General features: G+C 29.4%; 11 protein-coding genes across 13 annotated transcripts in view; 6 read left to right on the top strand and 5 right to left on the bottom strand.

Moving 5' to 3' along the window:
* Positions 1-12,785: 12,785 nt before the first annotated feature.
* On the bottom strand, positions 12,786-20,550 carry LOC111676600. Its single transcript, XM_023437554.2, has 3 exons — positions 20,495-20,550; positions 14,412-14,607; positions 12,786-13,640 (listed from the first exon to the last, which is right to left on the bottom strand). The coding sequence occupies exons 1-3, from the start codon at positions 20,504-20,506 to the stop codon at positions 13,390-13,392; spliced, it is 459 nt and encodes a 152-aa protein (XP_023293322.2). The 5' UTR covers positions 20,507-20,550; the 3' UTR covers positions 12,786-13,389.
* An 8,864-nt stretch (positions 20,551-29,414) lies between these two features.
* LOC111676599 (solute carrier family 23 member 1-like) lies at positions 29,415-47,106 on the bottom strand. The gene is made up of 8 exons (XM_023437553.2): positions 46,908-47,106; positions 34,496-35,100; positions 34,305-34,425; positions 33,758-34,013; positions 33,554-33,693; positions 33,103-33,472; positions 32,755-32,875; positions 29,415-29,780 (listed from the first exon to the last, which is right to left on the bottom strand). The coding sequence occupies exons 1-8, from the start codon at positions 46,935-46,937 to the stop codon at positions 29,720-29,722; spliced, it is 1,704 nt and encodes a 567-aa protein (XP_023293321.2). The 5' UTR covers positions 46,938-47,106; the 3' UTR covers positions 29,415-29,719.
* Positions 47,107-64,064: 16,958 nt separating this feature from the next.
* LOC111676590 (dolichol-phosphate mannose synthase subunit 2) lies at positions 64,065-67,034 on the top strand. Its single transcript, XM_023437541.2, has 3 exons — positions 64,065-64,574; positions 64,829-65,131; positions 66,880-67,034. Exons 2-3 carry the CDS (start codon positions 65,023-65,025, stop codon positions 67,020-67,022), a joined length of 252 nt encoding a protein of 83 aa, XP_023293309.1. The 5' UTR covers positions 64,065-64,574; positions 64,829-65,022; the 3' UTR covers positions 67,023-67,034.
* A 154-nt stretch (positions 67,035-67,188) lies between these two features.
* LOC111676589 (nicotinamide riboside kinase 1) lies at positions 67,189-68,585 on the top strand. Its single transcript, XM_023437540.2, has one exon. The coding sequence runs from the start codon at positions 67,195-67,197 to the stop codon at positions 68,245-68,247; it is 1,053 nt and encodes a 350-aa protein (XP_023293308.1). The 5' UTR covers positions 67,189-67,194; the 3' UTR covers positions 68,248-68,585.
* Positions 68,586-70,434: 1,849 nt separating this feature from the next.
* LOC111676602 (striatin-interacting protein 1 homolog) lies at positions 70,435-74,319 on the bottom strand. The gene is made up of 2 exons (XM_023437556.2): positions 71,211-74,319; positions 70,435-71,032 (listed from the first exon to the last, which is right to left on the bottom strand). The coding sequence occupies exon 1, from the start codon at positions 73,912-73,914 to the stop codon at positions 71,233-71,235; it is 2,682 nt and encodes an 893-aa protein (XP_023293324.2). The 5' UTR covers positions 73,915-74,319; the 3' UTR covers positions 70,435-71,032; positions 71,211-71,232.
* Positions 74,320-76,088: 1,769 nt separating this feature from the next.
* On the top strand, positions 76,089-82,893 carry LOC111676603 (probable phospholipid hydroperoxide glutathione peroxidase). 2 transcript variants are annotated; one of them, XM_023437557.2, is made up of 4 exons: positions 76,089-76,211; positions 79,701-80,005; positions 82,034-82,354; positions 82,425-82,893. In XM_023437557.2, exons 2-4 carry the CDS (start codon positions 79,706-79,708, stop codon positions 82,614-82,616), a joined length of 813 nt encoding a protein of 270 aa, XP_023293325.2. In that variant the 5' UTR covers positions 76,089-76,211; positions 79,701-79,705; the 3' UTR covers positions 82,617-82,893. The 2 variants fall into 2 exon arrangements, with proteins under 2 accessions (XP_023293325.2, XP_023293326.2); XM_023437558.2 differs by lacking the exon at positions 79,701-80,005 and adding an exon at positions 76,570-76,674 and having other exon boundaries at positions 76,162-76,211.
* Positions 82,894-93,732: 10,839 nt separating this feature from the next.
* LOC111676591 (probable serine/threonine-protein kinase DDB_G0282963) lies at positions 93,733-109,442 on the top strand. Of its 2 annotated transcripts, XM_046953054.1 has the most exons (3): positions 93,733-94,373; positions 94,565-96,418; positions 108,553-109,442. In XM_046953054.1, exons 1-3 carry the CDS (start codon positions 93,891-93,893, stop codon positions 109,309-109,311), a joined length of 3,096 nt encoding a protein of 1,031 aa, XP_046809010.1. In that variant the 5' UTR covers positions 93,733-93,890; the 3' UTR covers positions 109,312-109,442. The 2 variants fall into 2 exon arrangements, with proteins under 2 accessions (XP_046809010.1, XP_023293310.2); XM_023437542.2 differs by lacking the exon at positions 108,553-109,442 and having other exon boundaries at positions 94,565-97,394.
* A 1,330-nt stretch (positions 109,443-110,772) lies between these two features.
* On the bottom strand, positions 110,773-112,664 carry LOC111685539. The gene is made up of 2 exons (XM_023447805.2): positions 112,614-112,664; positions 110,773-111,278 (listed from the first exon to the last, which is right to left on the bottom strand). The coding sequence occupies exon 2, from the start codon at positions 111,272-111,274 to the stop codon at positions 110,945-110,947; it is 330 nt and encodes a 109-aa protein (XP_023303573.1). The 5' UTR covers positions 111,275-111,278; positions 112,614-112,664; the 3' UTR covers positions 110,773-110,944.
* Positions 112,665-127,143: 14,479 nt separating this feature from the next.
* LOC111685538 lies at positions 127,144-134,908 on the top strand. The gene is made up of 3 exons (XM_023447804.2): positions 127,144-127,519; positions 133,566-133,849; positions 133,921-134,908. Exons 1-3 carry the CDS (start codon positions 127,327-127,329, stop codon positions 134,791-134,793), a joined length of 1,350 nt encoding a protein of 449 aa, XP_023303572.2. The 5' UTR covers positions 127,144-127,326; the 3' UTR covers positions 134,794-134,908.
* A 2,226-nt stretch (positions 134,909-137,134) lies between these two features.
* On the bottom strand, positions 137,135-139,703 carry LOC111685535 (signal recognition particle subunit SRP68). Its single transcript, XM_023447800.2, has 3 exons — positions 139,527-139,703; positions 139,042-139,391; positions 137,135-138,836 (listed from the first exon to the last, which is right to left on the bottom strand). The coding sequence occupies exons 1-3, from the start codon at positions 139,621-139,623 to the stop codon at positions 137,478-137,480; spliced, it is 1,806 nt and encodes a 601-aa protein (XP_023303568.2). The 5' UTR covers positions 139,624-139,703; the 3' UTR covers positions 137,135-137,477.
* A 1,952-nt stretch (positions 139,704-141,655) lies between these two features.
* Positions 141,656-144,179, top strand: part of LOC111685532 (protein Pixie) — a 2,919-nt gene continuing 395 nt past the window's right edge. The window contains exons 1-6 of the mRNA XM_023447797.2: positions 141,656-141,800; positions 142,093-142,306; positions 142,377-142,987; positions 143,051-143,246; positions 143,300-143,820; positions 143,884-144,118. Of these exons, the coding sequence (XP_023303565.1) occupies positions 142,094-142,306; positions 142,377-142,987; positions 143,051-143,246; positions 143,300-143,820; positions 143,884-144,118 (1,776 nt within the window). The 5' untranslated portion in view covers positions 141,656-141,800; position 142,093. The remainder of the gene's footprint in view (positions 141,801-142,092; positions 142,307-142,376; positions 142,988-143,050; positions 143,247-143,299; positions 143,821-143,883; positions 144,119-144,179) is intronic.

Here is a 144,179-nt window from a genome sequence, read left to right as displayed (position 1 = left end):
ATAGTAACGCAGGTTTTTATACTAAAATGTATTCTTCTTCAACATGTATAATCTATCAACTTCGTAAAACATATATAGGTATATAAGAAATAAACGAAATAAAAGAATAAAATCCGAATATTTAAGATAATAAAAGATTTAATTATTTTTTAACATTGAAAAGCTCAAGAAGATTGAAAATGTAATGAAATCAATATTTATGAAATATATCTGATATACAGTAGCGAGCACAAAAAATTAAACGTGACGTTATGATCTTCGATTTCTTCTGTTTCGAAATAACGGTAATGAATCCATCTCTTCTTTTTGCTGTTTATTCTTTTAAATCAGATTCTATTACGCAAAGTGATAGTATTTTATATTTACTAAAAAAAGTGAACTTTTTTCGCGAGCACAAAAAATGCAACGGAATAAAATAACAGTAAATTTATGATTTTTATTGAGTTTTAAATAAAAGTTTTTTGAAGAACTTATACAATACGAGCATTATAGCAGTAGCAGTTATTATCTAATCAAACAAGAGCTATTATTAAAGCTGTAGAGAATAAGAATCCACCAAATCAAAACTTCCACCTTTAAAGACCGGTGATTAAATTGTTCAAAATTGGCTCACGAAAGAAGGTAGTGGACGTTGCTAGTTTCACAACGGAGCATATGGGTGACTCTATTGGAGTTCACATTGCTCGCGGAAGTTTTAATAAAGTGTAATTTACTTGGAAAACGTTTTACTAAGGAACCAATCAGTAGAGTCAAGAAAAACAAGCCCCATTTTTTGTGAAATGTATCAGCATTGGTCAAGTGAACAGCGGATTAAGGTCTTATGTGTTGACGTGAGCAAATAAAATTTATTTGACTCCGATACCATAAATTTCTTACTAGATGGCCTAGACAAGGATGTTGATTTGAATCAGACAAAATCAAATCGCTACTGTATATGATATCTTCGCACAAGATTTATTTTTGGTTTTATTAATTTTTTTATTTAATTATCAACTCTAATGAGAGTCCGGTTATCAAAGGATATTTGTGATAATCGGTATATAATTTGCCATAATAGCAAATATTATTTCATTCCTTATTTCATATTTCCTGTTTTATTTTAACTAAATTTGTGATTTAATATAGAAGTTAAATTTTCCAACCAGATTTTTGTATCAAATATATAATTTTTATAGGAAATACCTAATACCTATGAATGAATAATTGAAGAATCTATAACAAATAATATCAAAAATAATTTACAAAATGCTTTGCTACCGAATCAAAATAAAATACAAATAAAAAGTTGCAAAATGTCTACCATATAGAACATTATTTATTGAGTAAATAATGTAAGTAAATATCATTTGAATAACGAAAAACTACCAAAAAGATGCTTATTGTAGATTTTCTTTTATTCAGGTCCCTAAATGTCAAATTTTATACATCTATGTTCAATATTATAAAAAAAATCAAAAGTACCATTTGAAGAACGAAAAAGTGCTGAAAATGTCACATTTATAAGCATTCTTTAATAAGAACCGTGATTCATGTGTTCGATTTCAAACTTGAGAAATTCAAAGAGTAACATTTAAGTACCAAAGAGTCACCTATTTAAATTTTTATTCAAATCTCCATTAAAAAATTGTGTTTTTAAAAATTACAAAACAATTTACCCGAATTTGGTCCTTTTTAGGCCTTAATAGCCGAATTCGAAAATAATATACCAATAGCTTATTTTGTGTGAGTAAATTAACTATTATTTTCGTTTTTTATAATAGTCCGGTACTTTTTCCCATGATAAAATATAAAATATTTTTTTTTCAATAAATATTGCAGAGGTATACAAAAAGTACCAAAAATACAGTTTTCCCTCTTTATCACTCAAAAAGGACTGAATTTTAAAAAAGTATGAAACAGGTGTCTCATAACTTTGGAAGATATGGCCAAAGCATATACAAAAATTGTATTATATTTATTAGTTAAAAAGTTAGATAAGTAAGATAATTAAGAAAATCTGTATTACCCATTTTCCCCTTTAACTCCCAAATGTTCAAATTTCCAAAAATTCCTTCTTAGTGTATTTACATAGCTATATCTTGTGTGCTACCCATAGCTATATCCTGTGTGGTGACTATTGTTAACATTTGTTTTGGCATAAGGCGGTTAGAGTTTATTTTCTCACGGAGTTCAACATAACAGTCTTTAACTGAACCATAAGACAAGATTTATTTCCCTTCGTTTATAGCAGTATTTTAAGTAGCAACAAGGATTTCTTTCAAAGGAAGTGTTGGGATATATCCGTGTATTTTAGTCGGGAATCCCTGGAATTAATGCAACCATACCTATTGTAAAATATTTTATACAACAGAAATTGAAAGGAAATCCTGCAAAAAGTTGCTCGAATGAACGTCAATACAGACACACTTAAATGTTATATCGGAAACTTTAAAACGCTGATCCCTGATAGAACATTTTGGTCAAGCGAAATATTAGAGGAAATACCTTCAGGAATCCACAGCTACGCGGATAAATCTAAATTCGGAATCAAATTGGGCCTTGAGTTTTATATTGAAGAAACAGAAATATACCACCGTTTACCTAATCATAACACAACCTTCCAAATTGGATTAGGATAAAAATGCTGCCCACAGGGTCTAACATATTTACCGATAGCCAGGAGACAATTTGGATAATATAAGGTAATAAAATTAAATCTAATATACTCCCAGAAGTAATGTTTACATCACTAGGGAGCAGTCGGAAACGAGAGGACAAATGCAATTACTTAAAAAGAAAGGGAGCTCAAAGTAGTTAACTTGATGAACGCAAAACCATTCGACGCAACTTAAGCTGATTTAAAACTATGGGTGAGAGAATCACATAAGGCCTCTTGGAATTATGAAACGGTGGGCAGAATCACAAAAGTTCCTAATAAGTGTCCCTGATGAGAGCAAGAGAAAAATTCTCCTCAAAAATTTTGAGTCAATATAAGCAAGTCTGAGGTTAGTAAAATGGTATGTATTCTGAGTGGATACACATAATTACAAACTTTTACTTGCGGTTTCAGCATGAGAAGTGGGCAGTAAAACTCTGGAGCACATTCTTTGACACTGTCAGGCAGTTGTTAAAATTAGATTCAAGTATCTTGAAAGTGATGTTATTTCAGAAATGACATTCTTTACGAAACACTGATCAAAAAATTCTTACACAGAAAAAAATTACGATTCAGTACAACAATTCCCCAAACCAAATGTAAAATTGTTTAAAATCGGACATATCACGAAAATTGTATATTTAGTGTATTTCGCACAAAACTCATTTAAAATAAAATCATTTTTTCTCAATTATAATATTGTATATACATATACAGTTTATGATACCCATATGATACCCATATGTATGTTAAAAATGGGGATTATTTAAAAAAATAAAGCATTTGTTTTGTTTTTTAACTTTATTTCGGAATATTTTTACTTTTTTTGGCAAAAAAAGATATTGTTTTAAGAGGGCTCAAAGAGGAGTAGGGCAAAATATGGCCCTATCCTTAAAAATGTTGGTATTCATCAATATTATTTATGTAGAATTTAAAAGTGTTATTAGTGTTTGTAAGTGAATTTTGACCTTTAAGTCATTTTCTGAAGGGGATGGGGGATGGGGTCAAATGAATCCCGATTATTACAAAAATCGGTAGTGTAATTTAAAGTTCTATTAAACTAAGTTTTGTCGACTTATGTTAACATAATAGATCATTTAAATTAATTATAAGCCAAAAGGGCCTATTTGGGGGGTACGGTTGTATGGGGGCTAGTCGAAGTAATGGACCGATTTTAACCATTTTCAATAGGCTTCGCTTGGGCCAAGAGAAGCGTGTGTGCCAAATTTCATCCAATTATCTTGAAAATTGCGGCCTGTACCTTACGCACAAGGTTTACATGGACAGCCAGCCAGACGGACGGACATAGCTTAAGGTGGGTATAGGACGAATATTTTTGTATGTTACAAACATCAGCACAAACCCAATATACCCTCCCCACTAAAGTGGTGTAGGGTATAAATATATGTATATTTATTAAAAATTCATTAAAATTTCAAACAAAAGACTTAAATTTAAATCAAAAATCTTTATTGAACAATTTTAAACTTCAATCAAATTGCTAATAGCAAGAAGTAAAATGTTTTATTTTTTATATGTAATTAAACAAATTTGTTTGCCAAGTCTACAAATAATTTGAATATTGAAAAAAGGACAATTACTTTTAGACTTACAACCACTTTTTAGAAACTATTATTTTGTACTGTTAATGCTAAAATACTTATATGGGGAATTAAATGTGACCCTAATCAAAAAATCTATTTTGACGAAATTTGTATCAAGAATAGTACTATCGGTTCGATCAAGAACTTCTGAACTTAGAGGGGGTCAAAGTTGGACATTTTGGTTATACAAGGTTTTATTCAAATGAGTGTAGGATATGTTAGGTTGATATAATATATCAAATCCAAAGAAATAAACCTAGGTCACAATTAGGAAATAACTATTCGAACTTCTTTGGACCTATAGGTGAGATGTTACACTCATTTCCACATAACCATGTATAACCAAAATGTTGAAACTTTGTGTTTGGCCTACTATCCCATAGCACTAAGCTTGGTGCAAAAATTCATCCAAATCTGAAAACATCCCTAAGTTACAAAAGAGAGATTATTTTAGCTGTTTTAGATTTTTTTAAAGAAAAATTGCAATTTCCGAAAATCTTTATGTTTCGGCCTATTTGACCAAAAAAAAAAAACAAAATCTCAAGGGCGTAAATTTCATATCTCCGTAAGTAAAACAAAAACCGCAAATTTTTATTGAAATAAAAATTTGACAATAAGAAATAAGCTTAACTTGAGAAATGTTGAACTCAGTTTCTGAACATTGAAAAATAATGATTCAGCAAACATTTTTTAATGAAAAGCAACTCACAATAAGCCTGGTAGTGTTGTTGGTGTATTTCATCGTATTTGACGTAACATTCATCCTCCTATCAACCTAACCGTATGCTTTTTTACTTTATCAGAAGTTCCTCTGGTTCCCGGAAATGTAAATATTTTTTTCCGATTTGAGGGAATAAAGCAACGCCGGGAATTGGGAACCCTAGTACTTATCAACACACTTCTAAACTAAACAAGAATTTTAAATATTTCTTTAAACATTTACAGGTTAATAACGTAAAATGTCACGTTGTAGCAGAAACTGCGTTCTAATCAAATTAAATAAATTATATTAAAGTTCTACCAACAAAAACTCCAAAATTATTTAAACAAATCAAATTCAAAATAAGTACTATTTTCGTTAATACTTAATTGTATTTAGATGTATGTACAAAAAAAAATGTAATAAAATTTTTTGACCTTTTAAATGTTTAGGATGCATATGTGATGTAAGTAATGTGTATACATAAAATTTTATAGAAAATACTTTAATAACATATGAAACTCTAACAAATCATATTGAAACTGATTTAAATACTTTCTAATTATAGAACCGGGTGTTAGTCAAACTTTCTATTTATGTTAATTCTAAGAAAAAAATTGTACATGATTAAATTATTTCTCCTGGGGTTAGAGCTCTGCAAAATTTTGATATATAATTTATTATATCTCGATTAATTATTTTTATGTATGATCGATATGAGTATCAATATTAAGATCATTGATATGTTATATGACATAAATTATTAACCTATTGAAAGCCGGGGGGAAATGTTATGTTTTCTAGAATTGAATTTTTTACAAAAGCATCGTTATCTCAAAAATATATCGATATAACGGTACTTCATATTACATAAAATTCTATAGTCAATAATATGATATATGTATGTTTGAGAGCTCCATCTCATTAAATACACGTTTTACATATAAATACATATATTTTACCTTTTACCTTTTCTACGTAACTATTTTAAAAAGCTAATTCAATATTTATTGTAATTTATTTTGGTTTATAAAACAAAATTTCCAAACGAAATTTAATTTATAAATCGTTTATAAAATAAAAATTTGTTTATGAATATGGGGGTAAATATTCAATGCTAACAATAAAATATCAATAAAAAGAAGCGTGTGTGCCAAATTTCATCCAATTATCTTGAAAATTGCGGCCAGCCAGCCAGGCGGACGACATAGCTTAATCGACTCATATAATGATTCTAAGCTGATTGGTATACTTTAAGGAGGGTATAGGACGAATATTTTTGTATGTTACAAACATCAGCACAAACCCAATATGCCCTCCCCACTAAAGTGGTGTAGGGTATAATAAATAATAATAGCAGTAAAACTGAATTTCAACCAATCTGTCGTGTAGCAGCTGATTCCCACAGGTATCCGCTTTGTTGTTCCGCTTGATCATTATATTCTATTTGGGATCAGAGTCTCAAAGTTTCCGACTTATTCAAGCATTAACCAGCCAAAAAATTCTTCAGGAATCCAACCTTATCAACACCACACCTGAATTTTCTATTGTTTATATTGACCGTAGAAGCGATTAAGTGGTCTACTATCTTCTTGTTCTATATTACTGTGCTGGTCTATTAGAATTTTGCCCGGTGTCTTCTGACATCTTTCTGTTTCACTATCTAAGTAATTTCGAGGTTGATTTCTGAATATTCTACTTGGCTTTGTCACCATTGATTAAAGTGTGAAGTATGGCTTGGTCTCGACTGTATGTATATACGAAAACGGAGAGCACTTTTTACTTCAGACAATAAGGTAGAATCAGATATGGTTTCCTGAAACATCTTCTTCGACTTCCTCCTCTGTGCTCCAATACTTTATTTGGAATTTAATATGTGTTGCTATAAGGTACCCATCTCCGTAATAGTATTTTGCTCACTATCGACGACCTCAAATAAGTCGACGTTACTGAGTTATTTATGCCTTACTACGTAAATTTATATATTTATTTAATTGTTCCTTCAATGTTTGTTATTATAATACACTTCGTTTTTATACCCTTCACCTTCGTGAAAAGGGTATATATAAGTTTGTCATTTCGTTTGTAATTTCTATAATATAATTTTCCGACCCCATAAAGTATATATATTCTGGATATTTATAGGTAGCGGAGTTGATTAAGCTATGTCCGTCTGTCTCTCCATCTGTCTGTCTGTCTGTGCGTTTGTTGAAATTAGTTTTTAGAGTACCCCAGGTATCTGCGAGATCCGAATCTTCAATAATTCTGTTAGACATGCTTTCGAAAAGATCTCTATTTAAAATCAGCAAATCGGTCCATAAATACCGGAGATATGAGGAAAAATCTGAGACAACCCATGAAAATTTCTTAAAAAAATTTAGATTTTTTATTCATGCTTAGACAAAAACTGTAAATTACAACAACAAAACACATAATCATACGGTAAATTTTTTATTGCACTTGTTTATAAAAACAATGCTGAGCATGATGTCACGATACAAACAAGGAGTATGTTGTTATTGGTTAAAAACATGAAATTTAGTATGTAGGACCGGAATAGGTTCGAAAACTTAAAAGGGGATTTTTTGTTACTTTTTTGTTCTACAAAAGGTACTTTTTGGATTTTCTATAATAATGAACCTAGAAACATGAAATTAAGTAAGTAGCGCCTGGATTAGTTGGGAACACATAAAAGGGGACTTTTTGGTACGTTTTCGTTTTACAAAAGGTACTTTTTCAATTTTTTACAATATTGGACCTAAAAACATGATATTAAACATTAAAGGCCTGAGGTTAATGAAAACCTATAAAATGGGATTTTTTGGTACTTTTTCGTTCTACAAAAGGTACTTTTGATTTTTTTATAATATTGAACCTACAACCATGAAATTTAGCATGTATGGCCCGATTAGGTGGGAACACATAAAAGGGGAATTTTTGGTGCTTTTTCGTTTTACAAAAAGTACTTTTTGAATTTTCTATAATATTGAACCTAGAAATTTGAAATTAAGTATGTAGAGAACGGATTAAGTGAGAACACATAAAATGGCAGTTTTTGGTACTTTTTTATTCTTTTTAAATGGTACTTTTTTCATTCTCTAAAATATTGAATTTAGAAACATCATTAAGTATGTAGAGTCCGGATAAAGTGAAAACTCATAAAAAGGGACTTTGTGATACTTTTTTATTCTACAAAGAGTACTTTTTAATCTTCTATTATATTGAACCTAGAATCATGACATTAAGTATGTAGAGCCCGGTTAAAGTGAGAACTCATAAAAAGGGACATTTTGAAACTTATTCATTCTTCAAAAATTGCTGAGAAATTAAATTTTTATCTTATACATATAATAGATTTTAAGTGCTACAACAATATTTTTTTAATTTTCTGACAATTATCTACCGATTCCACTTTTTCTTACTCTCTACATTTTGAATTGACAGTATATTATATTTCTGATGGGAGAACTTTTGCAATGCAGATATAGGTGTAACCGCGATAGCATTTTCTTTCCCAACCTAAACTTATTCACTCACGTATAAAAATTGTATTTAACATTTTAATATAACAATAAATTTTTGTTTATACCTGATAAATTTGTATACATTTAATTTTTGTTTAATAAAAAATATTAATGCATTCGCTCAAAGGTGAAGGGTATATAAGAATCGGCATAGCCGAATATAACACTCTTACTTGTTTCATATAAGAACCGCAAATGATTTAACTAAAAAGTTCCTATAATAATATAACGGAAGGACCTACAAGATTTGATCGCCCCAAAAAGCGATTTTAAATTCATAAGTATACCAAAAGATTAACTGGTGTAAACAAACTAATACTATTGTGATTTAAATCAATATAATTTCAAACAATTTTTGCTAAATCCTAGACCAATAAAAATATCGATAAATGCTTTTGTGCACATAATTACAACCCGTAGAGGTACGAATTGCAATAATAAAAGAAATTAAAAAAATGGTCACTTTTTTAAATTTCGTCGGCTTTTGTATTCTGACACACACTCTTCGAATTTTTAAAAAATAAAAATTTCTTAAAAATAAAAAACCCCTTAAAATATACCCTTCAGTACGAAAAGTGTCAATTTGCACCTTTGCATTTAATGACACAGAAAATATAAAAAATGTTACAAAAATTACATGCTATTCAAAACACCAATTAGAGCTTTGTTTGAACAAGAGATCAGTAGCTAAGGGGTAAGAGCTTCTAACTAGAAATTGAAAGACACAAACTTTAACCCCTGTCTGAGAATTATTTTATTCTTTTTATTTTTAAATTTTGGTTGGAGAATTTGAACTAGTGATATTAATGGAAACATGTTATGCATAAGGTGTCAATCAGCCACTCGCAATGACATCCCCATGTAAAATTCAACAGTAACATTGTTAGTGGATTGAAAATTCACTAGTGGTGGTTCTTAGTGGCTGTTGATATCGCCGTTGTCGAACTAGCTCGTCGTACTGCAGGGTAAATACATACATATGTAAGTACATATGTATGTATTATGTATAAGTAGATATTTCAAATTCTTGTGAAATTTACTAATAAATTAGTTTTATAGAGGCATGATTTGATTGCAGTCATGTAGATTTCAACATTAAAATTAATAACAGCAAAAGTTCAATGATCTATTATCTTGCAGAAATGCCAATGAATGGTCAAATATTTTGGTTATTAAGTGTTCTTTTTTGTTTCTGCTCTATGCAACAGAGCACAATCTTGTGTAAGAAAACCACACAACAAATGTTTTAAAGTTCAAAGAAATTTCAAGTCTCGTCACAAAAAATTAGAAATAATAAACCACAAGCAGACTTGCCAGTCTAAGGAAATTTATCTAAATGTTTGGGATTGGAAAAATCTTATGAGTATATAAAGCTATTTTAAATATTTTTCACCATATTTTTTGGATTAACTATTTAGAATTTAAATGTATTCATTTTCTTAGAAAAAATTAAGGTAATTTAAATGTTAACGATTGTATTCAAAAATACTTATTTTATGTTTATTAACCAAATTTCGACAATATTCACGAAAATTGTCAAATAGCTTAAGCCAACAATAAGTTGATTTTTAATAATTTTTTTTTTCAGTTAAATCTTTTTTTGATAATTTTAGGTTGATTACCATGATACAACCATATAAATGTAGAATCAGCAGGGAGAGTTCTATGCCTTGTTAATTCAAACAAAAAAGAACTGAAAGGAGAAAAACTTCAAAATCATTAAATGAAAACTACGAAAAATACCATGAAATAACGGCACATGCAAACAGCATTCCAAACTTCTGTATCCTGTTTTGACATTTATTGGTTTTACAATGTTTTTGATTCAAATTATTCAATTTTAATTTCCTTATAAAAAAAGTTTTCAATAATTATTATTTGATGTTTTTTCTTCAAAAAACTCGTTTTTGCACCGATATAAAATATGAAATTTTGTCATTCTCATTTTTCTATTAAAATTTACTTATATTATACATTCGCATTCATTTTTGGACGGACTTTAAACAATTAATTCAACAATTTTATTGTTTACAAAATAAACACTTAAATTAAAGGAATATTAAAAAATATAACTTAGATCTGGCAACCTTGATGAACCGTAAGCTGATCAAATATACATGAATTGTTTTATCACACGAATACTTATACTTTTCTACTTTTGTTGCTAAGGAATATAAGTCTTCCTACTAACCTGTTTAACAATTTTGTCAATAATTCTTCAGACGTTTGATCGCACACATTTTTTGTTGATTCATGTTTTTTTGCTGTTATTATTAAGTTATTTCGGTCGGTCAATGTTCCTGTTAGTTTGTTTAGCTAAAAAGCAAAAGTGTTCGTGTAAAAAGTTGTCAAATGAAAGAAAAAATTTAATCTTAAATCATTTAAGTGGAAGTACATAGAGCGCTACAAGTTGATATAGCGTATTTTCATTTAACAAATCATGCTCGTCATGTTGTAAAAAAGAAAGAAAAAACATTTTCAATATTTATAATTATAAAAAAAATTCAATTAAATTGAAACACTAAATTGGAAAAAAATGTTGGAAAATATATTATATATAAAGCAAATAAAGAATTCATTACAGAGGAAATAAAAACTATATCTATTGGCAATATCGACCGATGATTTCGCCAAGCCCCTCTATTAGGCAGAAAATTACTTTAACGAAGCATCACTTTAATGAAGCATGTAAATTTAATTGAAAATGATCGACCCATATTCACCCTACATCCCATATAAGGTTCCCCTTGAAAAAAAGACAACGCTCATAACTGTCTAAAAGCAACGAAGGCGATAAATGTATGTATGAGCCAACAACCTTTTACAAAATTCTACGAGGTTCGTGCTATAATTGATCTAATAAATGAAAAAAATTATTTCGATAATAACAAAATTATAAATTCTTAAATATCAATATTTATTCATAAAGTAGCATTCCTTTTGGGTAATGATATGAAGGTGGGTATTAGGGAAGCCAAAAACCGGTATTTTTCAAAATAAATCTCGGGATTTGCTTCAAAAAAATGTTTTTATTTTCTGTTTTAAGTCATATTTTTCTTAAATTTACAAATTACCATCATATTTAATTTTTGATTTATGCAAAACGAATGTAAATTGATTTATTCATTTCGAACAAATCCAAAAGTTGGTCATAGACCCAAAAAGTATACACATTCTTTGTCTGTAAGTTCAAAAAACGAGTTAAAAGACTCATTGTATTTGAGCTGCAAATTTAGACGAAAGTTGACACAATACATTACAATAGAAAGCAGATTCAGTCGGTTCTCGCAACTATTCCAAAATTTTAATGTAATTATTGTCAAATTCGGTTACTATTACTTAATATATTGTGTGCACAACTATTTTTATTTATTTTATTAATATTATTTGTATTTGCAATTGAAACATTATTTATTGAAAACCAATTTGTGGATTATGTGTATTTTAAAATATATTTTATTTCATTTAAAATATTACAACAAAATATAAACATTTATGAACTTACAAAACTTATGAATAAAATATAACAACATCCCTTCAGTTTTGATGGTAAAGGTGGTATTAGACGACATGTATTTAACATAGGTACGTACTGCCACATTTTTATGTATGTCAAAATTGTCATTTTCATGACAGTTCATAATTTTAGCTACCACACCTGCCTATGTTTTCTGTATGACATAGCCTAAAAATGTCATTAAATTTTAAAATTATAAAATAGTTTATTAAAATTTTAAAAAATACTTCATTTTAATGCTCTTAATTAATTTTCTTTAAATTATTTTAAAAAAAAATATTTCAAAACAAAGTAGCTATTTTGTTTATGGTTGTTACACAATCGTTTATCTATTTCCACATGTATTTTACACATACAATGTTTCTTCATCTGTGTCAGACGATATGTACAACTTTTACAGATGGAAATTTTATTATTTTTTATTACAAGATAGAAAATAAATAAAACATTACCTTTTTATTGGAATTTTCGCATTAATTTATCCTCAAATCGAAAAATTTTCTTTAAAAATGTGATAATTTAAAGATTTTCATATATAAAATAGTTAAATTTATATAATCCCGGGATTCCAATTCCGGTATACCGGGATTTGTAAAAGCCAGTCCCGTTTAGCATCCTTAGTGGGTATATAAGATTCGGTACAGCCGAATATAACACTCGTAACTTGTTTTCATTCATTATTTTGTTATTTTTCTTATATCATTTAAACAAATTAAATTACTTAAATAATAAACGTGCATGTATTGTATTTTTATTTTTTATTTACTTTCCAATAACTTAAACATTTCTTCGGTTGTGAAGAAATTTTTCCTTATAAAAGTAAAATCTTACATATAATATAAAAATATAATATAATATAAAAAATATAAAAAATGATATATGCATATAAACTAAACTTAATTAATGTAAACGGTAAAAATTCTTATAAAATAATTAATGAATTGGAATTTATCCAATTGTTATTGGAACGTATTGTTAAGTGATAGATGGGGTTTGGTGGGAATGGCAAATGCAATTTGCACAATAATACTGAATGATAAGTAACTTAAATTTGTATTTGTTATTTTGTCAATTACTCCTCTATTCATAAAGTTATCAATTGTTCCTTTTAGAGAAATGATCATGTTAAAAACATTGATAACTTTTCTAAATGATTATGAATAGCGAAGTAAAAATTTAAGTAGCATTTTAAACATATAATAAATACATAAAATTATTATTTTTATTCTTTGCTAATAAGGTACATATTTTAGTCTTTCTAAAAGCTTAAATACATGTCTTAATCTATATGGAAGGCATCATTTGCATAATTCTAATTGCTCGATATTATAATTAAATTATACATATAATTAAAAAAAGTAAACATACTAATTAAACTAAGTAATTAACTAAATGTCTTAACAATATGGCTACCCACAGAAGAATTCAGCATCGCATCTATGGAAACAGCAATATGGAATGTTATTGTTGTGATTGAAATAGTTTTTGCCTTCGCGTTTGTTGCGCATCTTTTTCTCATTCATTATATGAGAGATTTTCTTGGACTTGTAACGAGGGCTCACATCCAAAATACTTAATTTATCATAATGTTCTGGAGCCACTTTTAAATAACCACCAGGTGGATAGATGCTGCGTCTAACATTAAGAAAATGTTTTAAAGCTGTGAAATAAAATAAATAAACAATTAAAATTAAAATATTATTACAGCAAAAGAAAATTAATTAAAATACATATTTTATTTCCGGTCATTGATAATAGTTTTGCATGCACACAGGGTCAATGTATGTTTTGAGGACGACACATTCATTTACTAAATTATTATTTCTATAAATGTACGTTTACATGACTGTAAGCATGTAAATAAGTATTTTTTAAAAAATTTTGTTTAAATCTGTGCATAATTTCCGGTTATTTTTAGTATCAACAAAAAAACAAACAGACAAACAATTAAACAAATTATACTGTTAAACAGTTTTAACAATAAATATAGCAGCATCTATCTATTTAATAATAAAACAAATCACAAGTGCAATAGAAATATTGTTACAGAATTAAATTAATCAATATAAAACTTCGATAAATTTTAACTCAAATTAAGTGGTGCTATTTTTATTGCTGCAATTGTGTTAAAAAAATTATAATATTTAGCTAAAGTTGGTTGACTTTGTAACCTTATTAACCATATATGGCATATATAGTATGTTCAATATAAATACATACTTACACACATACATGTGTGTATGTTGATGCAAGTGAATTGTGTAAATTTGTCAATTCCAATTCATTGATAAATAAATGTACATTGACTTTTTATGCAAATGCATATTTATTCATTAATATTCAGTAGACTTTTGATTAATTTTTTTTTTTAATCTTTATAATTTTTTTCCTTCCGAGTTTTCTAAAATTTTTTAATTGCATTAATACTTACGTTGTCTTGGTAAATAATCATAATTCTTTTTTAAGTCGAGTGAACGTCTTTCTCTAACTTCCGTGTCAAAATCAAATAAATGTTCACATGCCTGCTTCGCATATTCTCTCATACGGTCAAGCGAACATGCCGATGCTTTCGAACAACCAAATATATAAATCCAACAAATGACCAAGAGTACCGATAAACATTTTTTCTAAAAAAAAGAGAGATTAGAAATAAATAAACATTAATATATTATTTCATAAAGGAATTAAAACATAAGTATGTATGTATGTAAGTATATTTTTACATATTGCTCATTTATTGCAAGTCTGACATAAATCAAAAAAGGCGTTTTGGCAAAAATGGCTTTGATTTTTTTAATGACAATTTACTATTTTTCAAAGGAACAAATCATGAATTTTTAAAATTAAGCCCGATTGTAAAGGTTCATTCTTCGTGTGAACTTGGTTTTTGTTGTGGGTGCAGAGTCAATCCTAATGAAATTTGTTTGTGGGTATAAAATGGTGGACATAAAAAGATAAGATAATACATATTATGTTTCCACTGAGGCGTTTTGAGCAAATCTAGTCGATTTGGGAAAAACTACCCGGAAAAATCTTTACTTTCCCGCTAAGTAGGCAAGTAATATTGGAGCAAATTGTAAGTACTTAATATTTACGGGAATAATTTTTTAGTTTTGTTCGAAGATGAATAAAAAACAAGTAAGAGTGCTATATTCGGCTGTGCCGAATCTTATATACCCTTCACCATAGTGTATTTTAAACATAATTGATCTTACAGTCTAGTTTATAAAAACATTAAAAAATTTGAGTCGATTTAAGCCGAATGTTTCGGCGGCGGCTCAAGCAACTAATTATAGTTCGGCGGCGGCTAAGCTCCGACTCGAAGCCGGTCGACTTCGACCTCTGATTCGTTGCTGGTAAACATTGACGAGACGTAGATTTTGTTTTTGTTTATCGTAAAAAAAATTGTTTTAAAAAGCACTTGGAAAAAATTTGTGTTAGTTTTAAATTTCAAACTTACATTATTCGCATATAAAATTATTGTACAATAACTCACAATCTACTCTCATACAATTGAAAACGTTTTAAATACTTTTTTCTATTCATTAAAAATATATTTGCAAAGCAAAAGGGAAAATTATTTTATTTTAACAAAAAATGCAAATCATATTTTTTTTGCTGTGTATACTTTGTATGTTTGGATTCCAATCATACAAAAAATACACAGCTGAATAAAACCAAATACATCTACACACACACGTGTACATCTTTTTCTATATACAGTGTTATTGTTGCTTTTATAATAATTTTTTGATGAAATTTTCAGAGGTTGTCTCGGATTTTTGCTCATATCTCCGTTATTTACCGACCGATTTTGCTGATTTTAAATAGCGATCTTCTCGAAAGCATGTCTAATAGAATTATTGAAGATTCGGATCTCGCTATCTGGGGTCCTGTAAAAACTGATTTCAACAGACAGACAGACGGACAGACAGACGGACATGGCTTAATCGACTCCGCTATCTATAAGGATCCAGAATATATATACTTTATAGGGTCGGAAAATTATATTATAGAAATTACAAACGGAATGACAAAATTATATATACCCTTCTCACGAAGGTGAAGGGTATAATAACTGGTTACAAACGTGCTTTCGGATTTAAGCTGTCTTACAGTAATTTTCTATGTTTATAAAAATATTCTCTATTCAATGCTCTATTAACAAGTTATTTTATCATGCTATCTAAAATGGGTTTTACACAAATTTAAAAATCAGTCGTTATCGAAACATTGATAACGGCCACTCATTGTGTAAAGTATTGTATGAAATAACTATTTTACGTACAATTCTCGTAACCAAAATTTTAAAATTTTTTACCGGGTAGTTGAAATCATTTACACTTTCCATACAATTTTGACAGATTCAAATCTATTTAATCTATATAACAGATTTGATTTAAAACTTGTAGAAAACATAAAACATATAAAAGTCACTTTTTGATGAAAACATTAAATTTAAGTGGATATATATCTGAATCTGTCAAAAATAAATTTCAAATCTACACGACTTTAATCAGTTTTGTCCAAATCCACTAGAATTGCTCAAAATTCGTCAGTGGAAACATGGTATAAAGCAATATCAGTTTTTTTAATGGAAATTACCAACAACATTTTAAACAAGAGGAATTTATAGTCGGACATTGCCGACCATATGATACCCTACACCAGTCAGTATGTTAAAATTGTGGATTTTTTAATAAAGTATTTAATTTACTTATTGTTGACAAAAAAAGAGATTTTCTGCAAGAGGGCTCAAGGGGAGAAGGGGTAAATATGGACCTATCCTTATAAATTTTGGTAGGTAAATTAACGTCTACTTCAAAGTCATTTATGTAGATTTTAATCGTTTATTAGTAATTATATCCTACACCACTATAGTGGGGAGGGTATTATACGTTTGTGCTGATGTTTTAAAGTATACCGATCGATTCAGAATCATTTTTTGAGTCGATTAAGACATGTCCGTCCGTCCGGCTGGCTGTCGGTCCATTATTTCACCTAGCCCCCATTCAACCGTACCTCCCGATTTGAACTTTTTATGCCATAATTACGTCAAATATTCTGCTATCTCTTTAAAAATTGGCACAAATAAGTTTTATATAATTATAAATGACACTGCAGATTTTCGTAAAGATCGGCCTATATATGACCCTAGCCCCCATACAAACCTCCCATCAAAAAATGACTTAAACGTCTAAAATTGACTTGTAACCATTTGTATCGCAATGAAACTCAACAAAACTAACTGTTATTTAGAAATATATCCTTTTCCCAAATTAACCAAGGATCGGTCCATATTTGACCTATATAAAGCCTCATTTAGAAATTTTAGTTTTTTTTATCAATAAATTGCTTAAATATTTTGGAATTATTGGTAATATTCAACATAAAACTTTCTTTATAAAAAATAAAAATTTTATAAAAAGTAAAAATTTTAAAAATATACTCATGGTGTAGGGTATTATATGGTCGGCCATGCCCGACTATACTTTACTACTTGTTATAAGTTAATTTTGATCTACAAGTCATTATCTGAAGGGGAGTTTGTATGGGGGCTAGGGTCAAATGAGGCCCGATCAATATAAAAATTAGTATTTTCATTTATTGTTCTATAAAGCTAATTTTAGTTGATTTTTGTTAACATTATAATACATTTAACGTAATTATGAGCCTAAAGGCCCGAATCGGGGGGTACGGTTGTATGGGGGCTAGGAGAAATAATGGAGCGATTTCAACCACTTTCAATAGCGTTCGTCCTTGAACCAAAAAAAGATTATGTGCCAAATTTCATCAAATTATCTTGAAAATTGCGACCTGTAGCGTGCGCACAAGATTTACATGGACACACAGACGGACGGACGGACGGACATAGCTAAATCGACTCAGAAAGTGATTCTGAGGCGATTGGCATACTTTAAGGTGGACCAATATTTTTGGGTGTTGCTAATTTCAGCACAAACGCATAATACCCTCCCCACTATAGTGGACCAATATTTTTGGGTGTTGCTAATTTCAGCACAAACGCATAATACCCTCCCCACTATAGTGGTGTAGGGTATAATAATACAAAACAAGTATGATTGTATAGTCAGGCTTTGCCAAGCATATGATACCCTAAACCGAGCAGTATGTGAAAATGTATGTAAATAGATATTAAAATTAGCAAATTTCAGCAATAGCTGGACAATTTTGACATCCATGTGAACATTTTGAGATAAAATAGACGTACTGACTATAAGGGACATCCCTCAATAAAGAAAATATTAAATTAGTACATCTGAGAAAATATAACCAGAAATGTTACGGTTATAAGAAGTATGACGAAAAGGTCTCATACAACAATAAACAGTGATGGATTTAAAATAAGTGTTATAAGCAGGCCAAGGATTTCCATGCACTTAAAAATTAAAAATATGCATTATAAAATGGGAAAATATGCACTAAAAATGTGAAAAATATGCACCAAAAAATATTTCTTTATGAAGTTATATATTAATAGATATTCAATTCAGATCGTATGTTTTTGATAACAAATATACAGGTTTTTAAGGGCTGCTTTATGTACTATAATACCACTTTAACGGAGCCACAACCTCAAGAATGACAAATATAAAGACTATAATACAACTTTAAATAGTATATTGTTAATTTCTGAAAGTATGAATTAGAGAATTGTAAGAACAAAATTTCATCAAGATATGTTTTTATATGGACACACAGATGGATAGACTCAGAAATTGATACATTAAGGACCAATATTTTGGACGTTACAATTAGCAGCACAAACTCAAAACTCTGCACTATTGTGGTTTTAAAAATTAAATAAAACTATTTAAAATTGTATTTCATAGAACCTAGTATTTTTTTTTGTTAAATTAAAATTTGTTGATATTTATTTAAAAAATTCTAAATATGTAAATACCAAACTTGTTTTATAAAAACATGAAATACAAAAACAAAAATTAAAAAATATGCAAAATATGCTATACAAATGTTAGAAATATGCTAAATATATGCAATTTAAAGCAAAATATGCAATTTATGCATTTGTAACGAAATATGCAATATGAGTCGAAATAGACATCCTTGCCCTGATTATAAGATATATTTTTGGTTAAGAATAAAAATTATCGAAAGCAAAATATTTTTTTGTTATATATTTTTCAAATATATTTTGCAAATTAAATAAAACGGCTAGTTTTACATGCACAAATAACTTTGACATCCGTGATAAAATTTATGCGCTGAACTGGCAGAATAGCAATACATATGAATACAAAAATTTGAATGTCTGGGAAACTATAAGAGTCCATATGAACGCAAAATATACCCACTAAGGTATACCACCTTAGTGGCAATAAATAGACATTGATACTATCGGTTATCTTATGAGAATCTATAATGACAGTCAACCTGTTAATAAGATGGCGAGATGATAATTAACTTATTTTGGGTTAGAAAATACGAAATATAACTGAAAATAATAATGCTGGCACCTTGGCAAAAGCTTGATAGAAACCAGTACTGTAGTATTTCCCTAACGATCATTAAAAATAATATATACAATATTGAGCTCAAGACGGATGGTCAATTGAGTACACTTGATCATTTGCTAATTATAATAATATTAGGTTTCAACAAATTGTAAATTTGGAGATCATGGGTATTCCCTATAAAGATATGTACTCTTGTTAGTAAACAGCGTGTGAAATCTAATCTAATAAAATCAATATTATTTTATACTTATAAGGTATTAGAAGTTTTTGCTCAGAAGTAGGTTTTGATTCTACTATTCAGTACCTGGGATGGAAAGAATTTTATTTTAAGACCTTGAATTAATTTGTTTTTCTTTTAACAAAATGTATAATGTATTCATATTGCAATATGTTTTATATTTTTGTGGGTAAATTATTTCAAAAAATTAGTCCCGATTGGCGTTATATTAATATCCATATTGAGGTCGTAAAAATAACTTCTGTATAGAGATCAATATCCAAATTGACGTCGTAAAAATAACTTCTCTATAGATCATGTCTTCTTGGATTCCCTTGTCATTGAAAATAAATTTAAAACTTCTATACAAATAAAAGTGTCTTTCTTTTGTTTATTTATTATCTGTATTTTTCCAATACATTTGAAATTACAAAAATTATGTAACATAATGCAACTTTTTTTACATACTGATACTTATTGTGTGTCAAAATGTATATAGTTTTGTACATATGAATGTAGGTATGTATGTTTGTATGAATTAATGTGAGCGATTTCTGGTCAATCAGTTGGGAAATGTAATGCATTGAGCACAAACGTCTTAAGTAAGTTTTACGCGCTGTATTTAAATACGGAAATGCATAAATATTTCGAAGACAAAAGAAGAATTACACTTTATTTTTAGTCAAAAAACACATTTATTTGAATGTCAGACTCTGTTTTAAGAAAAAAACCCACTATTTAAATTAACTGCTTACTCTTATCAAAAAGGATGCAATTCTTGTGAAATTCTAAACTTACCTTTAGATACATTTTATTTTTTACACGTTTTAAATTCTCTTTATATAGATAGCTTTTATTAATTGTTTTTTATTGTATTTTTTTTTTATTTTATACAAATAGTAGCACGTTTTGTTATTTTTTTTTATTAAACTAGTTGTTTATTAAATTCTTTGTTATACTTTTAAACTAGAAAATATTCGAAAATATCTAGTTACCGCGACACTCAATTATGTTTTTAAATCTTCTATGTACGAATTAAACAATTGCAAAAATAACAAAAAAACAAAAACAAATAAAAGATATAAATTTAATTAATTAATTAATAATGTTTGTTGAAATATCAGTCGGTGTTGTTTCTGAAATGAATATTGAAAACAAATGAAAGCATTAATTTCAGGTGAGAGCTTTTTATATCGACACGACCAACAGCAGGATCATTTTACTGACCGGTGATCGAAATACTACGTTAATAACAACAACAACCACAAGTTAAATGAGAGTAAGTTAAGCGAGACAACAACAATAATAAGCAGCAACCAAAACAGAGAATTAAATTGAATCAAACATGATCGCGAAATGATGATGTTTTATTTTATACTCGTAGAGTCAGACGATTTTTTTAGTTTCCAAAATTATTCAAGTACGTTTCACTGAATCAATATGAAATACAAATTTAGGGGTTTCCATTGATAAACATAAGTACAACTAATCAAGCAGAAACTTGGAATGAACCTGATAGTTATTAAATAGTTGTTAGTGTATTAGAATTAATATTCTTAAACCCCTAACGTTTCTAATAATGACAAAATGTTCCCACATAATGCAATCACCGAAAACCCTAATCGCACATGCTTTTAAAAAAAATTATATTTAGGATTTACGCTAAACGATGAATTAAAGAACTAATCTTGTTTAAATGTATGTAAAGTACAATTTTTATCAATTATAAATTGTATTTATTTTTTTTTTTTTTGCTTTTACATATATTAATACACACATATGTACACATTATATTTATATACGAATACAATTATTGCAGTTATTTTTGAACATTCTTTATTTTTTACCTCTGAAGAAAAGATGTCATTAAGAATGCCGTTACTCTGAATACGTAATCGAATATCAAAATGTGAGCAAGGTATGATTTCGACGATATTCATGGATGGTGGGTGACGCATGTGTAAAAGTTATTTTTGCACAAGCATTAATTGGAAACGGTGTCAGTGGTCAATTTATATTTGCTCTGCATATATGTTTGTATGTATGTATATTGCCCCATACACACTAATGCCTAATATTTTTAATGTAAATCATAAAAAACCCCAATGTGGATTCATACGTACATAAAAATTTAAATAATTTTTATTTATTGACAAGTATTATTAGATTTGCAACTACAGCTATATATACATGGAAATATTACTAAATTTGGACTTATATGGATCTGAATTAAAATCCAAAAATATATCTTACACCCTAGATTTCAAAATTATAAACTTGGAAGAAAATATGGTCGATCATGCCATACCATATGATACTATGCACTAGTTTTTAGTATATTTTGAATATTTTTTATACCCTCCACCACCATCAGTGGACCAAGAAATATTCATCTGAGACCCAATAAAATATATATTTTAGGTCTTTATCGAACTCTTAGTCGATTTAGCTATATTTTTTTCGTCTGTCTGTCTGTGTAAAACACGCTGAAGTAAAAACAAAGCTAAGTTAATTAATGAAATTCGGCGAAAGGATTCACCATTGTCCTAGGGAGTTTGGTATTGAAAATGAGAAAAATCGGTTCACAACGGGAAATGTTCTGAATCAAAATTAAAAAAAATACGCTTTTACACCTTCTAATGTAATTTTTACAGAAACAGAAATGATGGAATCTGTTCATTTTCATATACCCTCCCGAAAGTTACTTCAACACTCATATCTCACTAAAACATCAAGACATCGATAAAAATTTTTTTACATTCATTGACTTTGTAAATCAATATATAATTGTAAATTTTTTTCCGATCGGTCCATATTTGGTCTTAGCTCCCATACAAGGTCCCTTCCAGAAAATCACATAAGCGCCCACAATTCATTACCTAATTGAATTATTTATACAAAATTATTTGGAACATTTGTATATAGAAATGTTACAATAACATATTTATATATATTTACACAGAAATGTTATCGTTGGTCATAGCTCCCATACAATGTTTCTTCCCCAAAATAACTTAAGCTTCCACAATGATCCGGTTTAAACCAAAATCAATAAAACAGGTTCACCATTCATCGAATTAACTTTAAAATGCCCATTATGCTCCGATTATGGTTTACAAAATTGTTTAATTTAACATTTTAATCTTTTAGAACGGGTTGGCTATCAAATGCAAATTTTTAATCTGATTAGTTAATCTAATAATAAATTTAATCTGATATTGCATACAAAATATTAGAAAACGTCACTATTTGTTACCAAAACAATGCACGTTAAAAAAAGACAATTGTAAATGTAATATGAAAATAATTTAAAGCTTAAATTTAAACCAAAAAATTTAGTTTGAATTGTCATAATTTATACTTATCAATAAATAAAATATTTTAATATTTATTTTTATTAAAATGCATTAATTTGTTTGCATCAGCATGTTACATTTTAGCATTTCTTGCTCAACTTTAAACCTCCATTGGGCGCGTAAATTAACAAACAAAATCAACTAACTGTGTACTGAAAAACAACTTTCAAGAATTAATTTTAATTTAATCGTTCACCTAAAAATTATCCCTTAAAAGTTTTCGAAAGTAACATGAATGAATTTGGTCTAAAATGATTAATAAGACAGATACTAATTTGTATGTACAAACATGCATATGTTTGTATACAGCTGTAGGAATTTGACTTTGATTAAAATTAAATTATTAAATTTGATTAAAACACTTAATGGCGCCTTAAAATTTTATATAACTATTTATACCCTACACCACTATAGTGGGGAGGGTATTATACGTTTGTGCTGATGTTTGTAACATACAAAAATATTGGTCCAATACCCACCTTAAAGTATACCGGTCGATTCAGAATCATTTTTTGAGTCGATTAAGACATGTCCGTCCGTCCATCCGTCCGGCTGGCTGGCTGGCTGTCCATGTAAACCTTGTGCGCAAGGTACAGGCCGCAATTTTCAAGATAATTTGATGAAATTTGGACCAAGCATGTTTTTTGGCACAAGGACGAAGCCTATGGTTGAAATCGGTCCATTATTTCACCTAGCCCCCATACAACCGTACCTCCCGATTTGAACTTTTTATGCTATAATTACGTCAAATATTCTGCTATCTCTTTAAAAATTCGCACAAATAAGTTTTATATAAATATAAATGATACTGCAGATTTTCGTAAGGATCGGCCTATATTTGACCCTAGCCCCCATACAAACCCCCCTTCAAAAATGACTTAAACGTCTAAAATTGACTTGTAACCATTTGTATCGCAATGAAACTCAACAAAACTAAGTGTTATTTAGAAATATATCCTTTTCCCAAATTTACCGAGGATCGGCCCATATTTGACCTATATAAAGCCTCATTTAGAAATTTTAGTTTTTTTTATCAATAAATGGCTTAAATATTTTGGAATTATGGTAATATTCAACATATAAGTTTCTTTACAAAAAATAAAAATTTTATAAAAGTAAAAATTGTAAAAATATACTCATGGTGTAGGGTATCATATGGTCGGCCATGCCCGACTATACTTTCCTACTTGTTTTTATTTAGCAATTAACCGAATAACATTTTAAATAAACTTAAAAAACATTTTTGAAATTTTTTTAACGTTTATTTACAGTTTTCATAGTTTTATTAACGTAAAAGTCACGTTGCAAATAAAACTGCATTTAAATAATAAATAATTGAAAAAAGGAATGTTTAATACGTAAATTGTGCAAAAAATGTTTTCCGAATTTTTTATTAACGGAATAAATAAAGTTCTATTTTGTTTTTAGAAAATAATAAAAAAAATATTCAAAAGTTTGCAACTGTAAACAATGAAACAAGGGTCAACATTATATTATTATAATTTCGTTATAATTTCACTTTGATCGGAATGAAATTCTGTGACAGGATGATAGACGTATTAAACGCTTCCTTCTTGTTGTAGGACCAATAAATTGTGCGTTGCAACTAAAATATGCTTTAGACTTTGGAGATGACTGTACTAACTTATAAACTGAAATAAAAACAAAACAAGTAGGAAAGTATAGTCGGGCATGGCCGACCATATGATACCCTACACCATGAGTATATTTTTACAATTTTTACTTTTATAAAATTTTTATTTTTTGTAAAGAAACTTTTATGTTGAATATTACCATAATTCCAAAATATTTAAGCCATTTATTGATAAAAAAACTAAAATTTCTAAATGAGGCTTTATATAGGTCAAATATGGGCCGATCCTCGGTAAATTTGGGAAAAGGATATATTTCTAAATAACAGTTAGTTTTGTTGAGTTTTATTGCGATACAAATGGTAACAAGTCAATTTTAGACGTTTAAGTCATTTTTTGAAGGGGGGTTTGTATGGGGGCTAGGGTCAAATATAGGCCGATCCTTACGAAAATCTGCAGTATCATTTATACTTATATAAAACTTATTTGTGCCAATTTTTAGAGAGATAGCAGAATATTTGACGTAATTATAGCATAACAAGTTCAAATCGGGAGGTACGGTTGTATGGGGGCTAGGTGAAATAATGGACCGATTTCAACCATTTTCAATAGGCTTCGTCCTTGTGCCAAAAAACATGCTTGGTCCAAATTTCATCAAATTATCTTGAAAATTGCGGCCTGTACCTTGCGCACAAGGTTTACATGGACAGCCAGCCAGCCAGCCAGCCGGACAGACGGACGGACGGACGGAAGGACGGACGGACATGTCTTAATCGACTCAAAAAATGATTCTGAATCGATCGGTATACTTTAAGGTGGGTATTGGACCAATATTTTTGTATGTTACAAACATCAGCACAAACGTATAATACCCTCCCCACTATAGTGGTGTAGGGTATAAAAAAGGCATAGACAATTACGCATGTATAATAGGTATTCTAGAAACCATACTAACAATCAACCGGTTAATTAATTGGCGATACATTCGATAATTTCCTTATACATATACATATAAGAACGTCACATGAGTACACTTACTTAATTGTTAAGATGATGCAGCCTGTTATGGATCCTAAACATCCTTCATAAATAGTAGGTTTAAAAAAATTTTAAATTTGAGAACCATGCAAGATGCGTGGGTTATCCATAATGACTTCTGTATAAATGAGTTTTTGCTGGGTTAATATAGTATTAAACATTTCCTAACTTCGCTAACAAACAAATCATGCATTCATTTGAAACATTTGTGGTGAATAATTTCTTACAAAGAATTCAATTTATAGCGAACTTTTTTCATGTCATGTGGCGGATCACAAGAATATTATCACTGTTAGTCAGATCATTATAAGAAATCCTATTATTTTTTTGGAATTTCCGTTTGGCGTCCTTTTGTCCACTTTTAACTTCAAAGCTATTTCCGTTAATACGAACATGTGAAACAAAACGGAAATTCCTTTAATAAGCCTTTTCTTAGCAAAAACAAAACCAAAAAGTAACTGATGTCTTCTAATGATGTATTTCAAATTCTTTAGAAATCTTCTATTAATATTGATAAAGATTGTATGTATGTATGTATGTATGTATGTATGTATGTATGTATGTATGTATGTATGTATGTATGTATGTATGTATGTATGTCAGTTTGTGTATTTAAACTTTGAAATGAATAAATGCAGAGTTTTAAAATTTCTTATCTTGAGAAATATTGGCAATGGTTGAACATATCAATTTAGAATTTCATAATAAATATCGATTTTAGGACAACGAATTCTGAATCATGATTAGTAGGGCAACCACAAAAGAAATAGATTGTTATATCGAGAGACTATTTTAGTGAGTTACCACTTTTAAAACATAGTGTCACGAAATACCATATTCGTAATTTTAATTCACAGGAAAAATTTTAATGATTTGTTCCACAACTATTTCTTAAAAAAACATGAATATAGCCTATACTCATTGTAGTTTTTGGTTGCCCTGATTTATACTTTGTTAATATTTTGAACAGTTTACTCCGCACTGTGCACATGCGTGTGTAAGGAAAAAACACACATACAAAAGTTTTAAAGTTCAAAGAATTTTTAAGTCTCGTCACAAAATTAGAAAGGGTAATAAACCGTAAGCTAAACAAATTTCTGTGAATTTTGAAATAACACAAATGCACACATGTACATATACACGTTTGTTTGAGTTCCTACTATTTGTTGCTAAGGAATAGCAGACTGAGAAAACACCTTCCTACTAACCTGTTTTAAATTTTTGCCGATCATTCAGTCGGCACATCATACAATATTTTTTGTTGATTCATGTTCATTAATTTGTTGGTGTTTTATTGGGCCAACGTTCCTGTTAGATCGTTTAAACTAAAAAGCAAAAGTGTTTTGTTTTTGTGACACACTAGACGGATTTTTTGTGAAATTAAAGTAAAACAAAAGAAATACAGATGAAGTGGGTAGTGGGTATATTTTTATTCAAATTTACAAAGAAAAATTCTTATTTGTATACAAATGACATTGTAGATCAGATAGATTGTTATTGCAGAATGTTGCTAAATAATTTGTTGCACACTTATATTTTTACTTTAATAAAATATATGGGGGTTTTAAGGTTAAGTGAACCAACTTTTAAAAAGCATTGCAATCAATCGGTAAAATCAATCCATAAATAACGAAGATATGATCAACCCAATGACAACGCTTTGTTATCAAACAGAACTTTGCGTTTCAAAATGACAACGATTCGTTGTCAAAATAACAACGATGCATTGCCAAAATGACACAAAGCGCCATCGAAATGACAACAATGCGATGTTGCAGTAACAACGATGCGTTGTCAAATTAACAACAGTGGTTGTCAAAATGGTAACTGGGTGTTATTTAAATTTAATTCACATCCATTGTCCATTGTCCATCCATTTTAGTAAACTCACTTTTGACAAAGAGTTGTATACATATTCGGGTTTTTACCATTTGGTGATGGAATATGGATATATCTTATGATCTATTTTGTGTTATCTTTCCATTAGTGTTAATAACTTTACAGGTGCGGAAAGGCGTGGAAAGGTAGTATTCCTTTAGATATGTTGGACAGGATGAAAAACAAAATCCCTGGCACATAAACATAGCGTTAACCATTTTTAACAATTTTTTTTTAAATACTACATTTTCGAACAATATTTTTTTGGCTCAATAGGTTAAATAGGTTCGTCATCTTTAATTGACAAAAACAACAACAAATTTCATTTTTCATGAAACTTTTTTATTATTATAAATGGAATATATCAGCCGTTACTTGATATAACTCCGAAAATTCGAGGTGATAAAGATTCTTAAGTAAGATTCTTAACTAATGGCAAGGAAATTTCGGTCCAAGCCTTTTTAGTTTACTGTCTGCCCGACCTATACACATTACGAGAAAGAATATCCGAAACCTTTTCAATAATAAATAAATGAGAAGATTATGGAGGCCACTGCAAAATTTTTACATTCTGGCTTCGAATCCATCCTTTTACAGCCCTGGCGGTATGAATCGGGGCATTAAATGATTGAAATATCTTACAAGATGAAATATTCTTACAAGATGATAGAAATTTAAGCTCTCATGTTTCATAATACGAAATCGCCCCCCACTACATCCCACATACTCAACAACTATGCAGTTGGCTCAGGTAGAGCTCTTCCTTTCAAAAATCATAAAAATAATGATTATATCGATCAGGACCTTCTAAATTAATTTTTTTTTTTCATCCGAAAAAACAAGATGTTGATACAGCTTTTTATAACCATGTGTTCACATGTAAACTGTAGAGGATTTCTCTTTACGAGTGGCAATTGGAGTGGCCATAATTAATTTTTTAATATTTCTAAAGTCTTGACCCTTCTTACAATTCGTTTTACTGTAGCTAGATTTGTTGTAACACCCACTTTATCTCTAATTTTTGCTACAGAATCACTTGACTTTGAGCAAATTGTATGAAATCTCTTCTGTTCGCTTTTGTTTTGACTCTATAGGTAGTTTCATTTATGTTTTCTTAATATTCAAACTTTTTTCTAATAAAATTGCGAATAACATTCTGGATTTGCCCAATTTTTTTTTTTTTTAAATTCCTGTGATTTTGGACATCTTCCAAAAACGCTTGAATTTTGCCATTTTATTCTTTAGTGAATGGCTTACCACCACCTATTTATTTAAAAATATATTGTTTATATTCACAGACTACAATATGAATGGATTTTACTCACTGCCAGCAGTAAACTGATTTAACTCTGATTTAACTCTGATTTAACCTAATCAAGTGAGCCAAAAATATAGCTAAAAACCTTAGTTGTTAGAAAAAATTATTAAAAATTCACTATTAGGTATTGCGCTAATTTTTGTCCACTAGTGATACCGAAGACATCATGTTATTATTTAAAATTTTAATATTATTTTTTGCAAAAATTTAAATATAATGTAAACAAAACATTACCGAATAATAAACAAAAATAGTTGTGTACACCATATACACCATATATAATTACAATTGAATTGAGAACCGGCTGAATTCGATTGGAAAGAGATTCGGTTATCACAACGAATATGTTTTCGCTGTTCGGCAAAAAACTCCTGTTTTTCAATTTGACTAAAATTTTACACTAGTAAAGGTATGTTTTCGCACACACCGTACTAACTCATTTGTTAGCTAGCATCCAGTTTTTTATTAGAATAAGGCCGCTTTTGAACAAATTACGCATTATATTTAAAACAACTAAAACAATTCATAATTTTTTTATATTTCATATTATTGTTTTATATTTCATAGCTATATATCAGAAAGAACATATAAGAGTTATTTGTTTATTTGACTGTATCGTCATTGTGAAGAACAAATTGAACTTTTTTCTAGTTCTTTAACGTTCTAGCAAAATGCCGTAAATGTCAATTTCTGGAAAAAAGTTCACAATTTCTCCCACGTTTTTATCCTCGTTATGATTCACAAAATTATTACAAATCCCGTTCCGGTTAATTTAATTTTAAAATTTTTCAATATCACTTTCGTACATATTTATGATATTTCATCGTCTATATTTTTAAATTTAGCAGTTCTTTTGTAGTTTATATGTTGGCAAAAATGGTACATAGTATGTCCACTTCCATCTGAAAAAGAGAAAATTATTAATATGGAAATAATAAATATAAAAAAATATAATTGTACAATTCAGTCAGTGTAGTACGGTTGTATCGTGGGTGGTAGGTATATTGTGTTTGTGCTGATGTTTAAAGTATACCAATCTTAGATACGTCCGTCCGTCTATCTGTAAGTTCATGTAAATTTTGTAATCAAACTACAGGTCGCAATTTTAAAGGTAATTAAGTAATTAAATTTGGTACATGCTATCCCAGGGTCGAAGCTTATTGAAAGATCGGTCCATTATTTCTTCAGGTCCCCATACAGTTGTACCCCCGAATAGAGCTTTTAAACCTTGAAATCAAACTACAGGTAGCAATTTTGGATATAATTGAATTAGACGAAGCCTATTGAAAATGGTTAACATCAGTTCATTATTTCACCTAGCCTCCATACAACTGAACCATCGGTCCATTATTTCACCTAGGCCCCATACAACTGAAACCGCCAAATAGGGCTTTTAAGTTTATAATTATGTTTAATATACTCGTGTCTCGAAAAAATTATGTAAAATTTATGTTTCATGTCTGGAAGAAATTATATTTTACTTCAAAATTTCACGCCCACTTGAAATGGGCGGAATTACTATATTGGGCTTGGCACTTTCCATATGAAGAAAATCATTAATCAGTATATCTGAGAAAATATAACCATAGAATCCTGAAATTTTGTCAAACCACTGATTACTATATGAGTATTAAAGGAAAAAGAGGGCCTACAAGCAGTAGGGGCGTAGAAGCCCCTTATAAATTAAATATAAAAGTGAATTTAATAAATCTTCATATATCTGTGAAATGATTAGAGCTAAAAAATTTTTCATGAAAAACTTTGACTTTTGGGTAAACAATTTGAGAAAAATAGGCAGATTTCAATGATTTCATATGAATTAAATTTAAAATTTCGTACATCTGGAAATTATTATATTATTTAAATTTTTCATAGATTACATTGAAAGGTAAATTAACATTTGGAAAAATTGGCGAACTTGCAATAATTTGCGTGGCATTCCCAAAATGTAAAAAATGTTCATCTGTAAAACTATTATAGTTAGAATCATTAAAATCGTAAAGTGTTTTTTTAATATACAAACATTAATGTTAGGGTAGCAAAGCACAATGGGTTTAGCTAATTTCAGAGCTTCGAATTAATCAATTCAATTTGAGCTGAATTCACCAAAATCTGAATTCAGAAATATAAAGTTTAATCTTCCAATCCTTTTTTTAATTCTCAGGAATTAATTCAATAGCTTAATTCAAAGACTTTCAGATTATTTTAATTCATTCATATACTGAATTCATTCATGTTTGAATTACATTCTACTTTGAATGATTCAATTTTTCTTTAATTCAAATCTACTCCAAATTGAATTACGAAATTTTTCTTAAATTCATTTTGTAGTAGACTGAATGAAAAATTTTTCCTTTGCAGCCAGAGTGCTGTATCTCAAAAACTAAAATTTCAACTTAAAAGGTTCATAAATTTTTATGTTTTTATCTCTATATAAAAAGTTTTTGCGTAAAAATTTTAAATAGCCTAGTTTACAGTTGATATTTGTATGTTTGTATAATAAGAATTATAATTCTGACTAATAATAATGTCAAGTTGTGGGCACAAGAAAATTTTTCTATTTTTAAGTTATAACAATATTGCTGCAAATAAAGATACATAATATTTATGTACAATATACAAACATACATTCATAGTATGTGACCATAGGTTTATGATCATAAAACATAACAAATCCGTTGAAGTTTGCTCAGAACAGAATCGGTCCCTAACTGTAAAGAATCAGCCATGGAACGCCTTTTGTGGTGCTAAGTTTTCCTTCTCAAACCTTCTGAAAACTTTAACTTAGACTAATCATAGTATTTTATTGCATTTACTGCAGTATAAGGATTTATACGCTTTATAGTAAGTTTTCTGTAAGTTTTCATTATCATTCCATTGATATCCAATACATAATACATTTGAAAATTTAAATTACAAAAAAATAAATTATAATTTATTTGACAAATATTAAAACATGTGTATATTAGGATTGTTCAAATAAATGTTTAATTTGAAAATAGTTCTTAAATAATACATATGTATATCAGTTGTTATATTTGGTTTCGTATAACCTTTCTTGTTAGCTTTTGCCTAGGAACCACATAATTTAGATGGATTCATCAGATGAAAATTCAAATTTACTCATGATAGCAATTATTTTGAAAATATATTTTTTAATTTGAAATTTAAAATTTGAAATATTTATAATTCTGTTTATACGTATATGTTCAAACGAATGAAAATTATATTTGGAAAATATTATTAAAATTTTCCAAAAACTTTATAACTTTTTAAAAAACTTTATAAATAATATGTTTCGAGTAAGATTTGTCATTTATGTAAATTTAAATAGGGGCTATATTTATTTTAGTTAAATTTTATCTATAATATAGGGCTTGTTTTTTGTTTAATCATTAGCTGAAATTAAAATACAAAATTGTATTTGTAAAATACAAAATAAAATTTCTAAAAACAAAAGCCCCCTAATGTATATACATTTTTATTTAAAAATTTTTCTTTAATCCCCTACAAAAAGAATGAAGAAAAATCGATTAAAGCTATTTTGTAATAGATTTGAATTCGAAAAAATTTAAATCATTCAGCAAGGAATTAAGCCTTTAAAGAATGAATTATACAAGTAATGAATTCAACATTTTTAAAGTCCTAAAGAATTCAGCTTATGAATTAATTCGAATGAATGATATTATAGAATGGTGAAGTAATAAATTTTAATTTGATTTAAAAAATTGAATTAAGGCTTAACAATTTTAAACCTTTGGCTAATTTCTTATAAAGTTAATCATGGAATTTTTTTTTTCAGTGTATGTAGTATCCGTGAAACTAAAAACGATCGTCGGACATTCAAATTACAAATTACAACTAGATTTAGCTTACCGTTTTAAAGAATCCATTCCAAAGGGGAAGTCATAATCTGTTGCTGTGCCATCATTGACATTATCATCCCCCAATGGCATTTCATTGGACCATTCTATAAGTCCTCGTTCTTCTGGTGAGCCTTAAACAGACAAAAAATTAAATGAAATGTGTCAACTGTTAAGTGAAGAAGTATCCGACAACATTGGAAAATCTACGAATATATTATCAAAAACATTTTCGAATGCCATATAAATGATAAATACGTATACACTTAAATTTTAAACACTAAATTTCAAGTTTAGTTCAAGTTAAGTTTTAACTTTAAGTAAGTTATCACCATAAACTAGCAGATTAACTTTCTCATACCCGGTATTATGTTATCCAAAAAACAGCCCAATACACCACCAACTAGAATTGTTGTACCTAAAAGTACAGATAACGTAGAGTCAACAGTTTCGTTACCAGTATTAATTGCACCCGGATGTTCTTGTATCCACTTGCACAGGACCATGGGAAAGAAGATTGACAAACCCAAAATGTAAAGATTGCGTGATGAACGTAGATCCACATATTGCAAAGTTGATAGACCGAATGCAATTATCATACCAAACATGACACAGAATATACCACCAACTACGGAATCTGGAATTAAAATAAATACAGCACCAAATTTTCCAATTACACCCTGCAAAACCATTATAAGTGCAGCCCATTGAATGACCCGGCGTGATCCAATCTGTTGATGATAATTTTAGTAAAATTTGGTAGTAAAATAATAGTGAAATAATTAATTTGCTATAAAATATTTTTTAATTACTTTCGTTACTCCAATAGCTCCAACATTTTCACCAAATGTGTTTGTACCATTTCCAGCTCCCCAGAGACCCGCCAAAACTGTACCTAAACCTTCAGTGCCAATGCCTCGGTTTATTGCATGTAATGGTGGAGATTGAGCTCCTTTAAAATTATTATTTAATTAGTATTAAGACATTCTATTATAATACTTAAATAAATAACTGACCAGACATTTGAGATACTGTGGGGTAGTAACTTAGAGATTCCACAGTACAAGCTAAAACTCCAGCTAACATTCCCAAAACTCCGGAAAGAGTAACAGAGGGTACACCAAATTGGCCTGGATAAGGAATGTAAAACCATTTTGCATTTGTCAAAACATTAATACGCACATCAGTTCTAGACGGATGTCCATCTCCAAAAATATTTGCTAGAGTTAAAAATCCACATAGACCCCACATCAAAATTATTGTCAGAAGAACCTAAATTGTTAAAAGAATATACTTTAGCATATTATGTATGTATGTATGTATGTATGTATGTATGTATGTATGTATGTATGTATGTATGTATGTATGTAGGTATGTATGTATGTATGTATGTATGTATGTATGTTATTAGGTTTCAAGTCATGTAACCTTACTTTTGAAACCGATGTCTAACATCAGCAAGATCGGTGAAGAATTCTCTGAGTTGTTACCGATCGGAAGAGTTGGGTCACTTGATGTTTAACATATTATAAGATGTTTGATATTTTACTCCTAAAGACTTACCGGAAATAAACGAAAGAGTAGAAATGGCTGCCATTCCAAACCATAACCTTTTCGATAAACAGGGACAGGTATGGCTATGTTTGACATTATTTGGGAAAAGAGGGTAAGTAAACTGATAGTTCTAAAATAAAAGTAAATAAAGAAATTATTAATTGCAAATAGCATTTACCTGTTTTATTAAATATACATACCCAAAGGCAATACCCCAGTGTTTGGAAGCCGTTTCCGCAGCATGCTCAAATAAGGTAAGACCCACGAGCGAAACAGTGGGTACTATTGTAAGAGGAGTTACAAAACGCAAAATCTTTCCCACCAAACCGGTATAGCCCAACACAACTTGTACCATGGCTGAAACAGCTATTGCCCCCGATAATTCACGCATTCGAACCTGCCACAATTCTTGGCGATCGTCATCGTTTATTTCCGTTATTACATTTTCCGCGGGACATCTCCACTGTGGCAATGCCAATATTGCCAGAGTTGGCACCAGAAATGAAATAGTACCGCCCTGAACAATCGGCAAACGAACTCCCCATGTTGCCTGGAAGAAAGTCACAATTCCAGTTACGAATATCATCGTTGATATCAGAATGCCTCGATTAGGATCTTCATCGCTCATACAAAGTGCTGGAGTTAAAATAAATGGTATAGACACGATCGCACCAATCATTGTCAAATAATGTTGAAATGCCAAAAATATACTCAAATACCATGGCGGATTGTCATTTATTCCATACAATAGATGTGGTTTTTCATTTTTTGAAGTCGCATTTTTCTTTTTACCTTCATTTCTTAACTGAAAATGTATATAATATATACATATGTATTATGCATGTATTAATATGTTATATATTTTGAACGGAATAAATTTCGCGTCAAATCTTAATCTTTTAGAACCAATACGAATAATGCATGGCGAAGGTCCGTTATGATAAAAAAGTTATTTCTCAACAGTCATCAACAAAAATGAAACTATTTATATACAAATATAAATCTAAATTTTGTAACTCTATATCATATACGTGATGTCGGTAGTGTTTTTGTTTCTTTCCCAGCAGTTCATCGGGACATTCCCGAACTAAACACTTGACATATCATTTATTGTAGCCCCTAGCCACCTGACTATACAGGTGATCTACCATTTTAACATGGGCTTGTTAATCGTCACTCTACAGTCTACAATGAGACTGCTAAGATGTAGTCAAAAGAAGTCAATGAATTGTAATCAGTAAATAGGTTATTATTAAAAACATTTAAGTACGACTGACACTGTCGCTTACTTGGTGTACAGTAAATAAGCAACTGTCTTTGTTCACGATTACGAAGAGTACATTCGTGATGAGCGACTAAAAACAAATTAATAGGCTAGGTACAACCAACAGGTAAGGACTTTAGTGGAAAATAACAATTGCACCACTCCCATAGTAAATTTAAAATTAGAAAAAAAAACGCATATTTTTTAAAAGTGGTGTACGTACATTGGCTTAAAATATTGCGAAATGTGTTAAGAATTTATGAAAGAAAACACGGAATCATATAAATTCATATTAATTGAAAATAATTAGGTTTTTTTTTTAAAGTCAAAGAAGTTTCAGCAAAAATAAAACGAAGTACTCTCAAAAGAATAACATTAAGCACCACTTTAAAGTAGCAGAAAGTGAATTTTTTTACATTATATGGAAGTGATGATTTTTTTTTTTTTTTGAAACTGAAGGTATATTTATACCCTACACCACTTTAGTGGGGAGGGTATATTGGGTTTGTGCTGATGTTTGTAACATACAAAAATATTCGTCCTATACCCACCTTAAAGTATACCAATCGGCTTAGAATCATTTTCTGAGTCGATTAAGCTATGTCCGTCCGTTCGTCCGTCTGGCTGGCTGACGGACGAACCTTGTGTGCAAGGTACAGGCCGCAATTTTCAAGATAATTGGATGAAATTTGGCACACAAGCTTCTTTTGGCCCAAGGACGAAGCCTATTGAAAATGGTTAAAATGGGTCCATTATTTCGACTAGCCCCCATACAACCGTACCCCCCAAATATGGCCTTTGGCTTATAATTAATTTAAATGATCCATTATGTTAACAAAAGTCGACAAAACTTAGTTTTATAGAACTTTAAATGACACTTCCGATTTTTGTAATAATCGGGCTTCATTTGACCCTATCCCCCATACAAACTCCCCTTCAGAAAATGACTTAAAGGTCAAATAATACATAAATAATATTGAAGAAGACTTAACTCCCCCTACCAACATTTTTAAGGATAGGGCCATATTTTGCCCTACTCCCCTTTAAGCCCTCTTAAAAAAATCTCTTTTTTTGCCAAAAAAAGTAAAAATATTCCGAAATACAGTTAAAAAAAAAACCAAATGCTTTATTTTTTTAAATAATCCCCATTTTTAACATACATACTGACTGGTGTAGGGTATCATATGTCGGCTACGCCCGATACTTGCTTAATATACTTTTATATTAATCATACTTGCTTAATATAAAAAATAAAAAACGTATTAAAAATATTCTTGTTGTTTATTTTTATTATTATGCATTCCTTGAAAAGTTTTTGGAGTGTAAGACTTTTTTGCAAGTTACTTTTTTTGCGAATAATGTTGTTGTTTTTACAAATTTTGTTTGCAATTTCTGAAACTAAGCGACATCAACCTACTTTGTTTAATTTTGTTAAGCAATTAAAGATAATTTTTGTAATTTTTACTCTCTTGCGCAACGCTGCTTTAAAGGGAACCAATAATAATATGTCTTTATTCAATTTGAATAAAATAAAATTGTTCAATTTAACGAAATTTCTTCAACTCATTATATGTTTACATGTACCTATATTGAAGAAATATATTCAATTTTACGAAGTAATTAAGTAAAAATTAAAAAAGCGATTTAGTAAAAATTAACGAAATTTCCTCATACAAAGCTCTCTTTCATTATATCTACTCTCATTCCGTGTGTAAACACCAAGAAATAGTAATCTGAGACCCAACAAAGTATATATATTCTGGGTCCTTATCAAATTATGAGTCGATCTAGCTTTGTCCGTTTGTCTGTGTAAAACACGCACACAATAAAAATTTTATGGTAATAGAATTCATTCAGAGAAACAATTTTCTGGATTGGTCCCTAATTGGTCATAATACAAGGTCCTTCCCGAAACGCACAAAACTCATTACTAAATTAAGATAATCAAATAATTAATGTACATATTTATAAATAAAAAAATGCATAAATCAGTAATCTAATTAATTAATTGAAACATATAACTTTCCTAATGATAAATAACTGCAAAAAAAGAAGTATGAATTTATAGTCGGACATTGCCGACCATATGATACCCTACACCAGTATATTTTTCTTATTATTGACAAAAAAAAAAAAGATTTTCTGCAAGAGGGCTTATAGGGAGAAGGGGTAAATATGGGCCTATCCTTATAAATTTTGGTAGATGAAATAACGGCTACTTCAAAGTCATTTATGTAGATTTTAATCGTTTTATTAGTAATAATAAGTTAATTTTGACCTAATATTCAATATCTGAAGGGGAGTTTGTATGGGGGCTAAGGTCAAATGAGGCCCGATCACTATAAAAATTAGCATTGTCATTTATTGTTCTATTTAACTATTTTTTGTTGATTTTTGTTGACATTATAATACATTTTAACGTAATTATGAGCCTAAAGGCCCGATTCGGGGGGTACGGTTGTATGGGGTTAGGAGAAATAATGGACCAATTTTAACCATTTTCAATAGCGTTCGTCCTTGAACCAAAAAAGTGTATGTGCAAATTTCATAAAATTATCTTGAAAATTGCGACCTGTAGCGTGCGCACAAGGTTTACATGGACACACACACACAGACGGACGGACAGACGGACATAGCTAAATCTCGGTATACTTTAAGGTGGGTATTGGACCAATATTTTTGTATGTTACAAACATCAGCACAAACGTATAATACCCTCCCCACTATAGTGGTGTAGGGTATAAAAAATAAACCAAATGCTTTATTTTTTTAAATAATCCCCATTTTTAACATACATACTGACTGGTGTAGGGTATCATATGGTCGGATATGCCCGACTATATATTCATACTTGTTTTGAATTAAATCCATTTTTTTGAAGTTGATTGATAAATGTGTGTAATTTAAGTCAAATTAGTTGTATTAATACTACCATTTCACTTCTTAATAACTTCCAAAAAAGAGAACATAAAAAATACTTCCTGAGAATGACTTCAGATGCAGTAAATTTTCTAAATAAGGCTTTATATAGAATATATGTCAAACATGGGCCGACCCTTATTAAATTTGGGAAAAGGGTATAATTTTAAATAACAGTTTGTTTAGTTGAATTTTAGACGTTTAAGACATTTTTTGAAGGGGAGTTTTATGGGGGCTAAGGTCAAATAAGGGCCGATCATTACGAAAATCTGCAGTGTCATTTATACTTATATAAAACTTATTTGTGCCAAATTTAGGGAGATAATAGTATATTTGGCGTAGTTATGGCATAAAAAGCCCAAATCGGGAGGTACGTTTGTATGGGGGCTAGGTGAAATAATGGACCGATTTCAACCATTTCGCCAAAATGGTCCAAATTTCATCAAATTATCTTGAAAATTTCGGCCTATACCTTGCTCACAAGGTTTACATGGACAGCCAGCCGGACAGAAGGACGGATGGACATATTTCTGTGTGTTACAAATTTGGAATCAAATAAAAAGAACAAAACGCAAAGCCTGCGTTAAAATAATCACTTCATAAGGTCTTTTTCAGTACTTCAATGGAGTAAGTTCTACGTCTTTTTCACTTCTTTGAAAGTTATTTTTTTGCTGGTATTGTATGTCAAAATAATTACACGACTTGTGTTTAAATGTTAAATAAAACAAGTAAGAAAGTATAGTCAGGCATCGCCGACCATATAATACCCTACACCATGAGTATGTTTTTAAAATTTTTATATTTCATAAAGAAACTTTTATGTTGAACTAGCTATACCCAGTGTGCTTCGCTACCCTCATTGTAATGGAATAAAATAAATATCATTATTGTAAATGTATATATATCTGCAATATCAAAAATTCCCCTTTTAGAGAACTCTTTAAGTTTGATTTTATGATTCTAGTCTCAATATTACAGAAAATTAGAAAAAAGTATTAGTAAAAGAACAAAAAAGTACCAATTTTCGTTCAATTGGGATACTGCGTGTTTAATTTTATGTTAATATATTCAATATTTTAGAAAGCTCTAAAAGTACCAGTACCAGTGAATTACGAAAAAGTACCAAAGGACCTATTTTATTTAATTTCATGTTCCTAAGTTCAATATTAAAGAAAATTCAAAAAGTACCAGAAAATATTCCAGTTTAAATTTTCATTTACTCAAGTCCCTGATTGCTTTTAAAGATTCTAATTGACTCCGGGCTCCACATGCTTAATTTCAATTTAATTTCAAAAAGTACCTTTTGAAGAACGAAAAAGTACCCTTTATAGGTTCTCACTTAATCGAGGCTCTAAACGCTTAATTTCATGTTTCTAGGTCCAATATTATAGAAAATTCAAAATGTACCTTTAAAGAACGGAAAAGTACCAAAAAGTCCCCTTTTATAGGTCCTCACTTAATCCGGGCTCTACATGCTTAATTTCACGTTTCTAGGTTCAATATTACACAAAAATCCAAAAAGTACCTTTTGAAGAACGAAAAGGTTTCAAAAAGTCCCCTTTTATATGTTCTCACTTAATCCAGGCTCTACATACTTAATTTCATGTTTCTAGGTTCAATATTATAAAAAATTCAAAAAGTACCTTTTGATGAACGAAAAAGTACCAAAAGTCCCCTTTTATATGTTCTCACTTAATCCATCCTCTACATACTTAATTTCATGTTTCTAGGTTCAATATTATAGGAAATTCAATAAGTACCTTTTGAAGAACGAAAAAGTACCAAAAAGTCCCCTTTTATAGATTCTCATTTACTCCGGGCTCTACATACTTAATTTCATGTTTCTAGGTTCAATATTATAGGAAATTCAAAAAGTACCTTTTGAAGAACGAAAAAGTACCAAAAAGTCCCCTTTTATAAGTTCTCACTTAATCCATCCTCTACATACTTAATTTCATGTTTCTAGGTTCAATATTATAGGAATTTCAAAAAGTACCTTTTGAAGAACGAAAAAGTACCAAAAAGTCCCCTTTTATAGATTCTCATTTACTCCGGGCTCTACATACTTAATTTCATGTTTCTAGGTTCAATATTATAGGAAATTCAATAAGTACTTTTTGAAGAACGAAAAAGTACCAAAAAGTCCCCTTTTATAGATTATCATTTACTCCGGGCTCTACATGCTTAATTTAATTTTTCTAGGTTCAATATTATACAAAAATCTAAAAAGTACCTTTTGAAGAACGAAAAAGTACCAAAAATCTCCTTTTATAGGTTCTCACTTAATCCATCCTCTACATACTTAATTTCATGTTTCTAGGTTCAATATTATAGGAAATTCAAAAAGTACCTTTTGAAGAACGAAAAAGTACCAAAAAGTCCCCTTTTATAGATTCTCATTTACTCCGGGCTCTACATACTTAATTTCATGTTTCTAGGTTCAATATTATAGAAAATTCAAAAAGTACCTTCTGAAGAACGAAAAAGTGCCAAAAAGTCCCCTTTTATAGATTCTCATTTACTCCGGGCTCTACATGTCTACATTTTACCTAGAAAAATGAAATTATTTTTCTAGGTAAAATTGTATAGAAAACTTAAAAAGTACCTTTTGTAGAACGAAAAAGTACCAAAAAGACCGCTTTTATAGATTCTCATTTACTACGTGCTCTACATGCTTAATTTTATGTTTCTAGGATCAATATTATAAAAAACACAAAAAGTACCTTTCGAAGAACGAAAAACTACCAAAAAGTGCACTTTTATAGGTTCTCCCTTAATCCAGGCTCTAAACGCTTAATTTCATTTTTCTAAGTTCAATATTATAGAAAATTCAAAATGTACCTTTTAAAGAACGGAAAAGTACCAAAAAGTCCCCTTTTATAGGTCCTCACTTAATCCGGGCTCTACATGCTTAATTTCACGTTTCTAGGTTCAATATTATACAAAAATCCAAAAAGTACCTTTTGAAGAACGAAAAGGTTTCAAAAAGTCCCCTTTTATATGTTCTCACTTAATCCAGGCTCTACATACTTAATTTCATGTTTCTAGGTTCAATATTATAAAAAATTCAAAAAGTACCTTTTGATGAACGAAAAGTCCCCTTTTATAGATTCTCATTTACTCCGGGATCTACATGCTTAATTTCATGTTTCTAGGTTAAATTTTATAGAAAACTCAAAAAGTACCTTTTTTAGAACGAAACAGTACCAAAAAGTCTCCTTTTATAGATTCTCATTTACTCCGGGCTCTACATGCTTAATTTCATGTTTCTAGGTTCAATATTATACAAAAATCCAAAAAGTACCTTTTGAAGAACGAAAAAGTACCAAAAGTCCCCTTTTATAAGTTCTCACTTAATCCATTCTCTACATACTTGATTTCATGTTTCTAGGTTCAATATTATAGGAATTTCAAAAAGTACCTTTTGAAGAACGAAAAAGTACCAAAAAGTCCAATTTTATAGATTCTCATTTACTCCGGGCTCTACATACTTAATTTCATGTTTCTAGGTTCAATATTATAGGAAATTCAAAAAGTACCTTTTGAAGAACGAAAAAGTACCAAAAAGTCCCCTTTTATAGATTTTCATTTACTCCGGGCTCTACATGCTTAATTTAATTTTTCTAGTTTAAATTTTATAGAAAACTCAAAAAGTACCTTTTGTAGAACGAAAAAGTACCAAAAATACTGCTTTTATAGATTCTCATTTACTACGTGCTCTACATGCTTAATTTCATGTTTCTAGGTTCAATATTATAGAATATTCAAAAAGTACCAGTCGAAGTACGAAAAAGTACCAAAAAGTCCTCTTTTATAGATTCTCACTTACTCCGGGCTCTACATGCTTAATTTCATGCTTCTAGGTTTAATTTTAAAGAAAACTCAAGAAAATACCTGTGTAGAACGAAAAAGTACCGAAAAGTGTCTTTATTATTAATTTCATGTTTCGATTTCAATATCAAAGAAAACTCAAAAACTACCAGATGGAGAATGAAAAAGTACCAAAAAATATCACTTGGTATCGGGTTTCCAAATAACACCTCATTAGCATATTTAGTGTTTCTAAATCTAAAAATTTTATATAAATTGGATCATTTTGTTTGAATAAAATCAAATTTCCAGTTTTTACCCCTTTTAGTACTTTTTTCTACCCATTAACGAAATAAAAATTCTATTCCAAAATGTTGCAACATCGTAGTGGGAGCCCGTTATTACGTATTTATATGTATAAGTTAATAAACCAAAATCAATGTTTTATGAAAAAAGTACCAAAAATAGGTACAATTTTCACCCCTTAAAAATCCGAATAACCAAAAAGTACTAAATTTATATTTTTATTTTTTCGTCAAGTTATGAAGGAGTCAAAAATATTGTTTGAATGTTCACTGGTTTAAAAGATACATGGGGTGCGAAAAAAGTACCAAAATACAGTTTTTACCCGTTTATTCCCTAAAGGGGCCGAAATTGAAAAAAGTGCCAGACACCTGTCCGCTTATTTTTTAAATGAATGACGATAAGCTTAAAACTATTTTTGTATCTTTTCTAGTTTAGGAGATATGAGGTTACCGATTTTACCCGTTTTTACCCTTTTTTACCCCCTAAACATTCGAATTTCCAAAAATCCCGTCTTAGTGGATCTATTTGGTGGGAGACCAACCCCCTGTCCAAATTTCAGCTCTTTAGCTCTAACCGTTTAGGCTGTGCGATGATGAATCAGTCAATCAGTCAGTCAGTCAGTAACGTTAGAATTTTATATATATAGATTATACCTTAATTTCAAAGTATTTATGCAATTTATTGATAAAAAAACAAAATTTTCTAAATGAGGCTTTATATAGAATATATGTCAAACATGGGCCGACCCTTATTAAATTTGGGAAAAGGGTATAATTTTAAATAACAGTTTGTTTAGTTGAATTTTAGACGTTTAAGACATTTTTTGAAGGGGAGATTTATGGGGGCTAAGGTCAAATAAGGGCCGATCATTACGAAAATCTGCAGTGTCATTTATACTTATATAAAACTTATTTGTGCCAAATTTAGGGAGATAATATTATATTTGGCGTAATTATGACATAAAAAGACCAAATCGGGAGGTACGTTTGTATGGGGGCTAGGTGAAATAATGGACCGATTTCAACCATTTCGCCAAAATGGTCCAAATTTCATCAAATTATCTTGAAAATTTCGGCCTATACGTTGCTCACAAGGTTTACATGGACAGCCAGCCGGACAGAAGGACGGATGGACATATTTCTGTATGTTACAAACATCAACACAAACGTATAATACCCTCCTCACTATAGTGGTGTAGGTTATAAATAGAAAATGTTTTAAAGAATTCATAATTGTAGTAGTTTTGTGTCAAATTAATTTTAAGGTTTATTATTAGCTTTTGGTTGCGTTGTCCTAGATCCATGGGGGGCTAGCCAACACATTTCATTTAATTTCTGGAGGAACGGACAACCATGCCTATTCCACAGTGCACCAAAAATCATAATTGTTGGTTAATTTAATTTCATATATCTTTCTCTTTACATCAACATATAAATTATTCATTGAAATTAAATCGGAACTCTGGGCAGACCCCTCAGTTACATCGGCTCTATTGTCCAGAGTATAGTTTTTGACTTTTTTCGGTTGTTATGTCGGCCTTTGTATTATTTCATGACCGAAATTAGTTAAATATCATCAGATATATTCGGCAATATAATTTGCATACGAATTTTAATATATTCTGATACTTACATGTTAGGTACTATATAGGTAATGGGTGAATAAACGCAAAGCGTCAAAATACCGTAGTACTAAAAGAACCATATTTTGCGGCCTTTTTGAATATTTTTGGAATATATTTAGAGTTTGGAGGACTTTTTACATAAGATCAAAAACCCTTTCTACAAAATAAAATATCATATAAAATATAAATGATCAAATAGCAATCCCAATGGATTTTAACATACTCTTACATTGTTATCACATCGTTGTTTTCAAGAATAGTACTTTACTTCAGCTATAAACATTTCAAATGCGTTCTCATAGTCACCTGGTTATAGATTTAGTAATTTTTAGCAGATAAATATTTTAATATTACTTAACTTTAATTTATCACACTATGCCTCTAATTATTAAACAAAAATTATTGGTTTGAAGTCCAGAAATTTTAATTTAAATTTGTGAGATATGATAGTTTGTTATCATTTTATTTGCACATCTCACAATATTTCCTATCGAGATTATGTTTTCCCCCTAGAAATCACTGTTTCACGTATTTCTTCATATGCGAAATAGCATATTGTTTTAAATCAAAAGCTATAATTCTTAAAAGTCGAATTTACCTATTTTAATGGGTTATAATAAAATATTATGCAATACTTTGCTTTTCTGCCAAAAATAAATATTATTTTGACAGGTCCAAATTGTAGTACATAATCTTATTAATTTGCAAATTCTTTTATAACTTATTATTATTTTTTCATGATTTTTTCACACAAAAAGCTATTTTTCTCAGATGATTATATGGAAGCCATTAATGGAGCTCTAAAAAGTAAATCAGAATTTACCACAGTATGTAGTGGTCATTGATAAATAAGTTGTTGTGTAAGCGGAAGTAAGTACCAAGTATTGGGAGGTAAGATGAACCGACAGATAACGAATTTAAAGATTAAGTATATTTTAATGTTGGTAATAGGACTTATAACTTTTGTGCGACCAATACCCTCCCCACTATAATGACTTAAAAAGGCTAATTAGAATGTTTACTAATATAAATGTATCGTAAAACTATAAAAAACAATGTTTCATTAAATGTATGTATTCATTATCAGTTATTGCCTAAACGTGATTTGCACTTTTCAGTATTTTAACCTTTTGTAATTATTTTATATTCAATTCTTATCAGATAGCAATCAAATGATAACAGATTTACAATAGTGACATACCGCAACCATATTTATATGATGCTAGTTTATTAAGAGTTAGATAAGTATGTAAGTAAAAATTGCGCCGATAGACGACTCTTTTTGTTACTCCAGTAAAAATAATTTCTTTATTTAAATATCTCTTAAATAAAAATTGATCCATTTCGATTTTCTTAACCTTTGGGGGTCTTATCATAAATAGTTATGTATATCCAAGAATTATAAAAATATAGATTACGCATTGCGCAGGTTTTTTTTGGTTTAAATCAACAGGTGTTCGATGTGCTACGTCACATCAGCAAATAAAGTGATTGACGTCTAAAAAAAAATTTAAAAAAATTTTAAAAACGTCAAAAAATTTTGTAAAAATTTAAAAAAATAAAATACTTTAAATATGAAATGCGCTGTGAAAAATTGCAAAAGCACCAACAACTCCAAGGCGTGCGAAATTAGTTTTTTTTTATTTGTATTATGTATTTTATTTGTATTGAAATATTTTTTTATTTTCCAAAAATGTCACTTTGTTTATGTTTTGCTTTTATTTTTCTCAAGTTCTAGGCTGATATGACGTACATGCGCAGAACGAACATTTTTTTACATACTGAATGCGCAATCTATGTTTCTATAATTCTTGATGTATATCTGATTCTAAATAAATGTTAATTTTTATGGTTACTATTTAAAAATTGAAAATTTTCGCCAAAAATTTTTTGGGGATCTCATAAATTAGGGAATAGCACAATAAGAAATAAAAATTAATACCTGTTAAAGTTCACTTTCACGACGGATTTCTGGAAAATTTCATTGTTTGACATTTTAGAAAATAAATATCTAATGATGTTTTATTAAAATCGGGTAATTGTTAACTATAAACTGTAAAAGTCAAAATTCTGATAATATTTCCCTCTTAAAAAAATAGGAGCACTTTATGTTGCACAATTTCAATATTGCATAATATCCTTAATTTTATCGTTTAAGCATACTTTTATTGAAAAGTAATGTTCATTTAACCTATACATTATGTAGGGTGTCACAAACACTTTTACTTGTTATTATTTGTTTAATGTGTAATTTTTCAGTATTTTTCCTTATAAAACAAGTCAAATTGCAGATATTCAAATAGCACTGTGCTACAATATTAATATCAAATTAAAGCATAAAATAATACAATTTATTTTAATTTATAAGAATGTATAGAATTATTAATAAGTTCATACATATTATAAATGAAATTAGTTACAAAAAAGTGGTCAGAATTTTGTTTATGACAATTAATAAATATTTTAAATTGTATTAATTTTAGTTTTTTTTTTTTTTTTTGTCCAGTCAAGTTAAATAATATTAATGGAATGTAAAGATCAAGGCTAAATAAAAAACTGTTTTTTTCTTTTGAATTTGTATATCCTTTAAACTTTAGAGTTCTTTTGAAACCAGAATTGATACTTACGGACTCCGGGTATAATACGACATAATTATATCTAATTGTGAAAATGAAATAATTTAACTTACCTCCTCCCCAATATTCATATTTATTTCCATGTTTGATTCGTTTATCAAAATATTTAAAATTAGAAGATTGCACTCTAATAAAATATTTTAAGAATTTGCAGATTATTTATGCTTTTAGAATATTAAATTTTATTTAAAAGTTGAAACAGCGCTACTGAACGGTTTAATCGAAAGTTAACGAACAAATGTCAAATTCTTTAAGATTTTAAGACATCAAAGTAGAATAGTATTTCGACATTTACACTCGCTTATTTACAAAGAAAACTGGTAAACAAACCTACTATTTATTAAAAGATTCTTTGTTTAATGCCTATAAAAATGATAAAACAAACCTTAATTTATGAACGCGATAATGATATAACCACATCACAATTACTTTATGCACCTACGTACGGTGGGCTAAATTGCGATTTATTATTAAAACTTCCATGTGAACACAACACTATTCCTCAAACTGGATAAAGAAGTAAAGTCGATTTCATTATTTTTAAGATATATCTGAAATGTTTCTGCATGAACCCATTCTAGAAGTAGGTTAATCAGAACAACTTATTACAATGTTTCTGAAGAACTGTTATAAAAATCATCCAACAAATATTCTTCATTATAGAAAAATAATTAAGAAGTTAATACAGAAAGTATATTTATTATAAAAATATTGAATTAATATTTTATTTGGTTAATTTTTATAAATTATTCGGTTTATTCGTTATTTCAAATTTTCATTTATTCAAGCGATTAATCGTCAAAAATTTATAGATTAACCGATCGACGATTAATCATGTGAATACCCTAGTAATTATCAAAAGACATCAGTAAACATGTGAAATGTTATATTTCCCTGCAGGAAATGAAGCGATAATTGTCTTAATTCCTCTAGTGCTAATACTAGAACAACAGACACTAGTACAAATTGGGTTAGAGTTTATATGGAAAAATACTAGTACTAGCAGTAGTTGTATGGCGCCACTTGTAGACTAATTTTTGTTTGACATGTGTTGGAATAAATTATTTTTTTTTAATTATTAAAATATAATTTTGAAACATTTTGCATAAAAACGATATTTTCAAATATATCCCTTCAAATGAGAGAATAAATAGTGCATGCAAAATTTAGGTCCAGTTGCAAGCAAATCCCTATGTAAGTACGTCTATTATATATAAAAAATGCAATAAGTTTAATATTTGTTTTATCGTAGATTAGCAAATGTTTTTATTAATGAAATGCAGATATGTAACTGAATGGAATTTTTATACACAATTAAATCAGATAGAACCAGAATTTCAAACTTTCATATGAAAATGTTAGGTACACACTGATACTTTTATTTAGTCCTTACATCAGTGTTATGTTAACATGTTGCTCCATAACTGCATCATAAGGCGCAAATCTGTCTTTTCAAAAGAAAGACAATAAATAATAAACCAGAACTTATAATGGAGATACAAAAATTGGGAAAAGGATCAACAGGCACATCGTTGCTGGACGCTATGTAGGAGAACCATAGGCATGAAATGGGGCCTTAGACCTACTATGTCACATTGGCTTTATAAAAGTGTAATTAAACCAATTCTAACTTATTCTTCAATAATCTGGTGGACTTCATTGAACAAGAAGTGTAACATCAAACCACTACAGGGAGTTCAGCAGACATGCTGCTATTGTATAAGTGGTACCATTAGTATCAACCAAGGCTATGAAAACGTTGATAGATATTTCACCCATTGAAGTTTTATATAAGATATAAGCCAGTTACAGCCGAACGGTTCATAACTTAAGCGAAACTCACCAAAAACAGTTTGAAATTATAAAAAGTTTTTTGTTTTTCTTTAACAAAAAGGAAAAATTCTATTTGAAGTTTTTGTGCAAAAAAATAGTTGGGCAATTTTTGAGTTTGCGGCTGAGGAAATAAAATTGAAAAGGAACCATTACTTTCTCAAACTGTAGGTAGACCTCCCATTACAATTTCTTGTAATGCTAGTAATGAGGCCTGTGTGAGTCTCAACGTCCAGACAAATGTAAAACCTTCCGGCTGCCAAGCGAAAGCACAGATGACCAATGAAATCCAAAAATAGAACAAACAATTATAATGTTATCAAAAATTCAAAGCTTGGTAAAGAATTTTTTGATCAAGTCAACCATCATAAATAGAATTAAATAAAAATTCTCAAGGATCCCAAAATTTCGAAAGAAAGCTATATGGATCATGAGGCATTTTCAGTTTCTTCACTAGAAGAAGAATTTCAAACTGTCAAAAACAAAAAAAGAAATATTCAAGGTGACATTAAAATTTATTTGTCAATATGTAAATTTAAGAATTTTAATAAGACATTGATTGAGGCCAAAAGGCCAGTCAGTAGTAACACACGGAAACCTTATTCCCCAAAATTGAAAACGACACACAAACTCAAGTTAGTCCCAAAAACACGTTCTGTCCACCTATATTTCTGGGAAATGTCAATCTTTGTGAAAGAAGTCAAATCAGGAAGCAAACGATAGAAAACGATCGGTAACTGAAAATGTTGCAAGGGCATTGAATACATCGAATGCTATTACTACATATAAACCTTTTACAAGTTTATTCAATAATTCGAAAGATATACCATCACAGGACAGACTAGAGAAACCGTCAAAAGATTAAGCAAGGGAAGAATGCTGGAGCTTCATTAAAGATATTCAAAATGTCTATGGTCCGTAACATTTAATGTAGGTTTTCTTCTACATATAGAAAGAAGAATTGAACTGAACATAATATGAAATCAATTTAACATTGAAATAGTTTTTCCAGATACAAATGTATTTTTTTGATATTTATTTGGTTTTGTAGGACGACAGTACAATAGGTGTCGGCATTGTTGTTAGAAAATCGATATTTGTTTCAAAGGTGAATATTCCAAATTTGAGATTTCCAAATTTATTTGTCGAATTAAATGTGTATATAAATGGAAGAATTAAATGACTGTAACTGTAATGTGTAAGGGCTTTCCTCTATTTTAAATATCTCAAACTCTTATGATGGGTTCATAATAGGTTTGAACTTCAACGCGAAACACATTTCATGGGGCGATATCAACAACAACTTTAGCATTTGGATCGTTTAATTCTTAGCACCAATATGTATGATAGTTTTCTCCAAAATAGTAAAACCTCAACACTACCAACATTATCGGACCATGTTCCATTAAGACTTCAAATATCATTTTAAGATTATAATTTTATTTTTACCCCTACGAATTATTTTGTTTCTTTTAAAGACACACATTGGAATATATTTAAAATTGGCCTGAGTAATGCCATATTGATACATTTCCCACCAGATAACATTAACTTATCGAATGAGGAAATTGATTATTTTATAGATGATTTTATTCTTCTGTTGAATTTATACCTGATATTCATTAAAAAAAATTATAATAGAAAATATATTTTATCCGATAAAGTAAAGAAATTGTTCAAAATTAAATATAACTGGCAGAAAAATTTAAAAAGATTATTCAACAGATGAACAGATGAACTCCAGAATATATTCTTTTTTCGAAGTAAATCGACTTAATTAAAATTATTATAAAAGAACAGATAGAAATGGAACAGTCACATGTATTTAATGAGAAGTTAAAGGAAATAAAGGCAAGGCCCTGGGCTTATAATTAAATTTTTCAGATAATAGGAAGTAGAAAAAATTATTGTGTTAAAAAAGTTTCAGTTGATGGAATTGAAATTGCAGAAGTATATAAGAAATTATTCGCATTGAAAGAACATTTTATTTCGGTTTATAAAAGTTCTCCACCAAACAGGAATCTTTCAGAAGTAAATGAAACCAAATCGAAAACTATTTAGTTTTTGGAAAAACTAATTTTAAAATCCTAGTCGTTTACACATAAATATTTGTTTTTTCATGACATGTTATTTAAAAAATAAAATATTCACTTAATTGTCAAAGGTTTAAAAAAGTATTTCAAAATGGATTGTAGTGGCTTATTTTAGTTGTGTTTTCAACTCAAAGGAAAACAAATAATATTGATTAATACAAGAAAAAAAGAATACTGCATTTTCGAAATATATTGCTGCTTAAACAGCATCAAAACTACGTTTTTATGTCTATTGAAAAGTGAAAGGCGCATTTGGAGCTATATATGTAATAAGAAAATTCTTATGAAAACAATGACATAATTTTCTATTTTCATATGTATGCAAATTAATTGTAGAAACGATACGCACAATATTGGGAACATATAGTAGTATATAGGCGAAACTAATTGTCAAGGACCTAAGTCCCCTTTCAAAGACCTAACTGGTGAGAATGTATTAGTAGAAGCACAAAAATAAACACAGTTGTTCAAAAAAATTACTAAATAAAAAATGTATTTTTTGGACGTTATTCTTTGTGTGTTATTAATGAAATTTTACATGGCTGTGAATGAAAATATTAGTTATTTATTGTTTTGAAAATACATTTTATCTCAAAACGTATTATAAACACGTCTTTTTGTTATTTTTTTGTTGAATTAAAAAAAGTATGTTAAATACTTTTTTAATTTTCAATACTAAAATGTACAGCTTTTCATTTTTCAATTTTAATTTAAATAAAATGTCAAAGAATAATTTTTTTTTTCGTTTGTAAAATATAAATTATTTTCGGGGTTTTAAATAAATGAAAAGTGTTGAAAAAAATAGTAAACATTAAGTTCAAGTCATAAGAAAAACTAATAAGTGCTAATATACTCGCAATTTTGAGAAGAAAATTTGATGTTTAGTGAGTGCGTTTAGTTCTCACAAATTTGTTTTATTCTCTCAGAGCTCGTCTGTGTGAAGAGAATAAAAATGTTTCTTTGAAAACCCCTTCAGTTTTGCCTATATGTACTACTATATGATTGGGAACTAGATGCACAGTTCTATACAGACGAATTATTTGTAGAGTCATTTAGAATGAGCCGACAATGTTTTGCCTTATTGTGTTCTAAATTTCGTAGTTTGCAAAAATACACATTACTGAGATGTGAGTTCTTTAGAAAAACAAGTTTGTACAATATTAAAAGATTTTGTTCTGTAGTATGGCTTCTGAATTTTTACCACAATAATTTGTTACTGTATTTTTTTGCACACTTTAAATATATTTAATAGCCCGAAAAGATTTAATTTTTTACAAACGAAAAAAAATATTTTTTATTTTTTTGACATTTAATTTTTGTTGTTGAAATTAAAACGAAAAAAGAACAATGTTGTAAATTTTCGTATGGTACAAGAAAAAATATTTCAACTAACTTAATTATTATTTCAATATTGCAGATTAAAAAGCAAAGATACGTTCATATATAATGTTTATAGATAAATTATGTTGCAAAATATTTAAAGAAATCTTCTAAAATATAAATTCAAATGAAATATTTTTTTTAATTTTTAAATCCGATTTTTTGCAACTATGTTGGCTTGAGAATTCTACTAATACATTCTTAGAGTAAGGTACCGACTGACAGTAGACTTAGGTACTTTTTGACAGCGTTTCACTTCTTATTTATTCTTTGTGTTATACTCTCAAAAGAATGATTGTTACAGATTTTTGTCAAATAATTAATTTTTGCATTCCAATATAAATCATTGTGAAGTAAAGAACAAAATTGAATTTATATCTTAATATTAATAAATACTAGCATACTCAATGGGAGCTTCGCTTCCCTAATCGAAATTAAGTTAATAAATGAAATTATAACAAGTAAGAGTGCTATATTCGGCTGTGCCGAATCTTATATACCCTTCACCATAGTGTTTTAAACATAATTGATCTTACGTCTAGTTAATAAAAACATTAAAAAAATTTGAGTCGATTTAAGCCGAATGTTTAGGCGGCGGCTCAAGCAACTAAATATAGTTCGGCGGCGGCTAAGCTCCGACTCGAAGCCGGTCGACTTCGACCTCTGATTCATTGCTGGTAAACATTGACGAGACGTAGATTTTGTTTTTGTTTATCGTAAAAAAAATTGTTTCAAAAAGCACTTGGAAAAAATTTGTGTTAGTTTTAAATTTCAAACTTACATTATTCGCATAAAAATTATTGTACAATAACTCACAATCTACTCTCATATAATTGAAACGTTTTAAATACTTTTTTCTATGCATTAAAAAATATATTTGCAAAACAAAAGGGAAAATTATTTTATTTTAACAAAAAATGCAAATCATATTTTTTTGCTGTGTATTTTTTGTATGTTTGGATTCCAAACATACAAAAAAATACACAGCTGAATAAAACCAAATACATCTACACACACACGTGTACATCCCCTTCAAACATTTAAAAGAGAAAACTATTGCGCATCACCCCAGTCGTCACGTCAGAAACACTTCTGGACGATTGTCAGACGAGAACGCACATCTTACAAAAACAAAATACATTGATTTCGAATTTTCGTCTCCTAGAAATAAACTTTTAAGTTACTTCCGGATGATAGTTAGAAGAGTGCACCCATTTTGCATAAACAAAAAACCATGTCTGTTGAATTTCTTTCATCTGGAAGTATACGTTTTAGTGACTTCTGTATGAAAGTTGGGTGAGAACACACATTTTACAATAACAAAATACATTGTTTCCTAATTTGTATCTTCTTGATTTGTATGTTTATGTCACTTCTGGAAGACAGTTTGAAGAGTGTTCACATTAATGTTGTATTTTATTCATCTGGAAGTGCGGATTGTAGTCACTTCTGTACAATTGTCAGACGAGAGCATACATTTTACAAAAACAAAATACATTGATTTCTAGTTTTCGCAGTCTGGAAGTATACTTTTAGGTTACTTCCGGATGATAGTAAGAAGAGTACAAAAACAAAAAAATATAAATACTCCATTTTTAGCGTGAAAAAAAATAAAAATAAATAATGCAGAAATTTTGCTAAGTTCAGTGATGTTTTGTGTTTTGTTCAGTCATGTTCAGTTGTAATTATTCATCGTAAAACTTAAATGAGTTATTGAATTTAATGTTCATGGAAAAATAGTGTAATAAAAATATTGTGAATCTTAAGTAAGAAAAAACAATATGACAGTGTTGTGTTAAAAATCAACTGTTATTAACATTTAAGAAGGTTTTCTTAATTGGCAAAGTGTATTAAATATATACCAAAAAGTATAAGGAAGGATTATATAAATAAAATTAAAAAGTAAGTTGTCATATTAAAATACTATCAAAGGAATATGTTAACAACACTTAACGGCTTCCATTTCCATTATTTTTAAAAAAGTCTAATATGTTTAATTAAAAATGTTTTCATATTAAATTTCGACTCTCTCTTAATTCGTTATGAGGTATAAGTTGTACATTTCGGCTTTCATTTAATAAACATTGCATTTTTAACATATTTACATTTATTTGAGTTAAATCTTAATTTTCAAATTTTTTTAAACTATTTGCGCGTTTAGGTCTGGAATTATTATATTGAAATTAATACTACTGTTTTATACATAAATTATTTTTTGACTTGGGTCACTCGACACGAAATTGCCCATATAAGATATTTAATATTGAAATCAGATAGTTTTAAACCCACCTTTTTTAAATAAATACAATTTAATTAATTTTCATATAGCTTTGGATCTAATTATTCTAATTATAGGTACTTTTTTAGTTATTAACACCAGGTCTTTCTATGACCTATCATATGATACTAATATTCTTAATATTTAGCATGCCCAAGATATTGAACCTAAGTATTAGAAGAGAGCAACCAAAAAACAGTATTGCAATATTAGTGCCAAAAGCAATATCCCGTTTAGGGTCGTTAAGGTGTTTCTATCGTTAGTGACTGTAAATAATTTAAAAAATAATCCATGACATAGTAATTTCAGATCTTTATAGACGGTTTAATTCCAAGTTATTGAAAAAATGTTCATGAAAGATAATGTTTTTATTGATTCAGAACAATAAATAAATAAATTTATTAATTTTTAATTATTTTATTTCTTAGAAAGCATATATTGTACCCCCTATTAAAATTCTTCTAACCGAATTAAAATATAAAAAAAGGGATCTGGTAAGTTATTTATTTCTTTTTTCATCACGTGGTTCCATTAAAAATGTCGATTATTTGCAGAAAATGTAAAAAATGGATCTGACCGTTTAAACTTTGGTGGTAAATGTATTGGACATGAGAGAATCCTATTTTAATTGCTTCCTAAAGTATAACTGGTAATTTCAATAAATACAAAAGTATGTATATTCATTATTAATTATAAGATTATTTTGGTTTATTTCGTTGAAGGATTAATGCGTTCCATAATATAACTCTTACAATTTGATGGATTAATCATAAAATTGATGAAGAACTACAAAAATATTTTAGAGTCCAACGTTTTACAATTTTTGGAAGTATAGCAGTCAGCAGTTGGAATATTAATACAGATTCCCTGAAAATTATCTTATTATAAGGTAATAATAATTCTAAATTTTTGATACATATGTACATTAGACCGACTCACTCTGTATGGAAAGCAAAAAGGTGGTTTTGTTACCCTCCCAAAATTTACCTTGCTTTGTTTTATGATGATTCCCAAAATATATTAAGTGACCGCTGGACCAAATTAAAAAAAGGTGTTTTGGAATTATTTTTTTTTTAAATTTTGTTTGTTTTGAAACAAAATATCCAATACGGGGTATCGTTTAAAAGGTATTTTAAAGTCGCGTCCAATGATGTATTAATCATAAATAACCGTTTGCTTATAATTGTCATATTCCAAAATATTTAAAATTGTTAGGTTTTTACTAAGAAATTCATACAAAAATATTGGTCCAATACCCACCTTAAAGTATACCGATCGATTCAAAATCATTTTTTGAGTCGATTAAGACATGTCCGTCCGTCCGTCTGTCCGGCTGGCTGCCTGGCTGTCCATGTAAACCTTATGCGCAAGGTACAGGCCGCAATTTTCAAGATAATTTGATGAAATTTGGACCAAGCATGTTTTTTGGCACAGGAACGAAGCCTTTTGAAAGTGGTTAAAATCGGTCTATTATTTCACCTAGCCCCCATACAACCGTACCTCCCGAATTGAACTTTTTATGCAATAATTACGTCAAATATTCTGCTATCTCTTTAAAATTGGCGCAAATAAGTTTTATATAAGTATAAATGACGCTGCAGATTTTCGTAATGATCGGCCTATATTTGACCCTAGCCCCCATACAAACCCCCCTTCAAAAAATGACTTAAACGTCTAAAATTGACTTGTAACCATTTGTATCGCAATGAAACTCAACAAAACTAACTGTTATTTAGAAATATATCCTATTATTTTCTTCTAGAAGGAGAGAAAACTCGTCTTCTAGAAGAAATGAAAACTCGTCTTCTAGAAGAAGAGAAAACTCATCTTCTAGAAGATAAGATAGGAACACTTCTAGATGATACTAAGTAGTCTCTTCAAGAAGTAACTTCCTAGTCACATCTAGAAGAGTTTTACTTCCAAGAGTCATCTAGAAGTTTCTTATGCAGGTCTTCCAGAATATCTTCCACGTTACTCTTAGACGTTCCCCAGCTCGGCATCAGTTCTTCCCGACTGGTGACAAGAATTCTTATACTTCCGCAACATCGCTGGCGAGCTTTTAGCACGTTTGGAAGTTTCACACCGGTAACTTCCGCAATAGAAAATGTTTGTAGGGATCTAAACATACAAAACGAAAACACAGAAAAACAAAATAAAAATAAACAACGCAATAAAACCAACCTACATCCAAATATACGAACAGAATTCAAAAAAAGAAAACAAAATACATAAGCACAAAGTATACAGAGATTACACTTTTGACATTTGAAATCAGCTTTTGTTTGATTTTGAAATTGTTTGGTGAGAAGAGGTATATAAAATACAGCTAAAAAAATCATTGAATTCGTTTTGTGCAAAAGAGAGGGAAATATCTTTTTGCTCGTGACTTCTCTGTAAACCCTGTGACATAAGTCAATGAAATAAAATAAGTATTTTGTTTTGGCTGTTGACTTATATTTTTTTAAAAATATTATTTTTTTTGTAATATTAGTTATCTCTCTAAAATTTGTGAGGAAAATTTATTCTGAATTGAATAATGTTTGTTTCAAACGAAAAATTCTATTCCTGCAGATTAATTTGCAAAAATGAAGTGAGTGCCTGAAGTTAAGTAAAACATATTTTTTTGTAAAACATAAACATAAAAAAGAACATATTAATGAAAATATTATATTACGAATGAATGAATATTTGTTGCGAATGGATAATTCTACTCCGGCGGAGTAATTTTCAATGTTTGGCCATAATGTAGCAGCCGCCGGACGGGTAAATACCTCATATGGGTTTTATAATATAAAACGTTCCGAAACAGACTTTTTTAGTTAATCTCTTTATCTAAATAGTGTATATATAAAACAATATTGTTTGGTTTGTTAACATTTAATAGATTTCAAAATTAAGCCATAACGTAGAAGTTAGCTGCCGGGTAAATACTTTTGTAGTAAATGTATTATTTCGAATAAAGTATTATGAGAATTGAAAAATCAACAAATACAAATATTACTAAAATAAAAATACAATCAATATACGAAGTATTATACATAACATAACAATTTAATTCAACACTTTCCCTTGTTATGTGATGTTGGAGATTTCTAAACCGATTTGATTACAAAGCATCTTCAATCTTGTAGGTTGTAAGGGTTTTGTCATCAAATCCGCTAATTGATCTTGAGTAGAAATTTGTTGAATTTCAAGTTCTCTTTCACTGACTGTTTCACGAACAAAGAAGTGCTTCAAACTAATATGTTTTGTTCGTCTATGATATTGTGGATTTTGGGCCAATCGTACAGCAGCAGAATTATCAACGTAAAGTAAAGGAATGTCATTCAAACCAATTAAATCTGCATATAAGCGCCTTATCCAAATAACTTCTTTAGTTGCTTCTGAGGCTGCTACTATTTCGGCTTCCGTTGTGGATGTAGCAACCATAGTTTGCCTTTGGCTTAACCATTAAATAACTCCTCCAGCAAATTTCACAATAACACCTGTTGTGGACCTTCCCGTTTTTAAACATCCATCAAAGTCTGCATCACTGTAGCATTTAAGTTCTTGGTCTGACTTGTTTTTATAAGAAATTCCGTACTTTACTGTTCCAGATATGTAGCGAAGAACTCTTTTGACACGGATAACATCATCATTGGAAGGATTTTCTAACGTTCTAGACAGGAACCCAATACTTTAGGCTAAATCAGGTTTTGTTCCCAACATTAAATACATGATGGCTCCTACGGCTTGTCTATATGGAAATTGAGAACCCTTCATGTTTTCTTTCCCTGGTTCGAAACTTTCACCTTTTAACATTGGCGAGGAAACCAAGTATTAACTTCTTACCATTTTTATCTCTCATATATAAGCATGGATCCGCTTCACTAGCCTTAAAACCAAGCTCCAATAAATACTTCCCAAAACTTTGGTTCCAGCATCGTGGGGCTTGCTTCAATCCATACAAACTTCTTTTAAGTTTGCATACCTTCTTAGTACCCATCATCAAAACCTTCCTAAAGATGACCATAAAGAAACGCTGTTGAAACATCAAATTGAGATATATGCATGTTTTGACTAGCAGCTACACTTAGAATAGCTCTAATTGTTTCCAATTTGGCTACAGGGCTAAATGTTTCATTGTAATCTACACCTTTACGCTGTTTAAAGCCTTTTATTACCAATCTTGCTTTATATTTGTCTATACTGACATCAGGATTAGTTTTCACTTTAAATAACCACATTGATGGCAGAGCTTTGGAATCTTTTGGGAGATCAGCCATTTCCCACGTTTGGTTTTCCTTTAACGAATTCATTTCGGAATTCATGGCTTTCATCCACTCTTTCTTTTCTGCGCTATTAATTGCATCGCCAAATGTAACCGGAGTTTCAATTTGACTTAGGAAATCTTGGGACGGCATAATGTAATCATGAAATCTTGAATTATGTAATAAGGTGCGATCTCTAAGTCGTTTGCTCATCGGTTCCTCATCGTCATTAGTAAATGATCTGTTACGCTTATTTACCTCGAAACCGTGAAAATCACTTACGTCTGAGTGTAAATAACCATCTTCTATACACTCTTCATAAAATTCGTTTTCTTCAGTATCTGAATTATCTTCCTGGTTTGGATTCGCTTACAGCATACTGACTGTCCTGAGAAGTCCTTGGCTTGCTTAGATCCACTTCCTTTTCGACTTTTCGTAATTTTTAAATTTTAATATAATTTTACCGAAATATTCTCACCAGCATCTTGAAAATCATCACAATTTATTAGTTCTTCACTAAACTTAACATCTCTTGATAATAATATACTGTGATTTTCTTTTACATAAATTCGGTAACGTTCTTCTGTGTCATATCCAATTAAGTAGCCCTTGGTTGCTTTTGGATCCATTTTCTTTCTCTTCTGACTAGGAACATGGGCATAGCATTCACCTCCAATTATTCTTAAATGATTTATTCTAGGCTTTCTTTTAAACCATAGCTCATGTGGGCTATGGTTTAAAGTAGCCAAAACAGTATTTAGTATATGAATCTTTAAATATATCTAAATATTTCTTTTTACTAAAAGATACTGGAAATGGACCACATACATCGGATGACATTAACTCGCCTGGACTACTAGCCTTCTCTCTGTAGTTCCAAATGGTTGCCGATGAGACTTTCCATAAATGCAGGATTCGCATAACTTGTTGTCTAACTTAACATTAATACCAAGTTCTGTCTTGAGTTTTTGTTGAACATGTCGTTTATCTTGATGTCCCCATCGCTCATGATATAATTGCAAGGTATTATCAGCTTCTGTATAGTTAACTTCATTTATTGTTCTTGAGATGACTGGTTCGATATCTGCTTTGTATAAGATGCCCAACTAACAAAACTTCATTGTTTGATAAAAGTTTACAGACAGTAGCAGTCGACTTAAATTCACTATTATTTATTTTATCTTGGGTAGACAATACGGAGAACAAGTTCCTGGATATGTTTGGAACATACCAAACATCTGTCAAATCAAATATGAGTACCTTGTTGTTTACTTTTGATTTGATCTCTATAGTTCCCTTCCCAAGGACATCCAAAATTTCTTTACCGGCAGCCTTAATTTTGCACGAGTTATTAAATTTTTCAAAGGTTTTAAATAAACTTCTATTATTCGTAACATGGCGGGTTGCACCATTATCAATTCACCAATCATTTGAAAAATCTTCATTAATTGCGTTTATTTCGTCACAAATTAATCTTTTCTTTTACTGGCTTACCATCGTTGATCCATTTTCTGCAATCACGTACCCAATGGCCTTTCTTGTTGCAATAATTACAGACATCAGATTTCTTATTCTGTTTGTTACTTGCTGATGATGACTTCTTTTTTAAAATTATTCACCACTAAAGCTTCATCATTTTTCACATTTGCTCCTTTGCAATTTCTTTCATACATACATAGTTGTGCTGACATTTCATCAAAATTCTTTTCTTCATTCTTGGTTAAAAGCGTCCAGCTTGATTTAAACGTATCAAATTGTGTTGGCAATATCTGAACAATTTTACATACTAATAAAACATCTGGCAGTTGATTTTCGTTCCTTGCTTTTAACCCGTTGTTCAGTTCCAACCAAAAGCTTTTTAGTTTTGCAATATGTAGACTCACATCTTCATTTGTGTTCCACATGAACGAAAAGAAATCAATACAGATTTTGAATAATTGATCTTTGGATCTCGCTTCAAATTGTAGCAATAATGATTCCCAAGCTTCTGCAGCAGTTTCTTTATCCATTATCTTTTGGTATACTTCATCACTTACTGCGCTTGTAATCATAGACTTCGCATAACTATTTGCCTTTCTGAACAAATCTGTTTCATCTCTGTGTATCTTCTTTTCTTCAGCTGCTGCGGTGGTTGGTAGTGGTATTGGTTTCACTAACTTACCATCTATAACATCAACTGCTCCTTCATGATTCATGATTCAGGATTGGATAATCCAATTCATTTTTAAGAGGCTTGATGTGTTTTGAAAAATTAATTTTTACTTACAGATTCTTCTTATAATCTTGAAGTATTTTAATCTTGATAAAATGTTTTTAATATCTTGTAAAATTTATTAAAAAATTCTTGCTTTTTTTAATATCTTAAAAAATTTTCTTTATTTGAAGTTTCTTGAAAATTTTCTTAATTTAATTTTCTGAGTTTCCTGGGCACATAACCTTTTGTAGTAAATGTATTATTTCGAATAAACTATTATGAGAATTGAAAAATCAACAAATACAAATATTACTAATATAAAAATACAATCAATATACAAAGTATTATACATAACATAAAAATTTAATTCAACAAATAATCTATATGCGTTTCTTAATATTAACTGTTCCGGAAGAGATCTTTTTTAGTTAATCACGTTATCTACACAATTTTAATATAAAGTATATTTCTTAAATAACATATTTGTATACATACTAATTATGCCATTATTTAAATAAAATGATATTTGTTTACGAGATGCTTGGTATTTTCAGATTTTTGACATAAATAATTCAAAATATTAACGAAGTTTTTCTCCGTTTAATGGAAATTTTTATACCCTTCACTTTCGTGAGAAGGGTATATATAAGTTTGTCATTCCGTTTGTAATTTCTATAATATAATTTTCCGAAAATATACTTTATATTTTCGGAAAATTTTATATTATATATATATTCTGGATCCTTATAGATAGCGGAGTCGATTAAGCCATGTCCGTCTGTCTGTCTGTTGTAATCAGTTTTTAGAGGACCCCAGGTATCGGCGAGATCCGAATCTTCAATAATTCTGTTAGACATGCTTTCGAGAAGATCGCTATTTAAACTCAGCAAAATCGGTCGGTAAATAACGGAGATATGAGCAAAAATCCGAGACAACCTCTGAAAATTTCATAAAAAATGTCATATATTTTCATGCTTTGTTAAATAAGCAACATCAACACTGTATATTAGAGAACGATGTACCCGTGTGTGTAGATGTATATGGTTTTATTCAGCTGTGTGTTTTGTATGTTTGGATGCTGTTGGCGTCATTGAGTTGTGTATTTTGTTTTGTGAATTCTCTTCGTATATTTGGATGTCTGTTGGTTTTGATGCCTTGCATATTTTGTTTTTTATTTCGTTTAGCGTTGTTGTTCATTTTGTTTTGCTTTTGGTGTAATAATAATGTAGTCGCGAATAAATTTATAAAACTAATATGTTTAAAATACACTATGGTGAAGGGTATATAAGATTCGGCACAGCCAATTATAGCACTCTTACTTGTTAAGTATAAAAATGTAAACAATAACAAACTTTGACAGCTACGTAAACCAGGCGAATTAAGAAATAAATTATCAGCTATACAAAACATTACCTTCCTTCATATTTTAAATTATTCCAGTAAAAAATTTAAAACTACCAAGCATATAAAGAATTTAGCCATAGAGTGGCTGCTTGTTTTTATGTTATGGCTTAATTTTGAAATATATTAAATGTTAACAAATTAAACAATATTGTTTTATATATTAACTATATAATAAAGATATAATCTAAACAAGTACGAGTGCTATATTCGGCTGTGCCGAATCTTATATACCCTTCACCATAGTGTATTTTAAACATAATTGATCTTACAGTCTTGTTAATAAAAACATTAAAAAAATTTGAGTCGATTTAAGCCGAATGTTTCGGCGGCGGCTCAAGCAACTAAATATAGTTCGGCGGCGGCTAAGCTCCGACTAGAAGCCGGCCGACTTCGACCTCTGATTCATTGCTGGTAAACATTGACGAGACGTAGATTTTGTTTTTGTTTATCGTAAAAAAAATTGTTTTCAAAAGCACTTGGGAAAAATTTGTGTTAGTTTTAAATTTCAAACTTACATTATTCGCATAAAAATTATTGTACAATAACTCACAATCTACTCTCATATAATTGAAAACGTTTTAAATACTTTTTTCTATTCATTAAAAAATATTATTAACAAAAAATGCAAATCATATTTTTTTGCTGTGTATTTTTTGTATGTTTGGATTTCAAACAAAAAAAAAATACACAGCTGAATAAAACCAAATACATCTACACACACATGTAAATCTTTTTCTATATTCAGTGTTGTTGTTGCTTTTATAACAATTTTTTGATGAAATTTTCAGAGGTTGTCTCGGATTTTTGTTCATATCTCCGTTATTTACCGACCGATTTTGCTGATTTTAAATAGCGATCTTCTCGAAAGCATGTCTAATAGAATTATTGAAGATTCGGATTTCGCCGATATCTGGGGTCCTCTAAAAACTGATTTCAACAGACAGACATACGGACATGGCTTAATCGACTCCGCTATCTATAAGGATCCAGAATATATATACTTTATAGGGTCGGAAAATTATATTATAGAAATTACAAACGGAATGACAAACTTATATATACCCTTCTCACGAAGGTGAAGGGTATAAAAACTATGTTCTGGAAAGGCTTTATATGTATAACAAGCCCATATGAGGTATTTTCCCGGCCGACTGAATTATCCATTCGCAACAAAGATTTATTTATTCGTAATATAATTTTTTCATGAATATGTAAATTTTTATGTTTATTTTTCACAAAAAATTATGTTTTACTCATGATAAAAATATGATATTTTTACCATGGTTTTACTTGATTTCAGGCACTTATTTTAATTTTGCAAATTAATCTGCAGGAGTAGAATTTTTCGTTTGAAACAAACATTATTCATTTCAGAATTTATGTTTTTCACAAAATTTGTATACCTTTGTATTTCTTTTTTAATTAAATACAAAAAAATCTTAAAATGAATTCTCCGTACTTATGGTTTTTGACATTTACGTAAACCATATGCAAAAACAAAATACATCTGAAATGTTGTTGTTGCAGAACTGCCACCACCTTGTATAAACCGTATAAATAAAAAAAAGAGTTTCCCATCCTTGACATTCGGTTCAACAAGGCGAATAATGAAAGATTATGGCAACACTTAAACACATAAAATATCTACAATAACAACATGATATTTGTTTTTGTTAAAGTTATTTTATCTGTCAAAATCTGCTAATTGTTTATGTTGTTTTTGGATATGTTTAGTTTTGCAGCCACAAAAATATTGAACTTGACAGCTTAATCAACAAAACAAATTTAAATAGCTACCATCTAGTATATATGGGACTTGGGCAAAAAGAATAGTTCTTCTTCTTCGATTGAACAGCGTGCATAATTTTAATAAACTTGTTATTTATTTGTTTACATTAAATAATATTGTTCGTGAAAATATATACAATGATCGAGTATTTATTCAGCCAAAATATTAATTTAAGTAAACTTCGTACAGAAATTAAGGAATAACAGTTGATATTCTTTTTTACAAAAAAGAAAAAGCATTTATAATTTAGAACTTGTGACATTTGCGACTTAACCGTATTTAACCAATTTTCTTTAAAATATATAAAACGAAAAGAATTGACTTGGACGTACAATTCCAAATGACATTGGGGCTTTTAAGGAGTTCATTAAATCGGGCGATGTTTTTCTAATACGTATAAATCTGAGCTAACGTGTGAAATTGTTTATTTTTTACGTAATACGTAATACAAGACGCCAGAAAGTTCCCTTCTAACTACATTAGGAGAGGGTAGAAATTGAAGGTGCGTATTTACGAATTACTTTTTTAATATAAAAATGTATTCATATTGTACATACGTATGTACATACATATATACATTATAATTGTTTGTGTATGGCGTTTGCTGGAATGCTAGTGAATGTTGATTTAATTTAATCTTTACTACACTTCCACCTGTTATTTGATACACAATCAATTAATTAATTTTTTCATTTAATTATTAATTATATTCAATTTATAATAATTCGTATTGTTTTATTTGTTAATTCATTACAGCTGTAATTATTATAATTCACTGCTAGAATTTGATATTTTGATGTCAGATCATCATTAATTAATCTTGTAATGATTTAATTTACTTCAATTTGTTTGTTTACTAATTTTGGTGAAATTGTTATTTAAACGGAGAAAAAGTTAACAACACATTTATCACATTTCTGCAGCCTTTGTTTAAAATTTATTCGAAATATATGGCTTCTAATGCTAAAGTTGGAGAGATTGTCCTTATAGTCGCTGTGTCCATTTTCTTGTATTATTTTTTCTGGGTGTCAATTTTGCCCTTCATGCTAATAGACGAAGGTGAGTATTTTTATACATACATACATACCTAAGTATAAAATAATGATTTATAACCGTAAGTAAGCGAAATATTTAGCTATAATCATCATCTAAGAATTATGGGAAAAAATTAGTTAAGAAAATGTATACAGTCGACTTTTTGCCATCTGTATGTAGTGCATCCTCTATGGGTTCCTGCATATTTGGCCTGGGCCGGCAATATGGACTTTTTATTCTGTTTTTTTTTCACAACTCCAGAGTTGATTACTAATTTTTGCATGAACATACATAGATTGTTGTATCCAAACTTCAGACTTTGTCTTTTTGTAACATTAGATATTTTAACCTTAAGTTTGAAAATCCCCCGTTTTTTTTTAATTTCTTTTAAGCATATCTAAATTAAGCAGCCATATAAAAGATCATCTATGTTCCTAAAAATACTTAAACTAAAAGCTTACAAACAAAAATATAAGTAATTTTTTATATTTTTATTGAAAAAAGTCAATTATTATCCTCCCTATATTGGAGGTAGTAATATGACCCGATGTCATACAAACTAATAAAATATAATTTGTGGGTACATAAAACTAGTGTAAAATTTCATAACGTTTGTGTCTAATCAATGTATTTAATACTGTCCAAAAAATATTCCTGGGGGCTACTTGTAGGTAAGATAGGTTAATTCGTGTACCGATATTGCTTATTTTCAAATGAACCTTTAATAGTCTTTATGCCCTCATTCGCATGCATGATTTATGTTTGAAATTCTTTTAGTGTTAATTTGCAAACAAAATTTCAAAAAATATTATTTATTCCATGTAACTAAAACTAATCATTGAGAATGATTTATTATAAATACCTATTGTACTTAAAAGTGCAAATATCTTATTCAACAATTCATAATCTTTCGCCCTCTTTCAACTAAATATTAGTATATTTTTAAGATTTCGGTTAACCGATTTCGGTGACAAACCTGTTTTCTAGGAATGGCCAATTTTCGGTTAACCGTCGAACCGGTTTCTTCTAAAGTCGGTTTTTATAAAAACTAATTATGTCAATCTTGAAGTTTACAAACAATTGACATATCGCTCATTTACTAAAAGATTGGCATAATCTAAAAATCGTCGTTTTTTAGAAAAGATACCATTTATGAAATGTTTCATGAGATTTTAAAATTTCTTAAATAGGTTTTGAAAAATGTTATAATTTCAAACATAAAATTAGATATAATATATGAATGCTTCTACGACGAACTTTATCTAGGTATATTTTTACTTAATGCGAATAATTTTAAAAGGAAAAAATCACCTATTATCAAAGACATTTATTAAAATATACATAAATATGTATAAAAGTTCAAGAATGACTTTATCACGGTCCATATTCTGTACTGCTCCGTTAAAAAAAAACTAATTTTAAGTTATGCTAGTATTGAAGAAAACGAGCGTTATGTAAATAGTATTAAGAGAAAAATAATAGATTTTTTTGTTAATCAAAAACGATCTTACACGATTACAGTGAGAATATTTCTACAATGATAATAACATTTGACCCGCTAAAAATCTACATTTGATTATTGTTTCACATGCATATAAAACATATTAGTCGTTTGATTTCATCAAACTAATCTCAGCAATAGAAATTAAAAACTTTTATTTGATAATTTAAATCATAATTTTACTCAAAGTGGAAACATTTTAGCTGATATTGTTTGTGAGCTTTGATAATAATTTAACTAATACATGTTGTTTTTATTCTGGTTTTAATAGGCAACTTGATACATTCGTTCTTTCCTCCATTGGAGTACGCTTTTATATTGCCTGCCGTATTTGGTGTAATATTTCTGGGTGGAATTGTCGTCTTTACCCTCTATCATATATGGGATTTTATTAAGACGAAAAACGCAAATTGAATAGTCTCATGAACGTAGACAGAAGGAACAAAAGATTTTCATACATACGTTAAAAAAAGAAAAAAATACGTAATAAGAGTCTCACAAATAACAGACATTGTGTGCTCAAATAAATACGCTAAACTCATATATATATTACTGTATAACGAAGAAAGAATAAACACACAAAACTATGCCTCAGTGGCTGGTCATTGGTATTTCGGGTGTCACCTGTGGTGGCAAAACTACATTGGCACACAAGTTACGCGATTATTTTATGAACCAGCGTAACATTCAATTGTGGAATACGCCATATACTATCAGTGATGTTCAGTTGATATCTCAAGACGATTATTTTCTTCCCGTTGATGATTTGCGACACAAATGGGTCGAACCACTGAATGCTATAAATTTTGAACTCATTACATCGTTGGATATGAAGCAAATGATTTCTGATATTACGTGGACAATGAAGGGTCGTTATTTGGCCAGTGATCCCCTTGAAAATGTTGATTTCTCCAACGAAATGGCCCCATACAGTGGTACATTTGAACACTTTACAGGTTCGCAAAATCAACATTATGGAAACCCATACGTTGGAGCGCACCTTTCCACACACCTCAGCAATATGCCACATTTGTCAGCTAAACCCCAACATAATAAACATCATCTACAACAACACCAGCAGCAACATCAACCGCAACAGCATTACCACAACCACCACCATCATCAGCATCAACACCATCACAACAGCATGAGTAACCAGAGTCATCAGCACGCAGCCCATATTATGCGTGTCAATTCGCAAATGGTTGCGCAATTACGCGACAACAAAGTCAACATTCTAATTATTGAGGGATTTATGATTTTTAATCAACCCGAGTTACTCACTCTGTGCAACATTAAATTTCACTTCCATCTGCCGTATGAGAAATGTTTCGAGCGTCGACGCAAGCGTACCTATGATCCTCCAGATGTTACTGGCTATTTTGAGATGTGCGTATGGCCGCACTATGAAAAGAACTTTATGGATTTTCGCGATCGTAAAGATATCACATTTTTGAATGGAGAAATAAGCAAAGAAAAGATTTTTAAATTTGTTCTACAGCGTATTGTCCAATATTTTGAAGAACGTTGCGATGTGGCCTGTCCACCGCCCCACAAACTTTTAGGAATTCCAAGTTGCAGCAATGGCAACATTACTACCAGTCCAAAGTTGCAAACATGTCCAATGGAACAACAATAAGAATGCCGTTTTAATTATTTTATGACTATACGACATATACGAGGGAGGCTTAATTTCGAATATACCTCGTTTCCAATTCGGTATCATAAAATCAATTTTATTTAATTTAATTTGATGATGTAATTATTTTAAATATCGTTAGGATCTTTTTTTAAGCAGTTGCACATACATACATGTAATATGTAAATATGTATAGTTTCTCTCTTAATTTATTTATATAGATTTAAATGTATATACACATACAATATATGAATAGAATTATATATAATATATACTACTACACAAATACTGGAAATAAACTATAATCGGAAATGTTTATGTTATAAGTTGAAATCGAATATTCGAATTTGAATTTTAATTTAACTGTGAATAGGTGTTTTTTTGAATAAAAAGTAAAATATGTAAATGAAATATTTATTAACATGTAAGAATTTTAATGTGAATAAATAAAAGGAAAAGCATATAAAATTGAAATATTTACTATTAATTTTTCATTATTTTCTAGATATCACAGCTAAACTGAATTAGTTCGTATTAATTTTAATAAATTTGAATAGTTAAAAAAATCGAGTCAGAAAATGATTTTGATCCGATTGGTATACTTTAAGGTGGGTATAGGTCCAATATTATTGTGCGTTACAAACATCTGCACAAATTTATTATACCCTCCCCACTAAACTGGTGTAGGGTATAATTATGCTGATAGGATAACGTGCAGCAAAGGTTCTGAAGTTTCCAAGTGCATTTACAAGGTAAAAATATCAGTTTTTATTAAAATTTGGCCATTAGTAATAAGTTTTGAACTTTATTGTAAAGGAATCGTAATGTGCACAGAGTAAGCATTTCGGAAAGATATAAAACACAAAAATTGCATGAAAGCTTTAAAAGTTATAGCAAATTCCTCAGGCCATTAAAGTGTCCCGTAGCACATGAATTCGAAATGTGACAAAAAATATTCTTTTTTTTTTGGATAAATACTAAAAAACCATTTTATTACTTAAATATATTTATATTTACTCGGATATTATTTTTTGCCTTTATAAGATAACGCAAACTTGTTCTAAGCTATGGTGAAAAAAGTTATATTTTTCAACGGCCGTTTCAAATTTCCAATTTTACTTTTTTTGAAACTTTGTTAAACAAATTTAAAAATTTTTAGATCTCATGGGAATTTATAGACAATTAATAAGGCTATTAAGCGATCAAAATTAAATCAATATTTCCAATAGATTAGCCGAACCTGCGATTTGAACTCGGAGGATTTCGGGAAAATCGCATTTTTTGCAATATTTTACATAATATGAATAATTTTTTTACTGCGGTACATTTAGTATTTTCTGAATATTATAGTCCAGATAATTTTAAATATATATACGTTTTTTTAAATCGGACATTCTTAACCTATAACCTGTGGAGTTTAAAAGTCAAATTTTCCAATATTTGGGAATTTTTAGTGTACCATATCGAAATAATTTTTATTTGTCGGCGATATTTACCAAAAATTACTGGAATTTATTATATATAGTCCGATATTTCAAAAAGAGTAAAAGAAAGCTAAATTAACCCATTGAGGCACTTGGGAATGTAAGAAGCAAGTCAAGTTCAGAATAAAATCTAACTTTAACAAAGTCTTCACCACGATCATTCTGAAAATAATCAACATATGATCTGCTTAAAGGTAATTGGCATTCTTTAATGGTTCGGGAAGTAAGTTATTTGTTGAGGAATTAATGAAAAAACTTGTTTATAAACTATTTTTGTATTAATTTATTATTTTATTATATATTAAATGTAAGTATGAATATATTATTTTTAAATAACAGATTTATGTGAGATTTTTAAGTTATTACATTTTATGCATGTTTGTGTGATTTAGTACAGTAATTATTATATATAAGGATTTACATTAAAAATCTATGCATATTGAGTAGATCGACTTACTTTAGTGGATCAACTAGTAGAAAGATATGCACAAAACTTAATATCTTGCAAATGTTAAGAAAGCAAAAGTTTCCCAAATAATCAAATATGCAAAGATTTTTAGTGTGTCTCACGAATTAGTAAATATGTATGTAAGTGTGCATATTGATGAGCTTAATGAAGTAGCTAAATAAATATTGTGAGGCTTCCTTAAATGTAGGCAAAATATAGTTATTCACAAATTTAAATTAATTTAAACTCTTGTAATTTTTGTTTTAGTTAATAATATATTTTTGTTATAAACAATTGAAATGAATATCAAAATATAAACTAGGACTAATGCTACTATATGAAAATACACGTACTCGTAAATAAATCAGTTAAAGGCAAACGAAAATGGAAATGAAACTTATATAATTCTAAACTTTTCGGCTCTATTCATAATAATAAACTAGCTGCATATTTACACACTCACAAAGTTAGTTACGAGATGTTAGCAGTTCGTTTTTATTATGATTAAGGCCGTTGATGTTTATTCTGCAAACGATCACTGTCTCGAGGCTTAACTTAAATTTTCCAAATAATTTATTGAATTGAATGTAATCACTTCACATGTACTTTCCTCTATGTAGTCCATACAGGATAATTTATTTAAAATCCAACATGGTGTGTACAAAAATTTTTATGTTCCGATATATTATGTAGTTTATACCATTCAATAAAAATTTAAATAATTGGTGTTGCTTCTATTTTATTCTTGTGATAAAAATTGCTTATAAAGTGGTTACGCTAAATTTCTCTACAGTTGATCTATTTTTAATATTTTAACTGTTTTGTGGCCCATAAATAAACACGAAATATTAAGCTGCAATGAAATTAAAAAAAAATATATATTAAACAATTTGCATTGAAAAGTTAAACTTTTTTGATTTTTAAAATAGAATTGTGGAATTGTGAAAAATTGTAATGAACATTTTGCAAAAAATAAATAAATACTTTAATAAGAATTCTAACAAATAAATTAAAAATAGTTCACCACTTACATTCATATTTTATCTGATTATTTTAGAGAGCATCCCAATCGGTTTGATTGTTGTAGACTTCCTCTTCCAACCAAAGCGAATAATTTGCCTTGAAATAGTCGGTTAATTCAACTTTACGATCCCACCATCCAGAATGGCCGAAGAATGCAAAGTCTGAATGTGTTAGAATTTCATCACTTGGAAAACCACCCTCAATGCCATAATCCTGCAACTGTCCACCGACTCCAGAAGCTATACCATTGCTTGCTGTCCCTGATGTGTAACCAACGCCTCCATTGCCACCACCGTTACCATCAACGTTTCCACTTGCAACATTGCCAGAGGAAGAGTTATCTGAGTTATTGGCAGAGTTTCCATTATTGCCACCTGCTCCACATTTTTGGGTAGCTTCAGGATATCTTCTTAGATTGAATCGATCTACACATGCGCGCAAAGTGCATTCTTCGGCTTGAAAGTCCCATGGACGTGATTCCAAATCATTGCCAAATGCCCAGTCATCGTTGAGGCGATGACGTACTTTCGAGTAAATAGCACTCATTGTCTTCATGTTCGATTTACGCCATTGTCTTCCCAGATATTTTGTTTGCATTTTTAATAGTTTTAAAACATACAGCTGCATCATAGCGTGTCGAACCTTCAGGGTTTTTTTGAGAATGGGTGCAGATTTAAAGACAACCAGCATCATGACACGCGAATGTTTCCACTTGATAAGTTTATTAAGAATACGCAACAGATTGATGCAAGAGAAAACATTTCTCCATGAATATGGTTTGTCCGTGACGTCACCACTATAAACGAAACTTTCTCCCGACAAGTCTGGTTGTTCTCCAATCACACACGATGGGAAATCTAATAAGGGAATTGTGTTTTTCATGCTGACAAATTCAGTGATATTTTGATTAAAGAATTTCAAAACCAACGGAATACAGTTGGCGAAAACTAAATGTTGAGACATGAATTCGAATTGGTAGATGTGATTCAATTTAAAATGCTTCAGATACAGCAATATAATGGCTGAAACAGCTTTCACTATAATTTCCTTGTGACGACCCATGTCAACAGTCAGTTTGGTAGATTGCGTGGCTGTGAGTGGCATTTTCTTAGGCAAAACATCTGCCATGATATTGATACTTTCGGTTTTTGACTTGGAAGTTGGCGAAGCAGCCAGTAAAACTTTTAGCAGTGCAATCATATATTGCGGCAGGTTTGGTAGTATTGCCTGATAGAGAACTTCAGCTGGAGTCATTTGAATTTCATCCTCTTGAGTGGATATAGGATTGCGAGCGATATCTTCCTCCTTTTTTATTTGAATATCCGCGAGACTCACGTACATGTGACGCCTTAGTGTCTCTACACCTTCATGTATGGGCTGGGGCAGACCAGCTAAGCTTTCATGATCGTCGATCAGGGAGTAGCCAATAAATTTATTGCGTGATATATCTAAAAACTGATCAATATCCTTCTGGCGCACTTTTGGAGTCCAAGGCAAACAAGTAGTAATTTGAGGAGCTTGCACTGAGGGTTGTGCACTATAACTTGGCAAATTATTGGGATTAGCAGTTGAAATTCCAGATGAAGAAGTGGTCGAAGATGGATCTTCAAAGGGCCGATAGTAGTCATCCTCGCCATTTTGGTTGCCTCCATTACTACCTCCATTGCCAGAACCATTGTTTCCTCCATTTGAGGTACTTTCATTTCCTGGTGTCATCTCCATATCCATTTGTTCCTGTTCATCCAGAAATCTTTGTTTCATTAAAGACCTCCTGAAGGCATTGCGCTTCAGGTTTTGATTGTCCAAGTAATCCGCTGCTGTGGCAGGAGGAGAACTTGCCCGCATACATTTAGTTACTTCCAGAGTATCTTCTGTTATCGGTTCTAAGCCAGCTTTAATCCGATATTCGTTTTTGAGATTTTTTAGCACTTCCATGCCACCTAAACCCATTAGTGATATTTTCCAAAGCAACAATACCACTTTTTTCATTGGAAAATGGGGGGCAGCCCCGCTACAGAAACGAGTAATCATTCCTAAAAGCTTTACCGAAAGCAGTTCTCCGTCTGGTAAAGGACTATTTATATCTTGCACAAATGATTCAGCTATCTTTCTATAGTCTTCGCTATCCTTGTCCTTTTCATTACGAATTGTCTCGGTGATAGTGTAAAGTACTGATAATATTACACGCAGATCAGCCGAGTCGGCAAGGGTGACATTAGTAATTTTTACCGCCACTATATCGGGTGAACAAGCGCTCTCAATCTCCATATTCAGCAGGTCTATGAATGATGAAAAAATTCCTAATTCATAGAGCACAATCACATTCTCTCTCGTATTCTGATGTTGTTCTTCATCCGATTGAACTTCTGCCCAACATCCTTGGGCCAAATAAAGTATGCATCTCGCAGCTTGCATACGAAAAGTTCGATTCGAAACCTCCAATTGGTCCATTAACTTCATTACTATACCCCTTTGGGCACTTGAATCCAGTTTCTGCCAATTAGGTGGCAAATCATACATTTCCATTTGATCCTCGAATGCCTTTACATTTTGCTGGAACTCACTGAACTCTGTATAACTATACAGTTCGGCAATTTCATTTTGGTAAGTATCGATGTCTGCATACACAAAATCCAAATCTGGCCCATCGCAGTTCGCATCCGTATCATGAGTGTCCTGCTCAAATGAATTATTTATCGATGAGAGCATCATTTTTGTGCCCCTTTTAATTTTTAAGAGTTACAAAAATAAAAAATAAAATTTGAAATCAATTTTTTTCTCCTTAATTTTATAAAATATATAATTGTCTGTGTAGATTTGAATGTGTGTCAAACTTTTCTACTCTGTTCTTATGTACTTTCTTTTGGATGCACTGCACTTTATGTGACCACTGCATCAATTTACCAATAAAACCACTCAAACATTATTGCTTATTATTTTTTTACATCAGAAAGTTATTATTATTACTTTACAAAAATAATTCTTTATTTTTTAGTATTTATTTCATTACAACTTCGATTATTTTCTACTCATTGTAGTTTCACAAAAGAAAATTTTGTATTCACGTAAAAAGTCTGTCATTTCTATGACACTCCTGCATTCGAATATGTCAGTTTATGTTTCTTTGCAGACCGCTAGATGGTACTATAATACAGAAAAAAACGTTAGTGATGAACTGTTGCAAAGTACTATTTTAGTAAAATGTTTCTATTATAGAAAAGAGTTGGAGCTATCGTACGACCAAGGCCATCGCTGTGTAACTTACAGCTTAATTACAATTGGAAACGCTGTCGACAAATCATACAAAAAGAGCGAGCAACTAATTAAAATTAAGCGATTGTCGAGTCGACAATGTCGACAGACCACATTTTTTGACGTTTAAAAGAAAAAATTAAAGCAAAATTATGTCTTGTTAAAAGTTATTTTTTATCAAATAAAAAGGAATTATTAAAAAATTATTCTGAATAAAATACGGCAACATACATATTATTTTTCTCTTCTTATTTATGTTTATTTCATTTAATATCGTCCATTATTAATAACACCTAAGGCAAGGCGAATTCAGATAAGGTGGTGGCAGTTCTGCAACAACAACATTTCCCATGTATTTTGTTTTTGCTTTTGGTTTTCGTAAATGTCAAAAACCATAAGTACGGCGAATTCATTTGATGAAAAATGTTTGTAAAATGTTTATATAATATTATTTTTTATTTTTTTATTTTATTCATTTATTTTGTAATATTAAGCCTTCGCGGCCAAAATAACAATATTACATAGTAATAATAAATATCTGAGATCAATGAGTAGTAATATAATTAAATATAATTCTTTAATAATCATCAATATTAAAAAATAAAGATATTAAAATTTGTGAGGAAAATATATTCTGAATTGAATAATGTTTGTTTCCATCGAAAAATTCTAATTCGGCGCTTAATTTGCAAAATTTAAGTAAGTGCCTTAAGTTTTACTTAACTTAAGGCACTTACTTAAATTTTGCAAATGAATGAATGCGAATGGCTAAGTCTACTCCGGCGGAGTAATTTTCAATATTTAGCCATAATGTATCAGCCGCCGGACGGGTAAATACCTCATATGGGTTTTGTTATATAAAGCGTTCCGGAACAGACTTTTTTAGTTAATCTCTTTATCTACATAGTGTATATATAAAACAATGTTGTTTAATTTGTTAACATTGAATAGATTTCAAAATTAAGCCATAACGTAGAAGTCAGTTGCCGTCAGCCGGATAAATACTTCATAAGTGTTCCGGAAGAGATTTTTTAGTTAATCGCGTTATCTACACAATTTTAATATAAAAATATAAAACAATATTGTGTAATATGTTAACATTTAATAGAAATTTTTTTTTCTTAAATAACATATTTGTATACATACCAATTATGGCATTATTTAAATAAAATGATATTTGTTTACGAAATGCTTGGTATTTTCAGATTTTTTACATAAATAATTCAAAATATTAACGAAGTTTTTCTCTGTTTAACGGACATTTTTAAATATAAAAATTTAAACAATAACAAACTTTGACAGCTACGTAAACCAGGCGAATTAAGAAAAAAATTATCATCCGATTGAATAACACCACCTTATATGAATTCGCCTTGCTACGAAAAATTAACATTATAGCAAACAAGGCGAATTCATATAAGGTGGTGTTATTCAATCAGGTGATAATTTTTTTCGTAAATCGCCTGGTTGACAGCTACGTACAAAGTTTGTTATTGTTTACATTTTTATATTTAAAACGTAAACCAAATGCAAAATCAAAAACATGTAAAATGTTCTTGTTGCAGAACTGCCACCACCTTATGTGAATTAGCCTTGAACACCACCTTATGTAAATTCATCTTGATAAGTATATACATTTGTTGTTTTTGTAAAAATTACTTCACCTTATGAGTACACCCTGTGTGTTTTTTATATATAAATCAGTCATTGTTTTTCAAGTTTAATTGCCGGTCAGAAGTTTATTTTGCCAAACAAAAGTGAGTAAAATTAATATATTTTTACATATTTTTCTAAAATTGTGAAAGTGAGTATACAAATTCAAATTATTTAAGTATGTGTACATAAATTAAACAGTTAAAAAATGTGATTATTGGAAATCTTCATCAGAATGAATTGCAACATTTATCTAGTATGATTCAGGAGAATGGGACATAAAAATGTGAAATCGATTTGAACTTTGCACCATCATACTTATTTTTTCATGCAATTTTCTTTTTGTAAATTTGTAGATAATTGAATTCTTTATGGTGAAATACTTTGTAAACAATGATTGGCAAATTATAATTTTAAATTTTAATAACGAGTATAATCATTTTTAATGGTTTATGTCTACAGATAAATCCATAGTCGAGTGAAATGACCACCAAAACATTATTGCATTTTTTTATTGGAGCACTTGTCACTGGCTTGGGATCTTATTACTACTACTATAATCTGAAAGTAATTAAACTATACATTCTAAATTCTAATATTCACTTACTAACTTCACATTTATTATTGATTAGTACATTTATAATGATTTAAAATAATATTACCTGTATTGTTATGGGTAAAATGCCTATAGACAATTAACCGCGCCTTAATTATTATAGTAGAATTTTAAGATAAAATTTAAATCCCCGAGATTTATTGATAAATTGCTTTTTCGAAACAACTTCTGATCTAATTTAATAAAATATGTTTAGCGGTAAATACAATAAGAGAGAGAGAGAGCAAATCAAAAATTTTGAATGAATTATAAAATTTATCTAAAATAATTCATTCGAATAAAAATTATTCGATTAATCGGAAAAAAGTTTTTTTTTCGAACTAAATAATTGAAAAAAAATCTTATGCTAGGTTTTACAATTTAAAAAAATTCAAATTTTTTCAATGATAAAATAAAAATAGAATGTTTTCTGTTTTAGAAGTGATTCTATTATTTTTTTATGTTTGCAATGAGCAAAACAGATAGTTCCTAAAAGACCTGTTTATGTAGAATTTAGTTGTTAATAGCAACTTGCTATACTGTTATTTTTAGGGAGTTATGTGATGCGACCTTTATATAGGAGGTAGGATCGATTATTGCCCGATCCTCATAATATTTTATCAAAAAAAACTTTGGTTCCTTAACAATTTGTACATTTCGATTTTCATTGCCATTCTCCCTATTAAAATCTGATTTATAATAATTTTCTGAAGGGAACCTTATATGGTTAAAGGTTAAATCGTAGACAGATAGTGCTCATTATCAATACCAAACAAAAAATATTTGTTCAAAAACCAAAAATAAATTCGAAAATTCAAAGTGATGTTAGGATGTCGTTGAAAATTTTTAATATTCAAATAATATTCTTTGGTTCAAATATTCCAAAATTAAATTTAAGTAAAAAACTATTTTAAAATTGTAGTTTGTGAATCATGATGTAAAAAGTAAAGTGGGAGCGTTTCGGCAACAAACACAATAATTTTTTGTTGTCTAGAGTTGGGTTTTGTCAAAATGAAATTTCTAAAATTGAAAAATAATAAACATTGGAAAGAAATAGTTCTTGTGTATTTCACAATATTACCTACAAAACCGTCGTTACATTTAGCTTGTATTTGCAGCAGGACAATGTTTTAAAGCTTCTTTATTTGAATTTTCTTATTTAAAAATCAGATGCCTTACCACCTTACTTTTAAAAATTAAATTGTCAGATATAAAATTTCAAAGCAAAATTGGATAAATTAAATTTGTGTGAATATTCTAGGTTTTGCTTAACAAGATTTGTTAAATGTTTAACTGTAATTTTTCAACAACAATTCAGTAGGCGTTTCCTCTTTTAAACGTTTCAGAAACTGCTGAACCAGAGTGAATAAAAGGAATTCAATTATATACCTATTCCTAGTATAATATACTGGAAATTAACAATTCTAAGGTTACGAAATATGAAACATATTTCTTTATAACTTATTATTTAATGCAAATTTATAATATTTACAAATAAAATGTGCATCAAACTAATGATTCAACCTTATTTATTATGTTATGTATAATGGTATCTGAAAAAATTTTGTTGATTTGGTAATCAGACATAGTAATGATGGTTCAAATGTCACTGATAAGGGATATCAAAATTGCAATAAATTTTAAAATTCTAAGAATATGTATTAATTAAAGGAAAGCCAAATCATACCTCATAAAAACCTGTTAAAAGATAATGGCATTTATAATATTTCAATAAACATATTTTTCAATATTATAATTTAAATATATTATAATTTATTGAGCCACTATCTTAAATAAAACTTGTTGTAATATAGAAAAAAACTGATCAATTCGTTCTTGAAGGTTTTTTTTGTTCCAAATTGTTCACACATTTATAATAGAGGATTTTTGTACACAAATTTTTATTTAACCAACAAATATATAGTTCTATACCATTTTTACCATTCTTTTATATAGAATTATATACAGTAGTTTTCCGATTTAACGACCATTCAATTCTACGAACATCGCATTTAACGAACAAGCTAATTTTTCCTATTGACTACCTTAAATAACGAACAAAACTTGGTTTTTGTACTCTGTTTAACGAACTAATAAAAATATTATTATTTAAATGAAGATAAAATGACATTTATCAAAAATAACAAATAACCTAAGTTGTAGCAAGCGTTGCTTTTATACACAAAACTGTAACACATTCTGGGTCCTTATTAAATTTTAGTTCTATGTAGCTATGTCCGTCCTTCAGATAATGACTTTAAGGCTCAATACTCGCTTAACAATACGAGTACGCCGAGTACTAACCGATATCTCTAACAAATTTTATGGGAATCGGTCTATAATTGACCTTACCCTCCATATCAGGCCCCCTTAAGAAAATTACTTCAACGCTCATTACTCGCTTAAAAATACGAGCACAGCGATGAACTTCGAGAGATAACTTTAAAGCTCATGACAGAATTACAAATACAGCGATTAAATTCGACACAAATATGGTTTGAAGGTGAGTATATAAGATTCGGAATTTTGTGTTTTGTGCTATTTTTATAAAAAAGTATTAATTTTTATAAAATACATTTAAAAAATATTTTATGTACCTATTTTTAATTATTTTCCTACCAAAAACCCACGTTGTATTTAGTACTGCGTATAACAAACTTTTCAATTTTACGAACAGGCCTGACAACATATGGGTTCGTTAAATCGGAAAACTACTGTATTAAATTTTGATACCAAAATCACATTTTAAATATAGTTCTACATATGTATAATTGGTCTAAGAATCATCATCCTACTTCTAAAAGTTCTAACTTTGGTGCAATTTTACACATTGGTAGATATCGATTTTAAAACAAATGAAAATGTCCATACATTTTTTGAATACAAAATTTGAGGTTTGATTACAATTTATTCTTAGTTACACATTTCAGTATTGTAACAAAAATAGTATTTGCGCTATTAATGTCATTAAATTCAATTACCTTGGATTTATTTCCAGCTGCAATGTTTGCAAGTAATTTAATAAAAAGTCTCAAGAATGCAGCTATAATAACTAGTGGCAGAAATAATCTATATCACAATAATAAGTGTAATATGAGCCAAATGCTCGCCAAAAGACGATCAAAACAATTACAAGAACCACAACAGCAACAAATGCTATGTAATTCCTATACCACCATATGTCCTAAAACAGATTTAATCAATAGGACACGCATTTGCTTGGTACTCTTACCATTGACGAGCGTTAGTTGCACAGCTCATACTTCAACCACAAACAATGTAAAAGCAACAGCAATTAACGATGTGAGTAACTAAAAATGCACAGTGTTACGAGTACAATTAGAAAATTTTAAATAAGTTATTTGTTATTGTTGTAATAAGACGTAAACAGCAACAATACATAATTAAAATGTTTTCTTAAAAAAATTGACTAAAATATATTTATATAATGTTAATTTAAAAATAAATTAAATTAGTTTAAAAAATGTTCATCTTGGTAAAAATTCAAAAAGTAATCAACAATCTAAGTTTTCAAAATTATTTATAGAAATTATTTTCTTTTCAAAAGTATTTATACATTTTCAGAAATCGTTAAAAATGCTTAACATTAACCGTAGTCTTTCGATAGTTTAGCACCATATTTTTTTCCTAAATACAGATATTTATACAAAATCAAAAAATGGTCGAAAGTATGTGACATTAAAAAATAATGTTTATTAAATTCTTTAAAATATCGCTAAAAAAATTGTACCAAGAAAAAATTAATTTAGGAACCCTCATCGTGAAAAAATAATTTTTATACCTATATCAAAATATATAAAGCAAAAGTACCACAATTTGCCATGAATTATATGCAAAAGTCTGAGGTGTTTCAGAAAAATTCATTATGGAAAATTTATGCTCATAGTAGAACAACGACTTCATTGATTCGATTGTGTCATAGTATTATTTTGTAATGTGTCGAATACAATGGATTTATAGATTAGGTTTGAATTGTTTTCTCTTAACCATATATTTTATTGGGGTTTCTATTTTTGGAGCAACTTAAAATGGTCTTAGGATTATGTTTTTGGCTATATTTTTAAGAAATAAGTGATCATCCATTATAAAAGTCATATATTTTTACCTATTTCCGTATAATTTAGTAATTTTTCACAAACTGTGGACTATTCTTCATTATATTTAAGTCTTTGGAGGGTTTTTTGTATAAATATCTTTTTAGGAATAGAGATAGTACTAATATTAAAGCGTTTTTAACGATTTGTGGAAATGTTTAAATACTTTTGAAAACTGATATTGTTGACTTCTTTTGTTGGATTATTATTAAGAATTACCACTTTTTTCAAAAAAGTTTTTACCAGCTCAATCTATACACTTTAAGGAATAGTATAGGAATAATTTTATGTAGAAAAATTTCAAATAAAGAATTAAAATTTGCTTTTAATTGGAAGCAAACTTAAATTTTCAGTATATCTAAATAAATATGACTATGTCCGTATTTTCTAATAACAAAAATATGTAATTTATGAATATCGATTTTTTAAATAGAGCTGTTAATCTATTAGTCTTATTTCACTGTGCATATAAAAAATTTAACCTTAAGCTATGGTTTTAAAAAGTTTCAAACTTAATATGCTTTTAATCTATTTGTGCTAATACAATTATAACCACTGTTGCTAAAATTGTAACAAAAAATTTTAAAATGTTTAATTAACAATATTCTCCTTTCTGTTGGTTAACAATTGTAGTTATTAACATTGCTTGATAAGATATCACAAATATGAACATACAATTTACTTTTGAAAAGCAGAAACTATTGATTTTTTATATATGTATATTAAACTTAAATATTAGACCGGCTCAGACCTGGGCATCTTAAATTACTTTTACATTAGCATAATACATATAAACAAATATTTTAGTGCAAATTATTCAACTATCACAGCACTATCACATTATTTTTGTCAAAGTAATTAATATTATATTAATTTTAATGAAAAACAATTTTTATGACATTTTATATACTGTAAGACATTTACATTGTTCCAAAATTTACATATATGTAATTGTATATTGGGAATACTTTTATACAATAAAAATGTTTAAGCCGCGTACCAATATAATGTATTATTCTGATTAACATCGCAGAACTCTCAATCTGTTTTGTAAAATTAAGGGTTCTAAATGTTTAAATGCTTAATGTGTACCATGTTATTATATTCATGACTAACTCTATTTATTACCACATCTACTACATACTAACAAAACTAATATACAATCGTTACTATTTCCTTTCCAAGTAGCTAATACAAATACATTATTTACTTTCAGTCTGATATCATGTCTGAGGAAGCTAAAAACGCCAAGAGCATTTACGATTTTACCGTCAAGGATACCCATGGCGAGGATGTATCTCTTGAAAAATACAGGGGTAATGTTGTACTTATCGTAAACATTGCTTCTCAATGTGGTTTAACTAAAAATAACTACAAAAAACTAACTGAATTGCGTGAGAAATATGGTGACAAAGGTTTGAAGATTTTGAATTTCCCTTGTAATCAATTTGGGTCACAAATGCCTGAAAGTGATGGCGAACTTATGGTTTGTCATTTACGTGATGCTAAAGCTGACATTGGAGATGTTTTCCAAAAGGTAATTCAATTCATAGCAAATTAAATCATGCATATATATATTTAAATGATCGATTTTTATTATATTTCAGATTGATGTAAACGGTTCGAATGCCGCACCCCTATATCAATATTTAAAGGCCAAACAAACTGGCACTTTGGGCAGCGGCATAAAGTGGAATTTTACCAAATTTTTGGTAAACAAAGAAGGTATTCCTGTTAGTCGTTATGCTCCTACCACCGATCCCATGGACATTGCTAAAGATATTGAAAAGTTGCTTTAAAATAATCAATAACATTTTAAAATGCATTTTAGTCTAAATGACAATGGCAACTAGGGGCAACGTAAAGTGTTTGTCATTAATTTATAAAAAGTTTTCACTTGAACTCTTGTTATTTATGTATTACGTGTGTAGGTATTTTTCGGCTTTTTATGCTTATCAAATCAGTTTTTATTCATAATGATTATATCTGTTCTAATGCATATCAAATATGCAATTTATCTTTTGTAGAATTTTCATAATAAAGTTTGTTTTTTTATTCCAAAAATATCGTAAAATATTTGAATTGTTTTTATTTTATGTACATATTTTTGTATTTTTGGTCAAAGTGAATTCCAACACACATAGTGGCTATAATGTAAGTATTTCTAGTTCAACGAACAGTTGTACATAAATAAAGCAGTAACAATTTCAAGTTCATCTTATCTGTAGTGGTAAAACATCTCTTAGTAGAATAGTCGACCTTCCGGCAATTAAATGAATAATGTTGTTTTTGCCATAAAAGATTTATTTTGTTATTCTAAACTTGCTTATGTGAGTTCTGCCATGTTACGAAAATACGTTAAGAATTCAAAATTTTTCCGATATGTTGGGAAAATAAATCTTCTAATACTGTCATTATGTAGTTTAAAAGAAAATGTTGAAAATTAATTTACAGTCATATTAGCGAATTTGTTTGGGTAAATAATTATTCTGTATTTGAAAGTTCCATGATTCCTAATTTCGAATATTCTCTACTATTAAGGATAGGTAAGGTTTCATAGATTGTGAACTACCAAGAGTACAACTATATTTGGGTGCTGGAGATCCCTTTGTTTGCTTCTTTATAAACATTAAGTTGATATTTTGAATAGGACTCAAATATAATTTCATTACCCCAAGAAAATTAGGCTAATTTGGGGAATTTCAGATAGCTAAATGAAAATTGGCACATAGTTTCGTCTTTGCATAAATAGCAAGGCGTTAAAAGTCACGAAAATATATTGGGCGCAAAGCGAGATATTGGAATTCAAATTTTTCAAAAATCAATCAATCAAGAATATCTTGCTTAATATGCAACGTACGCATTTTATTGTGACTGTAATTTCTACAGAGAATTATATTTCCTACTTTTTCGTTGAAGAATATTTTTTAGTATCATTAGTCGTTTTCATGCTATAATGCATAATTTTTCCATTGGACTTTATTATATATTGTACAACTAAAAATTTTCTCATAATTTTTACGTTATTCATAAGCAGTTAATATATGCTTATACACTGTTAAACGTTTTATGGCTCACAGTGCAATGTCTGTCTATCCTTAATTTCAGATTGTATCCTAGGTCATATACATATATCAGAATAAGATAAAATTGTGGTCACAATCCACATATTTTGTAACAATTTTTAAATTTTCAAAAGAGCGAAAGGTATAGATTAATATTGGAAAGAAGAAGAATTATAGAAATTATAATATCACCAAAAGGCGATACAGCGTCCGTTTTTTTAGACTCAACTATACCTTTATATTTCTCTACTAAAGATACTAGAGCATCTTCTTCACAAGGAGAAAGTTTTGACAACTATGAAAAATAATATTCAATTAGTTTTATGTACAATATATTTGAATTTGCTTACCGAATCCTTTTTACTTTTTGACTCATGGTTTTTAAAATAATTAAAATAAATTAAAATTTTATAATTCCCTGCAGGAAATGGAACTAGTACCAAAATCCCAACTGTAAACTTTCCTATACTATCATAATGCTCAAATTAACATTGAGTGTGATTGAAAAATTACTAGTACCATTAGTTCTAGACTTATACTAGTACAATTGAACCCTATCGGGTTCTTTAGAACCAGTTTGATACTAGTACTTTTATAAGCAAAAAACCCCACAATTCCATGTGAAAATTACTAAACATCCAGGTTATTTTTATACGGTTTTATTTCTAAAGATACCAAAAAAATACTATAAAAAATGTAAATACATTTACCTAACAATTCAATATGTAAGCTTAAAGAAATTCTGGTTCTATCCGTTCACAACGTCCATTCCATTCAGGCACATATCTCCACTTCACTATACAAACATTCGCCGAACGATAAAACAAATATTAAATATTAAGCAGTTTTTAAATTTAATAGACGTACTTATTAGGGATTTGCTTGCAACTGGACCTGAATTTGCATGAAGATATTGTTTTTATGCAAAATGTTACAAAATAATATTTTAATAATTTAAAAATTTATTTTTTCCAACACATGTCAAACAAAAATCAGTCTACAAGTGGCGCCATTCAACTACTCCTAGTACTGGTATTATTCCATATAAACTCTAACCTAATTTATACTAGTGTATGTTGTTCTAGTAATAGCACTAGTGGAATTAAGACAATTATCGCTTCATTTCCTGCAGGGTTGTTTGACTTTTAATTTTTAAATATTATTCACAATAACACTAATTAAGAGTTGAATAACATTTGCTTAATGTTAATGATATTTTTTAACTTTCTGTTAAATATTCTTGTTAAATTAACTGGAAGATAGATAACTTTTAGTTTAATTTAACTAAACCATAGTTTGTGCATTAGAAAATAATGGAAAGTATATTTTATTTTTTCCTGTTTTGTATTTTGCTGAAAAAATATGGTCACCGTAAAAAATTCTGAAATGGAAACCCCAAACTATTTTTTTAGCTATTTTTCTGTATTACCTAAATACGACAATTTTGACACTTATTCCAAAAAAATGAGATGATAATTTGTCTCTTCAAGCCACTTAAAATTATTTTGTGGTCCAAAATTACTCAAAAAATAATATAATTAAAATGCCATATATTTACTTATTTCCTGAAATTGTAAATTTTCATTTTATATATGTACATAAAATATTTTTAACATTTCCTAACTTTTGTTTAACAATATAAGGTCTGTTTTTATAAACACGAACGGGACATAATATTTAACTGCCGGTTTCTCTAAATGCAAAAGAATATTTTCATCCTTACAAATACAGCTGTGTTCAAAAAAAAAAAAAAAAAAAAGAAGTGAGACAGAAAAATAATTGTGCAGCCTAATTTAAAAAGGAAAGATTTAAAGAAATCAAATATTTTTTCACGATATTTATTTGTTAAGTGTTTATAATACAAAAAAAATTCATTTTGTAAATAGGTTCATTAGTTTTTTTGGTATTAACTTTTTTCAAAATTAATATCCGATTACGACTGTTCAAAAAATAGGAGTACCGTATATTATCTTACCTAAGTTAGATTAATTTCCTTTATTCGTAGTAAATATTTAAAATATGATATGAAACTGTTATATTTAAGGTCAGTTCATAATTATTTCTTTTAAAATCCAGAAAGAAAATGTCAGATTTGACGAAAATAAAATCTGTTCAAATATCTTGAAAATTATAAAAATATCGTGAACAAAATATGAAAATTCTCATGGTAATGTCATTAAAAGACTTTTTGAATACTTTAGGAAGTCAAATATTTTAAAATCTCTCATAAAAAATTAACATTTCATTCAAAAATTATAATAGCTTCCCATAAGCGCTAATCATTTTTTTAATTAATCCCATTAGGACGCCCCAAACTAATGAAACTAAGCCAAATCGTAGTTATTAAACATCGTGATCAATATTCAGTTCGTTCAGACTAATTTTTAAACAAATATAAAAAAATTATTTCAGACCATAAAGCATATAGTGAAACCCATAAAGTTTGCTAAGTAACACATTTAGAGGTAGTTTCATAAATGAATGAATTTTTAATGCATGAATACGACAACAAATTATATTTTTAAATCTAAATGAATTCAGAAAATATATTGGAAGCCCATTAATCGAAAAATATTAAGCTCTAACCAACTTTCAAGGAGGTTGTATAATAGGAATGATTCATGATGGGTCTTGACAAAAAGGGTATGATCTGATAAATTGTAAAATAATATCGTACCCCAAATGTTGTAGGTACACATATTAGTCCAAGATATAATCTCATATTCCCAATAAACAAATTTGATAAAATGGCGGTCTTGTCGTATAAAAATATTTTTGATTCTAAATTGGTGGAAGGTCGTTCCATAGGAAGTAGACCATTACATGGTTATCGACTTACTTATAACATCATTTAAGGCTTTCTGAATAAATTACTCTATATTTGTTGATAACAAAGGTTTAAAATTGTTAAGCCTTAATTCAATTTTTTAAATCAAATTAAAATTTATTACTTCACCATTCTATAATATCATTCATTCGAATTAATTCATAAGCTGAATTCTTTAGGACTTTAAAAATGTTGAATTCATTACTTGTATAATTCATTCTTTAAAGGCTTAATTCCTTGCTGAATGATTTAAATTTTTTCGAATTCAAATCTATTACAAAATAGCTTTAATCGATTTTTCTTTTTGTAGGGGATTAAAGAAAAATTTTTAAATAAAAATGTATATACATTAGGGGGCTATGTTTTTAGAAATTTTATTTTGTATTTTACAAATACAATTTTGTATTTTAATTTCAGCTAATGATTAAACAAAAAACAAGCCCTATGTTATGATAAAATTTAACTAAAATAAATATAGCCCCTATTTAAATTTACATAAATGGCAAATCTTACTCAAAACATATTATTTATAAAGTTTTTTAAAAAATTATAAAGTTTTTGGAAAATTTTAATAATATTTTCCAAATATAATTTTCATTCGAAAAAAAGTTGAACATATACGTATAAACAGAATTATAAATATTTCAAATTTTAAATTTCAAATTAAAAAATATATTTTCAAAATAATTGCTATCATGAGTAAATTTGAATTTTCATCTGATGAATCCATCTAAATTATGTGGTTCCTAGGCAAAAGCTAACAAGAAAGTTTATACGAAACCAAATATAACAACTGATATACATATGTATTATTTAAGAACTATTTTCAAATTAAACATTTATTTGAACAATCCTAATATACACATGTTTTAATATTTGTCAAATAAATTATAATTTATTTTTTGTAATTTAAATTTTCATATGTATTATGTATTGGATATCAATGGAATGATAATGAAAACTTACAGAAAACTTACTATAAAGCGTATAAATCCTTATACTGCAGTAAATGCAATATTCTGTTCTGAGCAAACTTCAACGGATTTGTTATGTTTTATGATCATAATCCTATGGTCACATACTATGAATGTATGTTTGTATATTGTACATAAATATTATGTATATTTATTTGCAGCAATATTGTTATAACTAAAAAATAGAAAAATTTTCTTGTGCCCACAACTTGACATTATTATTAGTCAGAATTATCATTCTTATTATACAAACATACAAATATCAACTGTAAACTAGGCTATTTAAAATTTTTACGCAAAATTTTTTTTTTATATAGAGATAAAAACATAAAAATTTATGAACCTTATAAGTTGAAATTTTAGTTTTTGAGATACAACACTCTGGCTGCAAAGGAAAAATTTTTCATTCAGTCTACTACAAAATGAATTTAAGAAAAATTTCGTAATTCAATTTGGAGTAGATTTGAATTAAAGAAAAATTGAATCATTCAAAGTAGAATGTAATTCAAACATGAATGAATTCAGTATATGAATGAATTAAAATAATGTGAAAGTCTTTGAATTAAGCTATTGAATTAATTCCTGAGAATTAAAAAAAGGATTGGAAGATTAAACTTTATATTTCTGAATTCAGATTTTGGTGAATTAAGCTCAAATTGAATTGATTAATTCGAAGCTCTGGTTGATAATCGACCACGACATGTGTCATCAAGCTCCTCAAAACCGTTGTCGGAAGGACATTAAGTTCCGGAGGTTCATATACCCAAGTTATAAATAAAATCTTTAAAAAATGACTGATGTACTGGCACACATTAATTAATAATATTTCAGATGACAGTGCTATCGTTTTTGTTTTTATTTTAAAAATAGTTGAACTTAAATCGAATACTCCTATTATTTTGAACAATAGATTTTGTATATAAATTTAAAAAAATATATATTTTCTTATATAAATTTCTTCAACATTTAAAATAACGGTTATAAAAATTAGAGAATAAGTCAATTAAATAAATTATAAAAATATTTAATTAAAAATGTAAATCTTTCACTAAAAATGTATATTGAAAATTTTTCAAATTTTCACTCCTATTATTTTGAACACAACTGTATATTGAAAACCAGTGTTTAAATAACATGACTACAAGTAGCTGTAGTAACGAAAAATAACTACTTTTGTAGTTAAAAATGTTCAAAAACTAGCAACAAATCATTTACTATTACAACTGCTACCTTTGGATTTTGGTAGCAGTAGTTATAGGTGTAGCAAAAAAATAAAAATTTTGATAGCAGCAGCACAGTCATTGGTATTTAAAATTTTCAATGTAGCAGTTGAATACTTCAAATAGTAGTAGATTTTTTTAAGTAGCAATAAATAATATATTTTTCAACAATCAAAAATTTGCTACTTTTTTTAGTAGCAAAGCTACTTAAATTTTGGTAGCAATGCAACCTAAATTTTGGTAGCAAAAAAATACAATTTTTATTAAAATACGAAAAAAATTACGTCATTCAGAAAAACACAAGATGCGGGACAAAATGCTTGGACTTCGATTTGTGGGCCTTCTAAAGACATATTATACATATTATAAAGATGCGATATTAATTCCTCAATGCCTTTTCGCATTAAAAGGATTCATGTACATTTATAAATGGATTATGTATCATGTTTTGTATAAAAATTTGCTTTATACAATTTTTATAAGTTCTTCAGGAGTTTTTTATGAGTGATGAGTTCTGCTGATATATTTTATTTTAGTGCCAAGATGTGTCCGGCAAGATTGTTCACAGTTCTCACATTTCTCGGATGAATATATCTTGCGCTGTCAAACATGCCCAAGCAAGAAAATTATATGAATCTTCGAACGGCACTAACGTTCTAAAGAAGGTGTCTTCCTCTGTCATTTGTTTGCAAATATTCCACGTAAACAACTGCAAGAGGTGTTATTTTGGGGTTTAATGTCAATAAATCATGGGATAAAATTCAACAAGAACTTGTTGGATTTAGTGTGGTCCGTTTATGAGCTGCACCGTTTTTATAAAAATATCGTTAGTGCACACAATTTGGTGGGTATAAAAACAATCAGGTTGCAATGCTTTATATAATTTTTTTTAATGTATATTACAAACAGTGTTGCCCAAATTTATGCACTTTTTATTTTCAGTAGAAATGGACTCAACGCACGCACCTATAGTTGCATTATAAAAATTTAAGAAGCTGAAAACCATGACAAATATTGAATTTACACCTATTTCGAATTTCCAGTAATTGTTTCCTCTTCATTTTAAATTTAACAACTTTTACATAAGTCATTATAGATTTGGAGATTTGTGCGGCTTGCATGATTTTTAAATAAGACCACAGCGATCTAGAATTTATGCAAGTGTACTCATGTGATTTTCGGTCTGTGTCCAGTGTAGCTACCTTAATTCAGTTTTCTTCACGTAATGGGGATTGGGATGAATATCTACAATTTTCACATTTTCTTTGAACAAAAGTTCTACTTACCAGTAATACTCAATCTGGCTGCTGTGCACATTTCTAGTTTCAAGAAGCCATTTAAACATAGCAAACAACACCTAGAGTTGTTTTAAAATCACCAGTTAAGAGAAGAGCTATTGTTTTTATATCTTCATTAAAAAAATTCCTTGATCCTGAAAAAGGATTAGCTCCTCCCTTTCCGAGACATACGGAGGAGAAGTGCGTTGGATATAAGGCAGGTGTTCGTGTAAAACACTTCGACATTCGTGCCAGTGAATAATATCGTTCAGTCTTTAGATATATAAAAATAAACAGAATCAAAGAAATGACACCACATTATCAAGTGCGGTTGGATAAAGGCCGTGGCGATCTTGTATGGTAATGGCGGTTTAAGTTGTTGTTGTGCTGTGCTGTAGAGAAAATCTGGGATGGCAAAACTAGTACGATGGTACTTTTTAATACCATTTGATGTTCAAATATGTACTCCCGAGTCCTTTTTTATACTTTTAGGGAAACAATCTCAATATCCGATTATCGTTTAACCGGTAATAAATTTGTCTGTTAAAATAATTTTTATACGAGAATTTCGTTTCGAAAAATTAACAAGAGATTAAGAATATGAGGCTGAAAGTTTCTTTAAAATTTTAAATACTTTTCCAAAAATTGTTTAGCACTTATTATCAAAAAAGCATCAATTTAAAGTTTTAGAAAACAGCTAATAAAATTATGGAGTATTAGAATTTTCTTCAATATTATCAGACAAAATTCGAATCTGAACACATACTTTCTACATCACATCTGGAATATAATGTCCTGAGTTTTGAGAAAACTCCATTTTATCCCTTATCGAAACGTTTTAAAAGCGCCAAGACAACATTATTTGTAAAATATTGAATGTCATCTGATTGTATATTCTTTTAGCATAAAAAATAAAGGCTTTAGGAAAGTATACTTTGATCTCTGGGTTAAAAATTTCGGTCTGTGTTATTAACGTTAAGTTTAATTTCTAAATTCATCCTTGTATAGGGACAAATGTAACCTGATTTATTATATTTTATATTGTATCATGTCTGCTTTAAATTTAACATTTTTACAAAGTACAATTTCGTAGTAATATTTGTATGGAAGCTATGAGATACCATGCACCCATTTCCCTGGCAAGAAATTGTGTAGCAAATTTTATCAAATTATATCTAAGAGGTTAACATTGAGGAACGGACAAAGATTCACCATATCAACATATAATACCTTTTCTACTTCTGTTTAAAATTGTAATTAAAAAAACAAAATTTTAGAAGGTATCAGTGGTTACTATGCTGTTATATATTTTTGTAAAATTCCAAATCCTTTCTTTGTATATCTGAGCCGGAAACCACTGATTTTGATCGACATTTTTTACAGAGCAGAAACATTACAACCATCATAACTCTTAAACGGATTACAAGAAATTGAAATTGCATCACTATTTTTTAAGGGAAAACAATATCTCTGAATTGCTCAATGTTTTCAAGGTACATTAAATTGAATATACATTTTCTGCAAAATAGAATACTACAGTCGGGTTTAAAATATGTTCACCAGAATACTACAGTCGGATTTAAAATATGTTCACCAGATTTAGGTCTATAAAAAATGTTGACTAAAATCGGTGTTTTGTCTACAGAAATGCAGATGAAGGTGTTGAAATTTTAGGAAAATATTAATGCTGATCCAAAAACTTTCATTAAAGGTATGACATTAAAATTTCAAATATATTGCGCGAAGCCTAATAAATATAAATGTATTTCAGAAATTACAAACTTAAAAAAAACTAATATTTTGGTACTCTGAGAGCCAAAAAAAGTACCTTCTAAAATAATTTTTGATACTGAAACAAAATCTTTTTTCCATCTCTGGAGGGAATCTACTCTGATGATCTGCTTAATGTATGTGTTGTTGCAATTCCGATAATAGTAGTGCCTAAAATGTTTAGGCTTATTCAAAGTTAAAATCCGTTATTCTAAATATCAACATTTAGAATAAACCGACAGTAATAAGACTGAAAAATCTCGGTTTAAACTCCGAGTCGACCACAATAATATGTATATAATAATGTTTATTTTTTCTTACTTTTTCTAACTGAAAATTTAACATTTCAACTTTTTCTTGGATTGTAATTTTCATATGGTAGGAAAATTTGTTGTTGTGATAAATTTTCAAAATTTTTACTGATTAGTTTCGAAATAGATAAAATTCTATGAAATGAGTATTTTAAAAGGAACGTCACATATTGTGTACTAGACAATTCAAAACAATCGAGCTTTTAGTTTTTCCAGTTTTGTAATAAATGAGAAATATGTATGTAATGTTTATCCAGTAAGAGTTAGTTTTAATTGCATTAGAAAAACATTTAGTAACTTCTTCACAAATCAGAGTTGTTTGAAAAGTCAATGAATAATGCCTTTAATGAGAATCTGGGTTAGATGTTTAGAACACATCAACAAAAAATTAAACAAAATTTGTTAATGTTGTCGCATTTTTTTAATTTTTCAGTTGGAATGTATTTTCAGATTTTTTTGTGAATGATTCAATCCTCCCAAATGTTTGTACACATTAGGAAAAATGTCTGTATGTAACTAGTTTACCAACATAATGATTCTAAATGCTAAATCTGATAGAACTACATTGGCTTTTTATACCCTACACCACTATAGTGGGGATAATGTTTATTAACGCACAGAAATATTGGTATTACACCTTAAAGTATACCAATCGGAATAATTTTAATTAAGTCATGTACGTCTGTATGTCCCTTGTCCGTCTATGTAAACATTGTAATCAAAATTTTTGTACGCATATTGTATTTGGTTTAATAACGAAACCAGTGGATTTCGGTCCATATTTCACCTAATCCCAATACAACCGGACTCTCCAATTTAGACTTTTTGGCTCATAATTATATTTCATATATTCTCGACAAATAACGGCTCAACTAACTTCAATACTACCCTTGGTGACCTTAATGTATGAATGAAAAATAAATTATTATTTGAAAGCAAATTCAGTTTCCTACCAGAGATATTTAGACTGTTGGTGTTTTCGAATTGATTAACAGTTGTAGGTGATCGTAGAAATAGTAGGAAAATAAAATGTTGTAAGATAACAGTTCAATTTTGAAAATATCTTAAAACGAAGCGTGATACTTTATAAACGTCTAAGATGAAAATTTTCAACCTTAAGCTATAAGAACTCTTTTAACTACCTCATATAGAAACATATAGAATTTTACTTTATTTATTTTTTGGGTGTATCCAAACCAGTCGGTACTTTATTTTCTATTTTTTTCAAACATTTTATTATTTTTTATTTTGGATGAAATGAAATTCCTTAAATGAGATATTTGTAAATATTTTTTACATAACATTTTTAATTTTGTATGTTAGATACTATTTGCAATTGTTGCACATTATAAATACATACATATAATGCATACTATATTAGGAATACATAGAGACATACATATGTCTGTACGTACGAATATTCTAACTAAATTAATTTTCGAAGCAAATAAATTTCTATATAAACGATACATTTATTACAATAGTCGTTCACTCATCTGCTTCAGTTCGTCATTAGAAAATAGCAGCATCAGTATCAGTTAAAACGTTTTTGTTTCATAGGAAAATCTATTTTTCAAGAAAAAATAAACTCCTTCAGCACTTGTTAAATAATAAAAATAATATATTGAAATGAAGTTTATTGTTTCTATAATGCTCCTGATAGCAGCAGGAACCGCTATCGCAAGTACGCATGTGAATGTTTCGTTCAGTCAACATTCAAGTTCTGGCTCCACTGAACTACGAAATGATCATGTTCAACTTAAACCATCCGACTCCTTTGAACAATTTAATAATAACGATCAAAATGGACGCTTTGCTAGAATTCAAGTGGATGATAAAACGGCCAAAGTTAATATAAAAAGTAATCCAGAAGAAGTCTCAAATGCAAAAGCAAATCACGAATCTACGGCAGACTACCGTTCAGAACATGCACAAAATGAAGGAGCATCTGGATATTTCCGTGCCCAAGAACATAACCAACAAAGAGGGTTTTACATTTCTAATCACGCAAACAGCAATGGTCAGTTTAGAAATGTAAGTCCCCAGGATAAGCAAAATATGGAGTTCGAACGTTACATTCAAAATTATCATAGTGGGCCAACCGTAGAAACGGTAAGCTAAATAAAAAATATATCAATATTACTACCGTATACTAATGATCTTAAATACTGAATTCGTTAATAGAAAATAATTTAAAATGTCTCTAAAAAAGAAATTACACTTTTTATACTTCTAAGGATTATATAATTAGTTTTGTATTTAAATTAGGATTTATGTGAATTATTTTTTAATTTAATTCATAGGTATATGAGTCAGGAAAACCAGAAATGCAACATACATTGTCTACATCAGGCGACCATGAAGGTAAACAACGAGTTTCAAAGTTTGAGCGATTGGTTGCTCCATCTACTAAACCCGAGAGTGTTCAATCTGCTTCTGATGACATTAAACCAATAGTTAACCATCAGCCAGTAACATCAAGTCACACTGCATCAGTGTCTTCTTCATCATCATCAACATCGCCTTCATTATCGCCATCTGTTCCGAGTGTAGCAGTGAGTTCTACGAATGGTAACAGTTTTAAAGTAAACCTTAATCAAAAACCATCTCTAGTTGGCAAAGATGGTTTTAATTTCGATCTTAGTTATAATAAACCGAATTACAACGATCCTAATTTTAAATATAATGAAGGAAATTCTGACGCCCATTTCTATAATCAATTTCCGCCCACAGTTGAAGAACCTCAAGGCAGTTATGGCCAGTATTATGGCAATATCTATAACAGGCAACAAGTATCAGATGGTTATAATCCAGTTGAACAGAGACCTGTTGTCACAAAAACTATACAAATTGCACAACCCGCAATTAAAGCCAAAAAGTATGAGGTCCGTCATCCCGCTATTCAAAAAGAGTTCTATGATATTGAGGAACGTGTTGTTATTAAGCCTGCAGGCACTGTAGTTGTGGAACTAGAGAGACCGTCTGCTAAAATCCTTAAAGAAGAGACAACTTTACCTCTAGGCCACCCTCATCCAGCTGTGGCCTCAGCATACACGTCCAACCGAAATACTCCAACATTTAGCAACATTATTTATAGCAATGCTGGATCATCATCTAATCATCCAAATAACCAATACACCCCCCAACAGAATTACAACAACGATAACATGCCTGATCACCATTTATCGAGTGGATCTACTGTACAATCTTCTCCCACCTATGATCAAAACTCGAAAGATGTTATTTCAGAATCAAAACAAAACAAACCATATAATAGTGATAATCGTTTCCCTGCACCAACAACAGCAGCTCTACCCAAACCACATAATAGAGAAATTGTAGTTGTAACAGATGGGCATGGAAATCAACGTCAAATGACAACTGATCAATTCACTTATTCACGCGATGAAACTGACCAAGCCCCTTCAAGACCGGCTTACAATCACAGAAGTTCATTTGCATATGATAACGGACGCACTAGTGGCCAATCTAATATATCTCCCCAACGATCTGGTTTCCAGGCTAATCTGGATAACAGGAATGGTTTCACTTTTGACGCTGAGTATATTAATAACTCTGGTAATACTAATTTGCGTAATGAAAACAAGCCAGCTCGATTACAAGAGGCATCAGCTAGAGTGATAGAACAAAAGCAACAACAACAACCCATAATAAAACATGAACATAAAATTGTGTTGTCACCTAGTCAACATAATATTTATCTAAGCCGTAATCAAGAGGTCCCCCAAACTAAATTTATTGAAGAAACAGCTCAAGTACGAGAAATAAAACCACATCTGCAAAAACATAGACCTGGTGTAATGTACGCTACGGCTAATCATGCGCCTGAAGTGAAATATGTTCAAAGATCCGAATATCAGCCTCAATCTAGAGCGTCATCCCAAGTTGTACAACATCGTAATTTAGCACAAATTAATCTATCAGGTGGCCCAGTTAATAGAGTACAATACAGTGCTCCATATGCTCAGATGCGACTCAACTCAGATGAAGAACATTATAATAACCAACATGAGCATAAAGATCAAACTCATACTCAAAAAGTTGTTGCTTATGAGAAGAAATCTGAAAAGTTGGTCGCTGGAGATAAATCTATAAAAGATGAAAAGAAAACATCCATGGAAAATGTAATGGAAAAGGATGCTCCTCAGGCACATATCGAAATTAAAATCCCTCATTCATCGCATGATTCAAATAAAGCTATAGTTGTTAATTCTAAAATAAGACCCATGATGATGGACGATGATAGTGACCAAATTCATCATTCTAAATTAGAAATTTCTGTAGCAAATAAAGGAGAATCTCAGAAACATTACCAACAACAAACATCGAAAAACGAAGTCGACTCCAGCGACCAAAAGGACATTGACGACAATAAAAACGATAGTGACATCGATAGTGAACATTTATCTAATTTAAGAACAAAGCCTGACTGTGATCAATCCTCTAAAACAGACGAGAAAGGAAATTACGAAGTTTCTTCCGATTACAATAATTCTAAACAACAAAAATTCATGCGCATTGTCGAAGGTTCGAATTCTGCTTCCACACAAGCTTCTAACGAAGCTTCATCTTCCATCGAATCTGAAGCTGTTAAGCCAAACAGTCAAAGTCAACATCAAAATGTGGAAGAAAATACAAAAAGCACTGTTGGACACGTGAGTCCACCTGGTTCCCGTGTCATTGCTGCCACACCACCTCTCAAAGAATCAACTCCCAGCGAAAGTTTTCATAAACGTCGCATTGTTGTAAATCATCCTTTCCAGACCGTTCGCGAAGTTGTTGAGCACGAACCCTACACTAATTATCACGAAGTGCAAGTAAGTGAACCAGCTACGCCTGCGCTCTATCACTCTGCTAATTATTACCAACCCCATGGATCTTTCCGTCAATCTGAAAATGGACATTCTACTTATTACCATTAAGTGGACTAAACACAACGTTATAAAACGTGCTGGTTGGAATCGAGTTGTTTGTTTAATTTTTGCATTTAACATTTAAGTTATTACTAATATACGATTTCTATATATGTACTACATTCATTCATATATACATACTTATAAACAATACATTATAGTATTTTGTGGGTTTAGTTGGTGTTTTTTTTGAAATAATAGTAATAACACTGTACGATTAATAATATTCTTTATTAAGAAGTTAATTTCTTAAGTAATATTTTATATTTTATTTTAAATGCTTTATTCTAAGTTTTTAATAAACGCAATAATATGCAAATGCATATAAAAAATGAAAATAATAATGTATGTTTCTTCTATAATTTGATTTAATAAATATTTAATAGAGTTGAGTGTTATATTTGGCTATGCTACATATTTATATATACGAATTTTAGTCAACTTTTGTCAAAATACTCAAAATGTGGAGCGACCTAATGATAATAATCAGTTTTTTGTTTATAAGAGCGGTAAATTTAATGATAAACAAGTAGGTAAGTATAGTCGGGCATGGCCGAGCATATAATACCCTACACCATGAGTATAATTTTAAAATGTTTATTTTTTATAAAAAAAAAACTTTTATGTTGAATATTACCATAATTCCAAAATATTTAAGCAATTTATTGATAAAAAAACTAAAATTTCTAAAAGAGGCTTTATATAGGTCAAATATTGGCCGATTCTCGGTAAATTTGGGAAAAGGATATATTTTTAAATAACAGTTAGTTTTGTTGAGTTTCATTGCGATAAAAATGGTTACAAGTCAATTTTAGACGTTTAAGACATTTTTTGAAGGAGGGTTTGTATGGGGGCTAGGGTCAAATAAGGGCCGATCCTTACGAAAATCTGCAGTGCCATTTATACTTATATAAAACTTATTTGTGCTAATTTTTGAGAGATACTAGAATATTTGACGTAATTATGGCATAAAAAGTTCAAATCGGGAGGTACGGTTGTATGGGGGCTAGATGAAACAATGGTCCGATTTCAACCATTTTCAATAGGCTTCGTCCCTGTGCCAAAAAACATGCTTGGTCCAAATTTCATCAATTTATCTTGAAAATTGCGGCCGGTACCTTGCGCACAAGGTTTACATGGACTGGCTGTCTGGACAGACAGACGGACGGACGGACATGTCTTAATCGAATTAAAAAAATGATTCTGAATCGATCGGTATACTTTAAGGTGGGTATTGGACCAATATTTTTGTATATTACAAACATCAGCACAAACGTATAATACCCTCCCCACTATAGTGGTGTAGGGTATAAAAATATATTAAGGACCAATACTGTAAATAAATTTTACAGAGATATGGTTTCTATTAAAGTATTGAAGGGGATTTTTTATAGAAGGAAGGTTCATTCACGGACCGATCTTTAAATTTTGTAAATAGACTTTGTTACTACAGATTTTGTTTATTTAGAATTTTATCACTTTAGTGGAATTTTAAAGTTAGTAATGATCGATGATAGTTGGAGTGTTTTTGATTTTTATAAAACGTGTAAAATTTTGGTCATAGCAAAAAATATCTAAAGAAATTAAATCTCTATTTCTTCACTGTTTGCTCAAATAAACCTTTAATAATTTTCTTTAAATGCTTTATAGTAGCTTAATGGGATGCGAGTGGGATATCTTTCTAGAAAAAATATTTCTTAATTCAAGAATAAGATTTCAGATCTTATTAAGGTTAATTTTTTTTAAGATTTCATTCAACAAGGATAAAAAATTACATTATGTATTTTCTAAACTTAATAAGTATTATCGGAATTATCGTCGAAATTTTTAAGAATGTGATTAAATTATATTTTTTTATTAATTCCCAGTAAATTTTTTTCAATTTTTGGTAATGAGTATTGTAGGTAATGTAGTTATTTCACACATTACTTGGTAATGAGTGGTCTTTATTGATAAAATTATTTCATTTTTTTATAGAGCATATGTCCAATAAGGAATTAGTTAATGGTTTGAAACCTAGTCGATATTAGAAGATTTTTGAAGAAATATTGATATGTAATTTTGTGTAAAAAGTATTCCAAATAGCACGATAAAACAATTTTTTAATTGAACATTGGGTCATAGAATAGACTAATAAAAAAACAACTGTAATGCCGGTTATAAATTCAGAAAAGTCGGATAAGCAAATTTGTAACCAGTTATTTTTTATGTCATCGTCAAACAAATATAACTAGTTATTTACACAAAAAGAAAGTACTTACACTTTATTCCAATATTACTTATATGTACTTACCCGGTAAGTAGAATTTTGCTGGGTTATTATGTATATTAAAATATGGACAGATCGATATATTATTATCACACGGCCATTTAACGACCATTCAATTCTACGAACATCACATTTAACGAACAAGCTAATTTTTCCTATTGACTACCTTAAATAACGAACAAAACTTGTTTTTTGTACTCTGTTTAACGAACTAATAAAAATATTATTATTTAAATGAAGATAAAATGACATTTATCAAAAATAACAAATAACCTAAGTTGTAGCAAGCGTTGCTTTTATACACAAAACTGTAACACATTCTGGGTTCTTATTAAATTTTAGTTCTATGTAGCTATGTCCGTCCGTCCTTCAGATAATGACTTTAAGGCTCAATACTCGCTTAACAATACGAGTACGCCGAGTACTAACCGATATCTCTAACAAATTTTATGGGAATCGGTCCATAATTGACCTTACCCTCCATATCAGGCCCCTTAAGAAAATTACTTCAACGCTCATTACTCGCTTAAAAATACGAGTACAGCGATGAACTTCGAGAAATAACTTTAAAGCTCATGACAGAATTACAAATACAGCGATTAAATTCGACACAAATATGGTTTGAAGGTGAGTATATAAGATTCGGAATTTGGTGTTTTGTGCTATTTTTATAAAAAAGTATTAATTTTTATAAAATACATTTAAAAAATATTTTATGTACCTATTTTTAATTATTTTCCTACCAAAAACCCACGTTTTACTTAGTACTGCGTATAACGAACTTTTCAATTTTACGAACAGGCCTGACAACATATGGGTTCGTTAAATCGGAAAACTACTGTATTTCATTCTAGCAAACTAAATTCGACATGAACATGTTTTATAGGAACCTAAATCTCCTTGACAAATTTTATGGGGATCATTCCATAATTGGTAGGTTCAATAATGAACCCTTGTAAGGATCCTTCAGAAAATGACTTTGGCACTTATAGCTGGCGTTAAGAAGAATATGTAGCGATGAAATTAATATGAGCCATTTTTTAGAGCCATATCATTTTTTAAATCATAACCAATGGAATTTTCATCTCAGAAAATAACATTAGCGATTATAATGTGTTTAAAAATGCCAGAGTAGCGACAAAATGTAGTAGTTTTTTAGAAACTAAAATATATCTATAAACTTTTATGGAAATCGGGCGTTATTGGTTTCAAGCCATCATATAAGATACACTTTCAAAAATGACATTAGCACTGATAGATATCAATGCAATTTGAAAAGAACATGTTTCATTTAAACCATATTTCAAAGAATAAATAAGAAATGAAACTGTTGTCAAAAGTACCTAAGTCTACTGTCATCCGGTACTTAACTCTAAGAATGTATTAGTAGAATTCTCAAGTCAGCAAGTTGCAAAAAATAGTATAAAAATATTGAAAAAAAAAATTATTACATTTCAATTTATACTTTGAAAGGTTTCTTAAGATATTTTGCACATATTTTATCTATAAACATTTTATAAACACGTCTATTTGTTTTTTAATCTATAATATTGAAAAATAAATTATTTATTTGAAATATCTTTTTCGTTTACCATACGAAAATTTACAACATTGTTTTTTTAGTTTTAATTTCAAACAACAAAAATTCAATGTCAAAAAACAAAAAATATTTTTTTTTTCGTTTGTAAAAAATATATTATTTTCGGGCTATTAAATGTGTTTAAATCGTGCAAAAAAATTATAAAATATAATGTTAAGTGATAAAAAATATTTCAAAGTGCTATTATCCTCAAATTTTCGCATAAAAGTTTAGAAGTTTTGGGAGAGAGAATACAATTTTTACATATGTGTTGGATTTACACAGCACTCGTCTGTGAAGCGTAATGTTATTGTTGTAAAAAAATGACAGCGTTTCACTTCTTGTTTATTCTTTGCCATATTTTGTGTCATATTTTATGTGAATCGGCATATACAGTTGTGTTCAAAATAATAGGAGTGAAAATTTGAAAAATTTTGAATATAAATTTTTTAGTGAAATATTTACATTTATAAATAAATATTTTTATACTTTTATAATCGTTATTTTAAATGTTGAAGAAATTTATATAAAAAAATATATATTTTTTTTAATTTATATACAAAATCTGTTGTTCAAAATAATAGGAGTATTCGATTTAAGTTCAACTATTTTTAAAATAAAAACAAAAACGAAAGCACTTTCATCTAAAATATTATTAATTAATGTGTGCCAGTACAACATCAGTCATTTTTGTAAAGATTTTGTTTAGAATTTGGGTATATGAACCTCTGGAACTTAATGTCCTTCCGACAACAGTTTTGAGGGGCTTGATGACACATAACGTGGCCGATTATCAACAAATATAGAGTAATTTATTTAGAAAGCCTTAAAAGATGTTATACGCGAGGTCTTTTAACGTTTTGCTTTAGAATCAGTAAGTCGACAACCATGTAATGGCCTACTTCCTATGGAACGAGCTTCCACCAATTTAGAATCAAAAATATTTTTATACGACAACATTGTCATTTTATCAAATTTGTTTATTGGGAATATGAGAGCATATCTTGGACAAATATGTGTACCTATAACATTTGGGGTACGATAACATTTTACAATTTTTTAGACCATACCCTTTTTGTCAAGACCCATCATGAATAATTCCTATTATACAACTTCCTTGAAAGTTGGTTAGAGCTTAATATTTTTCGATTAATGGGCTTCCAATATATTTTCTGAATTCATTTAGATTTAAAAATATAATTTGTTGACGTATTCAGGCATTAAAAATTCATCCATTTATGAAACCACCTCTAAACGTGTTACGTGGCAAACTTAATGGGTTTCACTATATGCTTTATGGTCTGAAATTATTTTTTTTTTTAAACGATTTGTGTAAAAATTAATCTGAACGAACTGAATATTGAGCACCATGTTTAATAACTATGATTTTTCTTAGTTTCACTAGTTTGGGCCGCCCTAATGGGATTAATTTAAAAAAAATGATAAGCGCTTATGGAAAGCTGTTATAATTTTTGAATGAAATGTTTATTTTTTATGAGAGATTTTAAAATATTTGACTTCCTAAAGTATTCAAAAAGTCTTTTAATGATATTAACATGAGGATTTTCATATTTTGTTTGCGATATTTTTATAATTTTCTAGATATTTGAACAGATTTCATTTTCGTCAATTCTGTCATTTTCTTTCAGGATTTTAAGGGAAATAATTGTGAACTGACCTCAAAATCATCTAAATATAACAGTTTTATATCATATTTTAAATATTTACTACGAATAAAGGAAATTAATCTAACTTAGGTAAAATAATATACGGTACTCCTATTTTTTTGAACAGTCGTAATCGGATATGGATTTCGAAAAAAATTAATACCAAAAAAACTAATGAACCTATTTACAAAATGACATTTGTTTTGTATTTTAAACACTTAACAAATAAATATCGTGAAAAAAATATTTAATTTCTTTAAATCTTTTCTTTTTAAATTAAGCTGTGCAATTATTTTTCTGTCTCACTCCTATTTTTTTGAACACAGCTGTATATAAGGCTTCTTTGAAAAATAATATTTTCCAAAATTCATATTAATTAATTGGTTATGATGATGATGATGATGTGTATATAAGAAATAACACTTTACTTTATATTTAGGATTTAGAAATCCCGAAAATCGAATCCCGTTATTTTTAAAAATCAGTTCCGATTGGCATCCCCAATAATAGTACGGTATTTTTTTATTGTACTCTTGTTTATAAAAACAAGGCAGAGCAAGAATATCAGAGCGAGTGCAGAACTAGTGTGTTGTTATTGGCTAGAAACATGAAATCATAGGGTATACAGAGACGTCACGAGCAAAAAGCTATTTTCCTCTTATTCGCACAAAACGAATTCAATGATTTTTTTAGCTGTATTTTATATACCTCTTCTCACCAAACAATTTCAAAATCAAACAAAAGCTGATTTTAGACTTTTTCAAATGTCAAAAGTCACATCTCTGTATACTTTGTGATGAAATTAAGAAAGTGGAACCTGGCTTAAGTTAGAAGCCATAAAAGGGAACTTTTTGGTACTTTTTTGTTTTTCAAAAGGTACATTTTGAATTTTCTGTAATATTGAACCTAGAAAAATGAAATTAAGTATGTGGATTCGGAATTAAGTGAGAACACACATAAGGGAACTTTTTGGTACTTTTTCGTTCTACTTGGTACTTTTTTGTTTTTAGAAGGTACTTTTTGAATATTCTTTGAACTTCTTGGTAATTTTTGGTTTTTAGAAGGTACTTTTTGAATTTTATGTAATATTGAACCTAGAAACATGAAATTAAGCATGTAGATTCGGAATTAGGTAAAAACACATAAAAGGGAACTTTTTGGCACTTTTTCGTTTTTCAAATGGCACTTTTTGAGTTTTCTATAATAATGAACCCAGAAATATGAAATTAAGTATGTAGAGAGAGCCCAGATTAGACGAGAACAAATCAATGTGCATTTTAAAGTTATTTTTTGTTCTGCAAAATGTACTTTTTGAATTAACTATAATATTGAACCTAGAAATATGAAATAAAGTATGTAGAGTCGGAATTAGGTGAGAACCAGAAAATGTGAACTTTTTTGGTATTTTTTGTTTTTTAAAAGGTACTTTTTAATTTTTTACAATATTGAAATTAGAAATATGAAATTGAGTATGTAGAGTTTGAATTAGGTGAAACCCCAAAAAGGTAACATTTGGGAACTTTTTCGTTTTTCTAAAGGTACTCTTTTGAATTTTCCATAATATTGAATCTAGAAACTTGAAATTATACATGTTAAGCGGGAAGTTAGTTATGTAAAAGAGGACTTTTTGACAGTTTTTTTAACACGCCATGGTGAAGAACTCCTACTTGTTATATTTGAGAGCTATTTAAAGTGGGAAGACACTTTTTAAAAAATCTGTTATGTCATCTGAAAGTTCAATCTGTCGACTTAAAAATAAAAGTTTAACCTTCATATCTTTATGTTTCTTCGAGCCATCTTAACCTTAAGCTTGGTAAAACACAACTTTGACATTATTCATTGTTAAACTTATATTTTAAAGTCGGAAAAGATTAAAAACCTTAATTCTTTTGTCTTAAAAACCTTCCATTCCTTTGATGTAATTTCTAGAATATTTTTTGACATGACCGACTATAGTGAATTCAAAAATATTTAAACAATCTGTTATGAGCTCGAGAACTCTGTTCAACCATATTAAAGAGCCTTCATCCTTGTGCCAAATTTCATTAAATTATCTCCAAAATTATGGCACAAGATTTTCATGGACACACAGAAGGACGGACAGGTGAATCATTGCTTAATTTGATAAGAAAGTAATTCTAAGCCAATTGGTGTACTTTAAGGTGTTCAACCAATGTTTTTGGTTGTTACAAACATCAGCACAAACTCATGGCACCCTCCCCACTATAGGGTGTAGAGTATACAAATATTATTGAATTATAAAATAAAGCTATATTTCAATCTTTTCGACAGTGAATGGGTTCAAAAATTTGTAAAAACTAAATTTTATCAATCAGAAGAAGTTTTTTAAACTTTTTCAATACATTTCCAACAACAATAAAAAGGAAATAATTTAATTTGCATTAGGATAAGCAAATCGAACGCTACATAGATATATAAATGACTTTAAGAATTTGTGATTGCTACAATTATAAAAAATCTAATAAAAAAATATTCTATATATTATTATTTAAAACAATATTATAAGAAATATATAGAAATAAAGAAGGAAATAAGCAAAAAAATATGCGATTATAAGTAAAATATGCAGAAATATGCTGCAAAATATGTTCTAATAAATAGATGACAAAATTCGATTAATTGTTTGAAATGGATAAATGGCTAACTCAAGTGATCATGTGACCATGATATTGCATATTTTTGGTTGTCCTGATTATATTATGTATTATCTTATTTTATTATTATAATTATATCAGTTAAAATATAATACAAACCCAGATCGGCCATATTGGAAAAGTTACAAACACTATGACTTTTCATTTCTCAATCAGGTTAGTACCAGTCTCACCCATAACTAAAAGTGTTAAATAAAAAAGATTATTCAATATCTATGAACACATTTTTTAGTTTATAAATAGCGGCTGGCGTTTTTATTTGTCTTTTTTTGTGATTGTTTTTATAATTCTATTAGACATTTTATTACTTTATTTAGGATGAAACGAAATTCCTTAAATGTGACAAATACGAATTTGTAAATTTTTTATAGTTAGATTTGATGTACACGTACATATGTAATGTTGTACATATACGACATACTTTTAGATATGAGAATCTAATAAATAAATTGCTAATTAAATTTAAAACTTCTATCAGAATTTATCTTTGCTGGATTGTAACTTATTTTGTATATAAACGACACATTTAACTCAATAGTCGTTCACTCGTCTGCTTCAGTTCGTAATTAGAAAATAGCAGCATTAGTAGCATTAAATTATTTTTAAATTTATATTTTTTTAAAAATAAAAAATAAACTCCTTGAGCACTTGTAAAGAAATATTAAAAATACGAATATAAAATGCAGTTTACAGGTTTTGTATTGATCCTGATTTCTGGCACCGCTATCGCAAGTACGCATGTTAATGTTTCGTTCACTCAACATTCAAGTTCTGGCTCCACTGAACTACAAAATGATCATGTTGAACTTAAATCATCCGACTCCTTTGAACAATTTAATAATAACGATCAAAATAGACGCTTTGCTAGAATTCAAGTAAATGATAAAAAGGCCAACGTTGATATTAAAAATATTCCAAAAGTAGTATTAAGTGCACAAACAAATCACGAATCTACAGCAGACTATCGTTCAGAACATGCACAAACTGAAGGAGCATCTGGATATTTCCGTGCCCAAGAACATAACCAACAAAGAGGGTTATACATTTCTAATCACGGAAACAGCAATGGTCAGTTTAAAAATGTAAGTCCCCAGGATAAGCAAAATATGGAGTTCGAGCGTTACATTCAAAATTATCATAGTGGACCTACCGTAGAAACGGTAAGCTAAATAAAAAATATTAAAAAAGGATTGAATTAGTTAGTATATAATAATTTAAAATGTCTCTAAAAAAGAAATAACACTTTTTATACTTCTAGGGATTATATAATTAGTTTTGTATTTAAATTGGGATTTATGTGAATTATTTTTTAATTTAATTCATAGATATATGAGTCAGGAAAACCAGAAATGCAACATACATTGTCTACATCAGGCGACCATGAAGGTAAACAACGAGTTTCAAAGTTTGAGCGATTGGTTGCTCCATCTACTAAACCCGAGAGTGTTCAATCTGCTTCTGATGACATTAAACCAATAGTAAACCATCAGCCAGTAACATCAAGTCACACTGCATCAGTGTCTTCAACATCATCATCAACATCGCCTTCATTATCGCCATCTGTTCCGAGTGTAGCAGTGAGTTCTACGAATGGTAACAGTTTTAAAGTAAACCTTAATCAAAAACCATCTCTAGTTGGCAAAGATGGATTTAATTTCGATCTTAGTTATAATAAACCGAATAACAACGATCCTAATTTTAAATATAATGAAGGAAATTCTGACGCCCATTTCTATAATCAATTTCCGCCTACAGTTGAAGAACCTCAAGGTAGTTATGGCCAGTATTATGGCAATATCTATAATAGGCAACAAGTATCAGATGGCTATAATCCAGATGAACAGAGACCTGTTGTCACAAAAACTATACAAATTGCACAACCCGCAATTAAAGCCAAAAAGTATGAGGTCCGTCATCCCGCTATTCAAAAAGAGTTCTATGATATTGAGGAACGTGTTGTTATTAAGCCTGCGGGCACTGTAGTTGTGGAACTAGAGAGACCGTCTGCTAAAATCCTTAAAGAAGAGACAACTTTACCTCTGGGTCACCCTCATCCAGCTGTGGCCTCAGCATACACGTCCAACCGAAATACTCCAACATTTAGCAACATTATTTACAGCAATTCTGGATCATCATCGAATCATCCAAATAACCAATACACCCCCCAACAGAATTACAACAACGATAACATGCCAGATCATCATTTATCGAGTGGATCTACTGTACAGTCTTCTCCCACCTATGATCAAAACTCGAAAGATGTTATTTCAGAATCAAAACAAAACAAACCATATAATAGTGATAATCGTTTCCCTGCACCAACAACAGCAGCTCTACCCAAACCACATAATAGAGAAATTGTAGTTGTAACAGATGGGCATGGAAATCAACGTCAAATGACAACTGATCAATTTACTTATTCACGCGATGAAACTGACCAAGCCCCTTCAAGACCGGCTTACAATCACAGAAGTTCATTTGCATATGATAACGGACGCACTAGAGGCCAATCTAATATATCTCCCCAACGATCTGGTTTCCAGGCTAATCTGGATAACAGGAATGGTTTCACTTTTGACGCTGAGTATATTAATAACTCTGGTAATACTAATTTGCGTAATGAAAACAAGCCAGCGCGATTACAAGAAGCATCAGCTAGAGTGATAGAACAAAAGCAACAACCACAACCCATAATAAAACATGAACATAAAATTGTGTTGTCACCTAGTCAACATAATATTTATCTAAGCCGTAATCAAGAGGTCCCCCAAACTAAATTTATTGAAGAAACAGCTCAAGTACGAGAAATAAAACCACATCTGCAAAAACATAGACCTGGTGTAGTGTACGCTACGGCTAATCATGCGCCTGAAGTGAAATATGTTCAAAGATCCGAATATCAGCCTCAATCTAGAGCGTCATCCCAAGTTGTACAACATCGTAATTTAGCACAAATTAATCTATCAGATGGCTCAGTTAATAGAGTACAATACAGTGCTCCATATGCTCAGATGCGACTCAACTCAGATGAAGAACTATATAATAACCAACATAAGCACAAAGATCAAACTCATCCTCAAAAAGTTGTTGCTTATGAGAAGAAATCTGAAAAGTTGGTCGCTGAAGATAAATCTATAAAAGATGAAAACAAAATATCCATGCAAAAGGATGCTCCTCAGGCACATATCGAAATTAAAATCCCTCATTCATCGCATGATTCAAATAAAGCTATAGCTGTTAATTCTAAAATAAGACCCATGATGATGGACGATGATAGTGACCAAACTCATCATTCTAAATTAGAAATTTCTGTAGAAAATAAAGGAGAATCTCAGAAACATTACCAACAACAAACATCGAAAAACGAAGTCGACTCCAGCGACCAAATGGACATTAACGACAATAAAAACGATAGTGACATCGATAGTGAACATTTATCTAATTTAAGAACAAAGCCTGACTGTGATCAATCCTCTAAAACAGACGAGAAAGGAAATTACGAAGTTTCTTCCGATTACAATAATTCTAAACAACAAAAATTCATGCGCATTGTCGAAGGTTCAAATTCTGCTTCCACACAAACTTCTAACGAAGCTTCATCTTTCATCGAATCTGAAGCTGTTAAGCCAAACAGTCAACATCAAAATGTGGAAGAAAATACAAAAAGCACTGTTGGACACGTGAGTCCACCAGGTTCCCGTGTCATTGCTGCCACACCACCTCTCAAGGAATCAACTCCCAGCGAAAGTTTCCATAAACGTCGCATTGTTGTAAATCATCCTTTCCAGACGGTTCGCGAAGTTGTTGAGCACGAACCCTACACTAATTATCATGAAGTGCAAGTAAGTGAACCAGCTACGCCTGCCCTCTACCATTCTGCTAACTATTACCAACCCCATGGATCTTTTCGTCAATCTAGTAATTGAAAAGCTTATTTCTAAAATTGCGAAAAATATTAACGTGTTGGTTAAGTTCAAAGTTCAGCTACTCTATTTATGTTTTTAATGGTTAATTTATGTATTTGCGTTTATTTTATGATGAAAACGTTTTCAATTTTAAGTAAATAAATAAAGGCATTGAAAAATTAAGGACATGGATGATCGGAAATTAATTAATCTTACGCATTGAGATTGTAATGTATGTGTGTACATTAGAATGCCCTAAAGCCCCTTTTATAGTATACCAAATTTTTTTTGAAGTTATTAAAAAAAAGAAAGTTTTATTAGACCAGGGATGTACTTTAATGTAAACACAAAAAGATTAAACAGCTGTTTCCATCTTATTTGTTATTGTGTTATACCAATAGTGTAAACGCTAAAATATATGTACATAAATCATACGACTTTTATTCACCCCTATCGATAACCAACATTTGACGTGAAATATGTTCACTTTTTTCGTTCGCTAAATTTTTTGTCGTGAAAAAATTCCCCTGTTTTGAAATTTTTTTGTGGAATTTTGGAAACATTAAACAGCTGTTCCATACAAAATCAACTCTTGTGAATGAATTGTTAACAACAAATTCACGATAGCAATTTTCCCTTCAAGGGAAATGAAAATTTCAAGGGAACAAAATTTTCACTCCTATCGGAGATAGGGGTGATTATGTTCTTTTTTTTGAAATATGGATGAAATTTAGCAAAAGCACAAAAAAATTGATTTCACCCTTATATATGCTGGAGCTATTCATAAACTGTATATTCGCTTTGGCTAACAGACAACACGTCTATTGTATATATCAATTGTACTTCGTAATTTTCTAATTGTAATTCAGAAATTGTATTTAGTATATGTATGGTAATTTCTACAATTGTCAATGGTATAGTTTTGACACCTGCTAATATTCCTTAGTGGCATTCATATTATTGTAAATTAATATGAATGATTTCAAGCGTAGCGGCCGGTTAGGTTAGGCGTAAGTGTCTTCGTTCTTAAGGTAATTATGAGCTTCAAAGCCCTTTTAAAATGTCAAATAAAGAATTCTAAACAAAATCGAAAGGGTTTGTTCTTGGTACTAAGCTAACGATATGTCTGATTTTATGTTTATATGTTCAATATTGTAAAATACCAAAAGTATCAATAGTTAATAACAGAATTATTGTTTTACTCTCACCAAAATGAAAAAATATTTTTAAGTTTGGTTATACTAGGATCCTTATCCACTTAAAGTGTAAAATTATATTTATTCTTCTTATTCTTGTGTCTTCTTCTTTATCTATAAACTCAATAATTAAATCATGATTCTACTCTGAAAAAAAAATCCCTCAAAATCAATGCTTTTACAAAATTATAATAGTATACAATTTTTCCCGTAGAAACCTACTATAAACTTATTTTTATAGAATATATGTACATACATATATGTATTAAAATTTACAAAAGTATAATTTTCATATAAAAATTCGTTAACGTTTTATTGTACTTAAAAATAGTATATATTTATATAAATAACTTAACAGTCCTACTTTGAAACAAATTTACTTTTAAACAACCAATTACAAACGTAAAATATTTAATACACATTTAGATAAGAACAGAAACTTAATCGTTTTCTTAATTTCATCTACGTTTGATATAACCTGCATTTTTAAATAACTTATATACCATATCACGAGGTATCTTCTCAGCTTCACGATCTATAACTGGCATTTCTTTATCTGTAAACCAGGATTGTTTGGCCAATGCTGCTGCAATGTTGGGATTACTGTAAAAGCGATTACTTTTCGAAAGTTCTGGTGGTAATTGCGCTTCGCGATGTGCGTTTTCTACAACAGACGGATGGGCATAGGGCTGAGAGACAGGGGCTAAATGTTGATGATAAAAGAATTGCCCATTACAGAATGCTGCCAAAGTGACAAGGAATGCAAATAAAACGAACATCAAGTGCATAATTCTAAAAAGAGAAATATTTATATTATTCTAAATGAGAAAACTTAAAATGTTTGTTAGTTTAAAAATGATCTGCTTATCCATAATAAACACTATTATAATCCATCCCATATTGATCTCAATTATGGAAGAAATGTACTGTTTCTTTAATAGTTACATACATATGTAACTATTAAAGATGAATTTGACCCCGGATTAGATGGGGTCAAAGTTCGACATTTTGGTTATACAAGGTTTTTTAAATGAGTGTAACTTTTCACCTATCGGTGCTAGCAAAACATTTTTAAAGGACTTTAGATAGCGATATCTTCAATGTTTGCAAATAAGTATACTTCTAAGGCAAGTAAACTCCACGTTCAGTAACTATTCAATCTGTAGATATTTTGTCTGTTAAAATAATTTTTGTATGAGAAATAGCAATTTAACCTTACGACAATTGCGTGTTTGTGTATTATTTTCTAAAAAGAACAGTTATACTTTATATTTACAGGTGTAGGTATATGATCGGCCTCGCCGACTATAACTTCTTACTTATTTAATTTCAAAAACTCGTTAAAACTTTAATTTTAAAGCATGTCTTATTACATTTTAAAATCACATTTTTTTATTCCTACATTTTTAATGCTCTTTAAACACCTTTTTAAGAGCATATTTAAGGTTTGTTCATAACATATTTATTTAGTTTTACACAAATTTATATTTTGTCTGATTTTACCATTATAAATACTAGTTGATTAAAATTTAATTGCAAATAAAATAGTTTATTTTATAATAAGAAATTAGAAAAAGAACAATTAAAATTGTGGGTTTTCTGTATTTTTTAAATAATTACACGGTGAAAATGACAATGAAAAACGCTCAGACATGTAAACTATCAATGTCTTTAAAGCGATTAATAACGGAAACTTTAAACACACTTCGTATCATATCCAAAAAATTTTACTACTTTTTTTTAAACATCCCAAACAGTGAAAAGTTATTAGTCACTGTTTTCCAATTTCGATCGGGTAGCATATGATCTGTGTATAATATTTAAATTTTATAAAAATGCTCTCATGTAAAGGCATATATTACGCACTGTAGGGGTTAAAATTATTCGATTCGATTAAAATTTTGTAAGTTCTTTTGTATCAGATGTCACAAACATTCGACGCATCCGTATATATTTACTTAAAATTATATAAAAATCAACATTTATGAATTCGCATAATTTGACACATAATAATATTATAATATTATTGTTTGTTCTAATTATATTTACATATGTATGTAAATGTGTACAATTAAGTTATTTCTGTCATGTTTATTGAGACACACCCACAATTTATTTAACACTTACAATATTTATAAATAATTTTGTTTTTAACCTGATTTAGTTCTACTTTTTTAGTTTTGTACGTTACAGTCACTGTTTTATAAAAAACTAACATTAGAATTGCTCCGTTTCGATCTTTTATGTTAAAAGCACCGAATGCCACACATTTTCTATAAAAAAAACTGACTCCAATAGATATAAAAAAACAAACTACAAACAGACTTTGGAATAGATTGGAGGAGAACAACCTAAAACATTCTCATTCATATATACAGTCATACATTCGTATGGATGTATGTATGTTGATAGAAGTTAGTCATTCCATTCAGTAATTTAGCAAATAAACAGGCTGTGGTAGTAGATAGGTATATGCTGGATATGTATGCTGCTTAATAATCATTGACGAAGCAATAGCATAAACATTAAAAACAATAACAATTGCTACTTACTTTGTTTAAACAATAGTTTTTACACGCTCACAAATATATTTACATACATACGTATATACATTTGCATGTATTTAATTTATTCATAACAAACAAACTTCTTGGTTAACTCTTTTGTAATGAGACACATTTAACATTGATTGTTTTAATTTAGCACTTCTACGTAAATGCAGTAAATTATAAACATTAGGGTAGTTTTTATATTTCACAGTTTTTAAAATAATAATTAACTCGTGTCATCAAAAATCTATTTTGTAGTTGAATATCCCGGAAAATTTTGAGCAAAACGTACTATATATCAATGATCTAGTGTCATTAAAATCAAATTTGTAGATGGGTCAATGTTTGGTATATTATGGATTGGATGCCATTGTACTGATCAAATTTATGCTTTCAGTTTGTTTTACATAGGATTTCTATGCAAATGCATGCTTTTAGTAAGTAACTCAAAATAACTTTTAACTAGTTTTTAATTTTTCTACAATAAATTGTTTTGTTTTTTCTGTATTTCATATTTATACCCTATGCCACTTTAGTGGGGAGGATATGTTAGATTTGTGCTGATGTTTGTGACATACAAAAATATTCGTCCTATACCCACCCTAAAGTATACCAATCGGCTTAGAATCATTTTCTGAATCGATTAAGCTATGTCCGTCCGACCGGCTGGCTACCAATGTAAACCTTGCGCGCAAGGTACAGGCCGCATTCTCAAGATAATTGGTTGAAATTTGGCACACGCTTCTTTTGGCCCAATGACGAAGCCTAATGGTTAAAATTGGTTCATTATTTCGACTAGCCCCCTTACAAACGTACCCCCCCAAATAGGGCGTTTGGGTTCATAATTAAGTTAAATGTGCTATTATGTCAACAAAAGTCGACAAAACTTAGTTTTATAGAACTATAAATGACACTACCGATTTTTGTTATGATCGGACTTCATTTGACACTAGCTCCCATACAAACTCCACTTCAGATGATCAAAATTCTACATAAATAACTTTGAAGTAGACTTATCTTCCCCTACCAACATTTAAAAGGTTAGGGCCATATTTTCCCTTACACCCCTTTGAGCCCTCTTGTAAAAAATTTATTTTTTTTGCCAAAAAAAAATATTATCAAATTTTGGTAATGAATGGTCTTTATTATATATTAATAATTTTTTGGATAGGATTTGTAGTAGAGTATTCAATTATTCGGGTTTTTGTCTTATTCGGTTTATTCGACAAATAATTATTTGAGGTTTTACGTTAGCCGGTTAATAATCGGATAATTAAAAATTATTCGGTTATTCGAACAAAAGAAACTAGATGTTACTATCGCTTTTTATAATAATTTTCTTCATATTACACACAGTAACAATTTTGAAAACAAGCTGTCAAAATAGATTACACCTATAGCAATTCTGCGTACTCCGATTTTTATGTCCTTATAAAAGGATTTCAAAGTTTAAAGGACTACAAACAAATATTTGAAATAATTATATGCATTTTATGATGCTAATATTGGTGTCAAATGGATGCTAGTAATCTGTACATTCTATATACTATATTATTTACCTGTCTCACTTAGAAAAAAAAACGAAAAAGAAATTAAATTTAAAAACGTTTCATTTTCGAAACAAAAACTTTTAACTACTTTTTTTGACAAATTTTCTGTTAGATTTTCAATTCTTTCTTGATGATTTGAAATAAATTATATTATTTCGAAGCAAAGAAAGCCACCTTCATTTGAAATTAATATTAATGCCAACTTTTTAATATAAATTTGGAATTCATCTTTTGAAATCGGTTGTCTTTTAAACTTTAAAGTCCTTTAATGAGCCGATTATGAAAAACTGAGTACACAGAGTTAATACTTATGGTCCACAGTTTCCTGTAACCATAGATCATGTTTGAAAATAACTTTTGAACGGTTTATAAACAAAATTATTATTTTCACTTCTTTCACTATAATTGTATGTTTAATTCTTCTCAAATATTATAAACCATTCCCGTTTATGTGAAATGCTTTTCTATATAAAGAAATTACTGTTTTTAAGATTTTCAACGAGTTCTAGAATTCATAAGTTCCCTTAAGCACTAGTTCAACTATAACTGTTGCTGAAGAACTTATTGGAAAAACTTAAGAACACAACAATGTTCCCAAAAAACTGGTTGTAGAAATAAATGCTATATAATTATTTCCATGATTTCTTTTCAAAAATCATCAAGTAAATTTTCTTTATTATAGAAAAATTATTAAGAAATTAAGAAAAGAAGAAAATTTATAATAAAAATATTCAATTATGTAGAAAATATATAGTAATTTTACTGCTAAATAGGGAGTTTTTCTTAATCGGTTAATTGATAGAAATTATTCGGTTTATTCGTTATTTGAAATTTGACAATTTTCATTTATTCGAACGATTAATCGTCAAAAATAAATCGATTAACCGATCGACGATTAATCGTTTGAATACTCTAATTTGTAGCCATATTTATAGAGCGTATGTCCAACAATTAATTAGTTAATAATTTTTAACCTAGTCGATATTAAAAGATTTTTGAAAAAATATTGTTTTGTACATTTGTGTAAAAACTATCTCAAATAGCTGTTAATGGATCATTAGGTTTTAGAATAGACTAATAAACACAGAAAATAACTGTAAAGCCGGTTTTAAATTCGGAGCACATTTGTAACCAGTTATTTTTTGGTCATCGTCAAACAAAAATAAGTAGTTATTCACCCAATTTTACTTGCCTAATTACCGGGTAAGTAAATATTTTGCTGCGAAACAATAAAATTCGAAATTCGGGAGAAATATAATTTATACAAAAAAGCATTCATTCACAAAATTTTATTAGAATTACTAACGAGCTTTCCACTTTCAGAAATATATTCTAATTAAAGTTGTTTCTTAATCTTTATATTTGTCATTCTAGAAGTCGTGGTTCCGTTGAAGGAGTATTATAGTACATAAAGCAATCCTTAAAATAACATTTTTTTGAGGAGTTTTATTTTTTTCTATCAGAAAATAAAACTCATTTTCAATAATAATGCCTTCCGAAAAATTTAAAAAAGCTTGTGTTCATTCATAACAGAAAACTTACCATTTGCCGTTTTTGATTCAGATGTTTTCAACGTCAGTACGAATCAACTATTTAATGGACTTGGTCAGATATACTCAATAAAATAAGAGACTGAAAAAATATATAAAAACATTCATTAATTTTTTGACTGGGAAAACAAAACTCCCCAAATGAGTGTTATTTTCAGATGGAAAAAAAAATTCTCAATTAATTGTTATTTTATGAAGGAAAAATAAAACTTATTTTTTAAATGTTTCAGTCAAAATTTTATTATTTCCGTTAACAAGTAACTGTGAAAAAGCACTTCAATACGATTATATTGGTATATATAGGTATAGGTTTACGTTGACTCCAATATAGAGATTTTTTGGGTTAAAAATTTCGGAATAACTGTTATTTACAGTCCCTGATTCTGTAGTTTATCTGCATTATCAAAAAAGTGTTGAGTCAATAAAAAACATCAACAATTACGAAAAGTCATGATAAAAATAAAGAAGGTAGTGCCCATATAGTAGCACATATAGTTTGTACGTGTATATCTTTTTCCAATATTCTAGTCTAGAGCCTACATGTTGAGGTTAAACTATTCACTAGTTTTGCCTGTACACTAGTCTATAGTTTGGACAATACATTAGTCTATATCCTAGACTATACACTAGTATATACTCTGAACTATACAATAGTCTATATTCTGAATCATACACTAGCCTATAGTATAGACAATACACTACTCTATATTTTGGGCTATATTATTCTCTATACTCTGGACTTTAAACATGTATTTAGTCTGGACACTAGTCTTTAATCTAAGCTATTCATTTGTTTATAGTATTGACTCTACTATAGTTTGGACTATGCACTATCCAGCAAAAATAAAATGAAGTACTTCCAAATGAATAACATTTATCACCACTTCAAAAGTAACACTAAATAATTTTTTTTATCTCTAGTGGAAGTGATGTCTATTGACGTCCAAAGAAGCGAAACAAGTCCACTTTTTTAATTAAAGCTATATTTTTGTACTAAAATTGTTTGAATTAAACCAATTTTATTTTGGAGTTAATTGATAAATGCGCGTAATTTTATAATAAAAAGGACATCCCTCTATGACAAGCCTGTGTTAAAAACATAACTCTTAAGGTCTTTTTCAGTACTTTTCTTGGTTCTTTTCTTTCTGGGTAGTTTTCTATCTGGACTATAAATTTGTCTATAGTCTGGACTATTTACTAGTCTATACTCCGGCTTATAGTTAATATACACAGAAAAAAATGAAATTCAAAATCAAACAAAAAATTCATAAAGCCAAGTATTTTTTTTTACTAAAATAGGACCTATCACGAAATTCGTAAAATCAAGTACTCGAATTCGTAAACTCTTTATTGAAAAAATTTCAGAATTTTTCTTATTAAAATAATATACTATTTACAAAAAACATTAATAAATATTCGCAACATTTCCAGACAATTATTTTACTAACACAATAACGCAAGTTATTTGTACTGAAATTTAAGCAAATTTTTTAGAAAGATAAATAATTTATTGTATTTTAGAAATAATAACAATCATAATTTCTTATTGAATCTATAAACATTTTGTTAAAAATATATATTGAATTTTAACAAAAATTTTACAAATTCTTTAAAAATAAAAATTGTAAAAAAATTTATAAGTAATACTTACAACAATTTTATTTCACATTCTAGAAACTACTATTTTGTACTGTAAAAACTCAAACACTTATACATTAAATGTTAAAAACCAAATAAGAATTATATCAATTCATTTTAATACATTTTAAACTTGTTTTATTGTTGTATTCCATATGCTGACAAAAATATTGAATCAGTAAAATATTTTACTGCAAATTTATTTTATTTCAATAAAGTGTTTGTTAGAAAATATTTTCCTTCTGTGTGAAAATTAAACAAACTTATTATAAACCCAAACAAAAATATTTATAAAAGTCGAAATTAAATATAAGCAAACGATTGTTAAGAAAAAATTGTACATATTTTTTTCTGTGTAATAGAAACTTCAAAATCCTTAAGCATGTCAGATGTAGAATTTCAAACAACAAAGGGACTACTCACTATCAACACTGAATTTCAATAGGTCATTCAAAACCATAGTACCGGCAACAGATGATTGGGCCATAAACACTGTGGTAAAAGATGAAATGATCTCAATCTTCACTGATGATTCTAAAACAGAAAGGAGCACGGGATCGAAAATCTTCTGTTTCTTCGCCTATCAGGTACCAGCACGGTCATTCAAGCAGATATATAGGCCTTCGATACAGCCACCAGAAGAATCCGGGACCTAGCAAAAAAAGACGTACAAAAAAGTAGTAAATGCATGGGTTCAACTGATAATGAACTGGTTCATATTTAGGTGAAACATGATGGTTTTAACATTAGCGTGTCATTGTGGAGAATGGGTTCGTATTTGGAAATATATCACGTCATTAAAATGAGTGCTTATAACCAATGAACATTCGATGATTCTAATGCGTAAAAATACCCAATTTCAAAATCGTTTAAACTTTCAACTAAAATGGTATTGTCTTCTATTATTAAGCTAGATGTTAAAATGGATTTAATATTACTAATTTTAACAAGTATTAAATACAAAAATTTAATATTTATCCTGCAGAAAATGAAGCGATAATTGTCTTAATTCCACTAGTACTATTACTAGAACTAGAGACACTGGTATAAATTGGGTTAGAGTTTATAAGGAAAAATACTAGTAGTAGGAGTAGTTGAATAGCGTCACTTGTAGACTGATTTTTGTTTGACATGTGTTGGGAAAAATAAATTTTTTAAATTATTAAAATATAACTTTGAAAAACGATATTTTCAAAAATAACCCTTCCAAATGAGAGAATAAATAGTGCATGCAAATTTAGGTCCAGCTGCAAACAAATCCCTTTGTAAGAACGTCTGTTAAATTTAAAAACTGCAATAAGTTTTTATAACGAAATGGAGATATGTACCTGGATGGAATTTTTGGACACAATAAAATCAATGATATCAACGTTGGTGATATGGATAGAACCAGAATTTCTTAAACTTTCATATTGAATTGTTAGGTAAATTTTAATAAAATTTTTTATATTATTTATTTGGTATATTTAGAAATAAAACCGTATAAAAAACCAGGATGTGCAGTAATTTTCACTTCGAATTGTGCAGGAGGATTGCAAAAGAGCAAAGCAACCAATTGTGGCGACTTTTTATGAATATTAGAACTAGTATCAAACTGGTTATAAATAATCCAATGGGTTCATGTGTACTAGTATAAGTCTAGAACTAATGGTACTAGTAATTTTAGGACATACGGTCATCCAGGAAAATGAAATATCTGATGAATGCACAGCTAAAGGGTCATCCCTAGAGTTAACCCTTGCGCAAAAGGGATATTCATGACTGATCTTTGAATGAGACGGAACTCAAGTGGTCAAATATCACACTGCTCTTGTCTGACAATGGATAGGTCTAGGACCCTCTTGCCTCGATTATGTTTCTAACTATTGTATTACTGGCTGGGAGTTGTGTTGTGTGCTCGATAAATAAGTTAGAAAATAAATAATAATTGTCATATAGTAGTATATAGGCGATACTAATTGTCAAGGACCTAAGTCCCCTAAGTCAAAGATCTAACTGGTGAGAATGTATTATTAGAAGCACAAAAATAAACACAGTTGTTCAAAAGGTACTAAATAAAAAATGTATTTTTGGACGTTATTCTTTGTGTGTTCTTAATGGAATTTTATATGGCAATTAATAAAAATATTAGTTATTTATTTTTTTTTTTTGAAAATATATTTTATCTCAAAACATATTATAAACACGTTTTTTGTTATTTTTTTCTGCACTAAAATGTACAACTTTTCATTTTTTAGTTTTAATTAAAATAAAATGTCAAAGAATAAAAAATATTTTTTTCGTTTGTAAAATATAAATTATTTTCGGGGTTTTAAATAAATAAAAAGTGTTGAAAAAATAATAAACATTAAGTTTAAGTGATAAGAAAAACGAATAAGTGGTAATATCCTCGCAATTTGAAGTTTAGTGAGTGCGTTTAGTTCTCAAAAGTTTGATTTATTCTCTCAGAGCTCGTCTGTGTGAAGAGAATAAAAATTTTTGTTTGAAAATCCCTTCTGTTACGCCTATATGTACTACTATGTATATGGTTTCGCCTATATGTACTACTATATGATTATAGTTATAAACATTTGAATTTCATAACATATACAATCATCGCGATAAATATTTATACCAATTATTTTTAAATTGTTTATTGTAAAAATATTTAATTTTTTAATGTGGTGAAATAGAATCATAAAATTTTGTTAAAAAATCAACTAGAACAAAGTATCGAGGTCAAACCTGTCTCCTTAACACAGGTTTTCTCAAATAGCATTGTAATCAATGCGTTCTATTAAAGGTCAAAATTTGTACAAAACTAACAAAATCTACAAAAAAATTAATAACAATAATATTATTACATACACATGAAAACAAAAGCAATTATTTTCATTAATTGATAGCGTATAAAAAAGTGTTTTAAACATAAATTAATTATAACCAAAAATAATTAAGCAATACACAATAACAAAACTATAGAAAAGGTAATTCAGGTTGCAGAAATATACGCAAATGTATAAACAGATCTAAACACAAAAATATTATTAACACCTTTATTAAAACCAAAACATAATTACTTATATGTACATAGGTATGTACTTCCAACGTTATCTAGAATATCACATTGTTTAAAGTAAATAAGAATTAATTAGAAACTGAAAGTAATTTTATTACTTCTCTAATGTTTGTTTTTTATTTTATTTTAAATCCGTGTTTAAATTCATAAACTTGAAACTGGGTGCCGGCAATACCTTGAAGTTTTAACGCACAATAACCATATTTAAGTAATTAAAGTGGAATGACCCCTACAAAAAGATTTATGCATGTTTTTATATTTTTAATAAACTTTTTAAGATTATCATCAGATTTAAATACGATGTAGGTTAAAATAAATAATAAATATATTACACTTCCATTACAATATATAAAAATTGACTATTTACTTTTAAAATTATACAACTGGAAAGTCATTTGAATAAAACTGGTTTAGATTGATTAGGAAATGCAAAATCGTATGGTGGATTCGTACAAAATTTATTTTCAAATAAAAAAATAAATAAATTTCTTCACCACGATTGCTGTTGTTGTCTAGAGTGGTAAATTCCGGCCAAAAATGATTTCTTTCAATTATTTAATTCTGAAAAATGTTTGATGGTAGATTATAGCTAACACTTCAAATCATACTGATCATAATGATATTTTGATTATTGCTTTATCTTGTGGCTGTTTATTAGGCTTCACGCAATATTTTTAAAATTGTGATATCATACTTTTTATGGCAGCTTTTGGAACAGCGCTAATATTGGCGTAATTATTTTCTTTTAAATTTCAACTCCTTCATCTGCATATCTGCGGCCAAAATACCGATTTTGGGCGACATTTTTCTATAGACAGAAAACTGCTGTACATATTTCAAATCTGACTTTAGTATACTATTCTACAGGAAAATTTAAGATATATAAACTTATTTTGACAGAATTTAGATGCACAATAAATGCATAAGATCAAAAGAAAAAAATGCAATTAAAAAAAAAATCAAATTTATCATTCGTAAATATAATATTCAGTGCCCTTAAAAAATAGTGTTAAAATTTTTAATTTATTGTAATCCCTTTAGGAGTTATGATGGTTATAATGTTGGCTTGTGGTTTAATAATTTCCCATCAGACAATGGTGTTTTTCATCATCATCTCTGAATTTAATAAAACTCCATCCAATAAATGTTCCATATATAACATGTATAATGACAAATTTTGGGCCTTATAACTTTCGTGGTTTTCGAAATATAGCGTTGTAAAGTTTAAAATCTGAAAATTTAAAGTCTCATCACATCTAAAGGGTTAATGATAAAATTTTTGTTTTGCACCATTTGTTTCAGCAAAAAGCATACTTTGATTATGCACAAAGACACATTTTTTTGAAATATTTTTTGAAAAAAGTGCATTGATTTTTCCTATAAAATCAATTATTAGAGCATGATTTTCCGCCTCAGATATGCAGAAGAAGGAGTTGCAATTTTGAAAAAATTATTACAGCATAGTATTCACTGATACAAAAACCTTCTAAAAAGTTGTGATATCACAAAAACGGGAAACATTTTATTTTTTGAAACGAAGCCTACTATTATAAGGTTTTTAAATTAGATTTTAGACACCTTTACATAAATGAAGGCTATGATTTTTCCTTAAAGTTTTTTTTTTGTAAATTATCACGTGTTTTAAAGTAGTCTTAGTATGTGATCATTCCATATGGTTATTGCGATTTTCTGCGGTTTATTTTTTTCGATAAATTAAGTGATTGTGGCCTACTTAAAAAAGTAAATAATGCTATACAAAACCAAATATTGAAATACCGTCGAAAAGGAAATGGGGCTATAAGAGGTTGGGTGAACATTGGATTTACTACTGTTATATATCAGGAATAAGTATTATAAATTTCATCTGCAACTTCCTGCAACTCTAACTAGAGCATTTTTAATGACTTCGTCCATTACAAATGCTCAACTTTTCCTTATACATATATCAACTTCATACAAATACAGAACGGGATGACATATCAAAATCAAATCGAAGAGGGAAGGGTCATTTATGGACTGAAATAAATAAAATTAACAGAAGTATTTTACCGCCAATAAAACCTGTTTATGTTAATATTTGTGTTTATGCTGATATTTATCACTCACTTAAATTCTTTTTCTTAAGGATCCTTTTATAGGGGATAGTATTAATTATGGACCAATTGTCATAAACTTTGATATACATATTTATGTTCATATAAAACATGTTTGTGTCGAATTCCATTGCTAGACAGATATTTTAAAATCAGTAATGAGTGTTAAAGTAATTTTTTGAAAGGATCCTAATATCGGAGGTAGGGTTAATTATGGACTAATTCTCATAAAATGTTATAGTGAAATTTAGGTTCCTATAAAACTTGTTTATGTCCAATTCCATTGCCATACAGATATTTTAAGGAAAGTAATGAGCATTAAAATAATTATCAGAAGGGGTCCTTATATGGTAGGTAGGGTCAATTATGGACCGATTGTCAGAAAATTTGGTCGAGAGGTTTATGTTTGGTAAAAGTAAACACTGGAAAATACTATGATGCAACTGAATAATGACCCCAAATATTAGGCTAAAACACAATATTTTCCATAAAGAGAAGTTATGTTAAAATAGGGATTACAATTACGATCAAACATGTAAAAACACAACAGACCTCTGAGAAAACTGCCATGAAGTATAGATGCTCATCACGCATGAAGCATGTTGCAAACTATTTAAGAGTATGCATTACATAGTTGAAACTATAATTAAGTGGATGTTTTATTTATTTTAATTTAATGATATATCTATAAACTAAAATAAATAAAATATAAATCTTCACTAAAAACATATTTAAAAAACAACATAAAAATTTTTGGAATATGGTTTTTAGTTAATAATTTACACATTTTTGTCACACACTGTACATGTATATTGGGATTATGGCTCTACAACTTGGAAAAACGGAAGCTGTAACATTTAACATATTTATACATTAGTGTTAATGTATATTGTTATTCAATGTTTTTTTCATATTATTTGTCGTAACATCAATATTTCGTCATATGAAATCGAAAAAGCCCTCAATTACATTGAACAAATTTTTCAGGAGAAGCAAAAATCCTTCTAAAATGATAAATAAACCAAAAATGTTCAACATTTTCTCAAGTTAAGCTTATTTTTTTATTAAGGAATTTGTATGTATTTGAAGAAAAATTTGCGTTTTTTGTTTTACTTACGGAGACTTCTTCCCTTGAGAATTAGATTTTTTCTGAAAAACTAAAGGGCATAAGTTACATTAAAGATAGTAAGAATTTTTAACTTAATTCCAATCTTTTTTTGTTGGTCAAATAGGACGAAACATGGAAGGCATAAGATTTCTTTGTTTTAGTAAAGATATTCTATAATAGGAAATTTTTCTTTGAAAAAATTCTAAAGCTGTTAAAGTAATCTCTAAATCGCAAGGATTCGCTAAAAGTGTCATTTTTGTTTTATTTAATACCAACTTACAACATTTTACAATTTCAAAATTCAAAATTCAAAATTTTATGATTTTTTTATGAATATCGTTGATAGGGACGTTGATTTTAATTGTAGAAGTGTCAAATTTAGCAGGAACATGTATTTTGATACGGTGGATCATGATCAATCAAAAAGTCGATTTTGACTTTTTCGTAACTTAGGGCCTTTTGGATTTCATATGAAGGTTTGTTGATTTAAATCATAGCTGTAAAATTTCGATTACGATTAATAATAAATTAAATTATTTTTCAAAAATAATCGTAGTGATTATTTAATTTTTTGGTATAGAATTTCTGATTATTAATAAATCTAAATATAATCAGGATTAATTAAAATTAATGAAAATAATCAAAAATAATCAGAATTAATCAAGTAATTAATTTGATTTTTTTCAAGGATTAATTTTGATTATTTTTAATTAATTTCAATATATTTGGTACAATTCTCTATCTTTTTGTATTACGTGTAATGAAAAACTGTTTTCACGTTCCATATACTCAATAAAATTCTGAACCGATCTTATTAATATGTAAATTGTGCACATCTGCCTTTAAAATGATATTCCTTTGGCCAAAATCGGATGTATACTGTAAGAGTAAAAGGGGTCACAAAAAAGTTTTGCTTATTAATTATATAAATAATTAATTAACAATATTTTTAAATTTTGTAAAAGCTGGTTCAATATGTTTGAATAAAAATAGATTTCCCGTTCTTTTTAATTTTTTGGTAAGAAGCATCAATTTTTCTTTTGTTCGATTTACCCTTATAGTTTTAATTTATCAGATTATTAACCGGCTAACACAAAACCTCAAATAATTATATGTCGAATAAGCAGAATATGAAAAGCCCCGAATAATTGAATACCCTAATATGTATAAGGTTATTTATATTTAACACGATGAGTTAATTAAGAATTTAAAATTTACTCTTTTAAACAATTATTTACGACGAAAATTACCGATATTTTAGAAAATGTGTAAGGCAACAAAAATTCATTTTCACGTGAACTTTAATCGTTGCAAAAATAAACAAAATACGTTATAAATTGACTACATAAAGATTTTTATGTTTAGCAAAAAAAAAAAAAAAAACAAATAAACAAATTCATTGTCATACATTTTAAAATTATTTAATTAAAATCTCAGTATCCATGTTGATATGTATATATGTTTAAACATATATTCAACTGTACTTATAAATGCCATTGGCTGAAATTAAAACATACATTTAACGTTAATATTTAAAAAAGTGAGATTTAATACGAATTTCTAACGGTTACTTGAGGTTCATTTGCATTTAATTCAAATTTTTTTCACAATTGCACTTGCCGTTATTTAGAAACACATTCACATTTATGTTCCCCCGCATTTTGTTTCCCCCATACGTATTTAAACACTTTATTAGACATGCAAACATCATGTCTGTGTATTTATTGATCGTACGCATTTAAAATACTTTTAAATATGTTTTTATACGAATTTCAAAGTAAGCCAAGTGCAGCAAAGTCTGTTTTTTTACTGCAAAAAAATGTGTGTGTTTTTTTATATTTCTATATATGTAGTAATGCATGTATGTACATGCATATGTATGGATGTATATTTGTGCAACTATGACTGTTTACTTTCAAGGATAAGTTCAAAATTTCAAGTGCAGCAATGTTGACGTATATACAGAATCAAAGTCACTCTGTTAAATGCAAAAGTTCTTTCACATACACTCAAATGTTTACACACTTATGTAATTTTAAGCTGCTATTGTACTACTATAGACTTAGCCGACACGTATATTCCTTTTACAGTAACGTAAGTTGATGAGTACGCCAAAAGGCGGGAAATTATCAATTTTTTACGATATTATATTAACTAGTGTAAATAAAAGAATATTATCGCTGTTTTATGATTTAAATCAATACAATTTGAAACACATACGCCCTTTCGTTGGAGCATTTAATATGTATATGGAAATCAATCATTGGTGCATTTACTAAATCATAAAACAATTAAGATATCGAAAAATGCTTTTGTACACATAAATATAACCAGCAGAGCTATAAATTGCAATAATAAACATTTTTTCGAAAAAAATCACATAGTACTAAAATTCAAAACAGGGATGATATGTATTTAAATTATTCTATTAAATGAATTAAGCACATTTAGCAAACATTTATGTCGACTATAATTGCTCTATATGAATTGTGTAATAGTTTAGTTTCGTTTTCGAATATTTTCTTTGGATGTGGATGTATGTAATTCAGTTGCATGCCGTTGCAATTGTCGGCATTTAGTTGTCTATTGGCTTTTCAAAAAGCTAAATGTGTTCAGAGATTTTAGTTAAAATTCATACATATACTATTATTCAACATAAATATATACAAACAAGAAATATTTGTTAAAATTCATATGTTTTTACACAAGTTTTAGTTGATTTAGATTAAGTTCAAATAAAAAATATATATATTTAAATAGCTAAACCTGTATTATAATCGATATCGATTGTAATGTTCATAATATTTAAACAAATATCAAATTTGTATATGTGAATGCAAATTTTAATTTGCTTAAATGTACTACATATACATACATATATACTATGAAAATAAGTGTGGCAGTTGGTTAAGTGGAAAATAATTTATATGAAGAAAAATGAAACAGTCATGAAAATTTGGTTAAGTTCTGAATTACAAAAATTAGTGTAACTCAATCTGAAATATTCATAATTTACTCATTAATATTGTAAAAACATACCACCCTAATGTATTTAATAAAAATATTTATGCTAGTATGTATTATACATATTAAACAAACAATGTAACGATTATTGTAGATTTTTAAAACAAATTAAATAAACATGTAATATATTTGAATTTCTTTGATCAAAAAACTATTAATCAAATAACTATTGCACAATAACAAGTGATAAAGATTATAACGATAAAATCAAATTAATCAGATATGCTTATTTATTCAAAAATACCAAGAATATACTATTGAATCGAAACAATGGCATGTGAAAATGAATATGAAGAAAATTTTGAAAATCTTCGGAAACTGTTTAGTGTTAAAAATATTGTATCGTTTAAAATAAATCGCGTAAAATGTTCAGCAGGAAGCAGTTCCGGTGATAATTACATGAGTGTTGTAAAACGTTTGCAAATACAAGGATATTCCGATTGTGACGACCAAAACGATAAAGGTATATCCGAAGTTTTAAAAAATCTTAAATTAATAAAAAACTTAAGTTCAATGTGGTTGATTTTTATTTATTTGTCCAATTCACAATCGGTGTTGTAAGGTTGTATCGTAGTATGTCGTAATTTTTATTATTGATTTGTGTTTGTTTGGTACAATTCAGTTTTGCAATATAAACATCATTAATTATACCCTACACCACTATAGCGGGGAGGGTATTATACATTTGTGCTAATGTTTGTAACATACAAAATTATTGGTCCAATACCCACCTTAAAGTATATTAATCGATTCAGAATCATTTTTTGAGTCGATTAAGACATGTCCGTCTGGCTGTCCATGTAAACTTTGTGCGCAAGGTACACGCCGCAATTTTCAAGATAATTTGATGAAATTTTTTTGGCATTATTTCACATAGCCCTCATACAGCCGTACCTCCAGATTTGTATAGCAATGAAACTCAACAAAACTAACTGTTATTTAAAAATCTATCCTTTTCCCAAATTTACCGAGGATCGGCTCATATTTGACCTATATAAAGCCTCATTTTGAAATTTTAGTTTTTTTTTATCAATAAATTGCTTAAATATTTTGAATTATGGTAATATATATTCAACATAAAAGTTTTTTATAAAAAAATACTCATGGTGTAGGGTATTATATGGCGGCCATGCCCGACTATACTTTCCTACTTGTTTTAAATAAATTCGAACGCTCAACTTTATTAAAACAAACTAATTTATTAGTATTATTCATGAGGTATGGGATTTATAAAAGAAGTTTATTTGTAAAATACTGTTTATCCACCCTAATATTTACACACACTATGTGCATAAACATTGCATACAAAATGACCTTGTTATTTGCATTTAGTGTAGTTAAACAAAATACAACTTATTAAAACAATTATTATAATTATTAATTAAATAAATGAAAATTAATTCATAGCTCCTCCTAAAATTATTAACGAAGGAATTAAAAGTCACTATAAATATTGCGATAAGCGGAATATTAAAGAAAAGGTTAAAGGTAACAAAAATTTATTTTTATTCTAGACCCACCTTAAAGTATACCAATCGGCTCAGAATCACTTTCTGAGTCTGTGTGTCCATGTAAACCTTGTGCGTACGCTATAGGCCGCAATTTTCAAGATAATTTGATGAAATTGGCACAAACTCTTTTCTTGATTCAAGGACGAACGTTATTGAAAATGGTTCAAATCGGTTTATTCTTTCGCCTAGCCCCCATACAACCGTACCCCAGAATCGGGCCTTTAGGCATATAATTACGTTAAAAGTCTATTATGTTAACAAAAATCTGCAAAACTTAATTTTATAGAACGACAAATGACACTACTAATTTTTATAATGATCGGGCCTCATTTGACCCTAGCGATTAAAATCTACATTAATAACTTTAAGGTAGACGTGAATTCCTCTACCAAAATTTATAAGGATAGGCCAATATTTACCCTTACTGCCCTATGAGCCTTCTTGTAGAAAATCTCTTTTCTTTGTCAATAATACGTAAAAATATTACACAATACGGTTAAAGAACAAATTAAATGCTTTATTTTTTAAAATTATCCACTTTTTAAACATACTGACTGGTGTAGGGTATCATATAGTCGGCAATGTCCGTTATACATTCATACTTGTTTTTTGATTCAAAAATCCTAATTGTGTAAAATATTAAAAGAATACATTAGAGTGCTCAGAAAAAAATGAAGCTGCGAATTTTTTTGTTCTTTGTTGGAAAACTATGTAATGTATAAAATTAGTTAACAGATGAAGCATAGGCTCTGAAGTTTTCGGATATATTTACAAGGGGAAATTGATTTTTTTCTTTTTTTAAATTTCTGCCATATGGCTTGACAGCAGGAAAGGAATCATAATTTGCACAGAAAATAGGTAAGATAAAAAAAAAACAAAAAAAATAATATCAAGTTTTTGGGTTACGTTCTAAAAAAGTTCGATTTTTTAAATGTTGGCTTAAAAAAAATTAAAACGTTTAGAAGATCTCTTAAGTTAATTTGGGACAATTTAACACCAAAGTATAAAAATTATAAAAAACACTATCAATGAATAATGCATAATAATTGGAATAATATTATTCCATTATTCAGAAATTTGCACCAAGGTTGGTAATATTTGATATTAGGGTCAAAGTTGCACATTTTGGTCATACAGGGTTTTATTCAAATACGAGTTACTTTTCACCTATTGGTCCTAGCAAATATTGTCCAAAGGAGTTCAGTTAGCTATTTCTTTAATGTTTGCATATTTTACTTTAAGGGTTTAGTCTAATGGAATGCAAGTAAGATATCTATCAAAACAATATTTTTTTAACATAAGAATTAAATTTGTTTTTAATATTTTTTCAAAATGAAAGTTGGGTCACTTGATATAATATGACCTAGATCACATAATCCTTTTCCTTTTTTGGCGATTTATTTTAAATTCTTTGATTTTGTGTGTGAAAGAGATAAAATATCATGACATCAATACAATTAATGAAACCTTTTTCCTCCAAATAATCCAAAAATAACTTCTCAGTGGATCTACTTAACCAGAAAGACATCTACTGTCAAAATTTCAGAATCATAAGTAGTAATGATTATAATCGACTTCGATTAATATGGAATCGAAAAAAGTTGATCGAAAAAATTGAATATAAAATTTGTATGCTATTGACTAATTTTAGCCTTTTGAGATATGCGATGATAAATCAGTCAGTCAGTAATGCGACTCTTTTATACATACATACATATGTATGTACATGTGTATATAGATTATGTAAGAAACACAAGAAGATATTTATAAAAGCTTTTACACAATCAGTAGTTAAAACATCCACATTTAAAAGCTTTTTCTATTAAAAAGAAAAAATATAAATTTTTGCGAGTTTTTTTGAATTATCCCATCAAAAACTCGGCAATAGGTTGTACTTCCATAACCTATTATTATTTAATGACTACTACTTACCGTCTGCATTACTTTTAAGTACTCGAGTAATGACTTTATTTTAATATGATTTATTTTCGACTTTGTCATTTTCTTTGCACATTTTATTTAATTGCATGTTAAGAATTGTGTTTTACAAAACACAACATAAAATTTGTGTTTGAAAACCATTATTTGAAGCGCAATAAAATAACTAAGCAGTGGTGCAGTGAGTAGAACATTTAAGTAACAAACCGAAGTCCGTGGTTCGTATGTACATTTCACTTACTTCTTTTTTATTATTAAAATCAAAACAAAACAAAACCAAACTTACCAAACAACTTCTTAGTAAGTGAAATGTACTTCTTTAACTCCCTTTTTGTAAGCTAGTGTAGAAGTACTTGCCCGCAATGAAATCACCGCGCTAATATGAGTTTAAATCCTAATGAAAAACTAGAGAAAAGAGGTTTTATTAGCATTTTAATTCATTACTATTCAATATAAGTTTTTTCTAGGATGATTACCTACATTGCTTCAAAATGCTAACTACTACTATTAAATATTGTTTTAAAAGCCATTTATGCGCACATTTTATTTTCATTCATAAAACATTAATTTGCACATGTTTTAAGTTTTGTCTGTACTATTTTTTCACTTTCAGAGTTTGTGACCACCCTATAAATAATAAAATGAGTTTTAAAATAAAGCTGATTGAAACAAATTTTATTATAACTATTGTATATTGTGGATCGAATTCTGCTAATATAGGCTGGATATAATTAAATGGTTAAGAATTAGATTGTGCCCTAATTTAAGATAAAAGTTTATTTTTTAGTCAGTTATGAAAGTTAAAGAAAGCCATTTTATGATTGGCTACTTTACAATATATTTTCCGACTTGTATGGTAGCAAGGTTAAATCGTGCACCGATATTGCTAATTTTCCGATATTATTTATTAATAGCATAGCATACTATAATCTTGAACAAGTACATTTTCCACCAATAACTTTTACTTCCTCCAGAACTTACGTAGCCAAGTTTTCGACGTTTCCAAGTTTTGCATTGTTTGCATTATACGCGTGCTTTCGATTTAATTCAGATTGAGGTTATGTGTGAAATTGGTGGAGACCATTTAATACTCAAGATGTAACCTGGTGGGCACCTTTTAAGCTCAATTTATACTGGTAGAGACCATTAAAACTCATAAACTTTATACTGGTTAAGACAAAAATAATACTTTTGATATAACTTAGTTATATACTGAAGGTATAAGTCGCTTGGGGTTTCTCCGATCAAACGTGTGATAACCTGACACTATGTGTGATTGATCAAAATTATAAACTCAAGAAAAACTACCTCTTTGTACGTACTTTCCTCCACTTCGCCGTGGTCTGTGGTGCGTCCAAAAGTCAATGATTATGTGGCGAAACAGGTTTTATTACCATTTATCTCATTAATTTTCAAAATTTTCTTGGGTAAAAATAAAAAGTGTTGAAACTTTTAACTTTAGCACTATGATTCTGTTAAACATAACATTTAATAAGTTTCGCACATTTTTTGTGCATAAAGTCAAAAGTGATTTTAATTTTACAATATTGGTGACAAAGAATATTTATTAAAAGTTTTAGGTACATATGTTCGTTTGTTTGTTCGTCAATCACGCCTAAACGGCTGAACCGATTTTCTTAAAATTTGGAACATTGGTAGATCTATTCTTGTAGGCTATATCGTTTTTCAAAACTTTGACTAGGAGCACAAAGAAGGGTTACGGTTACGAAAGTTAAACCAAGAGGGGACAATATGTATATTTTAGAAGCCCATCAAAAGGGGGCAAAAACGGGTAAAAGGGAGTTCCATTAAATATTGTTCACAAAAAAGTTATAAGGATTTCTTCATAAGGAGACCTTAAGAATTTTGAATGAATAAATATTTAAGTATGCATAATGTTATAAAGCCACTAAAACCCCCGGATAACGTCTGGTATAAAAATCTAGTCTCTGCCAGTATAAATCTAGTCTGTTCTTAAAAGGGTAATACCTTAATCTGCTGATCTTACAAATTGAGTATCATTATGAGACAACGGTCCACATGTAGTTGTTGATGCAAAATGGATAATTTCGAAAATATTATGTCATTTCGAATACGCATCAGTTACAAAATAGTAAAAACCATTAAAAGCACTGACAATATACATATATATGTATGTATATGTGTTAAAGGTTTATTTGTTATATGACACGATTCTAAAGAGTTGCTGAACAAATTTCTTCTAAGATAGAACAAGCAATTACTATCTCTTTATCAGGTTTTAGTCTGAATAAAACATCAACACGTCCAAATTCTTTAGAATTAACATATTCGATCTTGAATCTTGTGTTATTATTTCAATCCTATTTTAAAATATTTGTACAAAGTAATATTTCCAGGAAACTTGATTAAAATCAGACTTGTCATTCCGTTATTGATCTAGTCATACCTGTAAATATTGATCATAGAGCCACAAAAGTATGTATATTCTGGATCATAATTAAATTTAAATACGATCTAGTCATACCTGTCCGTCCGTACGTCTGTCTGTTGAAATAACGATAGGGTCCGAACGGACCCTATCGCTTTCGCATATCCCTCATACAAATGGCCCCCTGGAAACAGTTTTAAACGGTCATAACTGTTTTCAGAATGCGAGTAAGCATTTCGACATAAATATGTTTGTTATGAGCCAGATTTTATATCTACCTCATATAATGACTTCAACGCCTATTACTGGCTTAAAAATACGAGTGTTGCGCTAAAAGTCGTTTCTCACGATTAAAAATCTATCTAGCTTAGAAAATTACTTTAACGATCATTACTGCCTTAATAATAAGATCATATGAGTTAAAATCTCTCCACCAAATTATATGATGATCGGTCTACAATTGACTCTAATCTCCATATAATGTCCCCACACAAAATGACTTCAACTGTAGTACTGTTAACAAAAAACACATATATGGATCCAGTCTGACCGCAGGGTACATACATACAAACACATGTTAATCTTCATGTACATGTAGATAGATTATATACATATGTATATGTTCATATGTAAAATATCTTTATTTTCAGATGAATACATACTGTCCCTCATTATAAAACGACAAATTCCAAGTTTATCAAGACGACAACTTTACCGATGTGATGAAGCGTTTTGTAATGAAATCAATGCATACAATCATATTGTTCCGCTATTGGAGCAATATATGACTGACACAATATTTCCAAAATGTTATTATGCTGGTCACGATGATATGGGCGAAATAATTGTTTTGGAAGATCTAAAAGAAATTGGTTATCGAATGCAAAATCGTTTAACAGGTTTAGAACTAAACTGTTGCGAATTGGTGATGAAGGTCAGTATGGAGGGAAGTACATATCTAAATTTTCGAAGTTTAAATTTAAATTATTTTTTTACTATTTTTAGCAACTGGCAAAACTCCATGCCGCCTCAATAGCAGCAAAGCAATTAGACAATAAAATGTTTCGAGATAAATGCAAACAAATTAATGAAATAGTCTATTGCCAGGAGGCGGAAGAATTTTACAAAAACATACTGGACACTTCAATACAGGAATCTCTCAACAGTTTGCGAGCTTCAAATGTTGATGATTGCCTGACTGAACCAATACGTTTGATAGAAAAACTTCAGTACAAATTATTTAGCCAAATACAAAACTGTATAACGAATTCAAGTGATCATATGAATGTAATGTGTCATGGTGATCTTTGGGTCAATAACATTATGTTTACTACGTCATTTGCAAATATAACTACAGCAGCAACGAAAATCGATACTACATCCCATGAATCAAATCATCTCTACTGCTCGCCATGTAGTGTTAAATTCTTTGATTTACAAGCAATGCGTTATACTTCACCCGTATTTGATATACTTCACTTTATTTACACAAGTACAAAACGAGATCTTCGAGAATTGTATACGAAGCATTTGCTAGAAATTTATTATCTGGCATTATCGGCTAATCTGGAAAAACAATTCGTACATTCGATCGCGGAATTAGATGCAATTCGCTCAACATTTTCCCTGCGAAACATTACCGACGAGTATTATAAACATGTTCTCTATGGTTTGGCAATTTCTATGTGGATTCTGCCTGCAGTAACTTTTGATCCCAATAATATCCCAAATTTGGATATGATAAGCGAAATGAATAAGAGCGCAAAAGAAATCAAGTGTACTCAAAAGTTGACACCAGAATACCATTCTCGTCTAAAGGACTTGGCACTGGAGTTCTATCAAAATGGCTATTTAAATTTTTTGCTCAATAATGATTGATTTTAATTTTACTATAAATAATCTATCGGTTTAACGATAATAGGAGGTTGAGATTATGGGGCTTAATGTATTTTTTTCTTGAACTGACTTAAATAAAATAAAAAATGTATGTATATTTTAATAACAATTATATTTAACTTTGGCACATGGCGTTTTTCGCGAATGTTTAGCGTAAATAATAGTGAACATTGTTAATTTTTCTGAAAAATTTGCTATATAACCAGTTTTATAAGGCAACAATTTCATTTACTGCTTCTTGTTTGATACATTTCTCAATAATTTTTAAATTTAAATATTATTTCTGTGAACTTTACTGAAATAATGTTCCTATCACGAAATTAGCTTCATAAATCATAATTATTACGAACTTTAGAGCGGGTTTCTTACTCCTCAGTTAAACTAGCCTTTACTTGCTGTTATATTAAACTCGGAACAAATTTAGGCGGACTTTAACCGATGATTGCGTTTTTCAGTTTTAGATTTAAGCTCAGTTAACTTTGTTAGTATTGCCAACTTTCCACTCAAAAACATAAACAATGAACAGCTGTTACTTTTGTAAAATAGCAAATTTTGGAAACAGTTGTAATTCAGGTCTGAGTTGGGGAACAACTCTCGCGTCATCGTTTTTATTTCTTAAGGACGGTCAGGCTTGTGCTTGTTGCTGGGCTTTCGACAGAATTACTTCTCACCCCGCACTAATTTAATGCACTACTTCGTATAACTGTTCTAAGTTATGCGTTGTCTTCATTAAACGCGTGCTTTCGTTTTACCTCAGAGTGAGGTTATGTTTTTTATTGGTGGAGACCATAGAATACTCACGATAACCTGGTGGAGACCATTTAAACTCAAATATAAACTGGTGGAGACCATTAAAACTCTGGAACTTTTTTCTGGTGGAGACCATTAATACTTTTGATGAAATCAAGTCCGGATGCTCCAACTTCCTATATGAAGGTATAGGTCGGTTGGTGGGGTTTTCTCTGGACAAACTTGTGATAACCTGACAATATGAGTGCTTGATGCACCGCCATCCTAATTAAAACCCAAAAAAATTTTTTTTGGAAAAAAAATTAAATAAACATTTAAAACAATAATAAATAAAACAAAACAAATCAGAACATTGCAATTTACTTAAATATTAAGTTTTTGTTCTTCCGAAATCATTGTTTTATTGTTTTTGTTAATTGTGTTTTCTCACTTATAACTTAAGTTTAATTGACCAATAACACTCAGTTAAATTAAGATAATAAGTAACTTTACTGATCACTGAAAAACACGAAACATATTTTAAACCAGTTAAACAAATTTAGGCGGACTTTAACCGATGATTGCGTTTTTCAGTTTTAGATTTAAGCTCAGTTAACTTTGTTAGTATTGCCAACTTTCCACTCAAAAACATAAACAATGAACAGCTGTTACTTTTGTAAAATAGCAAATTTTAGAAACAGTTGTAATTCAGGTCTGAGTTGGGGAACAACTCTCGCGTCATCGTTTTTATTTCTTAAGGACGGTCAGGCTTGTGCTTGTTGCTGGGCTTTCGACAGAATTACTTCTCACCCCGCACTAATTTAATGCACTACTTCGTATAACTGTTCTAAGTTATGCGTTGTCTTCATTAAACGCGTGCTTTCGTTTTACCTCAGAGTGAGGTTATGTTTTTTATTGGTGGAGACCATAGAATACTCACGATATAACCTGGTGGAGACCATTTAAACTCAAATATAAACTGGTGGAGACCATTAAAACTCTGGAACTTTTTTCTGGTGGAGACCATTAATACTTTTGATGAAATCAAGTCCGGATGCTCCAACTTCCTATATGAAGGTATAGGTCGGTTGGTGGGGTTTTCTCTGGACAAACTTGTGATAACCTGACAATATGAGTGCTTGATGCACCGCCATCCTAATTAAAACCCAAAAAAATTTTTTTTTGGAAAAAAAATTAAATAAACATTTAAAACAATAATAAATAAAACAAAACAAATCAGAACATTGCAATTTACTTAAAATATTAAGTTTTTGTTCTTCCGAAATCATTGTTTTATTGTTTTTGTTAATTGTGTTTTCTCACTTATAACTTAAGTTTAATTGACCAATAACACTCAGTTAAATTAAGATAATAAGTAACTTTACTGATCACTGAAAAACACGAAACATATTTTAAACCAGTTAAACCTGGAATGAAGATTATATTTATCAGAAAAACTTACCCTTAGTATTCACTATAAAAAGTAATCAAAATAATTTCATACATTTGCAAAATACGTGCATTGATAAAATAGAAAAAGTAGTTGCAACATCTTTTATAAAATGACAAAATAATTTGATTTTTTCCCTGTAAATTCGTTTAAGGCAACAGAGTGTCCGTGTATTAGAAATATGGAAATACATAGTACAAGATATTGATAAATTTGATTTAAGTTTAATAAAAAAATTATAAAATATCTCTTACTGATAAAATAATTTAATACAACAAAATCATACATAGTTCTTCTGATTTTGAATATGTTGTAAAATTTATTTTTCACCAAGCACATTTCTATGTCAATTTCTAGCAGTATTCAGAATGAAAAAAAGTGTTCTAAAATATTTTATTTGAATACAGCGAATAATCTTTTGGAATAATAATGGTTTTAGTATTAACAAATTATAAAATAGTAATAAAACATTAAGAAATTACGAATTTTACTTGTTTCCACCCCAGCCAAGGAATCCTTTAACGAATCCAGATATACCTTTCTTTCCAGGCGATTGTAGTTTATCTTCCAATGATGGAAACTCGACATAATTAAGTGCTAAATCAAAGAATAGTGGTTTACAGGGAATTGCCTCCATTTCAGGTGTCATCTTAAATACGTTAGGGTTCTTTGTGTGCAGTGATTGATCCTCTTTGTATTGGGATAGACGTTCAAACAGAGGTTTAGATGATTTTTGTGATTTTGATGTAAAAATAGGATCATCCGAATTGTCATCTTCGAGAACACTGTAGGCATGAGCTGAAAACTTGCAGCTATCTATAATTGAAATTAGTTTCTTTAGCTCGTTTGCCATATTGAATTCAGCGCTTGGTTTGTTCTTTAGGGCTTCATTCGCATAATTTGAGGAACGTTCATACAGGGCCACAGCTTCCTTCCATTTCTTCATATCGATAAGTGTTAGTGCAATATAGTAACAGCGGAATGCCTTAAATGTCAAAGATAAGTTTTCTACCTCGGCTTGGTAAACCGAATCGTCTTCCATGCCGTTAATTTGCTGCATTTCAGTTACATTTTGCAATATGATCTCATACAAACGAGTTAAGTCCTGAGGACGCACACGTTTTCCTTCGACATAATTGACTTCAGTTTTTTGATTTGGATCATCAAAGTTTGCCTTAGCTTGATCGACCAAACACAAATTACGCTGTAAAGTACGACTGTGGCGAATGTATGACAGATACGCCAAAAGGTACTGAACTCCTGACACAGTTTGGCCTGTAGTTAAAGAACGCAATTTGGGATCCTGCTTAATTTCCTCCTTCACAGCTTGTATGGCATCTTTGCAGTCCATTAAAGTACGTTCGATTAATTCTATCTTCGACTCCACCTTTGAAGTCTTCTCAAGACCCTTGTCTAATTCTTGAGCGCTTAGTAAAAATAGACGAACCTTTTCGGGGCGAACAGTTACTTTACGTCCACGCCATTCAATAGTTTGTAGACCTTCACTGCTTTCCGTTTTAGTCTTATTGACCAGATCATCAAGATTTTCAAGCAAACCTTGTGCACGGAACTCTAATAAATCATCCATATTACCGCCAGCGGCATGGCCACCACTTATGTAGTAAGCACAGTAGCGCAAATTAGGTGTAAATTCGTTCACCTTGGCACGGTACAACTCCTGTTCATCTTCAGGCAATGCCTTTGTTAAATTTTCATAGACAACTTGAGCACGTTTCAAATGTTCTCCAGCAGTTTTCCACAGTTGCAGTTCAAAGTGCAAAGTTCCATGCATCCATGATACATAAGCTTCACATTCCAATTTTGTACGAGCATCGAAAGCTTCAGACTAAAATTAAAAATTACCCTGGTTATAATCAACTAAAATTTTAAAGTATGTATCAAAGTTATACTTTGGTATGTATGTTTTATACAAAATAAACACAAAGAAGTTCAGATGTGTAATAATCCATTTTTAATCCGTCGATTACCTTTTAAGTTTGGCTATTTGCTTAAGAACTTAACCTAATTTAAATTGCTTATATTTTACTTACATTGCACAATTCCTGCAATTGCAGAGCATAAGAACAAGCCTTTCTCAATTTACTGACTAAATGAAACCGTTTACGAGGCTCGGTATTTGATTCCTGCTTAAGCTGCATCGCATAAGCCCAAGCCCGTTCGGCACTTATCAATGGAATATGAATAAAACGTTCATCTGCTCGCTTTCCTGTCAATTGTCCCAAAGTAACGTCACGTCGCTTAAAGTGCCTTTTATCGCCCTGGGGAAACTTAAGTGCTTTACGCAAACGACGAATTCTTCTCGTACAGTATCCCCGGTAACGTTGAAAGTCGCCGTGACGCAAGCCATGTTGTTGCTGGGCCTCCTTAATCATATGCAAAACTGAAATTTAACTCAATGTTGTTAAGGAAAAATGTTTTTATTTAAAAGTAAACTGAAAGTGAAAGTAAACGAAAATTATTGTAGGTTATATGGACACTGAATTTCCAAATAGTTTCGAAATCTTGAAAAGGATACTCTCAACTGTAAAAACTTTTACAGGTTCGTTTTGAGCAGGAGCCTGCTCTGTCTCACTTTTGTCAACATTTTCCGGGGGATTGCTTTCTTCAACCATTATGTTTATTAAAATTTTCCTTTAGTTGGCAAAAAATATATGTCCAGCCTCAGAGCTCAACGAATGACAGGAATGCACTTTTGTGAACTGTCAAAACGTCATCAATGTTAAACATATAACAACTCTGTTAATTATCATGCTTGTAATAAATAGTAGTATTTAATATATATAAACACATTATAAAATGTTTGCCGTTAAATTAAATAAAATATACATACATATGTAAATTAGACCGACTCACTTTATATGGAAAGCAAACACGTGTTTTTGTTAGCCCTCTCAAAATTAACCTTACTTTGTTTTATGATGATTCCTAAAATATTATTAATCTAGAGATGATCGTTCGTGAGCTAGACCAAGGTATTTTGGAATTATTTTTTTAAATTTTTGTTTTGCCTTGAAACAAAATATCCAATATGAGGTATCGTTTGAAAGGGTTTTTAGAGCCTGTCTGCTCATAATTGTCATATTCCAAAATATTTAAAATTGTTAGGTTATTCACTAATAAAAATAAAATGTATACACAATTTTGCACACCACTAGACTTAGCTTCAAAAATGATAACACATATTGTAAGAAATTCAGCTAGATAGACTAGAAATATTTTGGGAACCATTATAAAATATAACAAAGATTATTTGAAGCTGGTTAAAAAATTTAATTTAACATGAAAAATCGAGTCCCCCATACGATATTTTCGTGAAAACTGTCCCGCTTACAAATAGACAACACTTAACCGAAAATATTTTGGGTAATATCATATTACATAATAGTGGATATTTTAAGGGTGGTAACTCAGGCACCATTTTTTGTGAGTCGGTCTAATGTACATACTTTTAAAATAATGGATATTAAAATCCATATAAATTTTGAACTTCGAAAATAAAATGAAGTTTGTTTCATCAACTCTTTTTAATTTATCTCTTTAGTGTAGCCATGATTTAATTTTATTTTTTGTAAATAAAAATATATAATATAATTTCAAAAAACTTTAACTTATATACACACATTTATGTATGTAAAAAAATTACATTCAATTGATAAAAATGTTTGTTTTTTGGCATACAAATACGCAAGCAGAAATTAAAATTTATAACTAAAAAATTAAAAATGTCATTGTTTAATAAAAGATTAATTAAATAATTGTAAGAACAATATTTTTCGGTTAAAATGACATGAGTACAATTTCGTCAAATTTTGATAAAAACATAGGTATTTAAAACAATATTAAATTTAAAAAAAAAAACATTTTTGGAAAAATGTATTTATGTTTTAATAAAACAATAGAAAGTATATTAAATTGACAACACAAATACAAAAATGTTGAATGCCTTTCGAGTCTTTCGTGTAAAAGTTCATTAATTTACGAAGTTACATTATTTTGACAAATATTTTCAATTTATTTGCAATTTTATTTGTCCCCAACTAATAAAAACAAACAACTAATTTTGTTAAATATCCGATAAAAATTTGAGATGAAATAAATAAAAATGAAATTACAAATAAACGGGTTGTAATTCAGAGGCCGTGTGTAATTAGGGGTTGAATAATGAATGTGAGTGTGAATGACGAATAAGTGCAGACAGACCTGAGCTACCTATTTAAACAATCACTTAGGGTTTCCCCTAATTCTCGTCTGTCTGTGACAAAAAGTGAATTAGAGTTAACCAAGTGGTTAGACGTTAGTGGGAATCACTTAATAAATCAATTTAAACGTTTACAACAGTAATTTTTTAATGTGTAATTTTAAAGAAAGGAACTTTATTGTCCAAATATCAATTAAAATGATTAAATTAGTTTGATAACTCAAATATCAAAAACAAGTAACCTAAGTCAAGTGTTTTACGCAATTCTAGTAGATATTAGGCCAGTGAAAACGTAACATAAAATTGTATTGCTACAATGATAAAAAATTGAAAAACTAGCAATCTGATTTTTTTGCCGGTGTAAGTGTTATTCAATTCTGTTGTGGTCTTCAAATTCGTAAATAAATACAAGGTTGCATTAAATGTGCTTAAAATGTTTTTAATAAAAACATAAGGTTTTAATGCTCTTATAAGCAACTAATAATTGCTTCAAATGCAAGTAGTGAATTTTGACATTTTCTTTTTAAATATTTGGGGCCACGCAGCTAGGCGTTTGCCATTTTTTATTTAAACAAATTAATAATTTTACAGGTAAAAAACGAATAATTTTAACAATTGCCATTAATATGCAGTATTAAAGCTAAATAAAGTTAAAATATAACTCGGAAAACAAAAGAAATTTACGAATACTTACTAGCTCAAAGTTGAGGTTATAAACATATGTACATTTGTACATACTTTCACTCTTTAATAACTGCAATTTAGCTTTTGTTTAAATGTGATGTAAAAAAGTCTGCTTTGTTGTCATTTAAGACCCAAAAAGTAATTTCATAAACGAGACGTGTATTCAATAATAACTGTTTGTATATTTGTATTTGATTAGGATGGCTAACCGAAGGGACAACGAGGAGACAGACAAGCAGACACGTATTGCTATCGTAAGTGATGACAAGTGCAAGCCAAAACGTTGTCGCCAAGAATGCAAAAAATCCTGTCCTGTGGTGCGTATGGGTAAATTGTGTATTGAGGTCGGACCTACTTCGAAAATTGCTTCATTGTCTGAGGAACTATGTATTGGTTGCGGTATATGTGTCAAGGTAAGTTAAAAAATCATGATAACATATGTAAATGTTTTACGTGGTTTAAAATATATTTTCTCTGTTTTAGAAATGTCCTTTTGAAGCCATTACCATTATTAATATTCCTAGCAATTTAGAAAAGCATACCACACATCGGTACGGCAAGAATTCGTTTAAACTACATCGTTTACCCATACCGCGTCCTGGGGAAGTGTTAGGTTTAGTAGGGCAGAACGGTATAGGAAAGTCAACAGCTCTAAAAATTCTAGCAGGCAAACAAAAACCTAACTTGGGCCGTTATATCGATCCCCCAGACTGGACTGAAATTTTGGCCTATTTCCGCGGATCTGAATTGCAGAATTACTTTACGAAAATTCTTGAAGATAATCTAAGAGCTTTGGTAAAGCCTCAATATGTCGATCAAATTCCCAAGGCTGTACGCGGTGCTGTATCCGAACTTTTGGACAAAAAGAATGAACGTGAAAATCAAACTGAAATTTGCGAAATGTTAGATCTTACACATATTCGTGATCGCAATGTTGGTGAATTGTCTGGTGGAGAATTGCAGCGTTTTGCTATTGCTATGGTGTGTATTCAAAACGGTGATATTTTCATGTTCGATGAACCTTCTTCGTATTTGGATGTCAAACAACGTTTGAATGCTGCTTTAACGATACGAAGTTTGTTGCATCCCACAAAGTATGTATATATTTACTTGTCCTTAACAGTCTTATTGATATTACTGATTTTTGTTTATTATAGATTCATCATTGTTGTCGAGCACGATTTATCTGTGTTGGACTATTTGTCCGATTTCATTTGTTGTTTGTATGGTGTTCCTGGTTGTTATGGTGTCGTTACTATGCCTTTCTCCGTGCGCGAAGGTATAAACATTTTCTTGGATGGTTTTGTTCCTACCGAAAACATGCGTTTCCGTACTGAATCATTAACCTTTAAGGTAAGTTAAATTGTTAAAAATATACACAAATTGATATTTGCTTGTTTTTTTAGGTTTCCGAATCGGCAACAGAGGAAGAAGTCAAGCGTATGAATCACTATGTGTATCCTTCTATGACAAAAACTTTGGGTAAATTCTCGTTGACTGTTCAACAAGGTCACTTCAGCGACTCTGAAATTTTGGTATTGCTTGGTGAAAACGGTACGGGAAAAACTACATTCATTCGTATGTTGGCCGGTAACTTGCAACCTGATAGTAACGTTGATTTGCCTGTATTGAATATTTCCTACAAGCCCCAAAAAATTTCGCCCAAATATCAAAATCATGTTCGTCATTTATTGCACGAAAAGATACGCGATGCTTACGTTCATCCTCAATTCATTGCCGATGTCATGAAGCCAATGAAAATTGAAGAAATTATGGATCAAGAAGTACAAAACTTGTCTGGTGGTGAATTGCAACGTGTTGCATTAGTTTTGTGTTTAGGTAAGCCTGCCGATGTTTATCTAATCGATGAACCCTCTGCTTACTTGGATTCAGAACAACGTTTAGTAGCTGCCAAGGTCATTAAGCGGTGAGTTTTACTTCTATGAAGCTTTTAATTAATTATTAAAAACTAATCGCTTATTTCTTTTAGTTATATTCTTCACGCAAAACGTACCGGTTTTGTAGTAGAGCACGATTTCATTATGGCTACTTACTTGGCTGACCGTGTCATTGTCTTGGAAGGTCAACCCTCAGTGAAAACTACTGCATTTTCTCCACAGTCCTTGTTGAATGGCATGAATCGTTTCTTGGAGTTATTGGGTATAACCTTCCGCCGCGATCCCAACAACTTTAGACCACGCATCAACAAAAACAATTCCGTGAAGGTATGTTATTTGATTCATTATTAACATTAAAACTACCACTGACCATTTTACGTACTTTTTA

This window comes from Lucilia cuprina, chromosome 5 (genome assembly GCF_022045245.1).
Source record: "Lucilia cuprina isolate Lc7/37 chromosome 5, ASM2204524v1, whole genome shotgun sequence".
Taxonomy (NCBI): Eukaryota; Metazoa; Arthropoda; class Insecta; order Diptera; family Calliphoridae; genus Lucilia; species Lucilia cuprina.
Note: the sequence above shows the minus strand (reverse complement) of the source record. Positions and strands in the feature narration are given on the sequence as shown.

Bases quoted from the DNA above. Each gene is read 5' to 3' on its own strand.
- LOC111676600 (XM_023437554.2), bottom strand. The intron at 13,641-14,411 runs GTAAGTATTAAT...TTTATTTCACAG, and splicing joins TGATTATTTACCAAGACAAC to CTTTAAAACATTTTCTTAAT.
- LOC111676599 (XM_023437553.2), bottom strand. From the start codon at position 46,937: ATGGAAATAAATATGAATATTGGGGAGGAG. The intron at 34,014-34,304 runs GTAAGTCTTTAG...TTAACAATTTAG, and splicing joins TACTCTTTCGTTTATTTCCG to GTTCTTCTGACAATAATTTT. The intron at 33,694-33,757 runs GTCAGTTATTTA...ATAATTTTAAAG, and splicing joins CACAGTATCTCAAATGTCTG to GAGCTCAATCTCCACCATTA.
- LOC111676590 (XM_023437541.2), top strand. From the start codon at position 65,023: ATGGCTTCTAATGCTAAAGTTGGAGAGATTGTCCTTATAGTCGCTGTG. The intron at 65,132-66,879 runs GTGAGTATTTTT...TGGTTTTAATAG, and splicing joins CTTCATGCTAATAGACGAAG to GCAACTTGATACATTCGTTC.
- LOC111676589 (XM_023437540.2), top strand. From the start codon at position 67,195: ATGCCTCAGTGGCTGGTCATTGGTATTTCGGGTGTCACCTGTGGTGGC.
- LOC111676602 (XM_023437556.2), bottom strand. From the start codon at position 73,914: ATGATGCTCTCATCGATAAATAATTCATTTGAGCAGGACACTCATGAT.
- LOC111676603 (XM_023437557.2), top strand. From the start codon at position 79,706: ATGTTTGCAAGTAATTTAATAAAAAGTCTCAAGAATGCAGCTATAATA. The intron at 80,006-82,033 runs GTGAGTAACTAA...ATTTACTTTCAG, and splicing joins AAGCAACAGCAATTAACGAT to TCTGATATCATGTCTGAGGA. The intron at 82,355-82,424 runs GTAATTCAATTC...ATTATATTTCAG, and splicing joins TTGGAGATGTTTTCCAAAAG to ATTGATGTAAACGGTTCGAA.
- LOC111676591 (XM_023437542.2), top strand. From the start codon at position 93,891: ATGAAGTTTATTGTTTCTATAATGCTCCTGATAGCAGCAGGAACCGCT. The intron at 94,374-94,564 runs GTAAGCTAAATA...TTTAATTCATAG, and splicing joins GTGGGCCAACCGTAGAAACG to GTATATGAGTCAGGAAAACC.
- LOC111685539 (XM_023447805.2), bottom strand. From the start codon at position 111,274: ATGCACTTGATGTTCGTTTTATTTGCATTCCTTGTCACTTTGGCAGCA.
- LOC111685538 (XM_023447804.2), top strand. From the start codon at position 127,327: ATGGCATGTGAAAATGAATATGAAGAAAATTTTGAAAATCTTCGGAAA. The intron at 127,520-133,565 runs GTATATCCGAAG...CTTTATTTTCAG, and splicing joins TGACGACCAAAACGATAAAG to ATGAATACATACTGTCCCTC. The intron at 133,850-133,920 runs GTCAGTATGGAG...TACTATTTTTAG, and splicing joins GTTGCGAATTGGTGATGAAG to CAACTGGCAAAACTCCATGC.
- LOC111685535 (XM_023447800.2), bottom strand. From the start codon at position 139,623: ATGGTTGAAGAAAGCAATCCCCCGGAAAATGTTGACAAAAGTGAGACA. The intron at 139,392-139,526 runs GTATCCTTTTCA...GTTAAATTTCAG, and splicing joins AAAAGTTTTTACAGTTGAGA to TTTTGCATATGATTAAGGAG. The intron at 138,837-139,041 runs GTAAGTAAAATA...TTTTAATTTTAG, and splicing joins AATTGCAGGAATTGTGCAAT to TCTGAAGCTTTCGATGCTCG.